The 130,926-nt window shown below is 41.0% G+C and overlaps 1 protein-coding gene across 2 annotated transcripts; it reads left to right on the top strand.

Moving 5' to 3' along the window:
* The first annotated feature begins 9,447 nt into the window (after positions 1 to 9,447).
* On the top strand, positions 9,448 to 60,256 carry NPR3 (natriuretic peptide receptor 3). Of its 2 annotated transcripts, none has more exons than XM_072860082.1 (8): positions 9,448 to 10,347; positions 15,138 to 15,260; positions 20,266 to 20,432; positions 40,010 to 40,145; positions 43,999 to 44,093; positions 47,227 to 47,362; positions 49,511 to 49,595; positions 52,528 to 60,256. In XM_072860082.1, exons 1-8 carry the CDS (start codon positions 9,633 to 9,635, stop codon positions 52,637 to 52,639), a joined length of 1,569 nt encoding a protein of 522 aa, XP_072716183.1. In that variant the 5' UTR covers positions 9,448 to 9,632; the 3' UTR covers positions 52,640 to 60,256. The 2 variants fall into 2 exon arrangements, with proteins under 2 accessions (XP_072716183.1, XP_072716182.1); XM_072860081.1 differs by having other exon boundaries at positions 49,508 to 49,595.
* Positions 60,257 to 130,926: the final 70,670 nt, after the last annotated feature.

Genomic DNA, 130,926 nt, shown 5'->3' with positions numbered 1-130,926 from the left:
TCTGTTCTGCATAGAACCTGTGAACATCTATCCATTTTTTTTGTTGACCTCCTACCCATCCTGTCAAATTAAGTGACATTAACTAATGTATGAAATGGCCAGTTCTTCATTAAGTGCAAGATCTCCTCTTTTGACTTGCTTTAGTGCATAACACTTTATTGACTACTGCTGTCCCACTCTTTGCTCCATGCTGTTTTCCTCATGTCTTCCTCCATCCCCCCATCTGTTCCTGGAGCCTTTATCCTTCTTTCTTGGTGATCTCATTCGTTCCCATTCCAGTGATGTGATGACAAATGACAAATATGTATTCCACCAAGTCCATACATTAATTTTTTATCACATTAGTGCTTTAATAAACTGGAAATGAACTCCTGAAGCACATATTTTTATTTAATTAAATATTTTAAATATTTTAAAAATCAACTCACTGGAACAAGATCTGTCAATAGTATTAAAAGTGGTTTTTTCCACACTTTCCTCATAATTTAATCATTAATTAACATGCAAGAGAAAAGACATACAGATATTTCAGTGCTAATGCCAGCTCTAAGGAGTTCCCACCTCCTGTCTCTGGCAGTTTACTGCTGTCCTTCCAGATCACTTGCTCTGCCATTCCAACACAACTGCAAACCATATCAATGAACTGATCTGGCTTAAAAAATAATCCACATTTTCTCTCAGGATATTCTTAATCAGTTCGTGGGCTGATATTACTATGTAAACTGATACGGCCTGTAGTGCTGAATATCCAGCCAAAGCATAGATGCCTGGTTTCTTTATGTCATGAGACATCTGTTCTATTTATAGGGGAATACATGTGAAAGTAGCACATCAGAATAGTTCCTGTCTTGAGATTCCACATAACAGCAATCCAGCTCTTTGGCTGACAGTGGATCTGGGATGTCTGATCCCAACTCTGTTTTTGAGAGACACCATGACAATATTTCTAACATTTCTTTTACAAGAAATATGGGTACCTATTGTAGAGTTACTAAATCTCGAGCAGAAATGATCTTGGCTCTCCAAAGCCTTTTAAGTCCTCTGAATAGAATAGCTATGGTGTTGGTAAGGTATAGCAGACGTTTGTATTTCAGCACACGCTACTTACCTCAAACTATGATATGGTTCTTTGATGGAGACAAAGGCACAAGAGGAACAAGGTGGACATTGTCCTGTGCACTTCAGCGGTGACCATCTAAGGCTGAACTGAGCCCAGGAAAGAGTCCAAGGTATTCACGTTAGTAAAATCCCAGGGGCAAATTTTGCAGGTGTTGTTCCAAGACATGGAAATGAAAACAAAAGTGAAAATCACAGCACCAGTTTGATCCAAACCAATATGATTTATCCTTCTAATTTAGTTCAGTTAGCATAGAGTCTGTTCTATACCCAGATATTATCTATAAATATAGAAATTGGTTGCCTAAAGAACACAAATGTTTTCCAATGTAGCCTAGTCAGAAGAGGAAGATGCATTTTGGAGAGAGGCAGTATGAGTCAAGGGTGCTTTATAAGGTTACACTTTTGAAAAGAATGCAATAATTGCTTTCTCAATATTTCTCTCATCTCTGAAAGTACTTGGAGAAACAGAGGAAGTGTGGGGATACTTTGTTTAAATTGAAAATGAATACAAAAACATCTTTCTTCTTAGAAATAGAAGTTATCTTGAAGGTTTTGTTGTCAACGTATGATCAGTATGTCCTTCCATAGGCTTCAGTGGAACCATGCATGTGCTGTAAAAAACTAACAGCTAATGTAAATAACATTTGCTGTGTATAAAGCTGTGTTTTGCCCATGTTCTATGTTGTCTGGAGTGGCAGGCAGCAGACAAGAAGTAGTATTCCTCCTTGAACAGCCATGACAAGAAGTTTAACCTTTACTATTTATGGAAGAGAAAGGAAAGATAACTTTCACTCTGTGAAAATCCAGCACTTCCAAGGAGTAACCTCGTAGGGCTCAAATCAAGTCAGTGGAGTCTGGCGAACTGGCCTCTCATTTCTGTGGAGATACAGTTTGTTTACTGGAGGCACCTGCTTCCAGTTGTTCAGAATATATTAGTCCCCTTTTTTTACAGAATGACAGTATAAGTCCTGTTGTGCACTAAACACAGCATTTTGCTGTTGTTTAGGGATTTTTAGAGCAAAAGATGAAACAGACATACTGTTTCACCTAGCAATAGGAACTAGACAAGATTTCGTCTAAGTATAATGCAATAATTCCTTGTAATTCATCATTGCTCTCAAAGTTTCAGGCATAGATTTAGTCTGTGGACCCATAAACAAGGAGCTTCTTTTGCAAAGACTTTCAAGGGAAAAATCCACATTTTTCAGGTATTTTTTGTAATTTTAATCTTGCCGCAAGAAGGTGGAACTCCACATTTCTTTTTGGGAATTCTGTTCCTTTTTTCTTGAAGTTCAGTTGATGACAAATCACTTGATCAGGCATAGCTTTCCAATGGCAGCACCACATTAAATATTTTCAAGAGATAAGGCAAATAAAAACCCTGAACTTTGTTGGTGGTTAATTTATACTTGGATTACCCTTAGACAAGTTTTACAAGTAATTCCCATATAAATAAAGAAAAAACTCAATTGACCAACACCTGGGACTGGCTCAAAATTAAGATCTCTATTTTACAGCCTCTGTTAACTGTTTTCAACACCACTGCAAAACAACTTTCACAGTAGAGCATTGTATTACTCATAGATTTGTAATAAACCCAAAAGAGCACTGGCTTTTGTATGTGGTACAGAAATGACACCTGCGCCACATCAGTAACTGTGCTGTACAATCAGAGCACTTTTTCATTTGTGGATTTATGAGTAATGCCATACTCCATTGCCCTTGAGGCCTAACCCTCTTATTTCCACTTGTGACCTGGGTTATGTTCAGCCTGATCAGTCATTTCAGATTTCCTCCTTTGTCTTTCAGGGGGGCTCACAAGCAGTGCACTGCTTCTGAGTGTTTGTCCATGTTGTCTGGCTCCATGTTTGGCACTGGTTCAACACCGTGCAAGCTCTTCTGTAGCAACAACACATGCACCACACACACCCCCCTCCCCCCCACACCACCCCCACACACCACATACACACACACATACACACATACACACACATACACGTGCCACCTACCAAATCTTATGGTGAGAAAGGACTGACCTGCTTTTGAGTGGGTGTTCTTGGCCTTTATTGGCAGCTAATTACCTTCAAAGTTTATGCTGGCAATTGATGCTCAGCTGGTTCTTTTTAATAAGGCCATGTTAACAAATGAGTCCATGATTTCTGGTTGGCCTTTGAACTCTTATGCCTTTACTTGTTCTGCTGCTTGCTGCCCGTATAATTTCAGAGGCTACAGTTTGTGGATGCAGATTGAGATTGAGTTCAATAGATACACATCTATACACAGTAAGAAGACTTAAGTTTTCCCTAGCACAGTTTTATAATTAAAATACCATGCAAATGTAGCATACTTTCTTATTATTCATCAGAACCACTTAAAAAATTGGTCCAAACTGAATGTTGCCCAAACTGAATATAAAATGTAAGGATCGGTTCCTGTTACCCAAGGTGTTTTCTTTCTGTGAAGCATGTGAAGTGCTTTGGGAAGTCTGTGGTAGGACACAGATAGCAATTGCTGTGCCCAGATGTCCCTGGGGAATTGCCAGTGCGGTGATGTCTCAGGAGGAGGCAGAAGAATCAGTCCAGCTTTCTCCTGGACTATACAAAGAAAACAAAATGCTGCTTCCCAGTGTTATTTCTGGTACCCTTATCCAGCAGTCTGGAGTAGCTGGGGTCCCTCAAAGTCCCAGACCAAAGCAAGTGTATTCATCCTTGTGGTGCTGTGTATGTGCTGTTGGGTCACCAGTTGGGTACAGGGTTGGGGTGGGGATAAAGCTCAGTTGCTGGGGATGGACAGTGCAGGTACAACATGATAAGCAAGTTGCAAGGGGATGGTGCAAACATAGGGGAGAGGAAATCTTGGATTTATGCTGTTAACCTTTTGCTGCTTGTAGGACTGCTTGTAGGAACATCAGTCTATCTAACCTTAGAATTCACACCTGGTTAAACGCAAACACATTTTCATATGCCTGTCCCTCACACACAGGCTCCCCCCCTCCCCCGCCCCCCCAAATTGAAGGGCCAAAGTCAAAAAGAAGTTGCTGGCGTTTTTTATAGATGTAAGGCAATGAATATTTCCTTAATCTCTTGAGGAATGGCCAAGCTTTTCCAGCTGAAGTTAGAATAAGAACAACAACAAAAAAAGACATGGTAGACACACATCCTGAAAACTTGAACCCAAACTGTTAATGTTCAACTAAAACGATAAGCAACTGAAAACTGTCAGTTTATATATAAAGGCTGCATGTAATGCAATCAAGCAGGCTAGAGTAGGTAGAGCTAACAACACTGTAATAGCTAAGATATCTTATTGCTGTGTTTGTTGAAAACTATGGACCTTTTCCATAGTCATGTCTTTTTTAGCTTTTTAATTGTGGAAATGAAAAGCATAGGCGTGGCAAAGTTACTCTTGCAGCTGCAGACATGCCTTGGCTGCAGAAGTACAGGTAATTATTTTTTCATTAATACTAGTCATGGGGAGGGGGAGAGAAACATACTTTTTAATAATCCCTAAAGCAACTACTTCAATTTGGAAGTGGTAGGATTACTGAAGAGAAATTAACTTGCAATAGAAATATAATCTTGTGCACACTGTTCTTATTTCAAAACACTTCAAAAGATTATTTTGCCTGTCCCTTATAGAACTTCAAATGTTTCTTCCTGCAGTTATCAGAGGATAACCTTCCTGAGACGGGTGATGAGTTATTAGAAACTGAAAAATGCTATATACAATTTGTGAAAGTTTTAGGGGCATCATAGAAATGAAAAACTATTTATCTGTATTTTAAAATCAACATGAATCTGAATGAGGCTTCTATTTCCTTGGCCATGTATCATCTATTTAGGCACATTCATTACTAAGGTGGACGGTTTATTGTTCATGCAGACTAGGGCATTAATTGGAAAGGAAACATGGAATGTAATTCCAACATGCTGTCTTGATGGGCTGCTACTGTAAAACAGGGTTATTCTTGCAACTTCACAAGTAAATATTGCCTATCTTCAGCTTTTTCTTACATAAAATATGTCAGAGCTGATTTATCCCTACCATAATGCCAGATGAATTGACCTGAAAAGGAAGAGAGAAGAATTGAGGTGACTGAAAGTGTATCATGGAACAGCTAATGAGACATCTCTAGTTTAAGGTCATTAATGTTGTTCCTGCATGCAGTGAAGGGCAGTGCTTCAGGGACTCTCCAAAGTCTTCCGATGGAAACGAAGGTATGGATCCAGTTCCTTTGCTGTAACTAGATGGGGTGCAGAAATAAGATTGTTACAAGACATACTTGCTGGCTGTGATTTATGCTGTATCAGTCCCAAGGTATTAACCCGGGCCCTCCTGAAGTTGCTGTAACTCATACCAGTTGTTAATAATCTAATTTTGATAAATCAGGGTATGTCCCTAACGTGCGTTATCACCTGTCATAATTCTTCTTATGCCACACTGGGACCTCCTAAGACACTTCTGAGAGCAGGATATTTCTGTAAGCCATGGCACCTCTCCTGCATTTTGCCTTGAATGTTTTATTCCTGCAAAGATTTCCTGATTTGTTGTCTTTCACCCTGTTACCTCACATTCAGTATTGCCTTGTAGATGTGAGGAAACACAGCAAGTGCTGATCGGATTACATTGGGTTATCAGGTTGGGTTTTAGCCCCATAATTTGTATGCTTTAGAAGAGTACGTGCTTTTGAAATACCCTCTGGGAGCATGAGCAGAATCTGCAACTAATTGGGGGGGTCAGTCTTTTTCATCCCAGCATCTCCTTTTACATAATTGAACAGCACATCTCTCATGGGGCTGCATCTCAGTTCACCTTCCAGTATCGGTGGGAAAGGATGGGAAGGTGTAGCACTGTGTGGCTCTCGAGGACCATCAAGCCATGATTCTAGCAGCGGTAGTGAAGATAAGCAGTGTAGCAGAGGGATGATCTTGAGATTACCCTAGACCTCTGGGACATCACAGTTTGCCTTCCTAAGTTCTGTTCTCCTCATTTGTAAAATAAAAATGACATCCACTCGCCTGCCTTTACCTTACTTTGTGCTGTAAAGTGGAAGCTGTTAAGATAGCAAGAGTAGCGAGTTCTGCAAAGTGTTATTACTATATGTATGTATGTATGCTCACGTTTTATGTGTGTAGTTTTGTCATTGTGTAGTTCTTGTATACATATCTACACAGAAATTGGTGTCAATTAAAAGAAGAACAAGTAAATATGTCCCCTTTCCATTTATTTTTTTAGCATCAGATCGGCTCATCTTGAGTTTTCATGCTGCAATATTTTCACCTAAAAGCTGCATCGCATTTTTACATAATGTAAGTATACGAAGGTAAGACCACAAAACAAAAAGAGACGCCCGGATACATCATGTCGCAGTAAGAAATCCCTTAGGTGTGTTCCAGAAGAGTATAGATTCCTTGAACTAAAAAAAGAATAGATTTCTTGAAAAACACAGAAAAAATTTGAACGTCTGAATGGCAGGACATATTTGCAGTAACGATAACGTATTTCATCTTTTCAACCTCTAGGGGGGACTATGTTTTCAGCGAACCTGTCTGTGAATAATTTTCTTAATCTGCAGCAGGCAGTTCAGACTGTTGCTAATACTAGCTGGAGCGAGTCAAGTGATTCTTGATTTGCGTATGAATTATTTCGGGGCGGGGGGGGGAATCTGAAATGTGTCTGAAATGACTTTAGTCCTAAAGGGCCAGCCTGAAATCTCTGCTCTCACTTCAGTCCGCGGGTGTTCTGCTTGCTAGTGATTCACGACGGCAGGATTTGTTCCCATTAAAAAGCATTTATGTAGCTGAAAAAAATGTCTGTGGAGAATTGTTGAATTTATAGCTATGGAAAATACTGTAAGTGAACTAATGATGAGGTGGATTAAGTGACATTTTGAATTGGGCTTAACTAGTAAATTCTCGTGCATAACTTTCTGGCTCAGAAAAATAAATCAATCACAGGCTGGGATTCTTCTTTATAAAACAGCTTAGGGTGAAGGGGAACAACTGAAATGTTCATGACACTTTGGGCCCGCAGAGACACTGCAGCTCCCATAAGGCTGAATGCAATTGGTCAGGTGAGTGAGGACCACATACTGTGGGCCAAATCTTTTTCTGAAAGCATCAAAATTGGTCTTTGATGCTACTACTGCTACACAGTACTGGCTAGATGCCTTTTGTTTCTTTTCCCCCTCATGTTGGCCCTGCTTCTTCTCCTCTTATTCATTCCCAGCAGTACTCTACCTCACAAGGAGCAGCCAGTGTGAAGGGATGGCAGCCCTGTGATTTATGGGCTTACTATCTCTTCTGCTGTGTTTACACAGCTTACGCTCAAATAAGACAGCTAGGAGAGTATGGAGCTCACATGTAAAATGAAAAAGATATTCTGGTGGGGGAAGGAGGGAATCAAGATAGATCCGTCCAGATTTTGGTGTTGTAAACACATCTGTAGGGTCACCATAAAGCAGTGACTACAAAGGTCAGCATTTCAAAATGCTGCTTAAGAAAATGTTTTTGCAAGCTTTTGTGGTGAAGATGGCTGGCGTGTTGTATATTGTAACATTCTGCTTAATCTCCACTATGTTATACGGAGTCATTTACAACAAAAAATGCCTGACATAACTTACAGCACAGGAACATACAAAACCAGCTTCACCAGGGTGGATGTTTATGTAATCTTCAAGAACACTCTGAAGTTCGATTCAGTAATCAAATAAAACTACATGAGAGGCACATTTCTCAGAGACGCTACCCATCTTTGAATTTCTGAGCTTCTTTATTTTACCGAGCCCCGTTAGCTAAATGCTCCTGAAAAAAGTTTTTTTTAATTATTATTTCTGTACATTGTGTTATCTGCTGTTTTCATTGCACTTCTCAGTTGTAATTGCACAAGCGCTTCCAGCTTTCTTTTCTTTTTAATCGAGGCATCTTAAAGGTGAGCAGATGGTCACCCCAGGAGCGTAGGTTTCCCATTCATAGACTGCACAGTGAAGACAGCAACAAAAGTGAGTTTACACATACTGCCCTGACAACGACCTCTGTGCTGAACTAAACAAACCCCTTCTGTAAAGCCAGGAGCAGTTCACTCACCTTCCAAATGCAAACCTGGCACTCTCTGAGTAACCATAAAACATCAAACTGCGCAGCCCTGCTCTGGGTTTGAGGATGCGTGCTGTTACGGGGCACAAAACTCCATAGAGAGCCATCCTTTAGGATATTGCTGTCAAAAAGCATCAGGTATTCCAAAGCCTCTTTCACAAAACATTTTGCACATTTTGCATTGACTTTATTCCAGAACAGGAGTGTCCATTTTAAATGGACACTAGCAAAATCTTAAGCATAGCAGCTTTACAGCCAGTAAGTAGACCTGAATGGGGATGCATTTAACATGCTCTGAGTAGGCAGTGTTGTCAAGATAATTCAAAAAGTTATTTTCCTTTTTTTCCCAAGAAAATAATCTCAGACCAGGACTTGTCTTCTTCACTGGGGAAACCTCTCCTGCTTGGGGCACGAAATTGTGTCTCTGAGACACAGCGGGTGGGAAGCGAGAGAAAAACTCCATCTGAGCCTTCTTAGCACGGGGGTCTCAAAACGACGCCAGAGAGATGCAGGCAGGGGTCAGGGATCCAGTGTCGGCTTCCCCACAGGGTTATGCTGTCCCTGAGCACGGGCACCTTTCTGGGTGAGGAGATGGGAGCCGGGCAGCCCTGCTTGTACCCTGCCACAGCACCCTTCAGGGTGCTGCCTGCATCCTCCAGTGCTGATGCTGCGACCAACCCCTCCCCAAATCCCCCGGCCCTGCCGAGCACCGACCCCTGAGCCCTCGGGGGGGGCGGGCTCAAACGCTTCCCTTATGCAGTAAAGTGCAGCTTAACAGGGCTGAAGCAACCCCAACAAATGTTTTTAAAAAATGAAAGTGCAATGGGATCCTTTACTCCCCAGCCCTGATTGCAGGGACTCGCTTGGCAGGGAGGGCAGCAGCCGAGCAGGAAGGTACACGAACACAACGTGAAGATACAAAATAAGTGTTATGTATGTGACAAGGACACCCCCCGCCCCGCGGTTCCGGCGGTCTCCGCGCTCGCAGACAGCCCCGGCCGGCGGGAGAGGTGTGCGGGCGCGGGGGGGCCGCCGGAGGGGGCGGGCGGGGCGGGCGGGAGCGGCGGGGCCGGCTCCTCCCTGCGCACAAACCCGGCCGCGCCGCGCCGGGCGTGCGGACAGCCGCCGCCGCTCCCGCGCTACTTAAGCGGGGAGGGCGCAGCCCGGCAGCCCCGCGGGGGGATCCGGCGGGGGGCGGGCGGGGGAAGGCGCAAAAAAAAAAAAAAAAAAAAATTCTATCTATAAGAAAAAAAGAAAAGCAGAGCTGAGAGATGCTCCGTCCGTAACCCGCAGGCTGGGGCAGGTTGTGAATTCGCCAAACACCTGAGAAATAAAGCACGACCGAACAATTTCGAGGCGGGCGGGGAAGGGAGGCGAAAAGTTTGCCGGAGCTTGGGCGTCTCGGGGGGGGCGGGCGCGATGCCGCCCTGGCTGCTCGGCAGCCTCTGCTGCGTGCTGGCGGCGCGGGCGGCGCTGGGCGGCGGCCCCGCGGGCGCGGAGGCGGCGGCGGAGGAGGAGGAGGAGAAGCTGATCCGGGTGCTGGTGCTGCTGCCGCAGGACGACGCCTACCTCTTCTCGCTGGGGCGGGTGCGGCCGGCCATCGAGTACGCGGTGCGGAGCCTGCGGGAGAGCGGCGCCGGCTTGCCGCCCGGCTACGCCTTCCAGCTCACCTACGAGGACTCGGCGTGCGGCAACCGCGCCCTCTTCAGCCTGGTGGACATGGTGGCCCTGCAGCGCCGCCGCCCCGACCTGCTGCTGGGGCCCGTCTGCGAGTACGCGGCGGCGCCGGTGGCGCGGCTGGCGGCGCACTGGGACGTGCCCATGCTGTCGGCGGGGGCGCTGGCCGCCGGCTTCGGCGCGAAGGGCGGCGAGTACTCGCACCTCACCCGCGTCGCCCCCGCCTACGCCAAGATGGGCGAGATGCTGCTGGCCCTCTTCCGCCACCACCAGTGGAGCCGGGCCACGCTGCTCTACAGCGACAGCAACCCCGAGCGCAGCTGCTACTTCGCCATGGAGGGCGTCCATGTGGTCTTCCAGGAGGAGGCCTTCCACATGGCCGTGCACAGCTTCGACGAGAGCAGCCGACACCTCGACCTCGACGACGTCGTCCGCGCCCTCCAGACCGGCGAGAGGGGTGAGTGGCGGCGGGGCGCCCGGCTTGGCTCCTCGACGGCGTTCGGGGGCAGCTGGGGTGGCGGACGGGGCGCTGGGGCAGTGGGAGCACCGGGGAGGGAAGGTCCCGCGGGCGGCGGCAGTCACGTCGCGTCCCCGCCCGTGGGGACACTCACTGCGGTGCTGTGCCCGCGTCCCTGGGCTGACGGACGGGGACCAGCTGCCCCGAGCGAAAGCTGTGCCCGCAGAAGGTCGATAGAAGAGCTTTGCCTCCCGCGGCGGGGAGGGAGGCTCGCCCTCGGGGACCGTGCTAGCAGGGCTTTGTGGCGAAGACACCGGCTTTCTGTCGGCGGTCTGGGTTACACAAAATTGCCCACATCTGTGGAGCAGCAAATCTGTTGCTTATTCTCCGAGATTTCTGAAGTGACTCTCTGTAAGTTCAAAGTCTAGGCAAAGATGTTTTCTTCTCACCCTGCTGTGTCTTGCCGCGGGGATCCTTTTCCCCGCTCCTGCCGTTGGAAGCCCCGTCGAGTACTTCATAAATAACAAATGCATTTAGGGGAAGCGGTCATCTCGGGGGATGTGTGGATGCGAAAGCCGTGAGTGGGTGCAGTAATATTGCCACTGACTGTTGGCAAAACACCGTGGAGATAAATGGCTTGTAAAACATCTTGGAAAGTCACCCCTGGGCTGGATGAACTGGCTTTGCATCATGAAGTAGTAAAATGCTCAAAGTGCTTTGGGACGTGCAAATCTGTAGTTAGATGTGTTTTAAAGTGAGACCTTGCCAAGCGGTGCGTGGATACGTGGGCTTACCAAAAAGGCATTTTCTGTTAGAGGCTTTTACCAGCCATAGGCTTTCCCAGTAAGTTATTGCAAAAAAAGAAAAGGTGTATTCCAGGAGTGGACCGCAGGATCGAGTTAAAGAAAGTCCTTGGCTGTTTTCCAAAAGAGGCGTAGATGTACAAAGTGCTTTGTACAATTTTATATCCCTGGTTGTAGAGTCTTAAAATAGCATCAAAATTGGACCAGTAAAAATCATGCCATGCGTGACTGGCAGAACCGGTGTTGCGGTGCCGTAGGCTGCGGACAGAGCAGCCTTGCACTGCTGATGTCGTTACGCTGCTGTGAAATCCTTAACGTGCGCAGGAGTGTGTGTGAGACAACTGAGGTCGAATAGCACACGGCTCTTTAATTCTCTCTTCACCGAAGCAGGTGCTTAAAGTAGAGCTTTCATAGTAAGTACCATTTGGGGAAATATACTGAATGGAGAGAAAGAAATGTGTAGGTGCTAGTGGAAACCGCTACATGGGGAAAGATGCTTTTCTTTTTTAATCAGCCTAACTTTTGTGTGTGTGTTTGACTTTCCTGATTCTGAGAGCACAACAGCACGCTTACGGCAGGAAAAGACGAGTGTTCAGCCTTAGCCAAAGCGAGCTGTGGCTATGCTGTGGGAACGTGACCGATGGCTAAAGGCAAACCCCACTCTTCAGACTGTGCTGACAGTCAGGGAAGAGAGGCTTGCTTTCAGCTCAGGCTTAAATGCTTTGCTGAGCTGAGACCTTTGGTCTTCCATCATTCTGTAACTTGCAAATGACTGAACAAAAGCAGCCCTCTGTCTTACTTCTTTCCGCCCCTGATGCCCACTGGGGTCCCCTTCCTCCGTCTCCCCTCTTCGTTTGTCCTCTGGCTCATGCTGCTACTGCGAAATGCAGCAAGTGGGGCCCTTCCACCTCCACTTGTGCTTTTTCTGACTTTAAAGACTGACCACAGGACTCACCTCGCGCGTTCCTCTGGGCCTGAGGGGTGGTCTTGCTGCTCACGGCATCTTTCAGGTTGTCACAATATTTTAAAAGTCACGTGTCATGTGAAGGATGCACCATGTGCCTTAGCTGACCAGATGGGGTCTTTCATTTCTCCTGGGAGCTCCTTGAAGGTCCCACATGGGGCAGCGGGGCTGGTGGGCAATGTGGCACTGGCCAAAGAACTTCCTAGAAACACTTTTTTTTTTTTCTTTGATTGGTTTTCTCACCAGTTTTTAAGGGTTCTTGTATTGCACCTACTGTGATACCATCCTGTGCTCTGATGCTGCACCCCCTCTGTTTCTGGAGATCGCTGCTGTTGGTGGTCCCACCTGAGTGGTCGGGCTTCCTTGAGCTGCTCTGGGTGGGAGCAGGCTTTCAAGCAGATCAGGATACATGCTCAAAACTCTCCCAGAGCTGAGAAAGGACCTGCCCCATCAGCTGGCCCGTGGGCACTCGAGGCAGAGGCTGGCCCCATGGGCTAGGTTGCTGCTGGCTGGGGGTTTGCACTGAGCTCTCAGGGGTCTGGGAGGCAGGGGCACACTCAGCCACACACCCGTGTTTGCCAGCGGCTGCCTGTTCAGTGTCTGGAGCCACTTCAAAAGACTCAAGTCCTGGAGTCACAGCAAAATAATGATGAAAAATATGATGATAGAAGTTAACCACTTGTCTTCAATGAATTTCATTAGTAGTTTGAGCTCTTTTGTAGTCTCGGTTAGCCATGCTGCAGACTTGATGCTGTAGGCTCAGGTTTACTATAATGGTCACAAACCCAGGACTCTGCTTAAACACATTCTGCATAAGCACATAGTCCAAGGGATGCGCATAGCAAAGGGAATGCTTACCGCTTTAACTAGAATTAAACTCTTAAGTATTTGCAGGATGAGTCAATAATCCTAGTCAATAAATTCAGAATACTAGTATTAGAATTACTGTGGTCTGCGTGCATTATACTGGAGGGAGAACATTTTTTATGTGTCTGCACGTACACATTTGTATGTACACAATAGTAAGGTATAGATGCAGATTAAATACACATAATTTGTATTTTTGGAAGACTGAGAGACATGCCTGTAAGCTTATTTGCTTCAAAATCTTGAAATATATAATCTTTGCTCTCCTGCTGGGTTAAAAACCACATCCAAATAGTTAATATTACTTCCCTTACATTCCTTTAGAGGCTTACAAAATATGACTTAATGTATTTTAAAGTAGGGTTTTCCCCCCCACTCTTTTTTTATTCTTTTTGCTCAAGATCTTTTACCAGTGTTGTGGGAATCTCTTTGATTCCATCTACAGATTACGATTTTATGATAGAAGTGAATTACAAAGGTGAAGTCAAGGGAGAATTGGGAGGCCAGCAAGGAAATGTTTCAAAAGGCAATCTCTCACCTATGCTGAAATTAGAAACAGTGAGACAAATTCGTTCCTGATGTGCGTCTGGAAAAGATTCGATCCAAATTTTATTGTAAGAAAACTTTTTTCTTCTTCTTTTCCTTCATGCTAATATACTTCACAATGGTCATGAAATATGTCTTGCTCTGTTGCTCTGGAAATTATTATATTACTTTGCTATAATCAGGAGGACAGAGCTATGCATGGTATAACTCTCTGAAGCGTGGGGATGTACCGAACGTGACTCACCCCGGCGGCACATCTGGAGCTTTATGCCTGCGATGGCATCCAACCAGAAAAGCAATGGGAGAAGATCCATTGTGTGCGAACAGATTTGGCCTGTTTGGCCTGTTCATTTCTTATAATAGCAAGCGCTTCTACCCAGAAAAGCTGAATGTGGTTTTGATTCAGTTTTATTGTTGGGGTGAAAATATTTGCGTAAATTATTGTAGCTTTTGAGCCCTGCCATGCGTGATGGTGTTCTTGGACATGTGCCTGCAGTTGGTTTCGAATCATTGTCCCAACAGGATCTCTTACGACTTTGCTGTAGGATATAGCCCCAAAGCACACACTGTTACAATACTTTGCTGCTGCCTCTGATGTCAGCAGCTTCATAGCATAGTCTTGTGAACCTGCGTAAGTGTTTATGGTATAATGTGCTCAGTGTGGGAGGTGTCTCCCCATTGCTGAAGACCGTGCCTGAGTTCTTGCTTTCCCTTTGCAGAGAGAGGACGTAGCAAGGGGAGTAGTTCCCCCTGCCCAGCAGGTTTGGGGAGGGGACCTCTCAACCACAGTTGTTGCAGTATGGATCACAGTGCCCGCACAGAGCACGCCTGCGGGCTTGTAGGTCCTGCTGTAGCAGCAGAGCCCTGCTTAGCTCCTGGTCCGTGATGAATGAGGCTCTGTGGCATTTAATCTTGTAACCACCTTTAATCTTCCCGCTCAGAAAGTGGCACTTGCTTTTCCCATTTCTGAACATTAAGCGTCCCATCAAAGGTCGTTGCCTAGGCTTATTGTATAGCCTCTGGAGAGAAAGTCACGTCCTGGAAAGATTCATGCCTCTGTCCCTAGACAGCTGCAGAGATGCTGTTCTCCATTAACTGTAGAGAGGCAACAAATTCTAGACCATATACCTAAATTTTAGACAGCTGAGGTGCAGGCAACATGAATCTACACCAAACTGTTCAATGGAACAGAAATTAAAATGGTAATGTCATTGTACTGCTTTAATTCCTCATCTTCAGATTGTCTTATGTCCACTTAGAAGTAACAGCAGAGGCTTATGGTTGCAATTGACTCTACAAATATATGCAGTTGAAGAAATTGAAACCAGAACGTGTCCATGTTGCAGGGGTAAAAAAACTTAGGTCACACACAGGCTCTATTTAATTATTTTCAGAGGAGACAAGGGAGTAGGAAGCCTCTCTGTGTTTGGTACCTGTCTTCTGTCAGCTGTTTGGGAGATCAGCTTTGTTTGCCATCTGCCTTGTCGTGTTTGTTGCAACACTGGGAGGACAGCTGGGGTCACTGTCTCTGGCAGCGTTCATGCTTAACAGGCTGTTCCCTGAAGTTCTTGAACTGCCTCTTATCTGTGTTTTTCATTTTCTTCCACCAGTTGTAATCATGTGTGCCAGCGGTGACACAATCAGGAACATCATGTTGGCTGCTCATCGTCAGGGAATGACCAACGGGGACTACGCTTTCTTGAATATTGAACTCTTCAACAGCTCATCATATGGTAATGCTTTTCCTGCCCAAGTATGTTGCAAAGGCTTCTGTAAGCTTGGTAATATTTTTAGATTTGTAAGCCTCAAAATACGTCGCACTGAGCCCCAGAATACACCACTGTCTCTCCCTGTCGTTGCAGTTACCTTCCACTTGGGCTATGGTATTGCAGGAAAGGACCTCGTGGCTATAGTTCCACGGGGTGGATCACAAGATGCCAAATACATTATAGGCATTGCTTATTTAGTTACTTGTAGGGAAAGCAGCACCAGACAGAGACATTGGTTATAGCAACCAGCTGCGGGTACCCCATGCTGCAGCGTGTGTGCTCAGCTCTAGGTGGCTTGCACCATCCCCAGCCTTGTGACTGCCAGATCTCAGGGCAGGGGTATTCCTGGCTGCCCGGTGGCCTTGGGTCTGTGCAGACAGCTGGGAGAAGGCACTAGCAATGGCCAGGGCCGTGGGCAGCTCTAGGGCCTGGTTCTCCAGAAGTCATCTCTGTGCTGGGGGATCCACATGTCTAATTTTTTTCAGCTTTTGGTCAGAAACTGCATCTGCAAAAATATTCAGCAGTGTTGTGTTGAAGAGAAAGCACTGGATGGGACATGGACAGTTCAAATGTACTAGAGTAGGGTGGATAAAAGTGGCTGATTCCACTCCTAAGTAAAAAGGGTCAGATTTGTCAAATTAAAAAATTACTTTAAAATGTAAATTAAATACATTTGCTTTTTGAAATATGCCTACATTCAGTTACATTTGATAATATGGCAGTGCATAGCAGGGACTAAAGCTGGTCTCAGCTGCTACAGCTGTCTCAAGGTATTCAAGGTAAATTCAAGGTAATACTGGAGCAACATGTTTGCTGAGTTTTAAACAATGTCAGATGGCTGAAGCTGGGGCACGTTCCTGCCTGGGAACTAGGTTTTGTTGAAGTGTCAACGTGGCTTTTGAAAGGAGCAGCCTCTTTTGCAGGTGCAGAGAAAATAATTGCCCCCCTGCAGGCTGCCTTAACTAATCCACTACAATAACAAATTCATTTCAAATCGAAAACCAAGTGGGAGTTGAGAAAGAAAGAAAACTTGTTTTTTTTTTTTTTCTTTCAAGCCTCAAAAAGCTGATGAACAGGAACAATTGAATTCACAAAAGGATGATGTATTTTGTTTAATAAATCAGTTAATTGTAAGTTAAATTCTTTTGCATAAACTTTTTGTTATCCATCTACCACCTCTGAGCTTATTTTTACAATAAACAGTGCTATTTGTTGAAAAGCTCTATAATGAACATATTTAGCTGTTTAAATTTGGAGGTACAGCTATGTACAGGAGTACAGATACTGCTACATGTGTCTTCAAGATTAGCTAAAGAAGCACCAAGTTCTGCCAGGTAATTAGGAAATCACTTAAATAATTAAAAGATAAAGTTGCAGAACAAGATCAAAGCCAGTGGTTCGAATAAAAGTTTTCTTTTTGTTGAGTTAATTTTGGAGTGAATTCATCCCTTGTGGCATAAGCAAAACCATTTGGCATTGCAGCCTTAATCAGGACCAGGGTAAAAAGCTGAAGGTCTACCCATGTCTGCAGTAACAAAACCCTGAAGTTTCAGCCCTTCTGTAGACCATGGGAGCTTCACAGGGTTGAATTTAATAGAAACTACTGATCAAATAAGCCCTCTGGCTGCTAGCGGTGGCTCATTACCCCTGCACTACTGCTGCATTTCATCTCACAGAGTAGAAATGAGTCAGAAGTGATTCATCTGGCCATGGGCAGAAGTCCACATGTGAGCTGGGCTCACTTTGGAGTCACAGGAGAGAAGTAGGCACCCCTGGACAGTGATTTACCTCATCCTTGGGTGTCCAAAATGGCTCGGATGAATCATCCCATACAACTGATGGCTTCCTTGGCTTGGCTGAAATGACCACAGGGTGACTACCTGGGAAGCACTTTATTGAAATATTGAGTGCTGAAACAGGCTCATACAGATGGTACCTGAAGTTCTCCTTGAGCAGGGGATGCTCATGTAAGAGCAGCGGCTGTAGGAGTTGGGCAGCTGCGTTTTGTAACGGTTTTGCTTTCCGGAGTGGTATTTGCTGGCAGATAGCGGTGGCTGCAGGAGGCAGTGTTGCAATCCACAGGTTCAGGATCCTGCCCCAGGGGGGGACCCTGGCATTGCAGCTGATGTGGGGTGGGTGTCCCCAGTGCTGCAGCCCCCAGTAGGTGGCACTTGGTTCAGCCGTGTCCAGGGCAGCGCTGTGCCATCCCGGCGTGGGACCTCCACGCGGGACGGTGATGCAGCAATACCCATTTGCCCCGCGGTCTTGTGGGAGTCTCAGCACCATTCTCCTTTGCGTCACAGGTAGTCCAGCCTTCTTGTAGCTTTTCCAAAGGATTAATGAAAACTGTCTGTTTTCTGTTGTAGCGTAGTTAGAATGTGTCATTTCCTGACATTTCTAAGTAATAATTCTTTTAAACCGATTTTTCTGTTTCTTTGCGGATGTGTTTCACATGAAGAGTGAAATGACTGTGCATCAGAAGCTGACTTTTGTGCAGATGGTCATCACATGTGGAAAGCAAGCATAAAAGAGAAATGTAGAGAAATTTCCCCAAAATTCCTTGTTCCCAGTGCCTGGAGATACTAGATTTTGTACCTTATAAAAGGTACAAATTCTAAGAGCGGGTGTGATTGGCAAATTGGCACTTTGCCTTTAAGTTCAGATGACCATATTGCAGTTTGTTGTTGCCCTCTGTTCTGAATATTTTTAATTTTTCGGAAGAGCAAGCATATTAAACGCCAAGTCTGCAATAATTGCACACAAGTACTGTGGCAAGACAACCTCCCACAAAATAATCCATGAAGGAATTTAAATATGTAAATTATTCTAGGAACGCTGTTGTGCAAGTGTACCTTCCCTGCTCCCAGTGTCAGGATTTTTAAAAATAAGTATGTATGGTGTCCAGGACAGAAACTTGCTCACATTCTACCAACACTACCAGGGTTTTTTTTAATATAATCTCACTCTTTTTAGCCACCTCCATTTGTAAATGCAAAGCTATAGCAACACTCTCTGTGCTGTAGTCTCTGCCGTATTTATTGAATCCTTCACCTCTAAAATGCAGGTACCCAGCTGGGGCAGAGGCTTTTCAGCTTCGAGACTCCAGCAGGGCTTGTATCCTCTTGCAGGGAAGCAAGCAAGATGTGCTAGCTTACAATTGCCAGATGTGCATTTTTTTCTTTTCAAAAGCAGCAACAAGGACAGGGTGCAGGCATTGAAGGGAAGAGTGCTACCTCTGAGGGCAAAATCAGACAGCGGGATGTTAATTGCTTTCCAGTGTTTCCATCAGTCCTGATGAATAGGGTCCTGGCATCAGTAATTTTGACTGGTTAAACTTTGTATTGGGAAAGAAATCCCTAAACCAAGGCAGATGTATCTACAGCTTCTTCATAAGAGAATGAAATAACTGCCAAAAAAAAAAGAAAATTAAACATTAGCAAGGTTCATGATGTTTATAAAGATTGCAGTCCTAGCTGGTGCTGAGCTGTGGTAAATAAGACTTTCCTGAGGCGGAAAAGAGAGGGCTCAGTTGGTCCTGTGCCTCCTGCCCTGTGCTGGGAGTGATGGGAGCTGCCAAAAGCAGCACGAGGAAAGACTTGTCCTCCGGAGAAGTACAGGTCCTTTGTTCCTTCCCCTGTGCTCTCTGAGGCAGGACAGCAGTTCTCCAATTGCATTTATTGTCAAAAAAAAGAAGAAAAAAATAATTCCCAGCAGCACTGCCGTGATACTGGGAGGACAAAACGCAGGCTATGTATTCCCCTGCTTCAAGGGGACTGGGGTGGTCTGTCCGTGAATTTGCTCTTGCAGGCATGCAATGCAGCTGGTAGTGCCGTGCAAGGAGCAGCATGGGTTTGGTGCCTGGACTCTGTCTCCATTAGCATCTCCACTCCCAAACTGCTTGGTTCTCTTCGTCAGGATGGCACCATGGTCCTCGACCCAAACAGAGCAGCCACATCCGCTCTCATCTCAGGGTCCGGCGTGCCTCCAGGTTGCCCTTGGGAGCTTAGCATTAGTCTTCATCTTGGTTCATTTAGCCATGATGGGGTTTGTTGCTGTTGTTCGAAAAATAAAATAACTGTCTAGCTTTTAATTATTTGTAAGCATTTAAAGGCACACTGCTTAGGGCTACCGCTGTTACCTCTGGGCCTCTTTTATTTATCATTTACGTAGAATAGCACAAAACCTGTTCCAGGGCAATGTGAACCTTTCCACTGATCTTGTGGAGCTTTGAATCAGGGTCTCAGGACGTGCTAAGGTCAGGCCCTGTTAGTCAGGAGGACTCCTCTGCTAATTAACCACCAGTCAGCTATCCTGCTTTTTAAAAATCTGATTACTGGTGGTCTGAGTTAAATCGTTCCCCTGCTGCAACACAAAACACACGTAAGTACAGCAGAGGCACAGGATCCCATTTTTTTTTCTAAGTGTTTCTTTTCTACTAACAGCAGGGCTGGTCTGGCAGCCACTGCACACATGGTTTTCTCCTTGACCGCAGTGGGAGAGCTGTGGGAGAAGTAGCTGCACCATCTGCCTCTCTTTTGGGGTGATGATCATACTATTGACTTTCCTGGTGCCTTTCTGACTGTCCAAAAGTGTCGCTGGTGGGGTGGTGTGTAGCAAAAACTTTGTGGTCGGATCCTCCCTCACTTGTTCTGACTTAAATATCTCTGCGTTTGAGATCTGGCACATGTTTTTTGCTCCGAGATGTCTTCTCACGCTTAGGCTTCATCCCACCCTTTAAAAATAAGCAAGCACAGCATGGGAATAACGTTGTCTTTCTGTTTGCACATTTACTTCCCACCAGTCGTTCCTCCCTGCCCGGTTTCCTGCATGTCTTGGAGTAGGTTCAGTTCTCCCTTGTACTCTGCCATCTCCCCAAGGTGCAGGAGGGGGGACTTCTGGGTGGAAAAAGGAAGGCAATCCTGTAGTGGTACCTAATTTGGAGTTGGAAATATGCTTGGTTTCCCCTTAGGAAATGGCTCTTGGAGAAGAGGAGACAAACATGACCTTGAAGCCAAGAAGGCATACTCGTACCTCCAAACCATCACTCTGCTGAGGACCGTGAAGCCTGAGTTTGAGAAGTTTTCCCTGGAGGTGAAAAGTTCTGTTCAGAAGCAAGGTCTGCACGAGGATGACTATGTAAGTACTTGACAACAGGCTGCAGGTCTTAGCATCTTCAAAAACATGATCCTAATTAAAGCAAAAGTAGCAGTGAGCCCTTCTCAGGACAGAATCACCTTGGTTCAGTTGTAAAAGCCCACTGTTGCCTGTATAATCCCTTTTTTGTTTTTTGTTTTTTTTTGTTTGTTTTTATTATTATTTTTTTTATTTTTTGTTTGTTTTTTGTGGATAATGCAAATAGCAGCAAGAATAGACTTGGTCTAGTTGCACTAGGTCTGTGCACCACTATCCGTGACCAGTTGTCCTGTGCTTGTCCCCTTGTTCATCAGCAGGAGGGTTGGGGAAAAGCAGATTACCAGGTCTCTCTCCCTCTCCCACCAATCACTTGTCTTTTTTTTACAGCTAAAGAATTCTATTCTTCGTCTTTGTTCTCTCACAATACTTGTTTTTGATAGAATCAGATCTCAGAAAGTTACACTCTCTGTATTGCATCTGATGAAGTTTTTCTTGGTGCAAATGAGAAAAGTGGTCTTATTCCCCAACTAAGCATATTTAGGTTGTTGCTGTTGTTTATTTTAAACTGTCTAAAATAGCACTGTAGTCCTTGCGGGTTGTTTTAAACCTAGGGGAGTGCCGCTGTCCCCCAGAGATGGATGTGGGAAAGTATGTATTTTTTGTAATCTCTCAAAATGTAGCAGGACGATGCCTCTGAAAATTGCTTTTTAGCTACCCCAAAGCTAGTTCGTTAGGGATTTTCATAGAAAAGTGTTCTGTGAAAGCAAGAATGAATAGCACATAGCTATAGGGATTTCTGCATGCTGATACAAGTACTTCCCGGGCAGTCAGCCTTCCCCATGACAGGGCGTAAACTTTTCCAATATACTTGGAGAGAAAAGAGGCTTGAAGAGAGTTTGGTCAGCCTTTAGCTGTAGGAAATGAAAGCTGTAATACAAACAATTCCATAGGAAGAGTGACTATCAAGAAGAACGTAAATCTCTTGCAGTTAAGAGCATGAGACAAAACTTCTCTCGCTATCATACATGCCTACAAATTTTGGAAAATGAATCCATAAAGACAGAAGAAATTTGTGCTTCATAGACTAAGGTGGTGTATTATGTCATTTTTCAAGCAAATTCAAATGTTGCTGTGAAGGGCACTCTATGAAATTAAGATGCTGCAGCAAGGGTAAATTTGCTTGAACTCTTGGGTGAAAGGAAAAGACCTGGTGCATCCAGAGCACCTGCTTTAACTCCTAAAGGAAAGTTTGGGGGAATTTGTGCCCAAAACTCAAGAAAGCAACTGAAACCCCTCATCTGCTAGCTCCCACCTAGGCAGCTACCTCAGCTCTTTGCTTTAAGCATTGTTTGTCCCCCAGGTAGAGGCATCATCTTTAGTTCAAAGCACAAGCAGATGAAGGTTGTGTTAATAAATGACCTTTCCTGCAGTTTATTGCATAACCTCAGCTGTCTTCGGAAAACCTGTGCTTCTTATAACTTGCATATATTTTATTTAAATATTTTATTTAAAATGTCATGTTGAGTCATATCAGTGGCTTGTATTTTTCCCATGAAACTTTCAAAGTCTAGGCAGGCAGAAATAGTCTTTTGTTGGTGTTCTTTGCCTCGGGTTAGTAGAGAAACCCTAACTGCCAAGTTCAAGGTGCTGCTCTCTGAAGAACCTGCTAAATGAGTTTTGAACAAGGCATGAGACTGTATTTTTGTGCTATTCCTCCCTTTTCCCTCTATGTGCCCTTTTGCACGTGTCACTTGGCAAGATGGTTGGTGAGAAACGTGATTTTGAATGTTAAAGATCCAGTCATCCCCAGTTTTGTGACTTTTCTAGTGCGGTCAGTGTGACATTTCCCCAAATGAGAAGTGTTAACTGCCGAGAGCTCAGGATGCTGTCTGTGGGCAGTTTGGAGGCAGGCAAGGGGATGCTTTGCTGTTCTTTAGGGTGGGGACCCACTGCAAACCCTATGCAAGTTCAGCGTTGATAAACGCTGGATAGATGCAAGCCCTGTTATGGTCAAGCAGAATTGGATCCATGAGAGAGCAAGTCTCCCCGGATTTGCCAGCAGGGGGGAAATTTTGCAGGCTAATGTGTTTTTTGGGGAGACTCCTTGCCCAGCTGCGTACCCGCTGCCTCTTTTCTCTTTCCTCACTCCATGGTTGCTTGTGCAATCAGACATCTGTGCTGGCAGTGCTCCTGGCTGTCCCAGGGCAGCTGCGTGCGTGCCTGCCTCCCTACCACCTCGTCCTTGACCTTCTTCTGCCTGGCTCTGAGGGCTGCTTCTCCCTGTATCCCATTCCCACCTGTGATCCAGAGCTTTTCATCTTCGTCCAAGCACTCCCGCACTCAAAAATGTCATCCTTTGCTAGGGCTGGCCAGTGGCATGGGGCCCCTGCTGCTGCTGCTGCCTGTTCTACTCTGCTTCCTGCTCTTCCTTTCCCACCTGGCTTTCTGCACCCTTCAAATCTCTTCTCATTGGGGCAGAGGGAGGACTTGTGATCTATCGACACGTACCACAGCTTCCTGCCGTCTGAAACATCAATCCGTGACTCATGGGAAGCTCGTGGTAGAGGCCATAGGGATCTGGGGCTCCCTGTGGAGGAGCTACACATCTTGGCGGTGGGGGAAGGAGGTTTGGTTTCAAATGCAGATGTCCTGGTGTTATGTGGATGCTTAACTATAGATCTCTGCAGAGCCTCCCCCACCTGCTTTCTCGCAGCGTTGTAACCCAGTCGAAAAACAAAACTTCTTTAAGAGGGCTAGCCTTGGGTTGAGCATAGCAAAAAACATTAGCTGTGTTACTTCATTAACAGTGTGTGAATTTTAGCTATCTGGTTTGCTTTTCATCATTTATGATGAATTTTACACTTCCCCACTTCGGACAGTAGGAAAGAGATGCTTCATATTGCACTAACTGATTGTCCTGCTACTGTGTTCAGAGGAGAAACAGTTTGGGGCAGCCTTCAGGCTTAAGAAAAATATCCATTTTAAAACCTAATGGGGAAAAATAAAAAGCCAAACCGAGGGTCAGTTCATTCCTCTCTGACAGATATGTGGGTAATGGGCATCTCATTAACGGTGCTTCTTTTGGCAGCATAGGAAGAAAGTGGCAATGTTGGCCTGGGGGCATGCTAAGCAAGGCTGTGTCCTCCAAGGGAAGATTGGGAGGGAGAGGTCCTTCAGCTGCGTGGGTGAGAAGCGACAGAGATGGATTTTCTCTGCTGGATTTTGCTCCTAAAAACAAAAACTCTGGGGAAAGATAGTTAGTAGTACAGTCCATCTCAAGTCCTATCCATGGGTGTTGAAATATAATCCTCATCCTTTTCTGCAAGCTGTATCCCAAGAGGATGAACTCGGGGAGGTTTGGATTTGAAGCATTCAGTGTTTCTGCTTCTCTGTGTGGATTTTTCCAGTGTCATGGGAAAATGGGGCCCCGGGTGCGTGGTCTAAATTATCTCACAGTGGCCCTAACTCAAACAAAAGTTAGCGCTGCCATTTTGTCCTGGCCTCTTGCCACCACTATTCCTAAAGGCATTATTATCTACCAAAAAAGAATATCATAAAAATGGAAAATAAGCAGATGACAGAAGGAATGATAAGGGAGACAGAAAGGGCAAAGTCCTAAAGCAGCAGCTGTCCAATTGCCGTACTGGAGAACACATACGGCCCTTGGAGGAGTAACAAGTCACAGGGTGGTGTTGGCCATCTTCATCTCCAGCTGTGAAGTCACACAGAAAAGAGAACAACGTGTTGTGCGTACATCTTTCCCAGGTCAGAAGTTGCTGTTGTTTCTACATGGGTGCTGTGCTGTGGCAAGGGGGACGGTAGAAGAGCCTGCGCCTTGTGAGTGAGCAGGAAAGTGTGGAAAAGGCAATTTCTCTAACTCCTCCAGGAATCTCTCTTGTGAAGAAAAAGCTTCCTTAAGCACCTTTTAACTAAACGGCATTGAAAATAAGAGTGGCAGAGAGGTTCTGGGAAAGCATCTTAGAAGTATTTGGGTAGGTAGTAATTGCATAGGATGGGGCTAAAAATGATGATGTTCCCTGCCTGCAATGTCCCATTGCAACATCCCGTTGCAACAGCTGCCTGGGGATCAGCACAGCCTGTTAGCAAATATTATTAGTTTGCTTGGTCACCACTTCCAGAGTCTGAAAGCAGTTACTGTCATGTTAATGTAACCCAAAGAACTGTGGGCTGAAGCATCAGATCTGCTCAGCCTTCGTTTCAGCATCCAAGTGTGTCATGAATTTTTTTCAAGAAACATCCTGTAGTTCTGTAGAAAGCCTGACCATTTTATTTTGTGCCTACCTGGAGACTGAATTGTCTGATAAATAGCCAAAAAAAGAGGATTTTTTTCAAAAATCCACTCAAATTCGGGGTTCAGGCATAAGGACAGTAGAATCACTTTAATGCTGTTACACAAATTACAGCAGTTTTCTCACTTCTGTGATGTTAATGCATTACCAGGACATTAACAGCAACACGTCCTGGTCTCTCGAAACCGATTGAGATCCTTGGTTTAATTGCAAAATACAGGACAAGCTCTGCTTACCAACCTATAGCCTAGGTGACGGCAGACAGCAGTGGGAATTGCATGCATTTACTTGGAAGAAGAGTTTGAATCTGTCTCTGAATTGGTGTGTGAATAACTCCCAATAGATACTCTAGTTAAAAATGTTTATGAATAAATAGCGTTTCAGTTAAAGCATATGCATAAGCCATTTTTATTAAATAATGCCGAACACTTAATGAATTGGCGGTAGGCTGCAGTTTGGAAGCTCTTAATGCACCTTCTGTTCCTGACTCAGGCCTAGGATTCAATAAATGCTTTTTTTATATCCAACCCAGTATTCTGAGCTGGGATGATTTTACAGCCCACGGTATTTGCTCTTCTGAGGTTACAGACCACCCATGGCTTGTTTTTTCTTCTCATTGAAAAGCTGAAAATGTAACTAATTAAACAAATATTTCTGCTGCGTTAACTACATGACAGCATCGTTCGTGAGGTGGATGCGTGGGTTTTATCCTATCCACAGCCCCTTTTCACACTGAAAATGAGCAGCAGGAGAAGGAACTGGAGCCCAATTTGCCTGTAGAGTTATCTCAGTGAAAGAATGAGCTACGTAGATTAATTAGATCAGCGAAATGCTACTACCTATTAGAAAGGGCAAGTCTGTTTTATATAATGTTTTCAGCCCTCTGAAATGAGAAATGGTCCGCATAAGAGCAACTGTTCGAGCTCCAACAGTTAACTACAAAAGCTACGTGGGAGGTAGCTGTGCTCATAAAGTTTATCATCTCATCCATAACATCCATGCCAGACTCTTCCCCGTGTGTATTCCTTACGTCAGCCTTTTAATTACAATTGTACACCAGCTAAGATAAGGGTTAGGAGAAGCGAGCAATTCAGTCATGTCACTGAGAGAGACGCTGAAAATGCAACGTATTCAGCAATGTACGTCCCACTTGTCTTTTTTCAGGCACAGGCAGGCAAGATTAATGACAGGCAGGCTTTTGTGTCTCTTCTGACTACACCAGGATGGGAGAGAGTTTTGGGGAGATTTTTTTTTTAAAAAAAAAACAACCCTGCCAGGGAATATTTTGTTCAAATGAATAGGTCTATTCAGCTGCTGGAGTGCTTTGCTAATTGTGTTTGAAAGAATAAAAGCAAATCACAAGCTGCTTTCAGCATCCGGCAAAAATAGGTTCACATGCCAGCTTATTAACAAGATTAATTCTATTAGTAAAACAAATTTAGGATTTTCGTGACCAGCCCTTCACCTCTTGGAATTAATGAGAGTTTCTTCAATTTCTGTAAGAGCAGTGTTGAACTCTGGACTGCTAAATTTGGTGAATACAGCAGACACGTTTTTTTGCTGAAGTTAGTGCTTTCTCAGTGATATGAAAGACTAGTGTCTTCCACATTGGGGTCTTAAGCAAAACTAGGGCATAATACTGTGTTATTTGCCATTAACAGATGTCATAAAAGACAGTAAAAGAAATAAATTATTCTTCTCTCTTCCAGTGGATTTCTGTTTAGTTTTTCTAGCCTGTCTAAGCATATTTTTGAAGCTGTCTTAAACCATGGAGGAGATAGTATAAAACTGTAGGTATATCTGAAAATAGTAACATCTGAACTCTTTGGGAATGTAAAAGTTTAGAGTTGTCTTCATATATATGTTGTATATTTTCCATAGCCCCGTGTTTTTACTTGGGTTTTACAGATATTCACATTCCACTTTACTAAACAGACACTCAGATATTTATGGGCAAGGCACTCTCCCTTTGAAGTACTTGCTAGAAATACACCTTATTTTCCACTGATAAAGTGTGAAAAATATGTCTTCCAGCAAAGTTCATAACCTGTTATTGTTTTGAATACCTCTCCATGCCACTTGCATCACTAATGATCCAAAAGTTAATTTGTCCCACTGAGGTCTTGTTTTTATGTAAATTTGTAGGATTTTTGATACTGGTATTAAATGGTCTGGCTCTGAGATGTTTGAATGAAGGCAAGGAAAGACTATGTATCTTATTTTGCACAAAATGACACTTTACAAATGAAAGACCTTTGCTAACAGACTTTCTAGCAGCTAATACCTTCTGCAAGCGTTGTTCCCCAAGAAGCTCATGAAAGTAACACTCAGTCGAAAGTTTCCTTTTTAACTGGAAAAAACCCTCAACTCAACAAGGCATGAAGTGGGAGGTTTGGGTGAGCCTGTCCCATTGTCAGGATGCTGTTGCAGCCATCAGCGGGGTCCTGGGCGGGCAGCTGGAAGCTGTTTTCTCGTGGGAGCGGTGTCCTTGCCGGATGGCCGAAGGGCTGCTCCAGCCTCAGTGCTGCGGGAGCTCACCTGTGCTGGTAGCCTCACGCTGCGGTAACATAGACCGGGTTAAGAGTCCAGTGTTTGAAATCTGGGTGAGCCAAACAGTTTAATCGGAGAGTTCGATCAGGAGGGTGGCAGGGGTTGGGGGGAAGGAGCCATGTTTTGTTTTCTTTAGGGACATAAAGGAAGGACAATTCTTCAAGGCCAGAAATGCATATTGCTTGTTTGAGAGCTCCAGGGCAGAAGAGATGTTGCCTCCACAGGGGCAGATCCCACACTGAGGTGGTCCAGGGAAGCTTTCCTGTATTCATTTGAGCTATTGGTATGGTGAAAGCGATCCTGAATGACAGCAGGGCAAGGTCTAACTTCATGACATTCAGGTGACGAGTCTTCCTGAAAGAACAGTATAGGTGGCCATCAGTAACGCCTCAAGTCTGTGATCCCTTGCTACGTCGGCACATTCATTTCTTATGGCTGAGTGCTGGGAGGTTAAGCAACCTGAACGTAACTCTGAGAAAGACTCACTCTCCAGAGGGACAAGTCTTTTAACAGGAAGGCATGCCATCCCCATGTGTGAGTCAGGTCACCCAGGTGTGTGAGCGTTGGCAGAGCAAAGGCAGGCCGCAGGGCTTGGATGTGCTCTGCCAGGTGGTGAGAGAAGATCCGCATACCGCTCTACCAGCTTTTTTTTTGGTGGCTGTTTAGCAATTCCTCTAGTGCGGAGGAGTTAATGCAGTCGGCCTGTGAGGATGGGCTGTGTGAATAAAGGCAACGGTGTTCTTGAGCATGCAAGGAGCCATAGGAACCCACAGGAGGATGCTCCCAACTTTCCTTGTTTCTAATAGATATTTTTTTCATTAGGAAGAGAAGCCTGAGACAAAAATCAAAAGGTTTAGTCCATTCCAAGAAGAACTAATATATCAAGGCGGATTGAAAAGACAAGGACTGTCTATGTCCCAGAGCAAATGAATAAGAGGGGCATGAGAAAGGGGCGCGGGACAATGGGAGGAGGGTAGGTGAGGAGCTCTGGGCACCCTTTGCTCGGCAGCCAGGAACAAGGCGACATTCAGTAGGCAGGAGGACATTTACATTTGATGGGACACGCGTTTGTACAATGCATCCAGTTAGCCCATCAGACTGCAGACTACAAAATACCTTAGAAAGCAAAATCAAGCAGGATCTTGGGGATCAGACAGTCGATAAGGAAGCAAAAAGCTAAAAGAGTGAGGGTTTAGCCTTTTGGAGGGGCTGTAAATCCTCAAATTTTGAGGTGTTAACTACCATGCTGCTGCTGGAGGGTGGGAGGACACCGAGGCGTGTAGCTGGAACATTACTGCGGGCTGACAGGTACGCATAAATATCTTTCTGGGATAAATATCTTATCTTTCTGGCATAAATATCTTACTGGGATCCTCGCAGCTGTGCCAGCAAAGGGATGGTTAATCAGCCAGCTGAACACCTTTCATCAGATACCCAGTATCTGATAGAAAATAACAAAACCAAGTCATTAATTTTTAAATTGCTTGGAATGGAAGCATGATTAATAGCAGCCTGAGGGTTCGCATTAGTTCCATGCCATTAAGGTTTACAAGTTTGTGTGACCATTTACCCTGGTATTTAATAAAAGGATCATCTGTCGTGGCAACCTCAGCCTCAGGTGGGCTCTTAAGGCAAATGATTTACTCCCAGCCCAGAGGTACCTCAGGTGCTGGCAGGTCACCGCTCTCCCCCAGCACCTGGGTTCAGCTCTGGGCCACGAGCACCCCTGGGTGCCCTGCAGACAGGGCAGGGCAAGGGTGGAGTTCGGGTTCCCTGAAAGCAGGGATTTGATACTGAATTTCTCACATGCTAGCACAGCAGCCGTAGCTCCGGGGCTTTTAGATGAAAGGGGCAGGGGATTTGAAAGGACTGGCTCCCCGTGGGGTTTTCGTAAAGACTTTGCTGCGTCTCCATGCAGCAGCGAGTTTGTTACCTGCCTGTGCGAGAGTAACGGCATCACATCCATCCCTCATTCTCCACCTCCTTTGCTGGCGAGGGTGAGGTGGTGTGCTGGTGCTTTATGAATCCTGGTTTTGTGTGCCTAATTTTCACCCCGTACTGAATAAGGAGCTTAGATGACTAATCCCAGCTCCAAGCATACTTCGGAGCTAAGCACAGCTTTTGGCTATGCCTAAATAATCTGTGTTTATCCAGCCCTTAAGACTGTATTTAAAGCAAATGCTTTGCTGGGTATCCTTTGCTAACCTGCTGCAAAGCACAAAAACGATGGTCCTTTCACAGTTTCTGAGCAGATGCCCATGACAACCCTGTGTGGCTTTTTATCCCATCAAAGATTGCACCAGCCCACCCTCATAGTATTTATTTGCAAGCTAGCATAATACAGGTAAATTCAGTTTCAATGTGTGAGCTTCCACAACAGTGATTTAGTGGTTTTTCTCTGAATTTTGCATGAGAACTGTTGTGATCTTGAGAGTGTCTAGTATAGAAAATAAAATATTTCCGTGATTTTTGTGGTTTGGTGATAATGTTAGAAATCCAGAACCCAAAACAATTGCACATTGTACAAGGATAAACATTTAACAAAAAAATGTCCTTCCTGTTTGTCCTAGCTCTGCAGTTATTTAAACCAGTTAGCTTATTTTAGCAAGTGGAACTGATTTTTTAAGATGAGTGACTCTCATCCTGAAAACTGAAATATGTTCCTGCTTGAAAAACAAACTTGCTCGCTGACATTTAAAACTCAGTATCTAATGAAAGGACTGGGTTTTTTTTTTGGTTACTAGGTGTTTAGCTGCAATTAAAATGTCCCAACGGTTGCATAATGCTAATTTAAAATGTAAGCATTCATTACAACTGTATAACTGGTTATCATCAGACTACCAATGGGGTCCTTAGAAAAATCTATTTAAAACAAGCATGTCTTATTTTCTGTGTGCATTCAGCTGAAAAGAGTAACTTCTTTAATATCGCTCGTGTTTCACCACAGTGACTAGAAGTATGATTTCTGAACATAGTTTTGTAACTCATCACATGGATGACCGCATAGTTTGTTAGAAGGCAGGAAATCCTAAAAAAGTAGAATTGTTAATTTTTAAATGACAGCTATACCTTTTGTAGTTAAGATCCCTTCAGTATTCAAGCAATGGTAATATGGTGCTGTGTGCTAGAGATCCTTTGCATTGGTCATTTATCTGGAGTTAGAGATGTATTATGAACATGGGGAGATGGATTTCACCTTAACTGCAGGAGCATGTTACTGCATTCTCTGATTCTGTCCTTTTCCTTGACAGGTGGCCTGGAGCCCTTTAGAGCTAAATTGTAGTTGAATAGTGTGTCTGTAAGATATACATAAAGGAAGAATTCCCCTAAATGATTATTCTGTAGGTAGTTCACTTCTGCTGCAAAACAGTGGTGCTCCTTAGCTACATCGATTGCACTCCTTTGAGACCAATATTAAAAGGTAATACAGGAACCAAAACCACAGAGGGGTAAAATGGCTGGTATCAACTTGCAGAAGGAATCAGTGAGTGCATTGGATAGAGCCAGGAATAAATCCCACAAGGGTTTGCAAGGGGAAAATCTGGTCCCAGAGGTGCTCCCCATTCTTGGAGCAGGGCAGTTTTCAGCTCATCCCCCTCCTGCTTTGGCCATGCCGGTGGAGGTCTGAGGGGGGGTCTGAGACCTGGTGATATCAGGCCATGGGCTTGGTCCAAAGTTCATGCAAATCAGTGATAGTGAGAGCCCCTTGATGTGAGCTGACTGTGGGTAAGGCTCTAAATCTGCTGAGGTGGTGACTCCCGTGCTTGTGTTTAATGGAAGGAGCAGGTTTTGGCTGTATCTTGAAAGTTTTCTGCCTGGCCTGTTGGCAGCAGGCACTATGGGTTTAAAGCTGTTTTCTAGGTAATCACAGGAGGGGGTTGCAAGCAATAAACAAAGAATAAGCAGCTCTCACAGGCAGCAGGGTGGAAGGGTTCCTCCGTGCCCTTGCATCTCAGTTGTCACTGTCCCCTGTCGTGTTTTAGCTGGTGTTTCACGCGCAGCTCCCCTGCAGCCTGGGACTGAGTAGGTTTCTGCTTCATTTCACTCTTGAGACAAAAGAGCAACTTGTGGCTGCCCCAGCCGGATGACAGTGAGTAAATCTACCAGTTTTTCAATAATGGGGTATTAAGAAAAACAAGGAAGAGAGCATGAAGAATGAGGAGATACAAGAGCAGAGGAGCTGGCTTTGTGGTTAGTTTTCCTTCCCTAGCAAGAAAATAACCTTCACTGACAAAATCCCTTCACTCCCTGAAACTGGCAGCTTTTTTGAAGTAAATCCGAGACATTGGTTGTTAATTTCTTTTTATTTTCTTTCTGTTAATTTATTTTATTTCAGCAGACCTTTTTGTGCAACAAAGGGCTGGCTTCTGTTCCACATCTGGCTTTAAAGTGGGTGGGAGTTTGTCACTGGTGGTATTTCAGTCCCATTGGAGTAAGAATCCTCTTGTTTAGGTGGAGCAAGGGTAGCAATGGTTTGGCATGCCTGGGGTGCACATCAGCTCATGTACCAGCAGGTCAGATGCTGAACGGTGCAGGCAAGCAAAGGCACGGTCTCACCCTGAAGGAAAAGGGCTTAGCTGCGGCAGAGCATCTTTGTGTCCAAATCAAACAGAAAGTGCAGTAAAAGCAGGGATCTTTCTATACATCTTGTCTCTCAAACGGCACTTGCAGGCTCTTTCATGATGGAGGTGGTGAGCTGATGTGCTGTGAACGCTGCTTGCTCCCCAGACGTAATAATCGCCCTGGTTTTTCTACTTACGCCTTCTCTCTCAACTTGCACTTCAATTGCAGAGTACTCAGGCTGGGACCACATTGCCTGGTGTGCTTAGGCGGAGGCGCGTGTCTCCATCTCCTCTGCACTCAGCATTACTGCTGTACCAATAAATACCGTCGAGGAGGTGGAGACAAGCAGGCAGCCTTGTTGGAAAAAGCCTCCTTAAAGTTAAAGGGAAGTGATGTCTTGTTTGACTGCAGTGCTGAATTTTTAAGGTATAATTTTAAAGCAGAGCATAAGCCTCAGTTTGCAGAATTCACATAATAAAGTCACATGATCCCCATAAGAAAAGTTCCGTATGAGTTTCCACATACACACTGTCTCCCTGTAAAAGATTAAATTGATGCAACAGTATTTGAATAAATGTCTCTTAAATATGCACAAGGTTTTATGGTTATATGGTATCTCCTTACACTGGGGAATGCTATTCCTCTTTTTCTAAGGAGGGATGTGGGTTCCAGCCCCAAATAACAAATGAGAGTTGGGACAGTTATCTGTCATTTAGAAAACCAAGTCCTGAGCTCTGGCCTAATGTGTTCTTGAGCAGGTGCCAGCTTACGTATTTATGTATTTATAGAGAGTTGATATCAGTGAATACAGTGAGAGGCTGTCCTTGGCTACAGCTGCATTGCCCAGAATTTGGTGTAACGCCAAATTCAGTCGTGAATTAAATATTGAGGAAATGGCTTTCTCTGGAGAAGGCATGTGTTGCTATTATTTTTCTCTTTCCCTTCCTGTTTCTTTGAACCAGTAAGGTCCAACTCTTGTTAGTGAAGCGGTCTGGTTGCCCAGGTGAACAGGCTTTATTTTTAGTATTAGGCATCTAAACATACAGCTTTGGTTAACTGTTTTACAGCTTTATCCTCCTTTCCAGTTGCTGGGCTGGTTTCACAGTGATGTGATCTCTGTGGGAACAGGTCAGGTCATGTATCTGTGTCTGTAGACACCCCAAGACATGCTGGCTATGGGCAAATCCTGGGGCTTTGCCATGATTATACTTTGGAGTCCTTGAAATCCCAGTCCAGATGCATGGGAGTAGCTGTTACCCATGGGTGAGATTTAGGAACTCTGAGTTTCTGTTGCATAGTGGCATTAAGAAGTCTCACGAGGATCTGAGGAGCTGGATGGTGAGTTAATGAGAGCTGTGCAATCATGTTATGATGGTAACACGCAGGATGATACACGGTTGTGTTAGTGGCAGTAGGACTAAGAAATTACTGCAAAGCTGAAACTGGATTACTGGTTTGAAATGCACCTTGCATATTGGCAGGTAATGCTCAGATGTAAGGATATTCTTCCCTCTGCTTCAAATTCTCAGCCCACATCTCGCTTTCATCGAGAGTTGATGGAAATGATTGCAGTGATTCTCAACCTACCTCTCACTTCCATCAACTCATTGAGTTTATGCAAACTGAAAATTTAACAGAAAATCAGTTTGTAACAATCATAGTTTATCTTTAAAAAAAAGAAAATTCTTAAAACTGAATCATCTGTATTTGCCTATCGTCTACTGTAAGGGGATCATGAGCACCTTATTCTGGGTTTGTGCAGCTCAGACCAAGAACGTAGCAATTCATTGAGGAACCGCTGAGGGCCCGTGGGCATCCCAGCAACGTAAAGGAGTGCTTGTAACAATGGCAACAGCAGTGGCGATGTCTTGAATGGCAGCGTGACGTCAGCAAATGGTATCAAAGAGAAAAGTCCCTCCTTCAAAATTAAGTGAAGAGTATATTGCTGGTTAGTGAGTCAATCGACAGAAGACAACCAGGGATACATGTCCAGAAATGCACGTAAAAAAGTTAGCTACATCAGGGTTTCTTGGAAAAGCTCATAAAGAAAGGACTGTAATCATAACTGGGTTGGTAAAGAATGATTAAAAACAGAGAACTGAGGGTTAAATTACAACTGCTTAGAAAAAGACTATTTTATTGAGATACACTGAAACAGAATGCCATAGTAGGAAAACATCTGTGTAAGCTGTCAGATGTGTTGCCATGCCACAGAAGTCCATAGTCATGAAGGAGATGAACCAACTTGGCATGAGATTGGCTTGAAGTACAATTTAGCATATATATACTTGAAATATAGTTGCTGTATTTGAACTTTGTTGCCATATTTTTACTGTGTCATGCTGTAATTTTATAGTATAACATAGTATTGCTAAAATTCATGAGGGTTCATTGACAGTTTTCATAATCCTCGTGTTAGATGAGTTTCATGTGATTGTAGCATCAAATTTCTAAGCTTGATTGCTTAAAGTTTCATCCTTGTAGACTAATCCAAAAGAGGGTGACATATCAGTGGACTTCCAGTGGGCGTTAGCTCACCTGAGCATCATGTCAGGTATGTAAATTGGTAATATTTTTGCAAGAAGTCTGAGTATGTCCTGTGTAATCCCCCAGGGTCCTCACTGATTTTGGATGGGACTATAGTGTGACAACTTGAAAATCACTGCGGATGTGCTGGGAAGTAGATGCAGACACCCAGTTTGGGGAATGTTAGCTGCTTGCTTTTGCAGTAGAGAAGAAGTAACGATGATCTTCCCCACCTCGTACTGAAGTGGTATGAATTGCTGTGATTGCTGTGATTTAGAGCTGGGCAGTTCCAGATGGAAGAGAATAAGCTTACTTAATAGTCAGTGGGCAGGATATGGAAAATTATGGGTCCTGCATAGCTGTAGCTTGGCCGTCTTCCACGTCGGTAGTATTTTGCATTGCTGTGTATGCTGTTAACACCTTGGTATATATGAATAGTGTGGTCACACTGTAGCTGCTTGGGGAACTATAACTTTGAACTGTGTAAAATTTATTCATGTAATTTCCATGGAGAGGGTTTTTTTCTGATGGAACGTGGTTAATTAGAGTAGAAAGGTAGGAAAATAAAAGGTGCAAATGTATGCTTACCTCATCTAGCTATGCAGTTAGCTTACCTGCTTTTTAGTTACGTGGTACATTGAATGGGATGTGAAAGTAATACGGAAGACATCTCAGCAGGGGGGTTTCCACATATTTGTATTGCAGCCTCCAAAGATGTTCAGCAAACCTGGCAGCTTCTGTGCTGCCACTCACACTGCTGATAACACACGTTGGGGGGTGGCTCTGCTGTGCAGTACGGGTCAGGGACAGCAACACTTTAGTAGCCCTGACATGCAAATTATGATTACAGCATTCGGAGCTCAGCTCGCACCTGCAATTAAAAAAACAGCATAGATCAAAATGGAAAATACTACAATCAAAAAATTCTGCTTTTTATTAGAATTTTTTAGTTATTTAATATAAATTAAATTAAGTATAATTTAAATGAATATTTAGTTATTTTTATCAACTAAAAATTCCCAGCCAGCATGGGTTCAGGAAAGGCAGGTCCTGCTTGACCAACCTGATCTCCTTCTACGACCAGATGACCTGCCTAGTGGATGAGGGAAAGGCTGTGGATGTTGTCTGTCTAGACTTCAGTAAAACCTTTGACATGGTTTCCCACAGCATTCTCCTGGAGAAGCTGGCTGCTCATGGCTTGGACCGGTGTACGCTTCGCTGGGTTAAGAACTGGCTGGATGGCCGGGCCCAAAGAGTGGTGGTGAATGGAGTTTACTCCAGTTGGCGGCCGGTCACAAGCGATGTTCCCCAGGGCTCTGTGCTGGGGCCAGTTCTGTTTAATGTCTCTATCAATGATCTGGACGAGGGGATCGAGTGCACCCTCACTAAGTTTGCAGATGACACCAAGTTGTGCGGGAGTGTTGATCTGCTCGAGGGTAGGAAGGCTCTGCAGAGGGACCTGGACAGGCTGGATAGATGGGCCAAGGCCAGTTGTATGGGGTTCAACAAAGCCAAGTGCCGGGTCCTGCACTTGGGTCACAACAACCCCATGCAACGCTACAGGCTTGGGGCAGAGTGGCTGGAAAGCTGCCCGGCGGAAAAGGACCTGGGGGTGTTGGTTGACAGCCGCTGAATATGAGCCAGCAGTGTGCTCAGGTGGCCAAGAAGGCCAATGGCATCCTGGCTTGTATCAGGAACAGTGTGGCCAGCAGGACTAGGGCAGTGATCGTCCCCTGTACTCGGCACTGGTGAGGCCGCACCTCGAATACTGTGTTCAGTGTTGGGCCCCTCACTACAAGAGAGACATTGAGGGGCTGGAGCGTGTCCAGAGAAGGGCAACGAAGCTGGTGAAGGGTCTGGAGCACAAGTCTGATGAGGAGCGGCTGAGGGACCTGGGGTTGTTTAGCCTGGAGAAAAGGAGGCTGAGGGGACTGAGGGGAGACCTTATTGCTGTCTACAGCTACCTGAAAGGAGGTTGTAGAGAGGTGGGGGTCGGTCTCTTCTCCCAAGTAATAAGCGATAGGACAAGAGGAAATGGCCTCAAGTTGCGCCAGGGGAGGTTTAGACTGGATATTAGGAAATTTTACTTCACTGAAAGGGTTGTCAGGCATTGGAACAGGCTGCCCAGGGAAGTGGTGGAGTCACCATCCCTGGAGGTATTTAAAAGACGTTTGGATGAGGTGCTTATGGACATGGTGTAGTGGTGGTCTTGGTAGTGTTAGGTTTACAGTTGGACTCGAAGATCTTAAAGGTTTTTTCCAAGCTATACAATTCTGTGATTCTGTAAAAGAACTGTTAATTACCTACAAGATTAGTGGATCTTTAATAGCTTTTATAATCTGTTTAGTTTTGTCCTGAGGGCTGTCTAATGTTGGACCACACATTATTAATTACCATGGAGACCTTCAAGCAACCTGTGAAGGCATCTTCACATTTACTCTGGTCCCTATTTGACACATTCTTGGAACATACATTTCTTCTAGCCCTTTTTAATCCTTTTCCTGCAACAAAGGAAGCATGGGGTTTTTTTGTAAGTATTATTTATTCTTACTGTCAGGTATTCTAAAATTCAAATAAACACAGGCCAAAAAGTGTAAAAATTGTTCAGGAAAATTTGGTGTCAGTCTGTTTCATCATTTCTGATAGGTGGCTGTTTCATAATTTCTGATAGGACTGAACAGAAGCTATGTTAAAATAATGAAAAAAAGAGAGGAATAAAGACAATCCTTTGTACCCGTGAGGTACATAAGGTATCATTAACACAGTTAATGTTGTCCAGAATAGAAGTCCTGGGACTACATGGCTTGAGAAACTGTTCTAATAAGTCACGAGTGGTATCAGATGGAACAAATTTTGCACTCTTTTTACTCAGAGGATCTATTGTTGATGGTCATAGGCAACAGGGCTGCAAAATGAACCCGAGTGAGCTCTGGACAGGTGGAATATCAAACAAAGAAAGAGCAATCCCTTCAAAATTATCTGCAGCCATTACTTTGCATTGTAATATTCCTCCTGTCTCCAGTATTTTCTCCTTGCTGGGTTAGAGCAGTCCTACATACACATCGTGCAGCCCATTCTCTGTGTAGGATTGTGGCAACTTCTAAATGATCGAGCAAGATGATATGCAGGAAAACTTTGTGCCCTTCATGGCATGCTATATCTTGAACTGGTGCTTGAACATGTTCCTGGAATAATGTGAAAAGTAGTCAGTGTGCCCAACATATGGTTTGGCTGGGGAGTGTAGGTGCCATCTCACCTTCAAACAGTAAATATTACTCTTTTCAAAGAAGATTTCAAATGGCATAAATTACCAGCAGTTTCACCTTTCTTGACAATGCAAGATAAAATGCTGGGGTTTGTGCATGAGTAACTGAGAGGTGGCACAAATGATCTTCTGATGATTTTCTAATGTGATTTTTCATATGTAATGTCAGGGCTTTTGGCCAAGAGGGAAGGCAGAGGGCTGTGGCAGTAACCTCCCAAACTGCCAAGTGAATTTTGACAGGCCTTATCTGGCAAATCTGCAGTGTCTACAGGTGGGTTTTCAGGCTGGTGGCACAGGTAGATTTCAGATTGAGCAAATGAGCTGACAAAATGGATTTTTAAGGTTGCTGTGTTGCACTGAGGGGTCTTTGCCACGGACAAAGGAAGTGACAAATAGCTTTCCTTGAAACAAATGCCAGCCACAAGCTGTAAATCAGCCAGCAGGGAGGTAAAGCAACTAGGGAGACACATTTCTCTCCTGAGAGAATGAGTGTCACATCAAGAAAGCCCATGTTTGATCATCCACAGGCCACTTGGACTCTAATGCTGGCACATAATGCAGTTGTCAAGCTTTGTGGTTTCTTGTTTCATTTTTTTTTTTCAATTCTGAAAAATTAACCCCCCCCCCCCCACTGGCAAAGCCTGTCCTAGTGTGCACTCTGTCCATCAGCTCTTGTTATTCCACCAAAAGCCTGACTTTCACCTCTTCTTTCATGCTTTCTCCTTAGGTCAAAATAACTGCAGCTGCCTTTTAGTCTTTGGCTGTCAGGCTGAGCTGAGCTGTTCTGTGCCTTCTGCAGCACTGTGGGCTGTTCCCCTAAACTGGTGGTGCATTTTCTTAATGAAACGTAGGTTGGAGTTATCTAAAAGTCCAATTTTAAATGTCAGAACAATGTAAACTTTTGTTTTATCAGTAAATAATTCCGAAATTCTCCTTACTGTTGGCAACTAGTTTAAGAGTGAAGGAATGTCTTGTATGTAATTACATTACCAGGGGCTTGGTTAGTTCCGCTTAGCCAATCAACTATGTAATGCTGTCTATCTATGGAGCAGTTACTTATTTGGCCAGCTACATGTTTTTATCTTTTAACATTTTTAATGTCCAGCTAAAATGGTGAGAGTTGGAGTAGCACTTTATTTACTAACCTTTTAAATTGTTTAGATACACAGAAGTGGAAGATAAGCTAAGTGTTGTTCCTATCCAGGAGCATATTTGTAGAGGTGGGTTGTTCACTGGAAATGGCAGTAAGAGACCCCACAATGTGGTGTAACCATTAATTATGCCTTTGCTAGGATGTCAGGAGCTTTTCCATTGTAAAGAAACTGTGAGTGAATGGGAACATGTTTCTTGCAGCTGAAAAGATAATTCATTCTGAATTATTGTGCATGAAGCCAGGGTTCACTGCACTACTGAGATGTGAGTTGCCGCCTACAGAAGAGGAATACCTGTGCTGCTCAAGCTACGTGTGTCTGCTTCTGCTGATGCGTCTCCATCTGAGCTCAGCTCCTAAAGTAGTTATTGCTTCATCGCTGAAGCACACCAGGCTGCTGTGAACAAACCTGTAACGTTTCTGCAGCACTCTGCTTTTAACTTGTTGTTACCCACAGTGATGTAGGCCAAAAGCTGTAGGTTGCCTACATAGACTTGTGGGAGGCAGAGCTGGTTGGCAGCAGTCTTCTTTTATATTAGGATTAGAAAGCAACATTTTATTCATTTCATGTCACTTACTGAAAAAACTGTAAAGGACAGGAAACTGTTCTCCTGGCAGTCCCAGAGAACGCATTACTGTAGCGGGTAAGTAGTTTCCTCCATTGGTCATTTGCTAGTGGAGGGATGCTCAGCTGAACAAGGGCCAGAAGTGGAAGTGGTAATCGTTAAACAAGCAAATCCACCAGTTGCGCTCTCCAAAAAAAATCATGGCACAACACACTTCCCAATCCTGAGAGGTGCTAAGTCCTCTGCGCAGGGGGAGGAGGACATACTCCGTGCTGTGGGATGGGGGTGCTCAGCACCTTACAGAATCTCACATGGTCAGCTGCAGAATTTGTGCGTCTGGGCATGGGAACTGTGATCTGCAAATTTCTCCCCTATCTGCAGAGCTATTCAGACACAACATTAAAGTGTGATTTGAATGTTCAGAATAGCAGATAGTGGTTAACTGTTTTTGAAAACGGGTCAAAAGTTGCCATTTTCGCCTGGGTTTTTTTAAGACACATTCCTTTGTGTTCCAGCAGTTGAGAAAATAACCCGCCAGATTAGTAATTTTGGTTAATTTGGAGATCCCCTTTAGTTAATAAATTCCATAGGGAATAAAAGTTTTTCGTGTGTCAATTGCCATTGCTTTTTTTTTTCTTTTTTTTTTTTAGGTGAACATGTTTGTGGAAGGATTCCATGATGCTATTCTTCTTTATGCTCTAGCTTTACAGGAAGTCCTGAAATTTGGTTTCAGTAAGAAAGATGGGGAAAAAATTGTTCAGCAAACACGGAACAGAACATATGAAGGTAAGACTTAATATGGAATTCCAGCTTTCAGAGTAAAAAAAATACAGGTCTTTGTTGTGTGCAGAGCAAGGACCGATGCCTATTCCACTCATAAATGAGAAGAAAATAGCCATATGAAACCATATACGTCTTTAAGGCTGGCTCACATGCTCACCAGTCTGACTTTTGTTTTTTGCACCAACCCTTGAGGTCTTATTCAGCTCAAAAAAACTCCTAACAATTTAATGACCCTCACTGATGTTGTAAAGAAATACCAATAATTTTCTCAGGCTCCTTCTTTGTTTTTGAAAAGATTACAGCTGCTCGCTTTACTTATGTGCATCTATTAGCTCTGAGATTGCCTCATTTTTTCCATTTGACTTTTTTATCTTAAAAGCCTGGGAATGGATAGAAGCAAGCAGGTGCCAGGGTTTTTTTTTGCTTCTTGACGGGGCTCCTTTGGGCCCTGGAAGGATTTCCCCCAGCCTTCTTTCAGGAGCCATGCATGTTATCTCAGAGGCAGCAGCTGAACAGCACTGTGCCTTTCTGTGCCTAATCCTGAAGGCTGCAGTTCCACAGTGCAACTGGTACTTGTATGTCACCCTGCTGATGCAAAGCGATGCGAGTGCTTTTGCCAGGTAGGGGTCGTAATAAAGAAACCGAAGATTAGTGGCTTCATCTGTCACCTCTTAGAGTATACCCATCCATTTCTTTATAATATTCCCATCCATCTCTTATAATACTCCAATCTTTTGTTGTAGGATTGGCAAGATTTCCTATGGAAATGCCTAAGAGGAGGAAACATTTCCCCTAGATAAGAAACAAATGATTAATTTGACTGTGTAAGAAAAACCTCAGTGGCCAGGTTCTCTGCTCTAAGAACACACTGGACATAGCAGAGGAATTGCTATGGAGGAACTCTTTTCTGTTCTGAAATTGTGGCCTGAACATGAGGCAAAAGGGTCCAGGGAAGCTTAAGGCAACACAGACATTGCTTTAAATTTTGCTGGTTGCAGTCATCCTGTAAGGAGCCCTGCACCAGCTGGAGATTGTGCTTGTTGTCCCACTACCTCCCTTCGCATCCATGGCTTCCCAAAACACACTGTTTTAACAGAGGGAATCTGGTGTTTAAGGATTTGCCTCACTGTTTGGTTATCCTGTGTATGAACAGATGCCCCAGCACAGCCTGTCTGTGTTTTCTCTACTCCTGCTTCTCTGCTCCAGGAAGCCACCAGCTGATGTGCCCATGCAAGTCCTTTATAGTAACGTGCTCCATGCAGGTTATGTGGTTGATTCTCACACCTTTCTTGTAAAACCAGCCAGGAGGAAAAAATGTTCTCTTTCCCCACTTGTGAAAACCAGTTTGTTGTTGCTGGCTGACCTGTCATAGTTACTCTGAAAATGTAGCTGTCATACTGAGCTGTAGGGTGCAGTTGAAAAGGTCAAAATGCCATGTAAGTCATGTGCCATCTCCTCCCTGTGGCAATACTCTGCTGGACATAATTTACAGGGATAAAACTGTTTTTGAAAGAGGCCTTTAACTTGCTGTCTTGCAAGCCAGTCCTTTTAGGAAAATCACGTCCCTTTGTTCTGCCCATACGACCCTCTCTGAAGGGGATGCACCATCGCAGATTACAGTCCATGCATACATTCACCAGGATCTATTGCAGGACTGAAGCTTTATAATTCACTTAAACTTTTGCAGGCCTCAGTGATGAGAACTCCAGTTTCATTAATGACATTAATTTAACTGCTGACATCTAGATACCTTAATTGCCTGGGTGCCACATTTTACAGCCTGCTTTGAATAGGTGACGCATCAGAACTCCAGCGGGCTGTGGATGCTGTTTCCTGCAGTGTTCACAGTCTGCCAGCCACAACTGCACTGGCAACATCTTGTGCTTAGGAAAGCATAAGGCTGAGGTGATCAAAGGATTTCTTATTGCTGGGGTTGTTAGTTACAACTGCAGGGAACATTTTGTGAGGAGTATTTTCTATTCATTGGTATTTTGTCTGACAAAGTAGCAAAATTTTCTGTATGTAAGTATCTAACATAATATAACAAAAAGAGAGTCTGGATAACATCCTTCCACCCTCATCCAAACACAGTTCTTCATTAAGGTTGTTTGAAAATTTCCTGAATATGTTTTTTAAGGAAGACCATTGCAGGAAACATTGACATTTCAAACTCTTTGTTTTGATTCAGATGGAAAGGTTAAAAATGAGTCTTTCCCATTAAAAAAAAATTCCATAGGAATTCTGAGTTTTAGCAAATTTTAGCGCTTACTTCCAAAAATTGAGTTTTGGCTTTCTTAGGCCAGGAAGGTGTCTGTTCCAATTATCACCTCCTGTCAGATCCAGAATCCAAATTGTCATGTAAGCAAGGATGTTGCAGCTCTTCATAGTGGCCTCTTCCAGTGCTTTCACAGCCAATTGGTTGTACCCATTCGATTTTCCTGTAGTAATCGAATTTGCAATTGTTTGTTTACTATATTGTTACACCGAAACATAGATGCTTGACAGTGAATCTTTTGATGACCACTGTGTTTTGAAATCACAGTAGGTTTAGTGTTCGTGACGTCACTAAACAGGAACAGAGACAAGATAAATGTAGGTGTGTTAATCTGTTGCATGTTTACTATCCTTAGGTATGTTGAGGGGAATTTATACTCTAGCTGAATATCTGACCTCTCTCTTCTGATTTACAGTCACTGAGAACCTGATTCCCTACTGCTTTGTGCCTGGTTTAGTCATGTAGTTTGTGTAACATGGATGTAAAACGGTGCCTGTTGGACTTGCATTGGTGTAAATGGCTATGTTTGGTGTCAGGCAGTGGAAGATCACATTTGAGAATATCTGAGGTGATAAAGCATATCAGCAAAGTCTTCCAGTGTCTTCATCATAGTTAGGTTAGACCTTCATCAGAGTAAGTTGGTATTGTTTGATGGATTTCAAGAACCTGTTTGACTTACACTGCAAGAAGTTGCAGTGCTCTTTGTAGACAAGGGCATACATTGAAAGAAGAGGTTCAGACTGAACACAAGGAAGTATTTTTTCACCGTGACACTTGGAACAAGTTGCCCCAGAGAGGTTGTGCCGTTTCCATCTTTGGAGGTTTTCAAGACCAGATAAAGCCCTGAGCATCCTCCTATTCTGACGTCCTGGCTGCCCCTGCTGTGAGCTGGGGCTTGGACTAGAAACCACCTGAAGTCCCTCCAAACTTGGGTTATCCTATGAGTCTATGATTCCCAGTTTCCCTAAAGTTTCCTAGCACTTGTAAAGGAAGGAACTGGGGTCTAAAAATACAAAACAAACAGCACCATATTATGCAGTTAATCCTATCTACATTCATAGGACTTAATGCATATGTAATGCACATGGTGCCTCTTGTCCGCACCCCCTCCAGTGTCCCATCAGATGGAAACAACACTGGACTGGCTGTACGGGTGCACCAACCCCATCAGTCTGCGGGGCTTAGGGCTGTGCCCCTGCGTGCTCTGCAGCATGTGAGCTGGACTCTCCTTGTTGAGGCATCGTTAGGTATTTCAGGGGTCGGCTCTCTAAATAATTTGCATTAAAGATATTTGTGTTTTATTCTTGCATGCTGGCTTTCTGGATTAGATTTTTCTCATGTATTCCCTGAACAGTCTCACACGTTTGGTATTTAAAAAGGAGAAATGTTAAGAATTCAGGAATGCAGACACCGAGATGAAATTACAATTTCTTTTGGAATGCCAACAAAAACGCTGGGAGACTGATGAGATTTCCTGTCATATCGGTCTGTAAAAACCTGTCCACTGTTTTCTTGTTTTCCTTGGAAAGGCTCAGTATTTTAATTTATTAATTTTTTAATTCCTCACATGCCATGCTTTAGGCATTGCAGGGCAGGTGTCCATTGATGCCAATGGAGACAGATACGGGGATTTCTCTGTGATTGGAATGACGGACCCAGAGGCAGGCACACAGGAGGTAAGGAAACAAACACTGTTGCAGTTGGCCACTGATTAGTTACCCAGTGTAATGTAACATCATATCATCGTTTACATGGAGGGCACCTGCTTATTTAATATACACATTAAAAGGGTATTGGTTCATCCTGTCAATCTGGGGCCCAAATCCTTTCTGTAAAAAAATTATCTTGAAGTAGTTATTCTAAAAATTTTTTTTAACTTTCTTAATGTCTTTTCTTTAACAGTACCTGTCCTTCTTCACATGATGCTAGAGTCTTTAAAATCTAAGGGATGAAATCTCACATGCTAGCTAAGCATTGATGAATTTTGAATATGAGAAATTATTGTTTAAAATGAGTAAGGCTTTCTATTGACTGGTAAGAAAAAAGATTAATCGTATAGTAAGAAGGATGCATAAGTTACCCTGATGTATAAACACAGTGAATACAGGTATTTTAATCTTAACCTCATGGCCAGCCACAAGCAGGAGTGTAGACCTTGCCTCACCTTGTTTATCAGGCAGTGAGACCTGAGCGCCTTGTTTTCAATGATTAAGAGGTGTTTTAATCAGAGGGCTCCATATACATCACGTGGGTTATTCCACTGGGCACATCAGGAGTGGAAGCAGCCAGACTGTGACAGTCTATGAGAAATAGCACCAGCTGCGCGTGGTGAATAGCACGACTGGGTTGAGTTTATTAATATATACATTGCCCAAACTCCAGCTGCAACATACAGCTTCTGTTAGTTGCAAAGTCAGCATCAACCTAAGCTTTGCTGGCCTCCCCTGCTTCATCAAGCTCAAACACAATGTAGCAGTAATCTGAGCTGGACACTTCTACGTGTGGATTTGAATCTGGTGATGTGATTGTTCTTGTCAGTGGTGCAGCAAAGATGGACTCAAGAAGCCTTTTTAAACGAATAAGGATGTTTAGTGTGTTTTGGTGTGCAAAAGTGACTGAAAAACTCCAGCAGTAAACTGCAGACACTCCCACGGGTAGGAGTAATGATCATTAATTGAAGCTAGGAGTACAAATAGGTTGGGATAACTTTGGTTTGAACAACTTGTATCTCCTGTTTGTTCAGTCCATTAGCTTTTTATCTTGTTTATCAATTCAATCCCCCTCTCCTAGCCTTCCTTCCGTTGCTCATTCACTTGAAATTTAAACTGTCTTTTATTTCTTTGATGTTACATTTCTTCTTTTAACATGTTGCTCATTTTAATTTCCCTCTGCTTTGTTTATGATACATACAAATATACATGCTATTAACATATTTTACATGGGATTACTTATTACTTATGTCTGCTACATTCATTTTGACCTTCATGCCTCACTCTAAAAACATTGTTTCTTTGATGCCTTGTTTTATTAATTTTGCTGATTTCTTCTATGTCCTTACCAGAATGTTTCTCAGCTGAACTGCACCAAATGAATGGGTGTTTGGGTAGAGCTATTCACAGCGTTTAAACCATCAGATTACCTAGTCTGACCGCTGCTGTATTACAGGCAGGCAGGTTTCTTACCCTTGTATGTGACCAAAGCTTATGCAGTAACAGACATTTGTTTTTCATTTGGAGACACTGAAGGACAGGGACTGCCTTACTTGCTCCCTCGATGTTTGTTCCACTGTTTAACCACTCTTGCTCTTGAAAAATCTATCTCCTACTTCTGAGCTGAATCCATTTCGTCACTGCTCATAGCTATTTGTTCTTCTTAAGCCTTTCTGCATGCTTTCATATTTAGTAAGCCCTGTTGGTAGAGGACTTTCCCATTCCTGTTTGGTAAATTAAACAATCTCTTAAATGGTCTGCCACCTGCAAATGATCTCTGAGGTTTTTGCCCTCAACCTCTTCCAGTTTACTGAGTTTGCCTTTATTTTTGAACAAATGTTAAAAAAAATATTTCTTCTAAGGATTTATCTCCCAATTGAAAAACTGGGAGAGAAGTTAGCTCCTTTATTTAGTGTGAAATCTACCTTGGTGTATCTTCCCAGGGCAATTGTTATCTGTCTTTTAACTCTTTCCCTTCAAAATGAAGTTTAGATGAAAGATTTGAGCAGGCTACCAATGTCTTGAATTCTAAATTCAGTGTATTAGTAGGTATTTCTTATCCATGGTAGGACAAATATGTCTTTTGATATGCTTCTCACTACTTCAGTGTCATGATATTTGGCCCTTATTAATGTACATAGATTTTTTTGGAACTATTTTCAGATGAGTGACCTACTACTGTTAGTATAATTTAGTCCTGCAACTTTGCAGTAGATCCAACATACATTATCTTGAATAAAGCCTGGCTTTACTGTTGAGGACAGGACTGAAATTCTGAATTATCTTGATGAATTGGTCTGAAATAATAGTCTATGCTACCAGAATAATAAGCATGAAAGGCACTTTCTGTGTAAATATCAGTAACTGCAGAAATACAAGGTGGAGAATGGTAGGCTCTGTCGTAGTTCTTCAGAAGATTCGAAGATTTTAGCTGAACATGATCAAGTACCTCTAGATCCTCGCAAAATAGAAAAGTCCAGCCTGGAGTGTGTAGTCGGGAGCCTCAGCACACAAGGTACTTGAAATGATACTTTCACCCAGCTGGGTGACCATCCTGAGCAGTCAGCCCACTGTGGAGCAATTGAAGAAAGCCCAGGGAGAGCAGAGGGAATATTCAGAGGGTTAAAAAAACTTGTGTGAACTGGGTTTATATAGAGGAGAGGCCTGAGGGCAGACCAGATAAGAGCCCGTGAAGATGTCAAGGGATGTTTCAGAAAGGAAGAGTCTCTGCATCCATGGCAGTTGGGTAAGTAGTGGTGGTTAATTGCAACAAGGGAGATATAGGTTACACGTTAGAGAAAACCACTGACAGCGATGATAGCTAAGTTCCAGAATAATTGCCTACAGGAATTGTCAAGTCTCCATCTTTGGAGGCTTTTAAGAACAGGTTAGATAAACATCTGTCAGGAATGCTTTTGTTCATCTGATCCTGCCCTGGGGCATGGCATGCACTACATAACCTCTGACAGACCCCTTCAGCCCTATTCTCTGTGATTCAGCATCCTACCACAGGAGTCCAAGTGAGTGATGCCGCTTGCCTGTTTGTTTTACTTCCCAAAGTTGATAGGAAAATCTTTTCATTCCTTTCTTTTTTGCATAGGTGATCGGGGACTACTACGGAAAGCAGGGCCGTTTTGAAATTCGATCAAATGTGAAATATCCTTGGAATCATGGCAGGCTGCGACTAGATGAAAGCCGAGTTTCGGAGCACACAAACAATACACCGTGTAAATCATGTAAGTTTAGTGACTTAATGCTTCTGCCCAGGCTGTCAGAGAGGGGAATCCATGTGGTGATGCAACATAACGGGCCATATTAAATTGCTTAGCACAGTTGTCCAACTGAGACATCATGACTATGTCTCTCTGCTGACTGTTTGGGAATTTAAGGTCTGGCAGCCCTGGGTAGTACGTGGTCTGAATCACTTCCCTGAACTTAAACATGACAGTAATCATGATGCACAGCCCACGGCCCTGGAGGCTTTAGGACTTTCCAGGGGCTAAAAGGTAAAATCTCTTTTAGCCAGAAAGAAGGATAACTGAAACCCCAAACAGAGAATAATCATATTCTGATGCTGATGGGAGCACTGTTCTCCCAGTGCAGAATGATTTTCAGTGCTATGAGAAGGCGCTGCGAGGGGCCCAGTAGGCTGAGAAGAAGTGAAGTCAGTTGAATGGGGCAACACCTGTGAATGCAGAAGTCTGGGCCTACCCTCCACAGAGAAGGTGTCCTTGTTTTCCAGCGTACTGGCTTTGCAGACCATGTTATATTGAGCAGGACATTGCAAGGAGATAAGGATAAGAAGATGTGGGTGCCTCAGTGGCAAAGGGTGGTCTTAGCTTTCCACAGGAAACAAATTGCTAGTCCTGCAGTGAAAAAGTATCTGCAGCCTGGTAATTCTTCGATCCCTGAAAAACCTGTGTGTACACACATGCTGTAGAGACTGTTTCCAGGCCATACCCTCTATGATCAGCGTGGTGTAGCTATGCACCTTCTTCCTTCTACACGTCCTGATGTACAGACAAAATCCCCTCAAAGGGTCAAGGATAAATGAAGAGGAGGGAGCAGTTTAATTTCCTTAACATTTCTCTGTTCCTTTCCGCAAACTCAGGTAGCCATGGAAAAGGGAGCAGACTGCACCCACATGAAAATGCCATTGTTCTTCAGCTGCCCTGCACTTTGCAGAGTGACAGTCCCTACTTGGGTTCCCCTTTAGCCACTGTGGCCCTGCTCTGCCTCTACTGAGATTTGGAGCAAGGCGAAGCTCATATGGCTTCAACTTGAAACAGCATACATTCAGGAAAAAAAAAAAAAGGAGGAGCTGTTGGATAATCATACAGTCATTTTAATAAACCTGGGTGATAAGAAGGTTGTAATGGTTTAACCCCAGACGGCAACTAAACACCACCCAGCCGCTCACTCACTCCCCCCTGATGGGATGGGGGAGAGAATCAGAAGAGTAAAAGTGAGAAAACTCGTGGGTTGAGATAAAGACAGTTTAATAGGGAAAGCAAAAGCCACACACACAAGCAAAGCAAAACAATGAATTCATTCACTGCTTCCCATGGGCAGGCAGGTGTTCAGCCATCTCCAGGAAAGCAGGGCTCCATCACATGTAACGGTTACTTGGGAACACAAAATGCCATCACTCTGAATGTCCCCCCCTTCCTTCTTCTTGCCCCAGCTTTCTATGCTGAGCATGACACCATATGGTATGGAATATCCCTTTGGTCAGTTGGGGTCAGCTCTCCCAGCTGTGCCCCCTCCCAGCTTCTTGTGCACCCCCAGCCTACTCGCTGGTGAGGTGGGGTGAGAAGCAGAAAAGGCCTTGACTGTGTGTGAGCACTGCTCAGCAGTAATGAAAACATCCCTGTGTTATCAGCACTGTTTTCAGCACAAATCCAAAACACAGCCCCATACTAGCTACTATAAAGAAAATCAGCTCTACCCCAGCCAAAACCAGCACAAAGGTTATGATGCCAAACCAGGTGAAATGAGTTTGTTTCTGTTCTAATGGCTCAGGGCATATTCAGTGCTGATTCCTATTACGTGCATCATTGTAATCCCAGAGTATGTTATGACTCAGACCAAGCTGTCCAGACCAGTTTCTTAACAACATTCCTGTGTATCACATCTCTAGAATTGTGTCTTCGTCTAACACTGGTCTTGGGGGCTTGTTTAACCCAAGGAAAGCAAAAACAAAATATAAACATGCAGAAACTGGAACTAAGGAAGAGGTTCCCATGGAGTCCTGAGCTCTGAAAGGTTTTAGTTATTACCTGATGTTGGTCACTCATTTCCCAGTTCTGTGTATTTTCCAATACGTGAATACAAATAGTTCTCAGTATGAACCCTGATTGTTTATTTTTCCCCTTTTCAAGCAGGTGGTCTAGGAGAATCAGCAGTTACCGGAATAGTTGTGGGCGCCTTGCTTGGAGCAGGATTGCTAATGGCTTTTTACTTTTTCAGGTTAGTCCAAATCATTGAAAGCTCTGTAAACTCTTTACTCGTCATCCAAACCTCTCAGCTCCTGGCAGCACATCCTTGGTGGGAGGCAGAGAGGCACCGTAATCATCTGTGGTAACATTTCCATCAAAGACAGTGAACACACTTTGATTGTCCTTTTGTGTATATCCATATGATTTTATTGACTCAGGGCCTCATCCTGTAACCACTTACATCTCTGAGTAACTTTACTCATGGAAGTAATTCCAGTGAGTTCCAGTCATTCACAGTTGCTTTAGTAAAGTGCCCTGGGCTTGAAAACCTTCTTTGTTTGATACTCCTTGCCAGCACAGTTGTGCAGGCTATGATCATGCAAGAGACTTGTATCCCTTGCCTGGTACCATGCTTAGTTTTTGAGTATTGAGTGGAATTGTACTGGAAGCTAGAAGGATTTCTGTTTTGGTACAAGAAAGCATTTGGATTTCAAAGCTGTGCATTTAAATTAATAAGACGGGGTCAGGGCAAGGTGATCAGTGTTTTATTCCTGTTTAAGTAAAATAATTCTTACACTGCTAGTGAGCAAATCTAAAGTCTTGAGAGTTGATCCTGCACTGACAGAATAAATTAGTTGTACATGTTCAGCATCTTACATATACTATAATTTATCCTCTTATGCTATGGAAGACAAAAGGCATATAGGAGAATAGAATTAACCTCTGCATATAAGAATCAAATAATTGTATCCAATAAAAATATCTGTTTATGAAAAAATGTTAACAAAATGAAACAAGCAAAAACTGCTTCAATTCACCAGCACACTTCCAGGGTTTCAAAAGATCCCAGATCTAGGATTATTCATCAGGTGCTTACAACTGAAATTCTGGAGGGTGATTTTATTCTTGCATATGTTTGGTGCTTATATAATATGTTGTTTGGGTTTGAGACAAGATAAGTTAGCTGGGACTGATTAAAGACTGTCTTTAAAAAAAAAAAGAAAATACAAGTCTGTCTTTATATTGTATGTCATCAGAGGTTCTTGCATCTTTTATACATTCTCAATCTGACATAATTTTCAGGTGTGTTTTTTAGCATTGCTGATATTGAGAGAGAATTGGTATGTGAGGACAAGAAATGAGGTAAAAGACATATCCTGAGCTGGTATAAAACTATGCAAAGCATCATTGTAGGGACAGGACTTAAACTCTTAGTCATCTAACACAAAGATTTGGATTGGAAATCCCTGTGAGGTGAGTGTCTGTAAAAGTAGATGTACACACCAGAGCTCAACACCCAGTCTTTGTATTTATGGTCAGAGGGGAGAAACGAGCACTTTTTTCATTGCAGTTCATGTCATCCTCATGTGAAAGCTCAACCAGGTTAGAAGAATGCCTCTTATAAATGCTTATTTCTCTCCGTTGACGGAAGGAAGCCGCAGTTACTCTTGTCAGATGGATCTGCATGTTGGAGACATCTAAAGACACATGGGTGAATTTCACGCTGGAGATCTGATTGCACTGACTCAAAGCAGGAATAGGGACAACCATCTAATTCTGCCATTAGAACAAAAATATGAAATATAACATATCAGGATGTATGGGTCAGATTTTCAGAAAATGTAGGTCTAGCAATTGTGTGCCTGGAAATAATTTGTACCTGCAGCTTCTGTACCTTTCAAACTGTATATGTACCTTCTCATCACGTCTCATTTGGATCTGTAATTACCACAAATGAGCATGCAAACACAGTTTTGAGTGTGCATGCAAACCATTAAAAGCTCTGGATAGTAGTTCTGATATGTAGCTTTGAAAGGATTAAAGAGCTACATTTCTAAAATGTGGACCTGTCTGAGTGCATGAGTTACTACTATGCATGCTCTGACCCGTGGAAGATTGAAAATGTTGAAAATGAAGTAAAGAACGTAGGTTTTTCAAGTTATTTTGGAACCTCCTGATACAGACACGAATGTCTAGGGAATCTTTTCAGAACTTGTAGGTTCCCACTTTCTATTGAGCCCTGTTGCTCAAATTAAAACCTGGGTGTTTTGAAAATCATTCTTCCACTGCTACATACCTAGGTCTGACTCCTGCTACACGTGCAAGTGGAGCAGAGTTTTCCTTGGTGTACGAGCTTTTTGTCATGCATCTGCACAAGCAGTACTGTATGCACATGGGGCTGGACTAATGCCCTTCTGAAAAATTGGTCCTGAAACTGAGTAGAAGCATAAATGCATAAAATATAAATGTGAATCTTGTTATGGTTTTGGAGGAGATTTGGGTACTAAAGGGGAAACTGAAAGGCAGTCAGAGGGCTTGTTTGACGTATAAAGTAATATAACAGAATTCTTCAAAAGGCCCTAGAGGAAAACACACAGGAAAAAACTGTATCTGATGCATAAGCAATTGTATTTATTTCTTATCTATCCTCTACATCCCTCTTCTTAATTCATCATATTACCTCCTCTGACATTACAAACAGAGCAGCTTTCTCAGAGGGAGATGGGAGGATTAGTTAGTTAATACATGGTTTCAGTGAGAAACGCAACCGAATAAAGACTCAGATCTGTTGTTTGAACTCTGCAGAAAGTGCTGCCCCCCCTCCCCCCCCCAGTATACTGGAAAGAAATTTGGCTTTGATCAATATAAAGCAGTGATGTGACACAGTTCACATGACACTTCACAAAAACTTCCTAATCACTTAGATCAGAAATTTTCAAAGAAGTAAACGTCTGTGTCTTGGTGCTTTGAGACTGCCGTGGAGAAATTAACAGGCATTCTTGAGCCTGGGTAAAATGTTTTGAGGCAAACTACTTTAATCTTTGACCAGGGTTTCACATGCTGCCACATTTCATTTTTCAACTGGCACCCAGCTGTCCCCTACGGGCATTCTTTATAAGGGAAGTCCTGTTATCCTATAGCTGGAGAAGGATTTCTCACTCTGTTCCTCTCCTTTCATGCAGAAAGAAGTACAGAATAACTATTGAGAGACGAACTCAACAGGAGGACTGCAACATGGGGAAACATCGGCAGTTACGTGAAGACTCCATTAGATCTCATTTTTCTGCCGCATAAAGAAGAAGAAGAAAAAGAATCCCATTCTTCCTAGGGAAAAAAGAATTAGGGAAAAGGACACAACCAAAGACATCAGTGTAAAAAGAAGAGGCTCTTGAAGAACTCACTCTTTTAAGCAGTAATTTTGTCTTAATTTCTTTCAGAAGCTCAGGAATGATTTACTAATCACATTATGCCGCATGGCATTTCATCTCATGAAAAAGGAAAATGATGCAGTTTGATGTTATAGGATGCACTTAATATGTAAAGACCATATTTCTTAAGGCATATATTAAGGGCAGCAGATCTGTGTTTAGTTGATGGGGAATGCCTCACTCTGTTCCCTTTTTTTTTCCTAGCTCCTACCACCTCCTTCCTTAATTGCATCTCACCCATGGATATCAAATATGGTTTCACAGGCACAGGTGCTGGTTGCTGTCAAAAGGAAAAGAGGGATTCATTTGGGGTATGATCCTGCATCACTGAATCATTGCCATTGATTACAGGGGATACAAGATTGGGCATATGGAGTTTAGTTCTGGGAGGGAACAGGCACTTCGGTGTAATTAACTCCACTGAGAAAGTCAGGCAGGTGGAAACACACAAACCATTCTTTCCTTCTTTGTGTAGTATCACAATCAAAAGCACTGATTCTCCCTCTTAGGTGCTGGGAGTTAGGAAGAACTCCAGTGAAGGATGAGGAGTTTCACTGGTGTGAAATAGTGAGAGAGAAGACAATCAGGCCTCCAGAGAGGACTGGCTAATTCCTCAGTCTTATATGTGTTTTATCATGCTCTTTTCTTTCCACTGCCATGACTTTTCAGGGAGGCAAATATAGTCCATGAAGAGCCGGCTCCTGTTCCCAGTGAAGTCAGTGGCAAAAGCCCATTAACTTCAGTGAGCACAGGACTGTATCCAAAATTGTAAATATGAAAGTGTTTGTATAGCTGAAGCAATTCAAAAGGGGATCTTTTTTGTGTAAAAATGACATTCCATGCTACCATGTTATTTTTAGGATATTTTTTATCTTGTATTTTTCTATTAAAGTATCTATTTTTGCTTTGGTAGGATTAAAAATTAAGGGAGAGGTTGTTTTGAAGACATATTTTCTATGATGGGAGTAACATGCAGGGAAAGTCAACAGCTGTAAATACATTTTAGAACCAGTGTTTAGGGGAGGAGAAGTGACTTTATGGATAGTAACAGACTTTTTGCCCCACTTTCTTCTCCAAGCATGTGCAACATTCAAATAGTTATTTAAACAATATAAATGCAGTTATTGAATTGTCTATGTGATGATGGCCCTGATCCTGACAATAATGAATTTTTCGCATGTTAAATAGTCCTACATTAGGCAGTGAGACTAACTATTCATATGTGTACAATTAAACACTCAAGGAACTACCTTCAGGAATTGGGGTGGTAAAACACTACTCTAGGGCTGACTTTAATCCTGCTGCCATCAGTATCCCTGGGACTTTTGCCATTGACTTTACCAGGAGCAAAACTGAATCTGTGATGAATTAGCTACTGACAGATGATTTTATACTAGACAAAGGAGAGCTCTGCGCTTTCTAGTCAACAAATGGAAATGAACAGTACATATTATAAATATGGTGAAGACGACCCATAAAACTATTGTCTGTGGGAAGACCCAGCTATGACTATGGTTCTAGTGCATGAAATCTTTTGGTTTATCCTGTTCTGATTTCATAAGCAGAACTTTCTGGTCTCAGCAGTCATAGTCAGACTTGAAAGTTAATCTCAAAACTGGCACTGAAGCCTGTGTTCTACAAACCTTCTAGGCCCTGAGAAGCCAGAGTGCCAATTCAGAGCAACCATTTTGGGGTAGCTGGAAGTGGATGAAGAGCAAAAGCTAGCTCTGTCTTCTTTCTGCTGCCTTTTATTTGCTGGTGGGGAAATACCCCATGAATATTTCCTTGGACGTTTTTCTTCTTATGTTTCACGTGTCTCTTAACATATGCAGGGGTTCATCACCTGCCCTTGTGAAAATTGTCCAATGTCCCAGGCAGCCAGAGGGCAGGGCTTCCTGACTGTCAGGGCAGCTCCAGTATAGACCAGGTAAATTTGGTGTCTTTAGGACTCACTGTAACAGCTGGTGTTCACACGGTAGATTTCCATCATCCCGTTTCCCAGTCTGGGCCTATATGACTTCTGCAAAGGTGCCTTAGCCAAAGTAACACTGCGGTCAATGGACAGTTTTCTGAAGTGGCCTCCTTATCTCATGGGCATCAGAGTAGAATGTCAGCTAGAGCAGCATTCATACTGCTGTGGATTTGGGGAGAAAAAAAGACTTCATGATTAGTTTTTAGAATTTTTTTTCAAGCAGTTGAGTTTCTCTAGCCCCTGGGCATGCTTAAGTTTTGGGGTTTTTTAAATAATTTTGAAGGGACTTTTAATTGGCTTCTTGTTTTGTAAATATGCCTCTCAGTATTTTTACCTTCTTTTATCCATTTGACTACTTTGCCACGAAAAAGGGAAGGAAAATTTTTAGATATGTAGAGAAAAGAGGGTATGATTTGAAGCATAAATTTTTTTCAAAATGATGTTTGTTATGACTTATCTTGCAGCGTGGACTAGTACTCAAACAGTTGCTAGTTAAGGAGCAAGACAGTAGTGTAGATCTGCATTTTTCCTGTGCCATGCACCGTCAAGTCAGACCAGAAGATCTAAGCCAGGAGATCTGGCTGGGACAATAAATTGTTAAAACAGCTTTTTTACTGTGTCATCTTACTATAACTAAACATATTTTTAAAAGTATAGTGAAAGGTCCCTTTTTAATTAAAAAGACAATAATTCTGATCCCTAGTTTTATGTAGGGTTTTTAATCATAACCTCAAGAAGTGTTTTTATGAGATGTGTGTTTGTGGGATGCTGATGGAGGCCTAGCCACATTACATCCCAGCACCTCCCAAGAAAGGTGAACCTTTCTTGCACATTAGAACATTTTAGATCAATGGGCTTTAATATTTCTAAATTGGTGCACACCTACCTGTGCGTTTTTCCCATGGAAGTGGGGAGATAATTTAAGACATTTCACATAAGTAGATTCCTGTACAGCATAAATAAACTTGGTCTTCTTAGCTGCCTTTCACAGGCCTCTTGTTAATAGTTCCCAGGTCTTCTATGGACCATAGATCAAAAACTGCCTTGAGTTTAGATTATTCAGCAGAGAGATTCGTTACCAGCTAATGCACTTTTCCTTTCTGGTTCATCTGCATTAGCTCAATGCCACAATGTTTAGGCTTCAAACTCTGTAAGGGAATGTCTAATCAAAATAATAATAATTGATTCTCAAAAGAGTTTTCAAAACCTACATTTTTGGCTTCAACAAATTGCCCATATTACAAACATACATCTGTATTACAGAGCAGCACAAGGAGGGCCTTGACTCAGCTCAGCACTTTAGAACACACTTAAAATATGCTCAACTTCAGCTTCTAAGTGCTTTGCTCACTTGGGACCAAAGGGTATGACCCTGGCCATGGCTGGACCAGAGGGAATCTTGCCATGTGCTTGAACTGGAGAAAGGTTGGCCCCATAGGCCATATGTTTATTGCTAAATCTTAACAGTTGTGCCTGTTAAATTGAAATTGAACTAGTGGCTTCATACTTTTTGTTTGTCAAAGTTTGACGACTTCTGCTAATTTAGCATTTTTTAAAATTACCGAATACTGGTCAGCTTAATAGAAGATTCACCTCAGAATCCTCCTCTTGAGGATTCTATGGGCAAATTACCTGACTTCCACCCTCTTATTTTCAACGCGTAGACTTCCACTGCAAGTTGACAAAGATGAAGCAAAACTGTCAATAGTGCCTGTGATTTAGTATGCTGAGACCCACAGCTTTAGAGTCAGATGCCTAGATGCTTTGTCCTGGGCCACCGGTAGTTCTGGAGGTTTTGTTTATGGACAGTTTGTGTGTCCTGAGTTGTCTGTGACTACCACCATCACTAGTTAATAACCAGTTCTTTCTGTGATGTGCTTCACTGAAGACCAAACCCAGCTAAGTTCTGAGAACATGCAGTCATTCCTAAAACTTTTGATTGAGAGTGCTGTGCACCTTGCAAGATTGTGGCCAGAATTCAGTTTATTAAAGAGTTACATTCATTTCACTTATGAAAATAAACTTTATTGATCTATTTTTTATTTGTTTTTAAGAAATGCTTTCTTGCATTATTGAAAGTATTTTGTTGTTTTTTAGTGGAGAATTATTAAGGTGTAGCTAATGCTTTGAAAATATTTGTGCTGGACAAAATAAGAGTGTGCTCCCTGACAGCATGTTTTACCGGGAGGTTAATCTCTTGATTCATTTTTTGGCTTGGAGATGCGATCACACTGTTATTAAGCTGATGAAAAAAACTGCTCATTGATTCAGTGGAAGTAAACTCAGGCCCTCAGTGAAGTGTCTTCAGACTTTAAACTCAGCATCTTGAAGCAGTTCAGAGTGAATTTCTCAGCTTTGCAGTAGAACAGGCTGCATCAGCCTTAGCTGACCTTGGCTCCAGTGCAGTTTTCACCTCATGAATGCTATAATGCTCCTGGAAAGCCAAGAATAGACATCAAAGACAGGAAGCTAATAGTCCTGGTCATAAATTTCTTTGGCAATTCAGTCCACCTTTTCCGGAGCTCAAGACAGTTCCACATCCTTCACTACCCTCCTCTGTGCTTCAGAGTAGCCATGTAGCTGTTCTGTTTCTTTAAATAAAGCAGCTGAAGTTATTTTTCCTCATTTTCTCCCAGGGTAGAATGAACACTCTTGAATTCCCCATTTTTTTCATGCTCTTTTCTCTAGCTTCAGAAGTACTTTGAAAAGAGACAGCCATTTTCCATCATTTAGTCAGAAATGCTCCCTCTTCACTGAGAAGTGGCTTTTACGTAATTTCAGCTGTTGTTCATTGCCGCCGTGCTGATCAGCTGCCAGCACACCTCATGTTGGCCTGTGGCCACACCAGCTGTTATTGGAGATCTAGACCCAGAATCGTCTGATGTTGCCTGTCTTTCAACCAAGCAAAGTTGAAAAATTGGATTGACCAAAAACTTTCTGAAGTTTAATCTGAATCTTGCAGCTGATATCCTTTCCTTTTAAAAACACCCAAGGCTGGCACCATAAATTGTGGTTATAGAAGCAGTCCCATTAAAGCTAAAATGATTACTGGGCACCACTGGGCTCACAGAAAATGCACTAGTCCAATGTGATGTCAGGTGATGTGAGACAGTCTTTTTTTTTTTTTTAACCCTAATTGTTGTTGCTATAAAATGACATTTAATTTAGTGACCACCCTCCCCAAAGCAGGGCATATGGGAACAGAAATACAAGTTTCTAATGGTACATTACCTTTTGTGTTGGTCAGGAACATGCCCTAGTAACTTGTCTCACAACAGTGAGCGATGAAGGGGCAAATTTCAGCAAAGTGCATGTTTTGTAGGAGGCAGTTTTAGCCCTTTTTAGAAACAAAGAAATACAAAAGTTACTTTTTGGAATATATTTTTAAGGACATGCTGGAAAAAGTTTTGCCTTCAGATGTGTTGCGTGTGTCTCCTCTCCTCCCCCCCCCCCGTTCTTTCTTGCTGTTGAAAGCACAAAAAGATTTGTGTGCGTGTGTGAAACCTTTCAAGTGGAAGAATGGAAGTGTTTGCACAATGCATATCCCTGCTTAGAGGCAGAAATGAATTCAGATGGCTTAAGGCCTGTATTTTTTCCATTCTCAGATACCTTTTAACATCTGAGCTCTGAGACTGATGGAAAATGATTGTTGAAATTAAAACAAATAGCTGTTTGTGAGAGACCTCAGACTTGGCTGTATACAGGGGTCAGCAAGCTGTGCGGCAGACTTTGATAGTGTCTTTTCTCTTCTAGAGAATGACAGGAAGCCTAAGCACTGTGGTTTGCCTCAGTGAAGCCTTAAGTCTGGCATAAATGCAGCTCTCCGTTTATCTCACCCATAGAGGAAGAAAGGCCAAAGGTTTAACGTTGGTGTTTTTATGAGGTTACTGCTGGTTTTGATCAAGAAGGTAATGCAGCCACGGCTTTGAGGCTTTCTTGGGCTAGTGTTTAATTATGTCCAGTGTATCATTGCATAGACTGTTTTATTATTCTATTACTTCTTCCAGAATTTACCTTTCAGAATGACTCCTAACTGACATACACCAAATCTACAGCATACAAAACTAGCTTTCGAAAGGAGAGGCTTAGAGTTTATTCAAAATCTCTCACTAACCACTAAGTTAATATTCTGCATCAAAGGCAAAATATTCTAAACACTGTTAAAGTTTGTATGTTAAGCTATAGTATTTCAGAAATCTTATGTGGATTCATTAGGTGTTAAATCTTTGAAAGGTTAAAATCCACTCTGTGTGAACTGTTGCTTGGTGTTTCTGTCATGTGAATGTTTCTAGAGGACACTTGAGCAAGCAAAGAAAATGTACCAAAAAGGGTATTTAAAAAACCATCTTGTTTTAATGGTTTCTTTTGTAATCTCAACTGGTTTGCACAGGGAACATACAATTCTTCCCCCCAAACTATGAACAGAGGTTTTGCTAATTTTATACTAAACCATCAGCAGACATAATGAGCACAGCTACGTTGGTTCATACTTGGTGGTGACCTGGACTTCTCTGTCTCTGTGAACTGCATATGCAGTGTGACAGAAGAATGAGCCACCGCTGAAAAGCCAATATCACAGTTATTAATCAGTGGTCATTTATCTTGGTGCCATGTGACATGATAAATGTTTCCTCCCATATTTAGTATCTCCCTGATGTAGCTTTGTGGCAGATGTTGTGATGACTTCTGCAGTATAGGATGCATGGGATGAAAGGATCTGTTGAGAATGTAGGGAAAACATCTGTGCACTAGAGTTAGGGAGAGAGAAGAGGGAAAATGCTCAGGGACTGATTATACTCCCATGATGATACTATTGACTGTATGGGAGGATGGGATCAAGCTCTTCTGCACAGTACACTGTCTTTATTGTTCAGTAGCTACTTTCTTAGAGACTTTGCAGAAAGCTTATTCACTTTTAAAATCTCACATAGCCCCCTTACCTAAAATTTAAACAGGATTTGAGTGGTGCATAGGACCTGCTTAGGGTGTACCATGCCCTTAGGCTGGGTATTTACCTAGTCACAATGTCATCTTTACTGTGCAGGTCCAAAAGTGCTGAGAAGACTTGGGTAGAGTGGCAGGATGAAGGCAGTGGGTAGAATTTGCTGTGTTTCTTGTGCATAGGGTGTAATTATCACAAAACTAAGAGGACTCAGGATAGACACTGTGGACGTTAACTTTGTCCCCTTTTTTCAGTGATACTGTTCATTATTAATTTAAAAATACTGGACAACAGAGAAACCTAGTACCAGTCTAGTAGAAAACAAATGGAAAACTGCACAGTATATTGTACTGATGTAAGTAGAACTATCTGCATATAATGTGATTTTATTTATTGTTGTTTTTGTGTAGAGGAGAGTGCGTATTCATGACTGTGGATATAACCTTTGTTTATTTGTTTAATGTATTTTATTTCTTTTACAACTTGGTCATTTAAAATACCTACATTCATTGATGTCCTTTGACTTTTTATTCTGTTCATTTCTTTTCACACATTTTAAAAGTGCAAGAATATCACATAACCTAAATTGTAACAAAATGTTTCCATTAAAGACATAGGAATATGTTATCACCTGTTTCTGTGGTGTCTTTTGTGACTGTTTGCTATGTTCTTGGTCTGTTTCATATAGAGGGTACTATCAGATGGTATGGAGTTAATAACAGGAGGGCTGTTCTGGGTCTAAGACACCATATAAACCCCTGATTTTAATGATGATTAGCAGCTGATTAAATCAGGAATCAATCTAACCTTTCTTTGGGAAGAAAATTCCCCCTGGTATTTTAAGGTCTGGGAAAGGTTTTCATCGGTATAAACAAACTTTGGATATTTTTCTACTTATTCTCAGTCCTCCAGAAATACAATTAAATAGGAACCAATTTATTTAAATACATTGGAACCTTAACTAGTAAGCATTAATTTTTATAGCCTGAAGAGAGGCAAAACTTACACATTTTACTAAGCTGCAAGTTCATTTCCTTGCAGCAATCTTATCAAATTGGGGGAATTTAATTCTGTTTCTTTCCTGTGCTATTAAATACAGTCTTCAAATTATCCTGTTTTGTCTAGCCTTCTGCTTTCTGTATGCATCTATTGTAGCAATGTTGCCAAATTTAAGGTTTGTGCTTGATAGTATGCCAGGCCTTTATGATCTAAAATAACTTGGAAATTAGTGTGAGGAAGAAGTATCTGATCACACTTGTAGCAAAACTACAAGTACCAAGAATTCACTGGAGAGTTGATAGAGAGATGAAAGCATCCTTTGGGTTAACTATGGACCTAAAATCTTCCTGCAGACCAGGAAAGAAAAAAGCAAAGAGTAAAAATACAGGCTTGGAGAGGCCCACTCAGTTAGGGGAGGGTTAAACTACTTTCCTAGCTGCAATGCCTTTCACTGGTAAATCTCTAAATATGTCACTAAATTTAATTAACTCAGTACTGCTAACAAGGAAATTAATATTACCAGTTTGTACAGCTGATTAAAGGTGCAAAGAGATTAACTTCCCAAAAGTGTAGAAGATAATCCCGATATATGTTAGAGTTGAGATGATTTTAAAGCTGCGTCCTCAGAGATACACTTCTAATAGTATGAATGTTGTACAGATAGAAATTACTATTTGTCCTGCTTTTGCTTGATGTTTATGCTCTTATGTCTTCATTCCATTGGAAACAGGAATTCTCTGGAAGTACCTAGCGATTTTCCACTATTTCTGTATAAAGCATTGTAGAAAAAATTGTACAAGTAGTGTTTTATGTTCCTGATAGCTGCAGTAATAGTTAAAGGTGTTTTGTGATCTTTTCAAACATGCACATTTTACATGACTCATCTGCAGTCTCTTCTAGCAAGTTAAGATTCTAGTCGGCATAAACAAAGATTAGTTTACTAATGTTTACTAATATTCTAAGTTTGCTAGAACTGAGGTCAGTAATGATACATGCTTTACTACTGCTGTATTGTAGGGATACATTGTCAGGGAAGGCAGCAGGAGAAACTTTTGACAGCAATGGCAAAAAATCTCATCAGCTTCAATAAAATAAAGTTTTCACTCAGGCTTGGGAATATGGCATGAGACGTTATTGACTGAACTTATGTTCAGTATATGACCCTCAGGCTATTACTGCAAGTCCAACATGTCATTACGTTCACAGTGGCAGGACTTTATTCCACTGTCATTAGATTTTTTTTTTCTTTTTTAATAGCTTATCCTTCAAAATGAATGCTTAAGGTATGTGTGATGAATTGTGTACATGTATACATACATCAATATTTATGAAACAGTTCATCCAGATGTGTTGGGTATCTTTTTGTCAGAGAGTATCAGCCAGTATGACAGGTAAAAATTTCATTTGGTGAAATTACTTACAGCAGTTGATCTTCAGTGGTAGCAACTTTTGGATATCATTCTAGATATTTGAATCCACAGAAGCCACACATTTTTGTGGCTTTCTTAGGAAACTATTTCTTGAGGAACATTCATCACATTTCTGAAAAATTATGGTGGCATTTGAGCCAAATCTTGGTCTTGAACCTCAGCCAATGTTTTCTTGAGTTGAAAGAGCACTGCCAATAAAAAGTAATTGTACAACTGACAGAACCTCTTTTGTTGCCTCCTAGGAATAACCATAATTTACAGTCTGTAATGCCAAAAAGGGTCTCCCTGTGTATATATGTTACTCTTGGTAAATTTTCCTGAGTCATCTTAGGGTTGGTTTGATGGTCTTCAGTCCTCTGCCTCAGAAAAAAGAAATCATATTTCCCTTTCTATAAGTAATTACTCTGTCCAGCTATTTGTTCTGGCAGTGCAGTGGTTTATTATCAGTGTCTATTCTTGACAGAATTTACACAATAAACGCGTGCTTTCAAATTTTAGATACATGTATATATAGTTTAGAAACTAGCTGATGGCAAAAATTGTAACCATGGATTTCTGATTGTCCAGGACAGGGGACGTAGGAAGCTCATGTCTATGGAAGCCCTGTTCTTCTCCCACCTATATTTCTACAGTACCAAAGCAGACAATTTCCCCAGTCTATTCTATTCCTAGTACTCACTATGTGAGCAACACCAAAGACCAACTACTACTGGGCTGTGTATGAGCCAGCAAGCTTCACAACTGATTATTTCTCCTTCTGTCTCCCTTTTGGGCTCTAGAAGGCTAATAGCACGCTTAAACCATAGAAAACACACAGGAGACACGGTGCTTGTGGCTCTTCCTCCTACCCTTTGCCTAGTGTTAGAGTAGTAGTGGCATGACGGGGAAAACCAGTGTCCTGGATTTGGATCAGGGATAGAACTGCAGTTTTTCTGCCTCCTAAGAGAATAAATTAAACATGAATGTTATTTGTGAACCAGTGTCTTGCTGAACTCATTTACTGTTGTATAAAAAGTGAAAATGCCTTAAGTAAAGGCATTTAAAAATATTTTTCCCATAATCTAAATGCCTAGACTACCAGACTGCAGCAGGCATTTCTCACTTCTTATTTCTCTTCCTGCAGCAGAACAATTTTTTTTTTGTTATTTAGCCTTCAAAGGGAAAGAGCGAGAAGACAGTCTATACACTATAGCACAGGGGCCATTCTGACAGCAATGTGTATTTGTGGATTTAAATCCCTCTTCAAACCGAACAGAAGAAAGATATCGGGGGCTCATTACAGCCCTGGTAACTAGTATTTATTAAAAGGACAGTAGCAGGAACAGTGCCTCTGAGTGTGACTTATGTGTCCTGGCTGAATCAAGGACCGGACTAATGTCTCTGACATCTGAAGAAGGAGAAAGCTGCTCTCATGATGAAGAATTTCAGATAGTGAGAAAGTCCTGACAGCACTGTCTGTCATTGAACTTGCACACATGTATGTGCCCCTGCTGAAAAGGATTGCCAGTAACGATTATGTTGAACTATTGCTTGGGCAGCCTTAAAGTGTGGAGTATGCTGAGACTCCTCTGCAGTACTTGTCACCATGCGCAGGATGGAGGTCTAGAGGAAGAGTTCACAGCCCCTGACTGAATCCTTTCATGCAAGATTTCTTCAGAACAAGGGAAGGGATCCCATTTTCTCCCATTTGATTACTGCAATGTTTCATGGGATATCAACTGGAATAATTGCTTAAGAAATACCTTTCTTGCTTAAGAAAAAATACTTAAGAAGTACCTTTCGTGCTCAGGCATCAAAGGAACAGGTCCAGTGAAAAGGCATTGATAAATCCCCTCAGTTAGGTCAGGGAGAACAAAAAGTACGGCAACAACCTGATGAGTACAGGAAATTAAACTGGAGGAATTAGGCTACTGGGTAATGACTAGAAAAAGGTGCATTATAGATTGAAGAGATCAGGGCTTTAGTCTCTGTTCTCAGATTTACCAGAGCAGAGGAATGGCCGTTATCCAACCTCCTACCCTCCTGGGATAGAGAGAAATGAGGCTTTCTACTGGGTCCCGGGCAGTTTTAGGGAAGAAATAACGGAGTCTGTCAGGAAGGCACCAAAAGATTTGAAGAATGCGGACTAGTTTCTGCCTTTTTGCATGCCTTCTTAAACAGAAATAAACCTCAGAACCACCTGGGATTCACCCAGCACCAGTTATAAATAGGAATAATGGAGTAAAGACATCAAACAAAGGAAAATGTAGGCTATGTATCAGGAAAAATTGCATAAGAGTGTGATCTATTAGCCCTCAGGCACCCCTCCCAAAGGGGGTGGAGGTGGAATTTCTGTTGCTCAAAGCATTAAAACCCCAAGCCCTTGGGAGTGTGCTGCAGGAATAATCCCACACTGACTGGAGGGAGGATGAGGTGATTTAACTGGTGGTCATTTCCACCTCCAAATCCCTTTTATGTACATGCCAGGGTGCCTTTAGTGACAAGCTGCAGTTCAATGCCAGAGCTGAAAGCAGCCTGGATACAGCTCGAGAGAGTGATTCAGAAGAAGTAGACAGGAAAGGAGGTATAGAAAGAGGAGCGGGGGGGTTAATTTAGCTGAGACAAGCCAAAGTCCATAAAAAAATTTTCCAGTTCAGTTTGGGATGGGAACTGAGGCTGAAACAAAGAAAGAGTGGTTAAGTGATCCCATCATTCCTTGAATAGTTATATGTGCATGTCACATGTCAGTGGCAAGTATGTTTAAGCCTCATTAACATTGCTTTCCTTAGTCAAGGCCTGACAAATTAATATAGATATTAAGGGCTTCTGCCTCTGACACAGATACCACTGCGCTGTAAGTCCTTACCTGGGTCCAACAAGGGGAAATTCTTCCCCTGCCTGAGCTGCAGCCGAAACAAAAGTTTCCATTAGCACCAGCACCAAACACTTAATTTCCTCCTCCCTACAGCTCCCCATACTCTGCCAAGGAAATAAAAATGAAGGAGAAATAACCTTTCCTAATTGTGAACGCCTGCATAAGAGATTATGCTTTATTTCACCCCTTTACATTGTCAGTCCTTTCTATATTCCCTCCTTCCAACACTTGTTTTCACTCTCAATTTTTCCCTTTATTTCTTCCATCGTCCTCTCTAGTCCCTCTACTCCATACCTAACCTCCTTCCTTCCCCCTGCCTGCCAGTTTTCCTAAGTGCTTGCTTTCTCCTTCTTTAAAGCTATTTTTAAAATTGTTGTTGTCTTGTTTTAAAGAGTCCACCTGGATTGTCCATGCCTGGAGAAAAAGCCTCAGCCAAGCTGGCAGCCTGAGGCAACAAATCTCTGGCCCAGGGGCCTTTCCTTTGGACCCACCAGGCTATTCTGAGGAGTGCTGCATTCTACTCCTTCATCACTGATGTGCTGTTAGTGTCATTTTACCCCCTTACTGCTGCAGGGACTGCTACTGAGGGAGAAAGTACCTTTCTCTAATGCTACAGGGCTCTGACTTTATTTCTGGCTCACAGCAGAAATGTAAATAACCACAAACAACTGCATTCCTTCAGAGAACATTGCTTATGTCACCTGTCCATTAGCAAATACTACACAATGTCATGATTATTTTTTCCGTAAAAGATAACACAACTTTCCTTAGGACATTTTGAAGATTTTTTTTTTCTTTTTGGTAGAAATAACTGGCTTCTCTCTGATTTCTCAGAGGCAAACCTCCCAGACTGGAAGAATGATCAAAATCCAATTGCAATATTGCAGCCTTCCATCCCATACAGACCACCTGTTGAAAATAAAGTTTATTGTCTGTCAAACAAACATTATTAGGAGGCTGTGTTCTGCTAGAACATAATGTACCTAACTTGGCAGACTAATGTTAACAGGATAGTACCATTGTAGAGGGAGCAGGCAAAGACACACCCGTACGTATCCCACGATGCCAGCACAATTCTTCCTATTCCTACAGGCTTGTAAAATTTGAAGTTTGCTGTGTTATCTGTAGACCTACAGTCCTGCATTTAGGCAGCAAAGAGAGCTGGAAAAGGAGAAGGTCTTTGAACTCTGATAGTAACTACATCTAAGGCTTCACAAAGGTAAGAAAGTCCTATGCAAACATTAACCAACACACGCCACACGGCATTGACAATGAGTAGTGCTGCCTCTTAAAGAATGTTTTAATGTTCTGGCTGAATGCCAGCTCAGTTTTCTTTGTAGAGTAAGTTCTTCAACTGAAACTCTACATAAGTCAGTATGTCCTGTGACAGATCAGGCATCCGATGCAGCCTTTCCATTTCTATTGTTGATTTGGCTAGATATTGAACCTGACTATGGGGCAAACCCCATAACTTACTTGCATCAAATAGAATCGACTGGTTGGGTTAAAATGCTTCCAGATGCAGCAGTCAAGGCTTTGAAAAATGACTGGTGGTTTTAAATCTCTCAGTTCAGGGGGTGCTTAATTTGAGATACTTTGATGTAATTTGACTTTTCCAGTGGCAAAGCCTTACTCTGAGAAAATCAGGTCTACTTTAGATTGCCTTAGGCAGGCCCATGTATAAACAATGCATCCAAAATCACTAATCATTTGGAAAATAGAAGTATTTAAAAAAAAAGAAGTCAGCCCCCAAATCCTCCTCAACCCCAATATCCTTAGTTACTACATTAAAACCTGATTATTATGTCCTTTTTTTGGTAACTAGTTTCTTCTCATTAGTAGTTTTGCAAATGCACATATGGGGAAAACACTGAAAACAGCAACAAAACTGTACAGGAAAGTTTGAAATACTGAAAAAAAAACCCCAGCGAAATTATTTTTAACAAAGTTAAATAGTAGTATAGAAACGTATGTGTTCCTTTCATTAGAAAGTCAAGAATGATCCTAATTCTCTTCCTTTTTGCTGTTGAGAACTGACACGAGTATCTCCTGGAATTCCAGAAGCCCCCCAGCCCCATGGGGGTAACAAACCTGAAGTCATTGCTTGACTAATACTTGTATTCAAAATGCAATCTGAAGCAGGGCTTTCAATCAAAAACATCACTCACAGGTCTGCAGCTCTGTTACATTTCAATGCCCACATATTTACATTACATTTACACTGCTCCAGTCCTCTGTGTGTCATATGTTGCTTAAGCTTCCTTGTGGTTGCAGGGCTAACTGGATTAATTCACGGTTCCCAAGGTTAGTGTCCCAGGTGGGAGGCAGGAAGCTGGGCAGCTTTGCTAACTATCTGTCTTGTTCTGCTAATGGAGCAAATTTTCCCCTATTGTGGTTACAGTTTTCAAGGAGGTATGTTATACTAGCTAAATACTGCAGTAACTGCAACTTAATAAATCTAGCCAAATGGTATCTAACACATTGTCTTCTGTTAGATCATGCCATATATATATTGGAAGTACTAAAAGCATGCATTAACTATATAGTGGAAACAGACCCAGGTTGTGTATCTATGTGCCACTTTCAAAAAGTCAGGGCTAAATGCTTTGTATGGCATAAAAATCATGCCTCCTTTGTAGATTTACACATTTCTCTCCAATGTTTGGAGAGAAAATTAATAGTTGAGAAGCAACAGTTTTTAATGGAAATGAGGGCTCTTTTCCCTGACCATCCTGCTTTGCACAACCCCCTTTAGGGTTTGTACTATTCAGAAGAAGAAAACACAGCTCTTAGAATAAAGGACAAGCTTTAGAAATTGTTCAAGACATGATCTACCAAAATAAATTTGGTAGAATTATTTCCACTGTCCCAATACTAAATTTAGCCCTTAAGACACACATGTGCAAGATTTCTCACAAACACTTGTATGTAATACTATCAAAACAAAACACATTCAAGGGTGAAGGACTTTTCAATGCCTATTCCAAGTTCTGAAACTTCTTGATACATTTTCTATTTGTTGCCATTCTTACTCCTGATTTGATGGTCACATGTGGAAAGCTTTATACATTAGGTTGATTGAAAAATGTTCATCCGCACTGTGAAAAAAACTGTCGAGCCCTGCTCATAATACTCTTTCCTTCCAAACCTTTGAATGACTGTTACATCTTCTTGAACTAATAAAAATATTTTCTGTTAGTCTTTTTTTAAAAAAAAATCAGTATTTTATCCTGCAAGGAAAATAGTCCTTTTCCTTTTTCTTCTGAACAGCTGTTTTCAAGCATGTAACACAAAGAGATTACTTAAAGGTAAGGTAAATATATTAAGTAATGTTACCTTCACCATTTTTTACCCACTCAAAGTTTCAACCAAGAGTTTTGTAGCAAGGTAAAACTTAAAGGAAGGGTTTCTGTAATTAAGGGCCTCATTATGCCTTCCCTTGTGCTTGCCTGGTTACTAAGGGAATGGGATTACGCACTCCAATAGTTTGTCCATTGGTGGCAAGTTTTGAAACAGCTGGCTAATTTCAGATACATTTGACAGAGGGGTGGAGGGTTCTGAAAGATATTTGGGCTTCAGAGATTTCATGCAAATGGATGACTAAATACAAGGAGGCTGTAAGAGTGAGCAGGAGAGAAATACCTCTACTGATGGAAGGAATCAAAGCTGGGTTCAGCATTTATCATCTCTGTTGGCCTGATGGTAGCCAATATAAATCCAGGCACTGAGCGGGTGATCAAGCATGTTGTCCCAGGCCCACTTCACAATAAGAGTTTTGAATGGTAGTATAAGTTGGAGTCATTATTTTTCGTTTGGCATTGAAATAAACAGAGGAAAAGGACAAGGAAAGGGAAGGATAAATATTTTTGCAAAACACATCTAAAACACTAATGAACATTAAATCATTTCTACAGGAGTTTGCAAATCAAAGGAAACAAGGAAGAAACCCTCCTAAGTTTGTTAAATTGAGAACAGCTACACATTTTTGTTTTTCTACTATTATCTGGAATTTTCCTTCTTCCTAATGTTATCATTATTACTTTACATTTAAGCCTATGCTAAGTGTGATTTAACACAGGAGACAGAAAATCAGAGAGGTCTGGTTCTCAGTATCAGAGGTGTCTTTGTTGTGGAAAGTTGTCAGCTCCCAAACCTTGTCTACACTGCATAGATCTGTGTACTTTGGCAGGTTTATAGCTCAGAATCTAACTCCCCAGAGACTTGCTGCAACTTGTAAACCCATAAGGAATTTTTCAGGCCAGTTCTATAACCTAATTCATTCACTTATGAGAACAGATCCATTATAAGGTTTTTTACAGGCATTTTCAAATACTTGCTTTTCTTTGTCACTCTTGGAGTAACAGTGATTTGAAACACTGAAAAAGATGTCAGGTTAGCTCCTTGTACCAGATAGCTTTCTCTCTGGATTTCAAGGTAGAATTCCTAAAGCTTTGGTTTTGTTATCTAAGATGCAGAAAAATAGAAGGGACAGAAAATATTTTAGCATTTGTTCCTGGCTTTTTTCTTGGATTTATTTCTAAATGTACTGCTTGCCCTCTAGGTCAAATGATTGTATCAGCTGTGCAGCTGGATGAAATACTCTCAGCTGAAAAGGGCAAAAAAAGTGAACCAAAAAATCATCAAATGAAACATTTAATTTTGTGTTAAGCAGTAGAGTTCAGATAACCTGAAACATTTTGGAGTTTTTTATTTGATCTGTTGCTGGGAAAACAACCTGTTTTCATTTCATTTTGGTCTGAATCTGTTACTCTCTCTGCAGATGTTTTCAGCTTATTTAATTAATCACTAATAAAACAAAAGCATGAATTGGGCTGTATATTACAGTATCATTTAATCCCATTCTTCCATTAAACATCTAAAATGTTCCAATTTTTTCAGAGGAAAAAGAATCAGCTTCTTATTTGACTTGAGAAGATTCAGGAACTTCCAGTACTATGAAAATGTAGCTCAGTAAATTACTTTACACTTTGTCCCAGGATTATAGCTTCTTTGGCTGCCTGGATTACTTGGCTTGAATCTTTTATCTTTTTTTTACATCAGTGGCTTCCAGTCATCCCCTCTTTCATGTTTACTTTCTCGTCTCTCCATCCTTTATAACCTTTTCTTTGTACTATTAAAGCCACATACAAAAATTGTTTTTCTGAAAGACACACCAAAACTTGACTCATTCCTGAATGCCAAGAGAACATTGCAAATTATTTCAGACACCATTCCAGCAGGCCCATTCAGCACAGAGATGGGGCTTGCATTCACAGGGTAAGAAGTACATCAGGACAGAAAGAGGATGGCCAAAGCTTTGCTGTACTGTAACAATTCCTGCCTAAGAAATGGCCCAGAGGGGGGCTGTTGCAACTAGTAACACCCTGAAGCCCTGCAAGATCTTCCAGGTTGCTTCTGTTCCTGCCCAAGGTGAGAGAAGATGGAGGTAATTTACTGATGCAGCTGATCCCTTCACTTCCTCACAGACCTCCAGCACATCTGCAGTGCTGTCTCACTGGGACTGTGAGGGACCAGGAGCGACTATGAAATTAGCCTCTGGAGGACTGACTGCCAAGTGATTCAAACAGCATTGTATAAAAGCACATTTCTGATAAAGTATTTACACACCAGCTTATAGTGTTTTCATGTAACCCGTAATTCCTCCTATTCTCTTCTGGTTCACTTATCCTGTCCACAACTATGGTATGTAAGTGTTCAGAGAGGGCATGATTACATCTGTTTTATCAATACACACCATTCTGTGGAAATGGGACCAGCAATTAAAATTAAATTATGCTGCTTTTCCCCTTTGAAATCATTGATGAAAAAAAAATCTAAAAATATTATCTTAACCTTTTGCTAATATCACTGTGAACCTTTGGTTTAAGGTCTCTTTATTTAACGTTTAAAAGAGGAAGTGATAACAAACGTTTCAAGTAACATTGTTCCCAAAGACGTAGGAACTCTGTCTCCAAGCAAAATACTTAACCACTTCTTGTTTACAAGAGGTATTTTCTGATGTTCTTTTCTTGTCTGCAAAGGTCCAAAACTCACACCAAAAAAAAAGGAGAAGCACCTTTTTTGAACTCACAAATAAAACCCCCCACTTGCATTGTAGCTGGTCTGATACAGAGATGGAAGAGAAGATGTGAAAAGTACCCAACAATGATTTTTCACATAGGACTACTCTGTGCAGTACATAAGCACAAGTGAACCTAATAATAACTAACCAGATTAAATCGCAGATAAATTAGAGCCTTCTTAAACTGAGAAATACTTGATTTAGCTGAAGTTTCTAACAGAGACTTTTAAAATTGAATTGACATAAATAAATTAATGCTGCAAAATATTTGGTACATTGTTCACTAAATTAACTTCTTTAATTAAGAAAAAACCTATACATATTGTTAACTGATTTTTGCACAGTGCTGAATACTATTTTTGTCCACATTCCCTCCATGAAACTGATGGAGCTCACTGGGAGTAAAAGTGGCATGTGAGAGGAATCATCACTTTTATTTTTATTTACTTATCAATGCACATCTAGGAACCTGCTCATTGAAGTCAGTCTGATCACCAATCTTTAGTTACAGAAATAGTACTGCTGCAATCAGAGGAGAAGCAAGTGCCTCATGGGCTTTCCTGGCCTGTGGAGTACATGCTAAAAGGACTCAGCACTTCTGGAAGACATAGAGCTTATGAAACTGCTAAGTATTACCAGTTGAAACAATTTTTAGGATTTATGTTGCTGACTCAGAGACCATAAACTGGCCTGCAAAATTCAGTTGCTTCTTCAGTTTTCTGCAGCTGTCCAGCTGCAGTTGCTGGATCTAGTCTCTGGTGGGAGTTCTCTGTTGAATGCTTTCTGACAAGTGGACAGAAAGACTGTTCTTTAGCTATTTTCCGCCTTGCAATGGAAAGAAAATTCACTCTACCAGCTAGTTTGTGGAAATCTTGAGATTGGGGGGGGAGGGGAGAGGGGAAGGAAAACTTTTAAAGAAGGTGATATTTAGCATTTTTAAAGGTGAGGAAAACATGCCAGCCAAACTGTCTGACCACTGGTATTCAGTGTCAAAGACAAAACTAAGGAATGTTAATTTGTCTGGGGTTTCAGTTCTTCCCTTGCATAAAGCAGTAAGAGTTTTTATTACAGCAAAGAGTTTTAATTACAGCAAAGTCAATAAGGTCACTCAATTGACTTGAAACAAGGTTTCATTTTTTAAGCCTGGATGTGGATGATGGGTTAACATCAAAGTTCTGTTAACTATAGCTGGGAAAAGAAACCAGGGAGGCTGATTCTCCCTGGTAAGGGACATTATGACTTTCATCATGGCTAGTGAGAAATGTATGTATTACTCAGGAGAATAATAATAGTGAGAAAGAAACCAGATTTTGCAAGGGATCTTTTTAGTTCATAGCATTTACCATGTGTTCTGCAGTGATCAGATAGTTTAAAGAAAGCTGAGAAAAATCTCATCAGGTAAAGCCTTCCAGAGGAGGAATTTTTCCCAATCTGTATTAGTTAGTGATTATTTTGTGTCCTGAAGCAAAGGATTCATACATAAACATAAACCACAATGCCTATATTAATGTCAGATTCCTATTTGAATTCATGCAGTTATGCATCTGTGAAAAAATAGCATTTTCTATGATGGGTTTCCAGAATATTTCTGTCAGATATTCCTGTGCCTTGGGTGCTCTTGAAAAGCAAATTAGAACCCATTACATAGTCAATCTGTGAAAATGGGCCGTGATATAATTAAAAAATTGGCTCTCTGGACTTTTTTCCTGTGCTAAAACACTACATTGGGTCTAGGTGAAGGTTGCATGGTATGTTGCACACCTAACGTGAAGAACAACAAAACGAAAATTGCAGGTTGTACATGCGTTTTACAACTTTCCTGAGAGAGATGCTTCAACACTGTAACAACCACAGTATGAACCTGGCAATGACCACAACTGTAACTCTGTCCCAGCGTAGATTACGGTCAGCTTCCTACTGCTCCAACGCATTTGTGACTCTGCACAACTCTGAAGAGTTGTATTTGGAGATTGGAATACTGAAGGACTACTGCTGACTGGATTTACATTGCTGGAATATCTATATGACCTGCAAAATCTCCTGCAATTTCTTTTCCTCATATTGCTTTATCTCAGCATGATGAGAATCCTTCCTGCAATTTCATTTAAGAGAGCCAGAGCAGAATACAAAGATGCAAAGTCTGACCGGTAAAGGATGCCTTCCTCAGATAAAAATACTTGATTTTAAGCCAGATTTAGAGCTTTCACAAGAGTACATGGGCATGAAGCAATGCATCTTGATTTTTGCCCAGCACCTTGTTCATAAGAAATCTGTCTAGCCATTCCAGGAGTAATTTTGGAGGTGATTATTTCTCACATAATTTTACCATTTTAAAATACTTTTCACTTCACATGAGTAGAAGGAATGTGATAGTCAGGACAGTAAGCCATGCAACAGAAAGTTGACCCTGACGGTGCTAGCCTTAATCAAGCTGAAGTGCTAACCATTTCTCATAGAAATTATTTCCTGTCTGCTGGAGATATTCCCACAGCACTAATAGAGAGCTGTTATATTGCTCTAATTGAAAAAGCTTAAGTTGTCTAAGAGGCTTGCTTTGTATAAAATGTAACACAGAACATTTACTATCAGACAGCAGAAAATATAGAAGTTAATCCAAACATGTCTATGTTGCTTTCAGCTTTTTAAAAAAAGATTGTTTCATGAATGGAAGAACTAATAAATGCTGGTTGCAGTATGCAGTATGCTATGCTACCCTTTTAATAACCCTGACTCCCTGACCCTTTCACAAAATCACTCTTTGCTCTCTCATATTTACCTTAAAGCATCTCATCCATTTTCCCCAGTACTTCCTCTCTTTCTCACCTTCTGTAATGCCTGCTTATGCAGAAATTAATGCCTGCTGTAATGCATTCAAATCCAAACAGGTATTCCCCTGCAACCTTTCTTGTGGTGGTGGTGGCACTAATCCATTGGTTTTCAGGAAATGAAGAGGAATGTAATTTCTATCCCTTTATAAAATGTACTTGAAATCAACCAACAGATTCAAAAGCTATTAGTGGAGTGTCAGATGGACTGTCAGACAGACGTTAGCAATGGTTAAGAAACTAGACTAAAAAACTGAGGCTGGAGAAATACTGCACACATTGTACACTTGTAATGTTAGAAGTGTGATATTTACATTGCCTGCACAACATAAATACATACATCTGTTGAGGAAGGGAATGCCTTTTTGTATTAATATTTCCACATATAAAGACCTGCATCTAAGTACATATGAGTTACTTTCATATTTAGTGGGAGTACATGCAAATCATCCAAGCACCACTTAGAGTACACAGACTTCAGTGTTTAGCTGTTTCTCAAATCTGCTGTGTATTCATTCATGAGTATTTGAAATGCATTCTATAGCAATTAGGCAGGTCTGCCTGTTTGTAGCAGTACTGATCTAAATCAACCCTAGAGCTAAACTTAAGTCTATTAAAAAAAAATCTAGCTCCTTCTCCTCAGGCAGAGATTTACTGAGTGCTGATCAAAAGCTATTACCCTCTTGTGTAATAGGAAAAAAACAGAAAACCCCTATCTCAGGTAATGCAAGTCTGACAACACATTTACATATTTGCAAGCATCTTTTTCATTTCATTAAAAAAATTGAAGAAAAAAATTAAAGGGGCTGATCCTAAGTTAAAACGGGACTTATACAAAGTGTGTGTCCTCAGGAAACTGGTCAAGCCACCCCTTTCGGACATTCTTGAGGTTGCTGAGAATAGTAAAATGATCATTCTGTTCCTCCCTCTGATTTTGGTGCCTAATCACCCCTTTCTGAGAGCTGAAAGCCTGTGGTCCCTGAGTTTAGACACTGTGATTAGTACAGCAGCCACGGACTCCCCAATGTCTTAGCATAACCCTTCACAGAGTTCCCTTTCGTGGGCAGTCTGACCTATACTTCATGTCTTCAGGGACGTGTGATGGTGGAAGCAGGCAGACACAGGCCTTGAAAAATATCCAAATCTATTAATCTTTACTTCTGGTAGCATAAATTATATCCAAATCCAGACAAACAATAAGCCATCTGTATATATTTGCCTGCTTCAGTTTCCTCATACTTAAGCATTCTTTGGGGTTAAGACACTCTTCTAAGGAGTTCAGCATTTTCTCCTTCCTACTGTACTTTGACTTTTCCTTCAAAGCACAGAGTTGATACAAGCTCTTCTTTAACTACTCTAAAATATCCACTAGAAAAAAAAAAAGTTTTATTTTATAACTTACTTCATCTTGACAAGCCGACTAACTTTAATTTCTATGTCTTGAGAAGCTCAGACATGAAGAACTAGTTTGTCCTGAGCAACAGTTCTCTGTAATGCCATTTGAAGGCACAATCATAAAAAAGTTTAACATATTATCATTATCTTCCATTATTACCCCTGTAACTAGTGCAAGATTTTTTCTTGACATTGCTGCTGATATTTAACTTACTAGGGAGGCAAAAGACAACAGTGAAAGCAACTGAGCTCCACCTCCAAAATAGATGTTGCAAGCTGACAAAGTCATGTGCATATGGAGAGCTCATTTCACATCAACATTTTCAGTGACCTTCTTTGCTACCCTATTGCAGAAGTGATATTCTGCAATAACTGTGTCCACATGGCCAGCTGTTTCCTACTTAATTTCTACAACAATGGCATAAAGACAGCAGGGGCCTATTTAAAAGTAAGCACATAGCATTCTGGGCAGCAATCCTATGGTGCTTTTTCCAAATGGTGAGCTAGCTGTCTGTGTTCTGGATCCTCTCTTGTGGTGTGTTGTGATTATATAGCAGAGCCAGCTGGAATCAGCCAGAATTGCAGGACTTGTGGTCAAACTACACATTTCCACTGGTTCATCTCCTTTTGGTGTACCAAAGCATTTTCAAGTTACTGTCAGCTAGCATAAAGGCACCTCTTCTCTCTGCCATGCCCCTAGGAGTCTCTCATACAAAGAGGCTGAGATCTCCACACTGAATGGATTTATCTATAGAAAGCACACAGCTTTTTGAGAGGTCATTTAGCAGCTCAAATGAGGTGATGGCACCAGGAAGAGGATGAGAATACTAACCAGGAATGAACTGTTTCTGAAATAATTCCATTTTCTGAACACAGGAAAAAGGCAGAATATGCTGGGAAAGCACAGTGCTGCAGATATGTTAAGCTTAGTGGAGATGAAAAAAACATAAGCACTATGATGATCTCTGTTCTTAGGATCTCTGCCATGCTGATCTTATGGCTATAGCAGCAGCACAGCAGCATGGGCCATAAAACATAGAAGGCATGGGAGATTCTTGGTGGCTTTACCTGCTTCTTCCCATGTGATATTAATGTATTAACGGCACTCATGTGCCCATACTTTGCCTGCTGCACCAGAATGAAACGTTCTAAAGAAATGTGGTTAAAAAGATGTTTCTTTCTAGTTTTTGATTGCCTAGTTGCTCAGTATGGCAGCTTCTCCAACACCAGAGTCACAAACTCATGTATACATAGAAAAAACTGGAACATGGCTCCAAAAACCACAGAGGGTGCTCACAGTGTTTAAATCATTGCTATCATTTTGGAAAAAAAACAGCTTACCTGCCATTCCCTTCATCCCTGAAGCCTTTAAGCAAGAGTCCTGCACAGTAAGATGTATTAGTTTTTCCTGAGAAGCTACAGGTTGACAGTAGAGTGTGCATTTAAGGGACTGAGTAGGAAAAGAGAGTGCTTAAGTGGATGACTTTGAACACTACCGCCCTTGTGAGTGCTTGCTCGCTTGCTCTGGTTTCAATTAATTCTACTTGATGAGAACAAAGGAAAGCATTTCTCATGGAGGCAAAGAACAAGAGGTGTTCCCAGATGGCAACTGGCAAGGACAACAAATTCAGAGAGGATTTGTGTTCCTACATGGAATGTGAAAATATCATAGAATCAGAGAGAGAATCATACAATACCAGGTTGGAAGGGACCTCAAGGATCATCTAGTCCAACCTATCTTGGCAAAAGCACAGTCTAGACAAGACAGCCCAGCACCCTGTCCAGCAGAATTGTAAGTGTCCAGTGTTGGGGAATCCACCACTTCCCTGGGGAGATTATTCCAATGGCTGATTGTTCTCATTGTGAAAAATTTTCCTCTTGTGTCCAACTGGAATCTACCCAGGAGTAACTTGTACCCATTACCCCTTGTCTTTTCCATGTGACTCCTTGTAAAAAGGGAGTCTCTATCTTCTTTGTAGCCACCCTTTAAATACTGGAACATGGTGATAAGGTCTCCCCTAAGCCTTCTTTTCTCAAGGCTGAACAAACCCAGTTCTCTCAGCCTTTCTCAGTCCTTTGATCATCTTTGTGGCCCTTCTCTGAACCCTCTCCAGCCTGTCTGCATCTTTTTTGTATACAGGGACCAAAACTGAACACAGTATTCCAGGTGTGGCCTGACAAGCGCTGAGTAGAGTGGGATAATGACTTCTTTATCTCTGCTGGTGATGCCCTTGTTGATGCAACCCAGCACACTGTTGGCTTTCTTTGCTGCAGCAGCACACTGTTCACTCATATTGAGCTTGTTGTCCTCCAGAACCTCCTGGTCCCTTTCCACAGAGCTGCTCCCCAGCCGGGTAGATCCCAGCCTGTGCTGCACTCCTGGATTATGTTTTCCCAGGTGCAAGACTTTACATTTGTCTTTGTTGAATGAAATAAAGAGACTTGGTTCATCATATCTTTTAAGCATGGGAATTACACTTTTATGGAAAAGAGAAATATTTTTCACAGAATGGCATATCTTAAATGCATTGCTTTGACAAGAGAGACCACTGTATACACTGTATTTTGCTGATGTGCGTGAAGGCCAATGCTTTTGTGAGCCATTCATTGTGCTCTCAGCCTGGGTTACTTTGTCTTACAAGAATCAAATCAGTTGTAAACAACAATGTTCTTATCAAACAAATAAAATCCACTTACCATAATCTGATGTGTAAGCTTTATACCCACTGAAGAAGATAAAAGATCTGGGGAGGGTCAGGCTTTCTACCCATCTCTCGTGAGGAGTTGAGCAGTGTGCTCAAAAACTCACTTTCAAGCAGAAGGTCATGTCCCATTACCAGCAGCTCTGTCTGCCCTGAAGGGTGATGGAGTTACAGAGAGGAAGGTGCCACACAAAAAATTTCTCCTCTGAGCAGGCAGTATTCTTAGTGATTCATGTGTATGACTTCATTGTTGCACTGCCTGAGGCTACTGTGGTCTCTGAGAAACCAACAGTAATAACATACACTCAAGCAAAATCATTTATCTCTTCATCAACTCCAAGAGCTGCCTCTGGCTGCCTCTGCCCTTTGGGTACTATTGTGGGGCACATAAATGCTCTCTCATATCAGAACAGTGCTGCCCAATGTGAAAGCAAGTCATCAAATAGATGTTTAACTTTCTTTTTTTCCTCCTGAACAAGATATCATCTGTTGTCACTTTCTTCTGTGAATTTGATAGATTTCTGGCTCCTCTTCTTTTTTCTTACCCCTTCTCATTAGGCCATTAGTTAGCAGATAATAACAAACCTCATCTTGAATGTCTTGGCACTTTGTTTATATTGGTTGTAGAAAATGGAAAGGAAAAAAAAAAGCCCTAGCTCTGGATGTTAACTTTTTCTTACTCAGTACTTTGCGCTTTGCACTTGATGACAAACTGTGCTTTCTCAGTGCCAAATTATGAATCTTGCTGCAATGAACCACATACTGCTTCTGGTTGTGCGAAGTCATGGTCTGGACCAGTGGACAACAGCATTTGGCTTTATAATGTGCGGTGGGACATGTTTAGCACTCGAACAATGAAGCAGCCACAGGCCTTGAGTTTGAGGGAAGGGGACAGTGGATTGGATGGGAGCAGATCAGTAATTGCACCTGCATGTCTGCAGGCAGCCCTTACAATGTTGGATGTTAAATTTGGGATTAAATTTGGAAGAGATTTTTCACAGGGCAATGCAGATTGAACAGATATGCAAAAATGCTGAATCAGATGAACTCCAAAATCTTGCTGGATGGGAAATGCCTCCTTATGTGTCTCATTGCTGTACAGTTCTGCCATGCTGTCATCTTCTGCACTGAAACAGAACATTCCTCTGGTTGTTCAGAAGATTCAGGATTCATTCATCCTCCACAGACTTCTACACAGATGTCCTCAACATTTGGGAAAGTCACTGTGTCAACAAGAAATCCCGGCTCTCAAGGAGGAGGTCCTCGTCAGTAGCAAGGGCATATCTCACCAGTCTTTTTATCATTGTCCTCCACAATCCTGGATACTGAAACAGCACCCCAGGCATGGAAAAGTAGAAGAATCATTGGGATGTACATATTTAACCAAGCAGGAAGGTAGCAGAGAATGGGAAAGCACTGGAGGACTGCTGTGAAGTACAGAAACACAACATGCAAACATCAGTCATCAAACACTAGTCAGCAAAACACAAGAAACTGGAACATTTTTCAATGCAGACAGGAAAAGTCACATCAACTGGCAAGTGAATTCACAAAGAAAAATACATCAAGTACCGCAGAAAGAGTAAATGTGGCAAACAGTCTGATGCAGGCATGGCCACAGATATTTAAATAAATTTCCTACTGTCAAAGATCCATCAACCATGCAAAAATTTCTCTTAGCATTAAGTATGAAGCTATTTGTCTAATTTCTGTGTATAAGTACCATACAAACTGGAGCTCAGGTTCTTAGCCTTTTGAAAATGAATGCAATTCAGCTCACTAATCAGATGTGAAAAATTTGATTCTAGATATTTGCATATAGCACTGTGTAAATAATTGATTTTCCAGTTGGCTAGGCCAGCATTTCTGTTTGAGAAATGACAAAGAGATACAGGCTCCTCATTAGCATGGAAAGAAGAAACATTTCTTAGCCTTTTTATACCTCAAAGACTCTTATGAAAAACACAGAGTAGATCTACACCTTGATACAGCTAGACTAGGAGGTAAGGTTTAGTTAATCATGTTAAGATTCTGTTTCTTTCTATTTTAAAATTTACAAATATGCTTTTAGTTTTCTAAAAATGTTATGTTGTTGATGTTTGATGTAAATTGTCTGGGAGATGTGACAAGCAGCAAATGCATGTACTCTTTGCTTTCGTGTGTCCAAACAAGGTCCATTTTTTAACAGTCAAAATTTTTCTAAAAGCTGTTCATTCATGTTTAGGTTAATATGTCCATGGCATTGTGTTCAAGGGCAAGAACAATTACAGAGATAAAACGAGTTACACCAACACATACACAGACTCCACATCACTGATGTCTCTTGCAATAAAAAGCCAACAACCCCTGTCATGGACATTTGTTACTACACAATGAAAGTGTGACAATACCCAAAAAACCACTTATCCTTTGATTAGAACAAAACTCCCCAGGCTGGCAAATGTAAGTGTCCAGACGTGCACCAAGAAAGGAAGTGAAAAAGCATACACTTAGCATCCATCATTAGCTATGAGGAAAATATTTTTATGCACAACATGACAGCCATTCTCAGTTATGTTCTGAATATCAAGGTCAATATGCTGACTTTTGAGAAACGGATCATGCTCGGCTTTAGATTAAATAAATCTTGGTGATTTGGTACAAATTTTCATATGAATATTTCTTTCAGTTTCAGGTTGCATCCATACAAAACAGATCATTTCACAAAAGCATTTTAAAATGAGACGTGTAGATACTTGACATGGGTGGAAATCTGCAGCCTGAAATTTGCTTAGCAGCAATCATGTTGAGCTGACCTTTGGGATATGCACTGAGGGAATCCAGGACTCATGCTGACTGCAAGGATTTAATCCCTGAGGAGGGATTAAAGTGTTTGCCAGTTTCTGCACTGTGCCTATGACCTCAGCTGAACTGCAGTTTAATGTGTGTGAGGATGAAGGTCACGTACACATCAAACCTCTATACTATCTAGAGATGTTCCCTGAGATTAAGCCAAATCCACGCCCGCATGACATTTAATTATAACAAATATTGAGTTGAACTGTAGATTCATAGATGTTAAAGCCAGAAAGGATTGCTGTGAGCCTCAACCCTGACATCTTGGATAACACAGGATACTCAGGTTGTGATGATCTGACTCAAATTCACATGAGCATTAAAACAAAAGGACCACTGAGTTCAGTGAGCTGATATATTTTTAGCAAATATAGTTGATTACTTTTTATTGTCAAATTTTTATGGAAAATACCCTTATTGATGAGGAGGTCTTGATTTTCAAGGATTGTTTGCAGAATTTGGGCCAGGGACAGCCCTAGCACAGTCAGCAGTTGACCAGGGCAGTGGATTGCTGGTATGAAAAAATGGCCATGGCCTCACCATTTACCTTTCCCATGCTGTAGGAGCTGTTAAGCATCCCTGCTGCCAGAGGCGAGTGCCAGAGCTCATGGAGCAGCAGCTGTGGCTGGGGGAACCGCTGCCACCTGTCAGCAATGACAGCCTCTCTGTAGCCTCTCCATTTCATGGCGGGAGCCTCAAACCCTTGGCCTTCTGCCCTCTTCCCTCTTACCATTCCCCTTCCACAATGTGAGCGGCTTGATCCAAGTCGGGAACATGCCCCTCACCTACAATGCAGAGAAAAGCAATATAGCTTCTGCTGCTAAGAAGCCTTCAGTCAGCTCTGTCAGGAATATTATACTCGGATCCTTGAAATTCATAAAACTTGTCTTTAGATTGCTGACAGGAGCCCCTAGACCTCGTATTAATCATTATTTATTAATAAGCCCAAACTAAAATCTAAAGGAACAAAATTTCCTTTTTAATCCCCAGGAAGTAACGCCAGGCAGTCAGATTTCCAGTATACTTGGTATTTTGCTTCCTATTGTCCTTAGGTGAAGCGTGAAAGGACAAGGATCACTCATGTCACCAACCAAAGGGCCCAGAGGACCTCATTTCTACTCATTTCTACTGCATACAGTACAACAGAGATTTATAAAGCTATATGCACAAGGCCTTTGAATTTACAGTGTGCTGTAAAGCAGATTCAGACATCAGACATTAATTTAGATACATGAAGATCCTACCACATAATTTTGTGAGATATTTCCCTCCTGGGCATGTATCTATCTGTTGAACAACAGGTGAAACCCTGGACCCATGGGGACTTTTTGGTTGGCTTCACTCCTTGTTGGGGTTTTCTCCAAAGTAGTCTGTTGGTCTTGGTGCATGCTATTTTTGTATATAGCTCTTTTAAATGAATGTATGTTCTCATGCATATAGCGTAAAAGTCAACTTTTCACCCAAGGCATGTGTTTCTAGGCACAGCCTGGGGTTTGGAAATACTTTGGGCTACATGCTGGAAAGGAGGCCCAGTTTCTGTGGCATGCTGCCACATCTCTTTTGATTAGGAAGCTAATGGCTGGATAACTTCTGAAAACAGGAAGGTATGACAGCAAAACTTTATTTCGATTAAATAGCTCCCATATAAACACAGGAATTCCACTGTCATCCCCGCTCCTTACCCTCAGCAGGTTTTGCAAGGACAGACTGGCTGGGTGACAGGTCCAGTGGCTGTGTGCTGGCCACAGGTCACTGCAAGCAGGTCTCTTACCTAGGTCAGCTGGCAGCTGAGTGAAATTCTCTGAAAAGTCACAACACAACCAGTGTTAGCAGAATTTTACTATTCCTCTGCGGATCTAGTGATTTTTTAAAATTTTTCATGGAGGCCTAAGGGAAAGCTCCCAACACATGAATTGTCTCACACACAAAATGGCTGGCACCTCCCCTTACTGCCAGTGGTTTGAAAACCAACAAAATGGCCACCCCTTCCCCTTACAGTGTGTGAGAAGAACAAGAAAAAGTGAAGCACAGAAAAATAGAGAAGGAGGCAGCCAAAGGGTAAGGGCTGCAAGCAGTTACAGGTGAGGGTGGGACACCCCAGCTGGGCTGGCAGCCCTTCTACCTGTGAGCAGCATGGAGGAAGGCCATCCCTTCTGGTGCTGTGTGGGTGTTCAAGGTTAGATTTTAACCTTAGAAGTCAGTGGACACTTTGGAGGTATCATCCACCATAAGTTCAACTACTGGCAGGAAAATGAAAAGCCCTAAAAATAGATTAATTTAGCATATCAGCAGTGATTTTTAATCTGTTCTTGTGTTTGTTGGAGGCCTAGCTGATGCTCTTGGGCTGCTGAGGTCAGCAGTCATGAGCAGTGCCATTTCAAACGCTGGTGGCTGCTGACTAACAAAGCATACTTCTTCTGAATTATTTTTGGTTTACTTCAAACATTATGAAAAAAAATTCAAAGATGTCTTTGGAATTAAAAAAAAAAGAGAGACCTGTTCTGTTCTGGTTTCTTGTGAAAGAGATCAGCTGTTTCAGATATTTTGTGTCCCTTTTCAAGGACATCCACAAGTATTTTGGTGAAGGAACTCAGCTATCTGAGGATGCCATGTGAGCTGCTGCAGGGAAGCCAGGTAAAGAGATGGAGAGTGATTCGAAGACCTCTGAATGGAAGTGGAGTAAGCTGCAAATGATGGTAGCACTCCCACCAAAGGGTGTTGTTGAAAGGCTGGACAGCTTAAGGAGGGTTGAGTTCAGCTGATGTGCAGTCACTGAGAGGAAAATGGATAACCTGGTAGGTAGGTAGGCTTAGGCTCAGGGGGTGGCAATGGGGCAGCGAGGTGGGAGAAGTTTATAGGGTACAGAAGCTGAAAGGCACATCTAGTTTTTATTTATTAGATAGCAAAGCAGCATTACAGCAGGGTAGCACTGTGCCTGCAAAACAGGTAGCATGCAAGGCAGTAGAGAGCTAACGGACATCCTTTTCACACCATAGCCCTGAAGTTTCCCCGGCCTATATAGAGTTGAAGTCTTGTGTTCAGTAGCATCATGAACACAACTACCAGTTAAACATGAATTGACCTATTTACTAAGTACCTAGTGCACAAATAAAAGTCACTCATTCATATCTATTGACAGAAAGCAAGCTAGAGAAAAGATGTGGAGATTATTTAATGAATTACAGGTAGTGAAAAAAGTTGTGATGGTAATGGTATGAGCTGGTACTAATTTGCTTTGTTTATAGCCTAGTTTCCCCTAAAGTTCTCAACGAAGTTTAATGTAAAGTATGAAGGATTAATAAAAATATTTGATAAGTAAACAAAATTAAACTTAGAAATACAATTTCTTAGAAGGCTGGTTAAATTAATTTTAATTTAAATGATCTGCTCCCAAATCCCCATAAAATTCAATCTTCACTTACAAAAAAAGGTGAATTTTGGACAGACACTTAGTGTTCTTCACATGAAACGATGTTATTTCATTTAATTCCCACATTTAACTCCCTTTTAGCCATAGGGTTATGCTTTCAGTGCTTTCAGTGTTTGTATACTTTCAATGTGTTGTAGTTTCAACAAATCACTGATTAGAAATTGCAAACATTCAGAGAATCAGGTAGAAGAAAATCAAAACAATATATCAGAATTATTATTTAAGTTCTACTGTCTCTTGCACAAAGTTTTAGAATATCAGTGGAAATGTGATATCTTAATCATCTTAATCCTAAAGCCTGCCATTAACTCTTTCTTATGCAGTTCATAAATTACTGGGTGTTAGACTAGGTTTGTCATTGCTCCCACAAACTCAGCTGGACTTTCAGTACAGACAAGCCTGAAAATTTTCTGTATCTCCACCATTGTGGGCCTCACACTTCTGATAAACTCTGGAAAGTACCTCGCACTGATAAATTAAAAATCATCCTCAGAGTTGCCCTTAATAGTCATATGTTGTTTAAACATACTGTGCAAACTGTGACTCCTTAGAACAATTACACAGATCAGTTGCCTATATTTCTTTATAAACAATACTGAGATTAATTAGTTGGAATGGCTTCCTTTACTTCGCCTCTGATGTCATGAAAATGCTATTACTAGCTCTTCCTTGGACAGAATAAACAAGCATATCTGATATGCAAGCTAATATAATGTCCTTTATTTACATGATTGTAAATCCTGTTAGCTCTAGAACAATTTTTGAATTTAGGAGAGGGCCAAAAAGGAGAATAACAAAGGAGAGAAGTGACCTCAGTGATTCCATGCTGACGTATCTTCAGCCTCAGAACTGGCATGGGAAGGTTGTGTTATCAGTTGGCTTGGGAAACCTGAGTGATGGCTCTGCCATTCTGCCCACAGCAGGACATAAACAACTATTAATTGTTTCAGGAGTTCATAGCTTTTACCTGTACCTAAGTTAAATTTTCTATGTAGTAGGCATAGGGTTTCAGACATGTTGAATAGAGCTAATCCTTTAAATAGAGCTAAACTGGGATTTTAGGGCTTCATCTACCAAAGAACTTTGTATTCAATATCCAATTGTTTTAGGCTTCTGCTGTAACATCTATGAGTATTTTCTCTGTGGCTGCACATCATATTGAACAACCTGTTTATTTAAGTATCTAAATGGGAAATCTAACCTGTTTCAAAAATGGAGACTATATCCCCTCTGAAAATATTGCTGTATGGTACATAAATGCCATGAAATATCAGCCAGTTGGTGTTGTATTTGTGAGGGAATGCTGCCCAAGCTTAAGCTCAGACTGGTTATCTAAGCACTCTTACTGGTATATTTTAAATAGCCTAGGTGTTCTCCATGTTTCCTCAGGGCGCCTACTCAAGAATGAACATATCTTGTAAAAATGATGAGCATTTAGCACACTTTGTCTATTTAAACATATCTTTTCAGCTACATTCCCCACTTCATCGTGAGCCTTCTTATAAGACCAGCTGTTAAAGGTTACAAATAAAGAACCAGGGTAGAAGCCAGATCCTTAGAATGAATGGCAAAACTCCTACTTACTTCAGTGGAACTGAGATTTCAGTCCAGCCTTTGTCAAGGAAGAACTCAGAGAGAAATGGCTAGGAACTTTTCCTTGTAAGGTGCTGGGTTTGCCTCACCAGTAATTGGTCGAGACCAGGACTTCACATACATCCAAACAGAAGTTTATATTTATCACATTGTGGTACTTTATAGAATAAAGTTTACAGAATAACCCAAATGGTAGAAGGCTGGGAAATTGAATTTGTGTTCAAAGATATCCAAACAGGTTAGTATTTGGTTAGAGCTGATTTATTGTAACTTAACTCACAGGGGTCTTGCATCATCAGATGTCCAAAAGCACAGAACAGCTATCTTGCCCAACGTCTGTCCAAGCTAACTGTCATCATAAGCAGATGCCTGGAGAACAGTAGAAGCATGGCAAACATTTCTACAAGTAAGCCAAATATTTTCAGTTCAGGAACTTCATAAATTGTCCTGTGCCCAAAAGTAATGATTCCCTAAAATGATGCATAATCTATGAATGGATGCTGAGACAATACCCCATATACTGAAACAGCCCATTATAGCAACTCTTCTGGCCTATGCCCCATGCCCCATTTGTAATAGCCTTATTTCTTGTTGGCCCCTCAGGAGGTTTACCTGTGTACATGCATTCTGCAGGATATGCATGGTAAGCTATGTTGGGTCTTCTGCATTCATGCTATACACTGGATCTGGTCTTGTTCAGTAGGTCTAGTCGTTTGTCAGGGAAAGGATAGTGACATTCTGGCTCTGTCTGCCTGCCTGACTTGCAGGGGCTGGAAATCACTGTTTTTGTAAATGCATTCCCATTCTTTAGTGAATATGTGATTTATGGGATCAGCCTTACCACGGGTATATGCAGGATTAACTTTGCTGAATTCTGTGGCATTCATCCCAAGAAAATAATAATAGAAAAAGTAACTGGTTACTTCATCTTAAAAAGAAATCAGCCTGATTTATGTTTTTTCTCCTTTCTTTCCTTTCATTTTTCTGTGACAGAAATAGATAAAGTAATCATGGGTCATATATTACCAAGAAATCACAAATTGTTCAGGAACTCATCTTAAGTTCTTACCAAAAACCTGAAGCAATATTTATACATTTAAGAGCTTGTAATATTTAATTATGTGTGATAAATATTATTCCATTTTTAAAAGCCCTGGGAATTTCCAAGTACAAAACTGAGCCTGACTTGTGACATGTTAGACTTGTGAGCAACCAGAAACTTCAGACCTAGCAGAGTGAACAAATTAAAATTGGATTCACTCTGTGTGACTTTGCTGTGAATTTGCATTTTCCTTCAGGACTCCATGTCTCTTGAGAGTGCCCTAAAGAAATATTATTTTTGATACATAAAATCATTTTGATAAAATTATGAAAGCCTATACTATCTATAAGAATTAATACAAGTATATGTAATTGTATTTAATACAATTAATGTGCTTCATGTACATTAAAACATTGAGAATTCTGCTGAAGTTAGCTGTACTGTGCAACCCGGTTTTAAAAAAGGCTGCCCATAAGATATCTAAATGCACTTATTCCCATTTTGCTATGACGTTTTTAGAGGAATGACTGGTCTTTAAATGGATCCTTTATTGTTTTACCTAGCCTAGGCTGCATGGGCAAGTGTGGTCTTTGTGTGATGCCACTATTACCAGCTAGCAGGCTTTGGAAGAGGAGCTGCTGGTCAGGTAAAATCACTAGTGAAAAAATGCCTGCTCTGCATTTCCTCATCACAGTTAACATTAAATCCGTGTGCACACTCTCCTCCCCTGCTCCTTCAGCCCATTTGCCATAGAAGAATTTTATCGTTCTGCTTTGTTTTCTGCTTTCTGTCCCGAACAGCTAATATTCAGAGTCCTGTAAGCTCTTTCAGCTACAAGGAAAATTGGATAATAGATTCAAGTGTTTGTATTTACAAAGAGTGTTTTCCTGAATGAGACAGGAGACAACACTTTATTTACTGTAGTGAGTCCCATTCCAGCCAGCTCTAAGTTCCTAAACTTGCTTGTATAGTTTCTTACATTTGGTGTTGCATTCTTGAGGGAATTTTTTGAGTCAGTTTGTAGTCAATTCTGTTGAGTTGCTATTTGTGTTTGCTTTGTTTCTGTTTTTTGTTGGTGCCTTTTACTGTTGTAGTATTCATACTCAACAGAAAAGCATCATTTATCTTTACAGATATACTGAAGGAAACCTGTCCATTGCAGTCTTTATCTTTATAAGGTTTAGCTCAATGCATGGTCACTTACTCTGGGATGTGAAGGAGACAATAAAGTATATCGGCAGAAAGCAATGAAGGGGGTTACTAGAAAGTCTTGAAACTTAAAGGAATACTGCTATTCAAAATAATGTTCTGTTTCATGTAGAAAGCTGATATTTTTAACAGGATTAATTAATTTTAATTTCTCTAAAATTTTCAGGAAGCATTTACAATATGAAATGGAGAGTTTTACCTGGTATTTTGTATATGTAAAACTTGCTCTTTTTCATACCAGGCTGATTTTTTATCCATATGTTTGTTTTAATATTTGCCTTATTTTAATATTGTATATTCTTTTATCAGATGATGAACTGCATTCTATAACCATCTAAGTTATGTGGACTTTTCACTATCCTGACCCAGTAGGACCCCTGTACATGACATGATGTAGCAGCCAAGCACGCTGTCCTAAGGGCTTGTAATTATGTAGGACATTAGTAATTGGGATGCCCGAGTTCTACTGGTCTGCTGTGTGACCTGGGACAAGCTTTTTAACTTCTATTCTTCAGTCTTGGAGCTCCAGAGATGCAAGACCACAGACCTATCAATTTCCATGTGGAAAAAAAATAATTTTTAGTTTCTTGGTGGTACATCAATGACAATTTTGTCTCCTTTCCTAGAACATTAGCGGAGACAAGGGAACAGAACTTAACAATATCAATGTTGTTCATTCAAGACTACTGAGTGGTTAAAGCACAGGCCTGAATCTAGGGTTTAGTTCATTGGGCAAGATCCTTAATCTCTCTAATCCTCCATCTGTGGAGTAGAGATAATGTAGTTTTCCTTCTCCCATCTTCTTGCTGGTTTTGGTTATTTATACCATAAGCTTTTTTCCATCTCTTTTACTACATGCATGCATAATTTCATAGCTCCCACACTAAATGCAGCTTTGACTTTCTAAACACTGCTTGACGTCTTGAGTTTTTTTTTTCCCTGCAGAATCCGCTGTAAAATCTATCTTCCCTTAGTTATAAGCTTTTTTAGGACCATCAGCTTTTCTATCCAGAATGAGTCACTCTAGCGTCTGATAACTTCTGGTGAAGATAAGTGTTCTGCTACTCCAGCTGTTTAAAAGTGTGAATAAGCAACTATTTACATCCAACGTATGACCCCTTTGCATTGCCAATATCAAAACCATGGCTTTCATTCTTCTAAGCTACTGGTAGTGCAAGTATTGTCTAACTGCAAAGCATTCAGTCTCAACAACTAAAAGGTGCCACAAAGATATAAAATATTATTTCATTGCTATTTCTATTTTTGTTGTTATGATAAATACAGCGATGAGATCAGGAGAGATTTATGTCTGACAACTGTTCTTGGAAAGTCAGTTTGTGTTCTGGTAGAGCATAAAAGCATTTTTCTCTGTTTTGTCTTCCATTGAGGCTAGCAAAAACAGCAAGGAGGACAGGACAAATTCTAGGGTATGGTGAATTATGACTTTTTTGGTGACACGCACTGTCAGTGAGAGACGAAGAGTAGGATTTTTAGTTGTGAAACAGGAGGCTGTAAGATTGGGCTGAATAAAAAAAATGCCAAGGGATTTACATATAATTCTACCTCTTTGAACTGTACGTTTCTAAGCTGTTTTTAAACATATTTCTCTACTCCATAAACTGTTTTATATGATACTTGGATTGTACTATATCACATTCCTGTAAAGATGCCAGCAGCCAAGTTAGTCATTCATTACTATTTAAGGAATATTATTTGACTCCTTTCTGTTTCTTCACATCTTCTTCCTTCTGAAATCCACTTGTGCCTGACTTTTTTCATTGCATGATTTTAGACACAGATGCTATAATTTCAGAAAACTCAGTGTATGGGAGGGCAATGTCAGCTGGTCAGGACCTGACCTTTAAAGATGCAAATCATTTGAAGACCAGGGAAGGTGAAGAGGATTAATACATCTCAAATTTGGGCCTCAAGGAGATTGAGGGCCAGATTGTGTGCAGTCACAAATCACAGAAATGTGCTTGTGGATGGCTTAAGGCTGCTTTGATCTGTTCTGATCTGAGGGCTGCTTTGCAAATAGCCAACTCTGACACATACTGTGAGAGCAGCAAGAGAGCCCTATAATTGCCATGACATTCACATTCTGATCAGTTTGAGGTAAGCAGTGAAAAAGGATGACTAGCATATCACTACTTACAAGCTTCCAGGGACAATCCTGCAAGCTTACACCAGGGAGACCTGCATATACATACAGGTTATTAGTGCTGATACCACCTGCTGAAAGGTGGTGCCCAACTTGCACTGTGTTTTAGGAGACCATCTTTGGTGTGTACTTCAGATATTCATAAACCCTACATGGTAACCTTATCTGTAGCCATTCTGCCTCATTTGTTACTTTCAGGGTATGGCTATATTTATGTATATATGTATGTGTGTAAACACTATAAATAGCCATCTACATTTTCTGGGCTGAAGTCAATATTGATTCTCATTTGTTATCAAATTATTTAGTTGCACCAATAAAACCTCTCAGCCATTTCACCAAGTTCTCCAAAGAACAACTGCTACCTCATGGTGCTTCTGAACACGTCATCAAGCTGGGGAGGACAGATCTGCCAACTTTCACTTGCCTGGCCTACACTCTTGACCCTTCTCCATCGGGAAAGGTTGTAGATCGAGTCTCAGTCCTTGCTCAACTTAACACCAAAGGCTACGGATCCCTGCCAGCAGTTTTTCATTAATCAGTGGGTGCTTTTGGTGAAGGAAAGGACTGGACCTCAGGGAACTGTTGTGGTTTAACTCCAACCAGCAACTAAGCACCACAAAGCTGCTCACTCACTCCCTCCCAGTGGGATGGGGGAGAGAATTGGAAGGGTAAAAGTGAGAAAACTCGTGGGTTGAGATAAAGACAGTTTAATAGGGAAAGCAAAAGCTGCGCACACAAGCAAAGCAAAGCAAGGAATTCATTCACTACTTCCTATGTGCAGGCAGGTGTTCAGCCATCTCCAGGAAAGCAGGGCTCCATCACACATAACGGTTACTTGGGAAGACAAACGCCATCACTCCAAATGTTCCCCCCTTCCTTCTTCTTTCCCCAGCTTTATATACTGAGCATTATGTCATATGGTATGGAATATCCCTTTGGTCAGTTGGGGTCAGCTGTCCCAGCTGTGTCCCCTCCCAACTTCTTGTGCACCTGGCAGGCCATGGAAAGCTGAAAACTCCTTGATTTAGTATAAGCACTACTTAGCAACAACTAAAACGTCTCCAAAACATAGCCCCATCCAAAACAAAGCCCCATATCTAAAAATCCAAAACATAGCCCCATACTAGCTCCTATAAAGAAAATTAACTCTATCCCAGCCAAAACGAGCACAGGAACTAATTCTCTTTTTCCTTCCTACCCTTTCTTCTTTCACTCTGTGCCCACCTTTGCCTAATCTCCCTATTTCCATCAGGTAAAATCTAAAACTAATTGAAGGAAGAGAAAGGATAAATACATTTTCAGAAACTGTTAGTGTGAAGGAGGATTGATTTAGGACTGTGCAGCACCAAAGTAAAGGAAGGAGACTCTGTCAGCAGATGAACTCAATGGAAGAATCTCTTTTAACTCCCATGTTGTGAACAACCTTTCCCCTGACTTGTAGAAATGCTGAATCAGATGCCAGATGAAGCCACAATAACCCCTGAACAGAGATGGCTCAGTTAGTATTTGTTGTTCTTGCATTCAATCTCATCCTGGTGCTAACTAGTTTAGAAAAAAATAATGTCATTTTTCTAGACCCATTCTCAGAGGTCACTTCAGGCTTTAGGAGCCTCCCAGATATTGAACTCCCAAGTACTTGCATTGTTTCTGAAAAGCGGCAGGAAATGATTTAGAAAGTATCAGTCTTCCTCACAGAATTTGTGCCTGGAATTGGAACAGGAAGACAGTTGCATTTCTTCCAGCATTTCCATCATTGTTGTTTTAGCAGCGTGGTAGCTCAAAGAAACTCAGAAACAGAAACTGATCTTTTTATACCTGTCTATATGAAATTCTAGCTCTTATTCTCTGAATGCCTGTTTGGTTTTTAAAATATCTTCTGCATTTAAAATATATTCTGCACATCTCTATGAATTGCAAGCTTAGCATATGAGAGTTCATTTGTTAGAAAAGTAGTAAATGTCTGTAAAATATTTTTTTAAAAGTTAAGGACAATACATGTTTACTTAAAGACTTCCTTGGTTTCTTTGTGAACTACCTTTTATCCTTTACCATTGAAGATCTTCTAACGTGTTTGATAACTGGCACTCTGCCAGCTCTCTCACATAGACCACCCACCCTTCACAGTGATGTCAAGGAAGTCCCCAAGTCTGCATTATTCAATGGCAAAGAAGCCTTTGCTATCTTTGACTACACAGATGGTGAGCAAAAGGATGGCAACCTTTGGATTGGACTGCATCCCTTGACTCTGATTTGTTTTCTCTTCTCAACAGAGCCCCTCTGTAACAAAGAAATCTTCTGTTTGGTGTACTTGCAATGAGAAAATAATGTTCCAATCGATGACAGGTGCTTTAGCTTCTAGCTGATTTCAAAGTGCGTCATACTGCTAGAAGAAAAACCAAGCTTAAAAATGTGTAGAACTGTAAAAAGTCTTTCACAAGTCCTACTGTGTGATCACCAGGAATGTGCTTTACCCAGCTGAGCTCAGCGCAGTGCTCAGTGCACAGGGCTGCATGCTTCATCTCTTACCTTTTTACTCTGCTTCTCTTTTCTAGTGTCCCTGTAGTGCCCCAATCTGTGTCCATGCAAACAGGTTCACAAGAGCATGTGTGAGATCTAATGGCAAGAGAAACTACTAGCATTCTGATTTCCTTCTTTGTACTCTGCATCCTCTGCCTCTGCTCTTGGGCTCTTCCTGATGTTTTTGTGTTGCAAAACTCTTTGAGACAGGATGTTTTCCTTTTTATTTGTTAAGGGCCTAGTGTAGAGTAATGATAAACAGGAATCTGAGGCTATGATGAATATTGAGTTGCTATACTTCCCTGACATTGTGGAATGTGTCAGTTACTCAGGTTGGTGGGGCTAACACAGACAAGGAGTAGAAAGGGTCCTGATACCCAGATACCAGCTAATACTTAAGAGTGGGAATGATACTAAAACTACTAAGTTTTTATGATTATGTGTCCAGATGTCCCCCTATTTTCAGTTAAGAAAAGTCAAGACCTGAAAATTCAGATTAAAGGACTCCTGAAAAGTGAAAGGTTTTGAATATTCATGTAGAGGAAGAATGAAGCATGGAAAGAGTTTATTTTCCATCTGTTAAGCCAAGGTGAAAGACTGTGGTTGGGTAAAAATTTTTCTTTATTCAAACTGGTAACCACTTAAATGTATGCTACAGACTTTCCCTTCCTCCCCAACTCAAATATGGAAGATGTGGGAGGCCCAATGATCAGGGGTGGATGAGGTTGCCCTACAAAACTCTTCTAAATAGATCTTTGCTTGATATCGTGTTTCAGCTAATGAACATTCCCTTTCTGTTTAGAGAGCTGCTTGGTCACTACATACTCCTGTTCAGTGGCACCAAGAGATGCAGATTAGATCTGCAGAACATTGAACGGTTAGTGATTAGTGCAAAAGGCCATAGCCTAAGAAGAGGAAAATTGCAAATTTTAACTTAAAATCAGTTGAAATATTAAGCTAGAGTTGTGGGAATATGTGGGGAGAGAACAAGCGGGGACCTAAGACAAAGCTATCAGGACAGAACTCATGAGGTGGTTTGTTAGAAGGAATATAGTAAAGTGCAAGAACTCCACTGACTGATGTGCCCTGACATCTCTCAGACTTGATCCCTTTTTATGAAAATTGAATTGTAAAAGCTTAATTTATAGAGTTCACCTTTAGGAGTATAACACCATTTGAAGTTATTTGCCTCAAATGACACAGAAATTTTCTGAGATGCTAGGGAGCAGAATGGAAGAACCATGATTTACCTTTTATGTTCCACCCGTTAACACATTCTTTATCTTCCTGGAGCAAACAGGAAGGATTATTGAAACCTGTTACATCAGTTAGGCATACATTAGGGAAAAATTGCTTCTAAGGCTATAAGTGGACATAATCCACTTCAAAATTTCTTTTACCACTTTTGCTTAATAAACATTTGTAGGTATAAGTAATATGGCTTATAAGGGGAAGTCAATTTACATATGTACCTTGGACAGATCTAAGTTTCAATATGCGTAGCTGCATGAGGAAACATGATTTACATATGTAGATTTTGTTTATAAAGAGGTATGTACAAATTTTGAGCATCCTGTTGACAATGTGAACTTTCAGTTTAAATGTCACTGCCTGAAGGAACACTGAAAAACCCAAAAGCTACACTTAAATAAATACACACTGAAATTTAAGTCTGGCAATCCTAAAACAAGTATCTTTACTAATTGTAGTTTCCAACAGGAACTGCATACAAAAAAGAAATGTGGAGGGGATAGGTTCAGTGGTATAACAAAACCATGTAGGCCTGGATTAATTCCCCTTAACTTTAAGTGCTTATTTGAGTTGCCTGCTGAAGCACCTTTTTCATCAAGTCACAGGCTTGCCTGTGACAAGCTATGGGATGACACACCACAGTTAGAGGGATGGAGTGCTAGTGAGGGCCCTCAGCCTCTTGCTCTGAGACGTGCTGGCTACACTTGAAGTCTTGCAGAGCACACTTGAAGTCTTGCAGAGATGAGCCAGAGGCTCCTGAGGTAATAGGAGCCAACAGGAAAACACCAGTGAAACTCCTCAAAGGAATGAAGGTGTGTTCCTCTAAGGTGACACAGCTGACAGCCCAGGTCAAGTGCCTCTACACCAATGCACGCAGCATGGGCAACAAACAGGAGTTGGAAGCCACCGTGCTGCTAGAAACCTATGACCTAGTTGCCATTACTGAAACTTGGTGGGACGAATCCCATGAGTGGAATGCAGCTATTGATGGCTACAGGCTGTTCAGAAGGGACAGGCAAGGAAGGAGGGGCAGAGGCATTGCCCTCTACATCAAGCAATGGATAGAGCATGAAGACCTGTCTCTGAAGAATAGCCACGAGCAGGTTCAACACTTATGGGTAAGAATTGGAGACTGAGGCAACAAAGAGAACCTTGTGGCTGGTGTCTACTACAGGCCGCCTGATTGAGGGGAGCCCATTGACGAAGCCTTCTTACTACAGTTACAGGAGGCATCGCGCTCGCAGGCTCTTGTCCTGGTGGAGGACTTCAGCCACCGTGACATCTGCTGGAAAACTAGCACGGCAAGCTGTAGGCAATCCAGGAGACTCCTAACTTCTTAAACCAGGTAATAGACAGCCCTACCAGAGGGGATGCAATACTGGAGCTCTTGGTCATCAGCACAAGAGAGCTAATCAGACACGTCAAGATTGGAGGCAGCCTGAGCTGCAGTGATCATGCACTGGTGGAGTTTGCAGTCCTGAGGGATATGGATAAGGCAAAAAGTAAAGTCAGGTCCCTGAATTTTAGGAAAGCAAAATTCCAGCTCTTCAAGGAGTTAGTCAATAGGACCCCCTGGGAAACTTCCCTTAGGGACAAGGGAGCAGAACAGAGCTGGCAGATCTTTAAGGGCGCTTTCCATAGAGTGCAAGAGCTCTCGATACCCAGGTGTAAGAAATCAGGAAAGGAAGGCAAGAGACCAGCATGGATGAGTTGAGACCTGCTGGTCAAACTAAAGGGCAAGAAGGAAATGCACAGGCAGTGGAAGCAGGGACAGGTATCCTGGGAAGAGTATAGGGACACTCCCCGGTTGTGTAGGGATGGGGTCAGGAAGGCCAAGGCACAGCTGGAGCTGAACTTAGCAAGGGAGGCAAAGGATAATAAGGACTTCTACAGGTATGTCAGCCAGAAACGGAAGGTCAAAGAAAGTGTACCCACCCTATGAGCAAGACTGGCAAACTGGTAGCAATGGACAAGGAGAAGGCTGAGCTACTCAACAACTATTTTGCATCGGTCTTCACTGATGCCTCTCTACCCATGCCTCTTGAGTGGATGGACTGCAAGACGGGGACTGGGGGAGCAAAGTCCCTCCCACTGTTAGAGAAGATCAGGTTCATGACCACCTGAGTAACCTGAACATACACAAGTCTGTGGGACCTGACGAGATGCATCCCAGAGTCCTGAGGGAATTGGCTGATGTAGTTACCAAGCCACTCTCCATGATATTTGAAAAGTCATGGCAGTCAGGTGAAGTTCCTGGTGACTGGAAAATAGGAAACATTGCACCCACTTTTACAAAAGGTAGAAAGGAGGACCCTGGGAACTACTGATGTGTCAGCCTCCCCTCTGTGCCTGGGAAGATCATGGAACAGATCATCCTAGAAGCTATGCTAAAGGCACACGGAGGACAGGGAGGTGATTCGAGACAGCCAGCATGGCTTCACTAAGGGCAAGTCCTGCCTGACCAACGTAATGGCCTTCTGTGATGGAGTAACTACATCAGTGGACAAGGGGAGAGCTACAGATGTCATCTGTGTGGACTTCTGTAAGGCCTTTGACATGGTCCCCCACAACATCCTTCTCTCTAAATTGGAGAGAGGTGGATTTGATGGGTGGACTGTTCGGTGGATGAGGAATTGGTTGGATGGTTGCATCCAGAGAGTAGTGGTAATGGCTCAATGTCTAGATGGAGATCGGTGACAAGTGGTGTCCCTCAGGGGTCTGTACTGGGACCAGTTCTGTTTACTGTTTTCATCAATGACACAGACAGTGGGATCGAGTGCACCCTCGGCAAGTTTGCAGGCTACACCAAGCTGAGTGGTGTGGTTGAGACACCTGAGAGAGGGAATGCCATCCAGAGGGACCTGGACAAGCTCAAGAAGTGGGCCCATGTGAACCTCATGAGGTTCAACAAGGCCAAGTGCAAGGTCCTGCACCTGAGTCAGGGCAACCCCTGGTATCAGTACAGGCTGGGGGCTGAACGGATTGAGAGCAGCCCTGCCAAGAAGGACTTGAGGATACTGGTGGATGAAAAGCTGGATGTGAGCTGACAATGTATGCTTGCAGCTCAGAAGGACAACTGTATCCTGGGCTGCATCAGAAGAATCATGGCTAGCAGGTCGAGGGAGGTGATTCTGCCCCTCTACTCCGCTCTGGTGAGACCCCATCTGGAGTACTGCATCCAGCTCTGGAGTCCTCAGCACAGGAAAGACATGGAGCTGTTGGAGCAGGTCCAGAGGAGGGCAACAAAAATGATGAGAGGGTTGGAACAGCTCTCCTAGGAAGAAAGTCTGAGAGAGTTGTGGTTGTTCAGCCTGGAGAAGAGAAGGCTGCGGGGACACCTTTCAATACTTAAAGGGGGCTTATAAGAAAGATGGGGACAAACTTTTTAGCAGGGCCTGTTGTGATAGGACAAGGGGAAATGGTTTTAAACTAAAAGAGGGTAGATTTAGACTAGATATAAGGAAGACTTTTTTTACCATGAAGGTGGTGAAACACTGGAACAGGTTGCCCAGAGAGGTGGTAGGTGCCCCATCCCTGGGAACTTTCCAGGTCAGGTTGGACGGGGCTCTGAGCAACCTGATCTAGTTGAAGATGTCCCTGCTCATTGCAGGGGTGTTCGACTAGATGACCTTTAAAGGTGCCTTCCACCCAATCTATTCTATGATTCTATGATCAATGGAGAAAAAGGCACCGGGACTCAATTAGCCACCTTTAAACCAAAATCATCCTTGAAAGTCATCTAGCTATCCATTAAATATACACAGAATCTAGAGCAAATGAGCTGGTAACTTAGGCCATTCCTCCTTAACGGAGGAATGAACCCAATGAATGTCATGGAACCCATGACAAACCTAAATGGATGTCATAACAAACCTGGAGAAGAAATTTGCCTTTCCTTTTCCCAGATTTAAAAGCAAACATAAAGCACCAAATAAGTGGATTGCCATCTTCTAAAAATCTTCCAGCTTCTCTCTCTAAGCCATAATCCATTGTTCAGTTCTGCAGGAATCAATATGCAGTTTTACATTACAGTCTGTGGTCACACAAGGGGGAGTGATGTCACGTTCTGCCTTTCTACTATGATTTCTGGTCAAATATCTGCTAATCAGAAAAAGGCCTGAAGAAGAACCAAGTGGAAGAAAAATTTTGAAAAATGCCATAAGCATAATTCTACACTCTTCATAAAATATATTTCAAGTTCTGATGAAACTTGGATCTTTCCATTAATTTTAAATTATTTTTCCCAAACAAAATAATCCCATCTTTCAATGAATCTCTATTTTGGAATTATTCTATTTTATGAACAAAAAATGTGGAAGGAGATCCAACACTGACATTTTGGAATTGATTTATTTCCATTGGATTGAGTTAAAAATCAAATATGACATACTTCATAAGTTTCTTCCAAAGAATTAGCAATTCCTCCCAAACTGAGAACCAAGGCAACTATTGTACCTCCCCTAGAAAATGGAAATAAATATTTCTGAACCCCAGATGAACAGCACTTTCCATCACTTGAAACAACAGATCAACTTGTGCATTGAGTTACTGTCAGGCAACCATGCCTGTTCTTAAGGCTCAGCAAGGTATATTTCAAATCTTGCCTTGTGTCTATCCTCTGACCTTCATGGCTGAATTAGCAGTGCTCCCATGTTTTTGACAAGCAATAACAATCTTTTTTCCCTGTACTTACCTGCCAACCAGGTAAATGTAGCATGGAGCAGATGAGCTGGAAGTGGTTTAGCAGTTGTTCTTGATATATCCACAGGAACCATTTTGGTCTAAAGACAGCATTGATCCAGATCACATAATTTCTAATGTGCTTTCATCAGTATGTGAAAGTGCATTTGCTGATTAGAAGCTGAAGTGTGGGAGCTGGGAGATCTAGCTAGAAAGAATTCCTCAGGCTCTATCCTAGGCCCTTTAGGCTTCCTCCTCTTAGCCTTTCGTGTTTCTGTTTGAGGGACCACAAACAGCAGTGACTCAGGGTGTGCAAGGAATTAGCCTCTCCAGTCTTTGTACCAGTTGCTCCTTCAGAGCAGAACCTGTTTCCCAGCCAAAGGAATTCCATGACCAATGAATAGGCATCACGGCTGTTCTTTGGCTTCAGCAGAAGAGTAAAAGGATCTCAAGAAACTGGAACTCAAATTTCCCTTTTAAGACCCATATCTGTGATTGCCATAGCAAAGAAAGGAAATGAATAATGTGGCAGGATGGCCCTTTTACAGCTACCATTTTCACACAGAACTGCCCTCAGCTGCTACAAAATGGGGAGCAAATTACATTCCTTTTTGTTTTGGAATTCAATCAGCCAAAGATATCCTCTTCCTCCAAAACATGTTACTAGTTCATTTCTCCTTGAGTCATCTCTTGCATCTGTGCTGGCTAAGGATAAATTGCTACTGTTCTGATTTGGTTGAAATTACATTTAGACTGCCAGAGGCTGTAGCAAACCAAATGGATCAGGTTTGTATTTCACTTATCCCCAGGCAACCCTAGTGGCTTCAGCAGGTTCACAGGGAGCTGATTAAGAACCAAATTCAATCTTTGTCTTTTTTACAGGGTTATGCGCAATCTGTCACACATGCTTCTCTTTTTTCACACAGTTACTCTGTATTACACTTCTGCATTGCATTCATTTCAGTTTAGCCACAAACACCAGCTGAGAAGGAGAATTCTCTAAGGAGTTTGTTGCTCATTTTCTCCTAATATGATCTACACCATGCTCAGGTTGAATGTTTGTTTAGTTTTGCCCTGCTTGTCTCTGAGAAGCATAAATAAATTGCTATCCACATACTCATGAAACTGTTTAAGAGAAAAGCCTGTAAACCAGGTATCCTAGGTTGCATTTAATAATTCTTCAAACTGTGTGCTCTTCTTTCTTTCCCAGTCATTGGCTTGTTACTCTAACAGGGGAAGTTTATCAGCTTGTTTTCAAAACACACAAATTTTCGCTGTACAACTTGGAGAGATATTTTCTTAACCTTAAATAGGAGGAGAGAAGAAGTCAGAAGAGTCAGAACCTCAGATGACAAAAACTGATCAATTTTATAAGAGTGATTTATAACAGCCAAGGATCTGGCACAGTATCAGAGCAGACAGCATAGCACGATTTGATGCAAAGGATTGTTAGGTAACATACCAAGCAAGGAAACTTCAGTTCTTTGTCTCCAAGGTGTTGGCATGCAGAGTTTCTTCTAAATCAAACAATCCCTATTGCTGGGCTGAAAAAGTAAGGCTCAAGCTTGATGGCAAGGCTGACAGCCTTGTTTGTTGAAATGTACCCTTAATTTTCAAAATGTCCTCCCTTAATATGATGAATTTGATTCTTCACTGCAAAGTATTCTGCCAGAAAGACTGCTTGGGATTCCATGGGAGTTCATCTGAACCACATCCAAGACAGAGCTCAGTGCCTCTATACACATATAGTATATTGAGCTGTGCTAACTAGTGTGAACATAGAGGGAAAAACTAGCAGGCAGCTTCCGTCCTAAAAGTGACTATGCCAAAACCTTTATGTGCCATTTTCTCTGTGTGACAACAGAATTTTCAGATGGCTTAGGGAAACGTGCTGCTTGTAGAAATGATACATAGGAAAAGCATATTTGAAAGAGTTTTAAGGCAAAATATACTTCTAACAGCAATTTGTGGTGGTTGGAATTCCCATTTATTATCTAACAGAGACAGGCAGGCAGAAAGAGTTACTGTAAGATCAAAATCCAAATTTTCTCATCTTCCAGGGAGGACACAGTATTTCTACAAAGAAATTACTGGGAAATTTATTTGGGAAAAACTTGTTCCTTAACCTTCACAAATCAATCTTGAGAAAACAAACATAAAAAGTATTAGGATGTTTCCGTCTGTTTATTTTGTATCTTTCTATAAGTGTGTTCCAGAGAAAAATAATCTCTTTCATATGCCGTAATATCAAGTGCTACATATAGAGAGTTTTGCACCTGCCAACACTCAAAATGCACAGAGAACATCCTGAAAGTGACCAGTTGATTTGAATATTTTAAATATTTTACTTGAAATATGCTTGAATAAAGCAATATTGCTATGAAAATACTGAGTGGCATTTAACAGATAACAAGTGAAGGGCTGCAAATTACCTGCTTTCAAAGTTACCCCTGCAAACCCCCTCTCTAGGCAAGACACACACCTCTCCTGCTCCATCATATTCTCTATTTTAAACTGCTATTTCTTGAATTCCGTTACTTGATCCTAATACAAATGAGGATTTACATTGCTGGTAGCTCAGTATGTGGACATCAGGGGAGGTTCTTCTTCATAGCAACAGCATGAAGTTCCTTGCAAATTTTCTCAAAATGTGTATTCTGATAGTGTAGTAATCACTCCAGAAGCATGTGCTCATCTTTCCCTGTAGTTGCTCCCTACAGAAGCTCTTCTCATCTCCTGTTTTAGCAGATGTATCTTAGGAGTAATTATACTTTCAATGATAAACAGTGACCAAACTTTTGCTTGCTCCAATCGTCCTCCTTGATAGGTGGTATTGATTTTTTAAATTTATTTTTATTTAGGGAGTATTTAGTTAGGTGTTGTACTAAATCTATAGGAAGATTTAGATGGTTACAGCAGGACTTTAGGTGACAGGATTTAGATACCTAAAATGCAAACTTAGATCCACAAAATCCCACTTTACTGCAGCTTGTGGAGGAATGTGAAGTCTGTAGGCAGTTCAGATTTTTAGAAGAAATTTCTAGAGGTATTTATGTCCTCCTGGGCATGGCATTGTGAATAGCTCCTGCTTAACTTATGACCACAATCTGCTGGGACCTACCAGCTAGGCATTCTTCAACATCCTTCAGTCCTCCATGCAGAGTGTGGTCTGAGGGCATTCTGAGGGTGAGCCTATCGAGACCATCCCATTCAAAATCCAGTAGCAGAAGCTACTTTTTTTTAAAACATAGGTGAAGGTGATGTTTCCTCAGCCCACTTATACCTAAGTTCAGTGGATAGAGGGCTTGGTATGTGAGAGACCTATTGACAATCCTTATCTTATGGCCTAGGCTCAAATCCTCTTCTTCCTACTTCACAGGAAAAAACCCTTTGACTAAGCTGTAGACTACCAGCCATAGACCACCCAGGGTGAAGCAGGGTAGTCTGAAGTGATTACTAGCAGAGGTGAGAAGCTGGATGTCAGACTAGTGTGCTACACTACCCTGTGCGCATACTTCATGACAAATTAATTTCTCTTTACAGGCCCCTTCCTAGGCCAAACACAAACTTTTCCCCAGATTATATCTGCCTTTTCTTTAGATTCATAAGTATCTTCTTCTCAGTGGAGATTCTTCCACAGCCCCCTACACAAACAACTCCCGGATACAGGTAGCTACATTCCAGATAAATGCTAAATATTTTCTGAAATACTAATGCTGCATGTGGCCTTTCTAGTGCTAACTTCTTTTGCTCAATATCCTACTGTAAATTTCCATGTAGAAATTTTGGTCTGATTTGGTATTGGTTCATTTACATTTTCCCCACAGTCTCCCTCTAAGGCTTAGTGAGGCTCACCAGTGAAGTGTCAGTGATATTCTGCAGCATTGTGTTCAATGCAGTTGCATAAAACAACTCCATTGTCTTTGATGTTCTGAGCACAACATAATAATTTATTATAAATATAATTCAGGCAATAAATCTCAAACACTATAAAATACCAAAATGATATTGACTATAAATTATTTCAGCCATCTCCCATAAGAAAAATTTTATTAATGACCCTTTCCAGTAATTATTGCCTATCTGATCTGATCATTTTTTAACTAAAAAGTGGGTTTTCCAAAGCAATGGAAATGCTATCCAGAAACATACAATGAAAACTGATGGATATACACAAATTTAAAATTAAATGTTGTAATGAAAATACAGATGTTAATAACTTCAATAAATACCAGGAAACTTCTTATAAGCTTTGATAAACAGGAGCAAAACATTATCTAGTTCTTATCTTGCATTCTGTAAGAATTGTATTATCAGGTGGAACTTTTTTGATCCCAGAAGCCTATAGTCCTAAGAAAAATGACCAAGAGAAGTGTCCTTCACCAAGAATTATATTCAGTACAGTAAAAACATATGGAAGAAAGAGAAGACTTACCAATTAACCCATAGACAAACTTCAGCAGATTAGAGACCTAAATATTTTACAACAACAGTACACTAGGGGGACTAGTTTTACTCTTCCTTCAATCCTGGACATATGTCGCAGTCACAGAAGAGAGTGCAGCTTCAGGGATTTAGTACTTTTGGCACTGCTAATATTGGATCCTGCACATAGCAGGCCAAATATCATTACTGTAACTCCTCTAAAATCAGGAAAGTAACTAATACCTAAAAGTTATCTGACTTACAAAATTTTTTTCCCTTCAGTTCAGGCATACATTTGTCTGGCAGAGAACTGCAATTGTTAAATATGAATATGGCAAGAAAGAAGAAATAAATGCTCATAATATGGAAACTGATCACTCCATATACCGTTAAGCAGACCAGACTGAACACTTCTTTGCTACAGTAAATCTGCAGCATTTTCACTACATAAAATGGACTTGCTTCAGAACAAGTGCTATCCAGCTCCTGGCTTATTTTATATGGTATAACTAGGAAAGTTGAGTTTCATGCCACAGAGCATGTTTAAATTCTGGTTTAAATAGGAAACTTGATTAGTTTGTTAAATAAACACCACTTATTTCTTTGAATAGGTTAATAGAATTCAGGACCAAAGTGAATTAAGTATTTCCTTACTTAGATATTTTGTGTTTAGCAGAGAATTGGTAAGAGTAAAGAGAGGAGCTCCTGACTTCTCTGGTACTGCCTCTTGTCTCTTTCAAGAAATCACAGAATGTTTCACCTTCATTTCCCCCATTCTTTTGTTTCATCTTTGGTGTGCTGGCAATTCAAAAGGCCAACATATCCTTAGGACACTCTCAAGGGGCTGTACTGTATGGGCCAGACTTCCAAAAATTCAGCACCCGAATGCTCCTGTTTAACTATAACATAACTAATATAAAACTAGATATGGATTTTTTTCCACTGAGCAGTCATTCTCACTAGGACCTGTATTGTGGTGGAAATCTCTTCTTACATATGTAGAGTTCTTAAGTTTTCTTCAATTTTAGATACCCCTTTATGTCACTAATAAAGTGCTAGAGAAAGAAAGGTTATATAAAAAGGTGATGATTGCCTAGTATTCAACTTTTACCAGATTGTGTTCTTTATAAGGTGGTTCTCCAGAGTGTCTTACCTGCACAGTTTACGGAAATCTTCCATGATCCTGTCTCAAACCACTTCTTTCGGAGCCCAAGGCTAATTGAGTTAAGAACTTCTTACTACAGCCTAACCTAAACTTTCCCTTCCTTAGTTCCAGGCCATTGTTCCATTGCGGTTGTAAATATTTCCCTTCCTTCATTTAAGATAAACTTTTAAGGAAAACATCAAGCAAACAAACAAAAAAAAGAAATTAATCTTTTCTTCTTTATAAGCAGTGAAATGCCACAGTGCAGTTCAACTGTGGGCAGCTTTTAATATTTGTGCAAGAGAGCAATCCATCTGGAAATTCATAACTGGAGAATAATCTTTTATGTCATTATAAAGGCTTCTAGCCTGAGCAACTGAAAAACTCCCAGGGGCAAAACTCTCTTATAATCAGAGGTTGTCATGGTTTAACCCTAGCCGGCAACTAAACATCACACAGCCGCTCGCTCACTCCCCCCTGATGGGATGGGGGATAGAACCAGAAGGGTAAAAGTGAGACAACTCGTGGATTGAGATAAAGACAGTTTAATAGGGAAAGCAAAAGCTGTGCGTGCAAGCAAAACAAAACAAGGAATTCATTCACTGCTTCCCATGGGCAGGCAGGTGTTCAGCCATCTCCAGGAAAGCAGGGCTCCATCACACATAACGGTTACTTGGGAAGACAAATGCCATTGCTCCGAATGTCCCCCCCTTCCTTCTTCTTGCCCCAGCTTTCTATGCTGAGCATGACGCCATATGGTATGGAATATCCCTTTGGTCAGTTGGGGTCAGCTGTCCCAGCTGTGCCCCCTCCCAGCTTCTTGTGCACCCCCAGCCCACTCGCTGGTGAGGTGGGGTGAGGAGCAGAAAAGGCCTTGACTGTGTGTAAGTACTGCTCAACAGTAATGAAAACATCCCTGTGTTATCAGCACTGTTTTCAGCACAAATCCAAAACATAGCCCCATACTAGCTACTGTGAAGAAAATTAACTGTATTCCAGACAAAACCAGCACAGAGGTTTTCAAATGAAAGTTCGCACTGCACATACTGGTAGTATGTGGAGAGATGATTCTCCCACATATGTGGCCTCAACTGACATTTACATCTGGCTACCAAATCTATATGAATGCACTACAGTTCAACTTTTGTAAAACATTTTATTTGGTACCTTCTGGCATTTTGATTAAGGAAGGAGAAAAATTAAAATATCAATATTGCACATATTAAATAAAAAATAGCAAACAAATTAATTCTTAAAATATAAATGCAAATAGAGAATCATCAATGTTCTGGTGTTTTCTTTATTGAGACCCTGAAAGCCCTCTTCCTGTTTCTGAGATAATTATCACATTTTATAAATGGTCTGGAAGAAAACATCAAATCTTTACTGACCAATTTTTCAGATGACACAAAGACTAAGTAATGTAATTAGTGAAGAGGGCTGATTAGCATAATTGAATCATTTGATAAGAAAGCCACAAACAAATTCATAGGATCACAGGATCAATATGTCTAGATGGGCAGTCCTATACCTAGAAATACTCTTGCAGGATGTGGATGGCTTTCCTGGGGAAGAGGAAACTGGGGTTCATGGCAGACAGCTGACTTGGATATGAGCTACCATTAAGATGCCATTTCCAAAAGCGCTATTATAACCCTTGGATAAATAAAAAGGGGAATCTTGACTGTAGATAGCAAAGACATACATTAGCTCTGTTTTTGGTGCTGCGACTAGGGATATTCTGTCCAGCTCTCTTGCCCAGGACTGGACAGTTGTTGTTGTTATCTGCATGTTGATAAATTAGAGAAAGCTCAGAGCAGGGTTACAAAAACAATTGAAACATGGAAAACATAATACAGTGACAGATTCATGGAGTTCAATCTGGTTGGTTTTATCAAAAAAAGTTATGTGATGACAGCAACTGCCAGACAATATCTAAATGAGAAATCAGAATTAAAAGAGGATGCTAAAGCTAGTCAAATACAGGCTAAAAATGAGCCTTTTTAAAAAACAGTGGTAGTAATTGGTTACAGAAAGAGTTTAATAAGAATCCTAGTGGATTGTCCACTCCTAGAATTTTTTAGATTGGTTAATTTCCACTGACATGGAAATTAATTCATGAGGCCCTGTGCAACTTAATCTAAACAGGTCCTGCTTTGAACAGGGGGTTGTACAAGATGAGCTTCTGAGGTCTCTTCCAGCCTTACAACCTAAATTACTCTACAATTTTATGGTTTCTGCTTTTTGGGAGATCTGACTAGATAACCCGTTTTGGCCTTAAGGTAATTCTCTACTTGTTTGCCACATAGAGTAGGGATAGCAGCAGCACTGTAGCTGTGGCGACACCAGCTCAGCAGAGCTAATTTATCCAGGGAACAGTATACCTTGTCCTCCAGCAACCTAAGGGAGATCTGATTTGCACTTTTCCAGAACCAAGGTGTGCATGTGCACCAGTGGAATCCAGATGCTTCACTTGTTTGAGGTTAGCCTTTAGTTCTGATATTTATTTGCTAATAACAAACTACAACTGATTCAAAGTCAAGTTAGCACTGGCGTAGAATTGAGTACAGGAAATATCTTTCCACCTTTAATTCCCATTAGAAAGGGAGGAATAAAACAGGGCACAATACTGACATACCATTACCAACACAGGGAAAGACAGTTCCCTGCCCCAGGAAGAGAGGTTACAGAGCTCATTACAGATAAGATGTAACAGGGCTATAACAAATAATAGGAGACTGCAGAGGAACTGCATTCAAACCCACACATACATACTGTAATGAGTTGCTCAGTAAGGTATTTCTGATCCTTGTAACATTCATTTGCAGCATTAATGGTTTGCTTTGTTAGTGTTTACTCAGTTACCAGCATTCTGTTGATTTCTGTAGCTATTATGGCTACAGAGGAGGGAGGAGGAGGACTTAAGAATTAATGTAATACTCTTGCACATTTTGTGTGGGAATTTGTACAGGACTACCATGAATCAAGGCAGGCTTGAAGAAGGCACTGGACCATGTGGAAGAAAGCCAAGCACAGGTTCACTGCTGGAGTATAAGGGATCAGAGAAACACAAGATGAAGAAGATAAAAAAGAGCTGTGGTTTCTACAATTATTGCTTGTTCTTGCCTTCTGCACTTTCCTGTATTGTTGTATGGTTTATAATTTTTCTGTTTGGTAAATGCTGGCATTAGAATTTTTGTATGGTTATTACATTGCACCTTGCTGCTGTTTTGATATTAGTTTTTCATCTTAAATATCCATATTCTGCAAATATTTATCTAGCTGTTTGATGGATGATGGCTAATCTCAGTGCTTTCCCTTTGAAATTTTCTCTTCTTATACCCATACAAATTATCATCAGTGAGTAAATCCAAATCAAACAGATCAGCCAAAGAACTTGACTTTCCAATTAAATATATTAGCTGATGTAGCCCTAATACTAAAAGAGTAAATTCCAGGTGGAAATTAGTTAAACAGTTACTGTGTTAGTTCTGCTTGGCCAAAAAGTCTGCTCTTTCCAGATGTGAAAATCAGACTGCTAAAAGAAGTAAAAAGCAAGTGAGGAAAACTAAACATTCAGCACCAAAGAGAATTCTCTCTTGCAAGAGAACAATGTGCATGCAAGGACCTAAATGTCTGTTACAGTGTCTCAGACTGTTGGATGTCTCTGTATCCTGAAGTGTCTTAGCCCCAGCTCTGCACCTGGACAGCAGCATAGGAAGGGAAGCAAGTTAAATATCCATTTTACTTGGATCACTTGTCATTCGGTTTTTAGAATACAGCAGAAGAATTTGGAATCGCTGTGGGCAGGTCTCACAAATCCTTTTTTTAATTTATGCCATTTCACTAGAAAAACATCAGCTATTTACTAGCCCACAGTACATGCATTAAATGGAACCTGAATGCTGGCTGAGGAGGTGACGGAACCAGCAGCAAGAAGAGCAAGGAAGCGGGTTCCCAAAGTGCAGCTGAGGGATCTGAGGTAAAACTGCTTTTCCTTTGCCTGCTCTTTTCGCTGCAGTAGTAACTGCTGAAAAGCACTGACCTGACCTGAGGTTTCTGCAAGAAATCTAGGAAGCTATTTTATATAATGTGTTTTATATTTCTGAGACAGGTTGAGGTTCTATTGTTGAAGGAGAGGTTCCTGTACTTGGGTAGTTTGAAGAAAATAGGGAAGAATTGAGTTCTTACTGATAAGGGCAATAATAAAATTATCAAAGAAAAGCCAAAAAGGTGCTACCTTTTGTGCTTGTGTGGGAAAGAATAGTGCTAATGTGAGAAAACAGAAGGAAGAGGTAAGAACACAGTGGTTTTCATAATGTTTCTGTGAGCCTGAGGATAGAGATTAACCTGTCCTTATCAGCTGTCCTGGCTGACTGCAATGTAAGAGCTCCAGTACCTGTTCCTGCAGCTCATATGGGGCAAACCATCTGGAAAACAGAGCAAGCTCTAAGTAGGCCTCCATTTGCTCACTCAAGCAAAATTATGGGGTTCCAGAGAAAAGACAACAAAAGTTTTGCCCTTTACCAGGGAGGAGGGGATCTTAATAACAGGAAGGGAAGAGCTGCATGAGCATGAGGTCAAAAGACACAATGCAGGAAAGTCTAACCAATGGTCTGTGCCTCAGTTTCCCTTTTTTTCTAGGAGGGGACATAACTGTTGCCCTTCCTCCCAAGAACTCTGGTAGATAAATAATCATAGTAGTACACTATTGGGAGGCTCTAAAAAAAGAATGAAGGATTATGCCAGAGGATGACTGAATTTCCAAATTCATAATTAATGGAAATCTCATAGTACACATATTAATCAAGAGTTTAATGTTATGGAAGAATCTGTGATTAAGGACTAGAACTGGGTCCTTTGAGGAGAACATGAACATTTGTCTTGTGGAAAGGACAACATACAGAGTACATCGTGTACTTATTTTTAAATGCAATCACCCTGTATCTCAAATGAGTACAAAAAGCATGTGAGACTGCACATGCTTCTTCAGCACACAAGCTATAACCCGCAGTCTCAACACAAGTTGCGCCAAGCAATTCTTTTTTCTCTCTGCTGGCACAAACACAGTTTTGCCTTCACCTCTTCGTATCTCTTCCACGTTTGTCACATTTACACAGCTGGATCTTGCTGGACACTGGCTGTTCCAGCAACGTCCACCCCAGGCTCTCCTCCCTTTTCCCTCCTGCTTTCACGCCTTGGGGTAGCTTCACAGAAACGCAGACAGGCTTGCAAAAACACTCGTTATGTCTCCTTCCTTAGCTAGACAGCCCGTTTATTTTAGATAATGCTACTGCTTCAGATGAAGGAAACAGAGAGTGTCAAAGTGGTTCATGGTGCTTATGGCTTCATAAACACAAGATTTACTGACTAGATAGAAAGCAAATGGAAGGTGAAATCATAAGTCACACAAATGAGAGTTAAAATAAATACAAATATGGGCATTCATCTTTCTCCCAAAAACCTGAAGAATTACTTCTGTGCCCAAAGCTTGGCTGTTTTTTTTACAGCTACCCTAGCTAGCCTAATGACAGTTACTGCTTTAAGTTACAAATTGTCTTCTTTTTCTCTTTGTCCAAGGCAGGCATTTTCTTCACAGATGTGTACAAACACACTATTTGGATAAATATGCATTAAGGATTTGTGAACAACTTTTTTTCCATATATCAAAGGGCATACCCCCTCCTTATATTTTTTTAAATGAAAAAAAAAAAATTGAAAATCATATTTGGTACCCCATACATGAGGCCCTGCCTAGTCCCGCTGTTATTAAATGGCTGCCAAGAGTAGGTGATAGGTATGGGATGACTGTTGTGAGAATTAGATTTAACAGTCTGTGTCATTTTTAATTTTGGAAGGCAACAACTCACAATAAGTTGAGCTCTCTCTGTTGAGAGAGAGAGAGATATCCCACCATGCAAGCATGCCTGCACAGGCAGTTACACCCAGGTTATCTACTAGCTGTTTTGCTTGCAGGTGGAGATTTAGGCTCCATAGGGCTCTAAGGGTGGAAGTCTGAACTGTAGTTGTGCAACTGTGATTTGAATAGATTAAGTCTGGAAATGGCCAAGCACTCTACACAGTCCACTAGGAGATTGCTGGCACTCATTTCTTTCTAAGGACAGTGTGCTTGCTGTAAGCACGTGCGACTCCTGTGCTAATAGCAGCAACATGAATGGAGAATTTGCGGGCCGTGAAGCTGGTTAGATCTAATCCCACATATAAGCCTGTTTTTCCCCTCACTGAAAGTCCATGTGTTGCAGAGCTTGTAGTCAAATTAAGCAGTAAACAATAGCAGAGCTGCACAAAGACTTTGAAAAACTGTCAGGAAGGTATTTTGCCAATCAGAAGAATTTGTAAGTGCAGAAGAACCCCTCATGTTGGATCGACTCATGGGTCTTGGCCAGTCTTGGGTTGCACTGGACAGAGAAAAATGCAATGTCATAGCTGTTCCCCACTGAAGCACAGCTCTGTTGCTCTGGATGAGCTAATGGGAAGCCATGATGCTACATGGAGCTGGAGATGTAGAAACTATCAACACTGCAATGGGAGCCCAGGAGGCAGGATTAAGATACCTAAAACCTTTCCCCTGCAGTCAGTATGTGTTGACTGGGATCACAGTGCCTGCAATTTGGCAGTGCTGGGAAAAATTAATCCTTTTGAGGATGCTTTTAAATGTTTAATGTGAACTTTCATCTCTAAAGAGCAAAGTCCATGAAATTTTACACTGTGAAATCTAGACTGCTCAATCTGGATTGCTTATTTTTAATGTAACTTGCAAATCTCTGTAGTCTGCAGAAGTGTAGCTGTGCTATCATCACAGATGTTAGTGAAAGAAGTGGTAATTATTTTCTATATTTAAAAACTGCACATTTTTTCTCAAGGTTTTTCAGGAAAGCAATTCCGATATTATAGGTCTTTCTAGACGGCATACACTAATATTGAACCCACTTTATTTGCCATTTGTTATCTCTATTTTATCATTAATTTGGGAGTTACAAAGACCAAGCAATAGTGTGCTACAAGAACAGAGAAACTGTTCATCCTCACTTCTGTGGATACTCTGTGAGTATCTAATACATTCATAGAGATTTTGATTTATTCAGGAATGACTTGTGATCCAACCAAAAAGAAATGATAACCCAAACACCTTATGAATGTACAGACTAAATAAGTTTCTAAACAAACTTTCCAGACTATTATCAACACTCTATACAATTTCTAGTGTATGCATGTCTCACAGGGAAAGAAACTGTTGAAACAATAATAGTTCCCAAATGTAGTTCTATACTGAGCCATGCAAGTTAATATATATTGCTCAGTGGATCTGAAGCAATGAGTTTCTGCAGTCAGAGAAACTCTGCAAGGATTAGAGAGATGTTGCAGCAGTTGTGTGGCCAAAACAAACAAGTACAAAATTTACTAATTTTTCTAGTTCAAGCTGACAGGGACTGTTAGCAAGCAGTAACTGCAGAGTGTGGAGGTGACAGATTTTCCCACTGGAAGGGCAATGAGCACTGCATGGAATGATTAGTGGTCTGAGTTTGATCTTTTAAAGAGAGGTGAAAGTTTCTCATGGGGGAGAGAGCACAGCTAAAAGTAAAGGCTGTACTTATTCTGTGGGATCACTGTGTATCTAGACAGAGCACAAACAGCCAGGTAGAAAGATGCACACTTCTTGGGTGTAATGTAGCCATAGACTAAAAAACCCAGGCAATCAGTGTGTTTCAGAAAAAAAGTTAAGCTATGAAGCAGAGCACAACACTGTTGTATTGAATGTTAAAGAATTTTATAGGACATTTATGTTCCATTTGTATGGCATCACACCAACAACAACTGGTATTTTCTTCTGAATTAGAAGGCTAAATGAGAAGAAAATGTGCTACTCACATGGGTGTTGAGATCGTTAGCATAGGAACAGTGACTGCAGGTAATTGCTCATCCCTTTCCACCTGCAGCAACTAAAAGAAAAGGGTCTGGTATGGAGGCTCAAATTCAGATTAGGTGTAAAAGTGTGCAGCTTCTTAAACTCAAGAAGGTTGCATTACCCTGTACCAGATCATAGACTGCCCAGCATGCCAGAGGAGACAAAGGAGAACACTACAGAAACAGAGTGTTCACCAACTGTCCAGTGATACCACCTTTTATCGTCTCTTTCTAGACATTTCAGAAAAATGAAATGTAATTATTATTTCAGAGAAGCCATTTAATTCACTAAGTTTTACAAATTCTGGACTGTTCTGCATTTATTGACTGGCATACAGAGACAGATGCTTAGCACTTCCACTGCCTCCCTTGCTATGACCACAACATACCCTGAAGATCATTTGAAGTCCCTTTAAAATACCAGAACAGTTTCAGCAGATGCTAGGCAAAAATTCACCACACCTAACCTCAGAGATCTTCAGTGAAAGCTCTGTAATCTGATCTGGCTGTCTAGGTTCCCTTTTTACCCAATGCAGAGAAACAGGCCCTTCAGAGATCTGGCTATCTAACTTACATGGACATCCTCCTGCAGATGACTTCTGCAGTAGAACTACCCTTTTCTGTCCATTAGCTGTAAAGGAAACCTGGACAACTGACCTAGGTATATTTCTCTACACAGTAGAAGACTATGTTTGGACACATATCCTATCTCAGATTCAGAAACTGGTGCTCCAGTCTTTTTCATGGATATTCCTGCCATACTTTCCTCTGGATGGCTTCTCAGCTCCTCCATGTAACCTTCCCCACTGGAACATCCCCAGTGCCTGGCTCTGGGTGTGGACTCATTGCCAAATGTTCTGCATAGATAATACTGTTGCTAAGCCTGCTTTTCTCCCAGCTCTCATAATCTTCTCCATTGCCCATCATCAAATGGAGGTTTTTTAAATGCTTGAGCTGAGCAGCCTCGACTCCAATTCTAACTTCACAACTCGGAAAGTGTGTCAGTCTCCTGAGATGAAGTTCTCCATCTTGGCACTCCTTGAAATCCACAACAATCCTGAACGAAAACTAAAAAAGCAGAATATGCTGTTTACACATAATAATCCCTTAGGAAGTGTGCGTTGAATTGATAATGTCTGATCAAAACCAAAATCAGTATGTCTCATGTTTTCCAATTGTTCTGAATTCTTATGAATCCCATTGCACTCAGCCAAGCTTCTTTGAATTATTCGCAGATGATGGCATTTGCAACAGTCCAAATCAGTAAGTCTGGCCATGTGAGGACTATAACTTGCTAATGAGCACATACATGTCCTTATGGAAGGAATTCAGCTGAGTTCTGTGGAATTAGATTGGTCTAATCAGAAGATTGCCCTTTGTATTTGTAATAATCGTTGGCTCAGAGTACTTATCCTAATAAACAGATAGATCAGCTCTATCCTTCTGTGCATAGGAAGATAATTTACTGATTTCCTAGCTTGCCCAGGAATCAAACTAATAGTTTAATCTTTTCTTTTTCTTTTTTTTTTTTTAATCCTTTCATTCTTAGTTAGTTCCATTATGATTTCAAATTTCCCCAAATGCTTAAATGTTTCTATATCACATCCAGATAAAAGATCCCAAAGTAAATTCTCAAAAATAACCAGTGCCACAAGCATTCCTGGCACAAGATCTGGCTGTTGTTTGAGGTTATCTATTCTAAAGCATACACAGAAAAATTATATAATAGGAACTTGGGAAGAAATGCACAGTTCTCAGTAATCTGTTTTCAAAATAGTAAATTTTAATCCTTACTTGGCAAAATATTCTTCCTTCTCTTTCTTTATTTCAATTTAATAATGGGGTTTATGATATAAAAAGAACATTTCATTCAGAAACAATAGTTATTAGATGAAATTACCATTATTTAGTTTTTGCTTTATTTTCCAAACTTTAAAAAATAATTGTCTTGGCACTTTCATGACAAGGACAAAAACCATAGAACTGCATGGACTGTCACACCTGTTGAAGAGCAAAGGAACCTCAGAAATTAATTCGCATTTTAACTGAAATGAGAGTCGCTGTATATTACGCACACCTTTGTTCAATGTGATTGAGCATCTCAAAGGTATAAAATGTAAAACCAAAGGCCTTTCTGCCAAAATACATCCCATCCAAGTCAGTTTTTGCCATAGTTTGCAAAACTCCTTATACCTTTGATACACATTTTCTGACAGTAGCTTAGTAGTGTTTTCTTTTTAACTCTAGCTACATTTGGTCTGAAATATGAGGGCAGAATTATTTAGAAACTCGTGTTGTAAGTGGTTTTATTTTATCTTCAAAAGACGTCAGTAGGATTTAAATTCGCAAGTCTGAAGTATGTTAAGCAGCAGACACAGAATAGAAGGTATGTCAACAGTATGCCATTGTCACAGGAGAATAAACAGCATAGCATGACTGACAGTACTATAGTTATTATTTACCATGTTAAGAAAATGCATTTTCTTTTAGGCTTGATTTATTTATCTGGGAAGGTTGAAGACTGAAGTAGCACTTAGATCTCAGTAGAAATTTGCTTTTAATCACATTCCAATGCTGCCTTTATAATAACACCAACTAATTTTCTGCATTCCTACCTACCTCAACCCATACTGTCTTAAACCATTTAATGAAACTATGGTAGCTCAGACAGTCACTTATGATCACTCACAGACTGCCTGCATCTTCCATAACAGCAGTACCACTACTAGTTCTGCTTGTAATACGCTAGAGAAATTGCTTTTCCTATGTAGTATTGGGTTTGAATATGGAAAGAATTTTTTACAATAACCTGTACAAGCAGCTTCACCTGTTCTATCACTCAGGCTTCTGATCTTAATATTTCAGTTGCTTCTTACTGACCAGAGTTTAGACTGCAGTAGGTACCATCTTACCATTTGCTGCCCCAGCTTCTGGGGGTTTTGAGAAAGACCACACCAAAAATTCCTGCCAGGATGTACCTTTTCACTCTCTGTACTGAAGCACTTTGTCGTTTTAGGTCACAGTCATATTTTAATCAAGAATAGTGAACACAAGAGAGTGATTCAGATGCAGGTTGTAGGTCATCTAAATACCTACCTGTGTTTAGATGTCTAAACACAAGCATCTACATGCAAGATAGGTATCTAAGCTCTCATTACTGTCAGTTAGTCTAGAAAGAGATTCAGTTGACCAGATGTAAAAGTTTGCTTCAGGCGGAGCTGAATAGGTCTTACAATGTCGTTTTGACCAGGAGCTTGACTCAGTGTCCTGAACATCACCATCAAGTGCCAACTGAGACATCTGGGGGTATCTTAAACAACCGTACAGGGCTGGGCAGATGTGATACAAGATCCACAGGAACTCTCTGCCCTTCTGGATTGACAGCTGGGTGTCTCACGGAAAACTTAAGGGTATCATAAATAGTATTTGACAGCAATTTGTGGCTAGGTGGATTGAACCATTCAGCTCCTCTGGCTATGCTAGAAGCCTTCGTACTGAGTTCATAATTAGACACCTAAATCTAAGTATCTAATGTTTGAATTTGAGTTCCACCCAGGTAGAAATGTAACCACAGAAGAGAAAGTAGCATCAATTTACTACCTGAAAAAGACCCTGTTTCCTGGATGGGTTTGCAGCTGTGAGAAATCGCATGCTGTTGTGATTGTGTCGATGTTGTCATGCAAGCGTACAAAGCTAGTTTGAATGTGGGCATGGTAGTAAACTGTTATTTTTAACCATCTCTACCAAAGTGCATGTGTTGAAAGAGTCAGACAGAGTTTCATCAAGATTCTCATCCACTTGCTGCTGAAAGTTACATTAATAGCATTGGCAGAAACTGGATTAGACTTTGACTATACACAATACTTTTCTTGTGGGTGTTGATATGACACAAAAAATAAACTGCTTTGGTTCATGTGTTTATATGGTATCACTGTCACACTGTCTGATATTAGCCTTCCTGCCTGTGAATTATATTACTATTATAAACTGTGAATTATATTACTATTCCTATTCCTATTTTGTGGAGGGAGAGCTGAAATACAGAGGGATATGATAGCTTTCTCAAACTCACAAAATAGTCCACAGAAGAAAGAAGAAATGAACCCACATCTCTAAAATGCCGTGTCTGGTGACTTAAATTGCATGATCTTCTTTTTTCACATGTTGGAATATATTCTCAATTGATGCCTTTTTTCACAGCAACAGAAAAATAAAGCAACCAGAGCTTCACCCTGCATTATGCAGAATCATATATGGCTCTTACATTTATGTAATTTTCTTATCCTAAAACAATAGCTATTCTTAAGAACATGGATTAGGCATTAGGTTTGAGGAAGTTTTGGAGTTCTTTAAGTGTGCCTAAAAAGTTATAGTGCAAACTCCTCCTGCTTATTCTAGTAAGAACTCAGTTCTGTCAAGTTCAGTGCATGCAACTGAATACAGTAAGTTATAATTTTTAAAGTGTATTTGGGAGAAGCATGGTCTCTTAGCTAGTGAAAAGGTAGACACGAGGATAGTCAAGATGGAGTCTCAAGGTCTGCAGCATTAGTTTTATTGCTTTTAATAGGCACTCCAATATCAGGATAATTGAATAAGTGGATAAAAGAAGCTTTGTAACTTTAGCTATGAATTTTAAACTATGAAAGAGCTTAGAATCAGGAGAGGCATACAAAAATAGCAAAGAAAGCAAATAACTTACACTGTTATTGGCTGAAATGAGTATGATTGCAGGAGGTTTAAATACACAGTGATAAATGGAAGTATCTAAGATGGTAAAAGAGATTACAAAGGCAAATTCAGCTTGTCTCCTGATAGGAATCTAGCAAGAAAGTACAATGTTTTTTGCAAAAATACTGGATTTAATTTAGCTTACTGCAAGCTTGATCCAGATCTCAGTCATTACTTTGATTTAAAACAGTGTCATTTAACTTCACTGGGCTTTGGACCAAATCCTCTGTGGACATAACAACTCTTCTAATAAGGCAAAATTCATAGGAAGAAGCAGTTTTTAAAATCAAATTAAGTGATAATTTGGAAAAAAAACCAGTCTATCTTTCAGATGCATAAGGCTTTCTTCAGGTCTGCAGTGTAAGCAGCAAAGTAAGTACTTGATAATATAATTCAGAAGATTTGGGAGAAAATGTCTGTCTGTAGCATAGGGAAGATGTTAGCAATGGAGCTAACATTGATGCTGTAAACCCAGGATCTTTTGGTTTTATACTGAAACATCCAGTTATTGATGAAAGAATATTTTTCACAAAACAACTATTACAACTATGACTTCTCACTCACTCTTGTCCTCAGTGGAGACTCACTTCCAGAGGACAGTCAGTCTTCAGAAGAAAGTTCTACTAGGCGCTGTAAGGAGCATACTGATAGCAGACATTGGTTTTATGACACAGGATGTACTCCAGCACCTCCAGTCATCCTCTTGGTGTTCAGTGAATGGTAATTACGTGGATGTCTCTTTGGTCTTGTTGGAGATAACCACATGATCACCTCTCTCCATGCTAACATCTCCTATTGCTCCAATGCCACCAAACACTGTTTCTTTCAAATTGTCTGCTTAACACAAGTTAAATTCAGACCAATTGTTCTCAGCACCTACTATTGCTTAGAAATTGCTGTTTCTGTTTAAGAATCTGCGTGCCAAAAGCCTTGACTGTTTCTTCTACCCGTAGAAGTTGCTCTTAAAAAAGATATTATCTTCCTCTGAAATCACGGGTGCCGTCAGTTATCCACTACAGCATAGTGGATAAAGAAAGATAAAGAAATACAAGCAAAAGTTCTTTCCAGTCCTGTCTATTACTCTGGGATATCACCAGATTTTCTGATCAGTAAAGGTTATATGTTATTTGCATTGTCAAAACCTGCTGTTACAATTCAAAGCTATTATTTTGTTCTGTAAGTCAGAGTACTGCAATTCTTTATAAAATGAAAGCTAGGACAACAGACCAATGGTCTGCAATAGATACACAATCCTTCAATCCCTTGAAGAGAACTTGTATACTTTTTGGTGTTTCCTATTGTTTCAAACAAAGCAGCTTTCTGCCTAAATGGTTACCAGTGTGGCTATCAATCACATCTTGCTGTTCATAAATAATGAAGATTATACCCCAATGGATCATAAACTTTAATTAGGAAGAATGTCATAATAGGACTAGAAAGTTTTGGTGGTTTAGTTGGCATTTCAAATAATGATTGCTCATGTCCTCCTGAAAGTCATATTTTAGTGGACTTTGTTAAGCTTCTGGTACATTTTAAGAAAGCAGTTTGATCCTTTAATTGGCTCCTGTAGCTATTTTCTCTCTCTAACAAGAGGAGTTTAGCTTTCTGTAAACAGAGTTCTAAAAGCCACCGTGCAAAGTGGTATACTCAGGCATAAAATAACACTTGTCTCATGTCATTTTCTTTCTCTGACATCCACATCTGGTAAAGGCACAAAGTTAAAACATTCTGGTTATAATCGTTCCCATTTAGGCAGAAGGGAGGATAGAAATTCTTGCTGCATTCTGACAAAGATATAAACATTACTGTTTTCATATTTAGCATGACTGCTTTACCATCAGAAAACAAGGAATAGATGTCACAACTTTCAGAAAACTAAGTCATTTTCTGTTTTTATTTTAAGATTTCAAGTGAGGTAGAATGAATCAGTTTAGGAAGGTAGATAGCTGTAACCTGAAATTTCTCCTCACTTAAGTTGCGAAGTCAAAACCAATATTTAAGATTTTGGAATGTTTCTATTATTTTTCCTATTTAACTAAAGAAAAGACAGAGGCATTCACTTTCCTACATAGTTCACTAGAGACAAAGAAGATACGGACGTTGCAGTCTTTCATGGAAACTTTGCAATGTTCCTTATTTTCTTGTTTAAATCTAAAATCAAAATTATGTTAATTGAAGGCATATCGCAGTTCTTTGTACACAAAAACATAACAGTCTGGGAACAAAATTATTGGATCTCTTGCAGCTAAAAAAAGCTTTCTTACAATATATGTGGCTGTTTTACAGACTTACAGGATTTTGTTCTTTCTGATACCTTGGAAAAACATTTGAAATTTCTGATGAACTCCAGAACTGAATTTGACCACGATTCTTTGAAGTCACCCCCAGCAGTTGAACGCAGTTACAGAATACTGGTCTGTGCACATTTGTTATGTCTCTTCTCATGCAATGCCATTGAAAACAAGGAGTAGAACAGAGCATGTATATGTTAGCATCCATGGAGCAGAAGAAAACGTCTAAGACAATTGGTAGTTTGTATAATTTAAAATGGAACTTTTACACTGGCTAACAATTGGCATTTGCATATAGGCCACTTCAGAAAAGGAGGAGGCAGACAGTTGTGTATAAACCAGCTTAGGGAACAGATAGAAACAGCTCTTAAGAAAAATGACTGTAATTCAAAATGCAATCAGGCCATTTATATATTTTAAAAATAAATCTGCTGTGGTCTTTCCATATGAGGCATGCATATCTACCATATTTAATTTGGTAGATTCATATTGAAGGCTTCTTTGTGGGAGGTAGGATGAACAGAGATAGCAAACCTTTTCCCTTTGCTCTCTGAAGTCATACTGACCAAGAGGACCATCAAGTTAGTCATGGAAATATAATAGTCATAGACCTGCTTATGCATACCAACATGATCGCTAAGAGGCAGCAAAGGGTGGAAAAGATTAATCAACCAATTAAAAATAAATAAAGAAGTACTTACCGTAATCTTCAGAACTATACCAGGAGCTGCTACTCTGAAATAAAAGCCGTACTGCATGCCCTGTCTGTCTCTTTCTTACTCTGCAGAATTTAGGAAATACTTCTCGCCTTGTTACTAAGGCCAAACTAGGCAAATTCAATCATAGCTTCTTTTCACCAATTTTTACAAATACATAAAATAAGATTCTAGATAAAAGTAAGATGGACCAGCAAAAGTAATATTAAGATGTATATATTTGCTGATGCTGTATAATACCACTTTACTTACAAAAGATTATTTTTAACTAAACATTTACAAGAATACCTTTTTCTGAAACTTTATTGAACTAAGAGGTTGATCTTACTCTCAGTGAAGTCAAGATCAGGGGTAAACCCCTGGGGTCAGGACTTTGTATGGACTGGGATTTGCCTTAATTCTTCAGACAAATTATTTACTTACTCTACAGAATGTTTTGGTAACCAAAACCAAAAATGAATATGTAGTACTAAGGATAGAAACCTGCTGGTATCACTAAAAGAAGAAAGGTTTGGGATCGGCACAGTAAGAAAAGTCATGTAAGGTTTATACATACAATCCAGCTGTCATCTGAAATGGTAGGATTCTAGAACAACAGATTTCTAAACCCAAATGTTTTAAATATAGAGACTAATTTTTTATCCAGAGGGAATAAACAGAGGGAAACAAAAGGATGAAAATTGTCTGAGCTTAAGGAACCAATTCCCTGGAAGCCATCCTGCCCAAAAACAACAGAAGAGAGTAGTCTGCTCGGGAAAATTCAAAGTGAGGTATGAAGGTCTCAGTTTGAGTTTTGAATGCCTCATCAGCTGGCTGATGGCATTAGAGGTCCCCTTCAACAGTCACTGTTGGCACTTAAGAATGGCACAAATAGTAGTTTGGGAATTGTCTTATATACTAGACCTGTATCAGGACATTACCAGAACTGTGCCAGAAACATTCAGAGTCTTTCTTATGTTTGTTTTCATAGCACCTCCTTGCATGAAAAGATGCTGTTTCATACTCTGTTAAATAATTATTGTGATATATTTCAAAATAAGGTGGCTGAAATTATAATTCTGAGTTTTGTACCCATTAGTCAAAGCTTTAATCATTGTTATTTTCTCTCTCCCCTTCAAATTCTTTTAATCTTTTCATCCCTAGAGAAAGGGCAATGTCTTCAAGGATATTAATCAGCTGTAGCAGTAGTACTGCTCTAACAGCAGGTTTACAGTAGTCACGAATGTCGAAAAATAACAACCTCTGACAAGGCCTGAAAAACCATGATGTGCCTGGATCCGTGCCAACAAAAGGGGTTAGCTTATGTTATTCATGCAGGAGACGCATCCTTGCCATCTGAAAATGTCCTTTAGAGAATATAATATTGCATATCACTACCAGCACCACTGTATAAACCCAGATTTTGCCATGTTTACTCAAGTGAAGTGGTAGCTAAGTCGCCAAATAGTGTGGAGAAGAAATTCCACTTATCATGACTAAAAGGAGCAGAATTCAGTTCCTTGGATTTTATTTCTTCGGAGTAGTATCTACACTGTCTTCTGAGCTTTGTACAACAACTGCACCTTTGACTGCTTGAGGATGGCACAATTATTAATTTTAGACATTCTTGTGAGTGGAAAATTTGGATTTGTATACTATTCCCAAATCAGAGTTTGGCAACCCAGCAGTTCAAATGAAGGTCAATAATGACAACAGAGTAACATTCCCAAGCAAAAAAGTTTAACAGCAGTACAACTGGAGTGATTCAGACCAAAAGGCCCTCTATCCAGTAGCTCATCTCTGACAGTAACCAGTGAGGTACAGCCAAGGGAAAGAGTTTCCTAAAGAGGGGAGGTGTTAAAAAGGTTCTTCTGTGATACACCTTGTCTGCTACTGGCAATTGGGAGTTAATGGACTTTCTGAGACAGGATTTGCATCTGAACCACTGAACTTGTCTAATGCCTGGATGGCAGGAAGAACTACTAATGTATTTTTGGGAACTGCTTGTACATTAGGATAGTACCATCACATTGCTGTATGGAAAGCTATGGCAAACATGCCATATCTTTAGTCTCCTTTTACACAACTTTTAGGATGTTTTGTGATTCATTCACTTGAAGCATTTCATCAAAAATGAGGTGCTTACAGAAAATCTTTCATAATAGCCATCCAAACCTTCACTTGAGTTCTAGACACCCTCAAAACTGTACAGTAGAAAAACAGCAATTTCAAGCTTAAAGGGAAAACAAACGGAAAGTATTACCTGAAAACACATGTAAGTATCAACGGTTGAAAAGTAGCTTAAGAGATTGTTAGAGATACTTCTCTACTATGCTATGAGATACTTCCTCATAGCAAAACTGCAAAGGAGAGAATTGTAATCCAAATCTTAAGGGAAGCAAATCTGTTAAGGAGGCAGCAGTAATTAGAAGGTGCACTTACAGTTTTGTTAGATATTGACAAATAAGTGTTGACATGTCAGGCAATATTTTCTTTTTTCATATTATCCTTCATGCAAAACCAAAATATGTGGAGCTTGAAAACTGCACTCTTAAAAAGGTTTATATATATTTCTTTCAAGTTTGTTCTATTTAAAATTAATCTCCGGGTGAAAGTAAGCAAAGAATAAGAATGCTTACTAGGAAAATGCATGATGTTTAATTTCTTTTTTCCCCAGTGTTTTCACGATGCTGTCTGTTATCAGTATGATTGCAAAGACTATCCCAGGTTTTCATGTCCTTTCTTTGCTCCCCATGGAGACTTGGATGGATTCACTCCACCCAAAACAAACTTGTTCCTCCACCCATCAGAGATAACTTTTGTAATTGTACAAACATCAGAGTGTAAATCCTGTTCTGATAAATTTGAAATGTCAATTCTGTGAATGAAGCTTCACAGTCTGTTCTTTTGAGCAGTTGTAAACAAGATACGAATATTGTATCTGACATAGCAAAATCTGTACTTCATTCACAGCTTTCACAAGGAAAAAAAAACCTTCACATCGTTACACAGGGGACTTCTTGGAATTGCAGTTGGAGATGATGATTATGGGGAAACTAAGACATAGAAATGCTTTATTGTTTTGATGGAAATCAGCCAAGAAGGCAGATAAAAGACTTAAGAAGAGCTAGCTAGGAAACAAATCAGAGACCTAAATGACCCTACTGGAAAAATAAATTATAGAACTTAACATCTGGTTCTTGCAGTTGTCAACTCACTTAGCAAATGGTCAGACTGATTAGCTGCTTTTCTGTGGAATATAAGGGAGTAAAGACCACATCATATCAACAGTAGCAGGCAGTGCCAAGTGAATGCTCATAATCCACAGTGATACTGCTGTAGGTAGCAGACAGCAGTGTCTAGATAAAGCCTAACTTTTAAAGTTTGTTCCTGTGCTTCAGTGTGACCCCTCTCACTGGTACAGCCATACAAACAATAAATAGCGATGAGTTGGTTGTTAAGGAGATGGATATTGTATCTTAAGCATCACATGAAACTTTCAGTAGCAAATTACCTTAGACTTTGTTGCAAACTTTAAACTGAGGCCAGGCTTATTCAGGTCATGAACTGTTCTTCCAAAAGTTTTCAGTCAGCTTGGACTGATCTACAGTCACTGCCTTACTGACTTAGCTCAAGACCACATTTTGATGCAAAACCACAACCAAGCCAATTACTTTGAAGAAGATTTTTGCTTGAAACAAAACTTCAAAATGAAGGATTTGGAAAGCCCTCTCAAAATGGAAGAGAACTACCTTCACCTGCATGCCCTGAACATGCAAGAAGACTAGCACTTTGTATAGTCTGTATTTACACCACTCAACAAAAGGAGGTTTAGGCAATTACTATACATGAGACACCTGAGACAATAAACCCACTCAATGCAGCTTAACACAGTGCAAATCCAGGCATATCAATCAGCTTGGATCTTACCGATCCTTGCAAGGTGTGCAGCACGTATGGTATCAGGGACACACCATCTGGCTGCTTCCAGACCCCAGCTGTCCTCCCCTAAATCAGTGTCTCTATCCTGGCAAAGTCCCGAGTCCTTATGGGGACAGGAGCCACAAGGCTTGCCTCTGAGCCACAAGTTACTTGTGTTAATGGTACTGGTGACCCAGCAGTTACTCAGCATTGGACGGTTATTTTTGATACTAACCAAACAGTCAGGAACACAAAAACGTTTTCTTTGTTATTTAAGGAAAAGTAAGTGGAGTTCAAGTGTTTTTGCTTTGTTACGTAAAGAGTACTAGTGTGTTTGAAGCTTGTTTTTGTCTCCACTAGTCTGCCCTTTGTTCAGGATGGCAAATCTAACAGTAAACAGTAGGTCTGCCTGGAGGTACCATTCCCCAAAGTCTGGTGGGATTTCAGTCTTCTTGCATCATTAGTCAGTCCCACCTTTAAGCACTTCAGCATATTTTTCTTGCAGAGAGGTGTTGTTCCAGTGTAGAAACTGGGCATTGGTAGGGGTCTTTTGTAATATTCTTGTTTGTGAAAGCAGTCTTCTTACCTAAATACTCAGCAACAAATTAATGGACCAGTTTTTGATTATGCAGTGATTAACGTGAATAAGGGGCAGCGTGCTGAACACACACACACACAGACACACATAAATACACAGAAATTTGACAGTTATTCTGTCAAGTTTCTTGATAATGAACCATCTTAAAAGGATACTGGTGTGCCTCCAAACCTCCTCCATTAAAGTCCAGGGAATCAAGCCAAAAAATGCAGGCTTTCCTCAGGACAGTAGTAAGAGAGAACTAGGACTGCCTTTTTTTCTGCCCAGCTTACTTTCTGTGAACCATATTGAATGCCACCCAGACACTTCCATAGGAGCTACATTTACTTCCACCAGATTTGAATGTGATGGTTGACTTATAAAGCTAATCTATTTGTAGCATTCCTTTTTACAAACACAGCTACATTTCATTCTTTGCATTTTTTTTATTTATAATCATGTGGCTCCACAATAGCTCCATCACTTCAAGTTGCCTCAACATAAACTACATGAAACTCTTCAGGCTAAATCCTGATTTATACCATCCAGTGGAATTTTATAGTTCTAACTGGGGGTAGACTATGGATCCAAATTTTTTTTTAGAAGCTCACAGATTCCATCTTTACCCTGTTGCCTCTACAGCCCCTAAAATGATCCTTCTTTCTTCAATAGAAAAATGTGCTACTGTACATTTTAACCATAAAGGTGACTGGCCCATGTTCAGAAACCCAGCATTTGTACATCGCCCTAGGTTACAACAGCAGCAGCTGATTATCAGGAAGCATTTCTGAGTGGAATTTAAGTGACTTGCATTTTTAAAACCAGCACAGGGACCATAAAAGGGCACTTTGGGATATTTGAGCTTGAGTATCAAGTATTCAAGTACAACTTCATGTTCATTCATTGTGATTACTGAATTTGATAAATCATTGACTCGGATGGAATACATGAAACTTTCACATTTTCTGGGACTATTTCACAGCTTGAGCTGGGCAATGAAAATGGAAGAAGGTTGATTTAAAGAAACACTGTCTTGTTTCAGAGTCTTGCACTCTCCCCATTAAAATTCTTTTGTAAAACAAAAGCATACCATTTCATTAAATAAAATAACTACATAGGCTTCTCCATATGTTATTTTCTTTCAAGGTTGATGTATGTAAAAAATCTGTATTACATTAAAAAGGAAGTGAAAGTAAATATGACACATGGAAATCTTCCAGATGATTGAACTGTAAAACGTGATTAAATGCTGCAGAATATTTCTCCTCTCTCTTAGCTAACAGCATGCATTTCTATATAGAGACAATACAGAACTTTTTTTGTGTTTATTTTAAAGAAACTTAACCAGCAGTTTTAGCAGAAAAATCTCATCCTATTTCTGAATTGCTGTATTGGGATTTTTACTAAAATCAAAACAAAAATAATGACTTTAACATGAGGTCTAACTCTGATCTCATTCAATCAGTGGAAATCAAAATTAACTCCATTGAAGTAAGTGAAATTCAACTGATACAGAAGTTATGAGGTTAAAGTCAGCTCCATTGACTTCAGTACAGTTACCTCTGACCTGCCTCACTGTGAGATCAGATTCAATCCACTATGGATAGACTTGCACATTCAGTTTAACTCCAGGAATGGACTTGAGACACAAAGTTTAAATCCACAACCACACTTCCAAAAAGGTAGGGTGTTCAGTACAATGATTTGGGGCTTGACAGTAAGAAAAATAGGAACCAGCTGCAAGTTCAAGATACTTGGATATAGATAAATTTCTAATGAATTTATTTTAAAATCAGGTGTCTGCAAATCAGTACCCTTGTTTTTATTGCCAGGACCTAACTGCATGTCTCTGGATTTCTACTGTATGAGAAACTAATACATAAAGTAGAGCATATGTTTTAGGTGTGAGCAAAATTATCTGCTGTTGCAGAAGAATTCCAGAACTCTGGACTCAGTTCTTGGCAGGTAAAAGCCTTTTGATTCTTCTTCACACCAAAACCTAATGCTGACACTGAAGAAGGATAAGATGAATAAAGTTTGGTGCTCTAACTCTTGTGAGTGTTCAGCATGAGGGAAGCTAACAAAGCAGGCTAAAGTGGTGAAGGGATTTGGTGGTACAGAGGTTTGAACTGGATGGTCACATGTAGACAGGCTTCTGTATTTCCTGTAACCCTTGAACCTTCTGCATTCCTACAACTACCTCCAAATTGCACTTTTTTTTTTGACATTTAGAACCATTTCAATAAGTCTTTTCCACTTTTGGTTTCTTATTGCATCTAAAGTGCCAAATGTCTTGAGGAAGGCTGCTCTCCTCTCAATTTATTCAAGATGTTTGAATACATTTTAAATCCATATGGAAACCCAACCTAAATACAAAGCCTTTGGAGATTTGCACCTCATTATACCCCTACAGGTTCCAAAAAACCACTGCCAACCCACCTACCAAAGTTGTGAACACATCTACCCTACATTGCACACTTGTCACGTTAAACTAGGGAGCAAGTTGTTAATAAAGATCACATTGTCAGTAGAGCATTATGGACACCTACATAAGAATGCTTATTCTTCTTTTGTTCCATTTCTTATTTTTAGACCATATCAGCAAAATCAGGAGGGAGCCATGACTTGTAATTTCCTTGCAGTATTGGTGTTAAGGATTCTTGCTGGAATCACACAGAAGGAAAAGAACAAAACTTAGCACATCTGCCTTTTCAGCCTGACCCAGGAATAGCCAGACATCAAAGTGAATTCAGACCTTTTCTCTCCTCTCATTCTCATATGAAGTGAATTTCCAAACAGAGGAAATTAAGAACAAAGTGGATGCCAGAGGATGGTCTGGTCATGACCGTATAATCAAGGCAGTCTAGGGAACATGCTGCAATCTTCAGGAGGTAGTACAGTGCAGCATAAACATGACATTTTCCCTGGAGACTCCTTCTTAATGTGTTGGAATGGCAGGGAAGTTCTGAAACCCATTAAGACTTAGACTGGTGAGAGTTTAAATTTGTGGAAAACCACATAGCTGGAGAGATTAAAGAGCTAAATCCAGACAAAAAGCTGCCTACAGGATAGGAGTTGAGTGATAGGCCAGCAACCTATCCCTTAAAAAAATAGTAATATGATAAGGCTGCCATTCTGACAAACAGCATGATAGATACAGATGGTAGAGTTTTGTTCAAAGTCTCTAGGCAATTTTGATGGTACAAAAAAACCTAGAGTGTATACAGTAACTATAGACTTAGCTTGGTGTGTTTTTTTAAGTTTGCTTACTTTCATATTGTAGCAGTAGGATGTATAATTTGAGATATAAAATAAATAGGTGATTAAGATGTCATGTTAGTTTTACTTGTTGTTTTAAAGCTTCCATATAAAAGATTTATAGATAGAACAAAATTCAAAAAGAAAGTATTATTCCAACTGAGGTCTTCAATGAATGTAGATTGTTTGCATCTGCTGTGCTGCATGATACTTCACAGAATGGCAGATCACTGAGAAGATCAAGAGGCAGCAAGCAATCCCAACAGGAACTCCAGAAGTGTAATAGAGGGCCCTCTGAGACCATCTCACCCTAGTGCAACTATCTCCTGTTGCTAGACAAACGCCAAAGTGCATTTGAGTCACTATCAAAACGCAATGTCAAGAAAAATCTGAGGTGTTTATTTTCAAAGCTGGAGACTCTGCCCCAGGAAAGCAACCCTGTGAATGACCCTGTTCTTCCTGACTGCATCAAATGACAGATGTAGGTGTACGGTCATGTCATCTGATAGGCACCAGAGCAGGAGGGTGACATTTCTCCATCATGAAATGGGATTCATAGAAGTTAACTATTTAAAAAATCATCTGTATCTATTAAGATTCTGATAATATTTACGATTTTAAAAAGGCTCCTGGGAGTCTAAGATGCCCAGTGAATGGGAAGCCAAATCCTTGAGGAGAGCCCCAAAGGACATGTCTCCATTGAGCCTTGGCTCTAGGCTCCTGAGACAGAACCACATCAGCCCAGTCGATCCATATGGGACACGATGGTCCTTTGAGAGATGGCAGCCAAAAGTTATGAGCACCATCCCTGCATAGTGGTGCCTGTCAGCAGCCTGCATCTCAGCAGGACTTTTCCCTCAACTTGCCCTGCACTGATTATGCTTCTCTTCAGGATCCAAGGGACAGGAGCTGATCCTCTCCCCTGTCAGAGGGGTAAATTACAGGTAACTTCTTTTTTGTTGATCTATTTTGGTTTACACAGTCAAAATCAGGATCATACAACACTGCTTTTCATGAGAAAGGCTTTGGGTTATGGGGGTTTTTTAGTTCTATTTTAATGAATTTTAAAGTTTTATCTTGAAGTTTTCCATTGTGAACTACCCTAAACTCAGCACAAAACTGAAAATGGTCATTAAGTGTTTAAGTTGTTTCTTCCCTTTTTGGACTTTTATTAGAGGGAAGTTCAGGGCAATGATGTTTCATCAGTATTAAAACAGAGAAGTGAACTGCATTTGGATGCCGAGCAGGGAGCGGGGGGACAGTATGTCTCTATAACCTGCATAAGGCACCAAGGAAAGGAGCCCAAGCTCCAGACATGCATTTATGATCCATTCAGCCTCTGCAGCAGCTGACCGGCAGAAATCCATGAAATTTCCAGAGCAGACCTATAGAAATGAGAAGTCAGATGAACAAATTCTTATGTCACATTTTGGTTTAACTCTTTCAAAGCACTGCCTCAGTTTAACTTGAAAGAAAAAAAACATATTTGCTTGTTTTCCCACTGCGTTCTTTTATCATTTCCCAGCAACAGCTGGAGAAAACCAATTTTTCTGGGATGATGGAATTAGTATTGAGAAACAGAACTGTTTGGCTTTAGATCACTGAGTTGAACTGGAAAGGGGCAAAGCATGTCCAGATTTAGTGGTTGTTTCAGGCTGCATATAGAATGAATTAGTAACTTCATTTTTATTCACAGTTGCATAAAGATAAAAAATACCACTACCATGACTTAAGCCTTTGTTGCCAATCCTGGCAGAACATGATAGGTCAAGCTTGAAAGCAAATGAGTGAGGTGGGGGAAATTCCCTCTCAATCCTACAGGTGCACTATCTAAGCCAGTGTTGGACCACATGGAGGAGGCAATATGAGAAGGTTTGTGCTGCCAGAACACCAGCTGGATCTCCTCTGGGCTTAACCGAAAGACCTGGATACACAAATTCAGGTTGGAATGGCCCTAATACACTTCATTTAAAGATAACAGATCTCCAGTGTCTGTCACCAGAATTCTTGAGTCTTCCCAGGCCTCCACTGGGTCCTTACTTAATATGGCATTGCAGTTGGAGTCTTTTCTCTTATGCACCGATAAGCCAGCTGACAATATTTAAAATATTTCAATTCTCTCATGCTTTCCGGGGTGAAAATTATGTTAAGTGGATGCTTCTCAATTTTTTTTTCCCTCTGCTTACCTCTAGAGCTTGAAAATTTTATCGTCTTTGCAAGTCTAACCCCTTCATTCCAATCAAGAAAATCTTCATAAATTAAACCAGAATGGACTGCAAGCAAAGTAATCCTGTCCAGCCCCAGAGTACAACAGAGCACTAAGCACGGTGCACTTTAACTGCGTTTGACAAAAGAAACGCTTTCAGCACATTTCTATCTGGTTTTTTATTTGCTCATTCGTAAGGTTGCTGATATTAAGTTCATCTTAAGGCAAACATTCCCCATGAGTTGATAACAAACTTGGGACACTTTGCATTTGACAGTGATAAAGTAACCCCTTTCTTCAACTAAGTACAAAACATATTTATTTTAGCTAAGGTTGCCTAGGAATTAACACTGTTTATCTTACAGTGCAGTGAAGAACAAGCTTCATTAGGCTACAGAAAAGAAAAATCCATATAAAAAGCTTTGCATGTGACATTAGGAAATCTCTGAATCACTTCTGTCAATGCTATCAAGACAGAAAGGTAAATACTGAATGTTTTTCATGTGAAAAGCCTACAATTTTACACTTTGCATCTTAGGAAATTACTGCTGCATTTTAAAACAAGCAGTCATTTAATATTTACAGTGAAATGTTTGATTTTTAGTTATTAAAACGAATGGGAGAGAATTGCAGTGAACAACTCACCAGCTGAATTTTATATTTTATTTTGTATTTTACAGATTGCTGTTAACACAGTGCTATTTCCAGGAATGTATCCATTCAAAATCATGCCAAAATTGTGAAACTATTCTAATTCAAAAATTTTTTGAACTCAAGGGAATTTTTTCAATGAGGGCAGTATAGGAAGTATTCAATATCAATATATGAGTGTTCAAATACCTATCTCATATATCTATCTATAAATAACTATAATAAATGTATACTTAAGCACACTTTAATTCTGGTGTGTTTGCTTCTGTTCAAATGCACTTAGAAAATAACATTTAAGGTCCAATTCTTGATTTAGCATACATTAGTAATTAACTTCCCTTAAATATTTTGTAGTATTTGCTCTAAGTGTGCTGTCTTAGCTATTGTTTCTGAAAATATGATTCCTTGA

This window comes from Ciconia boyciana, chromosome 4, assembly GCF_034638445.1.
Source record: "Ciconia boyciana chromosome 4, ASM3463844v1, whole genome shotgun sequence".
NCBI classification, from domain to species: domain Eukaryota; kingdom Metazoa; phylum Chordata; class Aves; order Ciconiiformes; family Ciconiidae; genus Ciconia; species Ciconia boyciana.
The sequence above is the reverse complement of the archived record's forward strand: the minus strand, read 5'-3'. Positions and strand labels throughout refer to the sequence as shown.

What these genes read in the sequence shown, in the direction of transcription:
- NPR3 (XM_072860081.1), top strand. Translation starts at nt 9,633, where the DNA reads ATGCCGCCCTGGCTGCTCGGCAGCCTCTGCTGCGTGCTGGCGGCGCGG. An exon ending in GTCTGCACGAGGATGACTAT is followed by an intron (nt 20,433 to 40,009) that starts GTAAGTACTTGA and finishes TTTTTTTTTTAG; the next exon opens with GTGAACATGTTTGTGGAAGG. An exon ending in ATGGCTTTTTACTTTTTCAG is followed by an intron (nt 49,596 to 52,527) that starts GTTAGTCCAAAT and finishes CCTTTCATGCAG; the next exon opens with AAAGAAGTACAGAATAACTA.